Below are 144,179 nucleotides of genomic sequence, written 5' to 3'. Positions count from 1 at the left end.
TGTTTTTCCCTTTGCCCAGGAACCTTTCATCAAAGACAAAAGAGGGACCTCTTGCCCTATCTAGAGAGGGCGCCTTCTTCAAGGTCGACTTTCAGCTCTTTGCTCTGCATGTGTACAGTTTAACAAAGCGAGAAGTTGTACGTGTAGGTGTTTCGTTCTCCTATGTTACCGCATGAAAATCAGAGCAAAGATTTTTAATAATATCTGAAAGAATATTCAAGTTTCTGTCTTTTTTTATTGGCAATGTAGACAGAACTACCTTAGACTCCCCACCTGACCTTCTCATTTATATATACCCCTCCCCCAACTCTGCCCTGCTGTACTTGTTCTTTCTCAACAAAGGCCAATATATTTTGTTTACACCTGGTTGTCAAAATTTCTCCATTCCAATGATCCACTGGAGCTGGCCCACATCCTGCATGGACACTTCTTTTTTTTTTCTTTTTTTTTTTAAGTTATACTTTAAGTTCTGAGATACATGTGCAGAATGTGCAGGTTTGTTACGTAAGTATACACGTGCTATGGCGGTTTGCTGCACCCATCAACCCATCATCTATATTAGGTATTTCTCCTAATGCTATCCCTCCTGTAGCCCCCCACCCCGACAGGCCCTGGTGTGTGATGTTCCCCTCCCTGTGTCCATTTGTTCTCACTGTTCAACTCTCACTTATGAGTGAGAACATGCAGTGTTTGGTTTTCTGTTCCTGTGTTAGTTTGCTGAAAATGATAGTTTCCAGCTTCATCCATATCTCTGCAAGGGACATGAACTCATCCTTTTTATGGCTGCATAGTATTCCATGGTATATATGTGCCACATTTTCTTTACCCAGTCTATCATTGATGGGCATTTGTGTTGGTTTGAAGTCTTTGCTATTGTGAACAGTGCTGCAATAAACGTACGTGTGTATGTGTCTTTATAGTAGAATGATTTATAATCCTTTGGGTACATACCCAGTAATGGGATTGCTGGGTCAAATGGCATTTATGGTTTTAGATCCTTGAGGAATTGCCACGCTGTCTTCCACAATGGTTGAACTAATTTACACTCCCACCAAAAGTGTAAAAGCATTCCTAGTTCTCCACATCCTCCCCAGCACCTGTTTTTTTCCTGACTTTTTAATGATCACCATTCTAACTGGCGTGAGATGGTATCTCATTGTGGTTTTTATTTGCATTTCTCTAATGACCAGTGATGATAAGCTTTTTTTCATCTGTTTGTTGGCTGCATAAATGTCTTCTTTTGTGAAGTGTCTGTTCATATCCTTTGCCCACTTTTTGAAGGGGTTGTTTTTTTCTTGTAAACTTGTTTAAGTAATTTGTAGATTCTGGATATTAGCCCTTTGTCAGATGGTTAGACTGCAAAAATTTTCTCCCATTCTGTAGGTTGCCTGTTGAGTCTGATGATCGTTTCTTTTGCTGTGCAGAAGCTCTTTAGTTTAATTAGATAATATTTGTCAATTTTGGCTTCTGTTGCCATTGCTTTTGGTGTTTTAGTCATGAAGTCTTTGCCTATGCCTATATCCTGAATGGAAATGGCAAGGTTTTCTTCTAGGGTTTTTATGGTTTTAGGTCTTATGTTTAAGTCTTTAATCCATACTGAGTTAATTTTTGCATAAGGTGTAAGGAAAGGGTCCAGTTTCAGTTTTCTGCATATGGCTAGCCAATTTTCCCAACACCATTTTTTAAGTAGGGAATCCTTTCCACATTGCTTGTTTTTGTCAGGCTTGTCAAAGATCAGATGGTTGTAGATGTGTGGTGTTATTTCTGAGGCCTCTGTTCTGTTCTGTTGGTCAATATATCTGTTTTGGTATCAGTACATGCTGTTTTGGTTACTGTAGCCTTATAGTATACTTTGAAGCCAGGTAGCGTGATGCCTCCAGCTTTGTTCTTTTTGCTTAAGATTGTCTTGGCTACATGAGCTCTTTTTTGGTTCCATATGAAATTTAAAGTAGTTTTTTTTATTCTAATTCTGTGAAGAAAGTCAATGGTAGCTTGATCAGGATAACATTGAATCTATAATTTACTTTGGGCAGTATGGCCATTTTCATGATATTGATTCTTCCTATCCATGAGCATGCAATGTTTTTCCATTTGTTTGTGTCCTCTTGTATTTCCTTGAGCAGTGGTTTGTAGTTCTCCTTGAATAAGTCCTTCATATCTCTTGTAAGATGTATTCCTAGGTATTTTATTCTCTTTGTAGCAATAGTGAATGGGAGTTCACTCAGGATTTAGTCCTCTGTTTGTCTATTATTAGTGTATAGGAATACTTGTGATTTTTGCACACCTATTTTTTTATCCTAAGACTTTACTGAAGTTGCTTATCAGCTTAAGGAGATTTTGGGCTGATATGATGGGATTCTCTAAATATACAATCATGTCATCTGAAAACAGAGACAATTTTACTTCCTCTCTTCTTATTTGAATACGTTTTATTTCTTTCTCTTAATTTATTACCCTGGCCAGAACTTTCAAAACTTTGTTGAATTGGAGTGGTGAGAGGGGGCATCCTTGTCTTTTGCCAGCTTTCAAAAAGAGTGCTTCCAGTTTTTGCCCATTCAATATGATATTGGCTGTGGGTTTGTCATAAATAGCTCTTATTATTTTGAGATACATTCCATCAATATCTAGTTTATTGAGAATTTTTAGCATGATGGGGTGTTGAATTTTACTGAAGGCCTTTTCTGCATCTACTGAGATAATCATGTTGTTTTTGTCATTGGTTCTGTTTATGTGAGGGATTATGTCTATTTATTTGTATTATGCTGAACCAGCCTTGCGTCCCAGGGATGAAGCTAGCTTGATGTGTTGGATAAGCTTTTTGATGTGCTGCTGGATTCAGTTTGCCAGTATTTTATTGAGGGTTTTCACATCAATGTTCATCAGGGATATTGGCCTGAAATTTTCTTTTTCTGTTGTGTCTCTGCCAGGTTTTGGTATCAGGATGATGCTGGCCTCTTAAAATGAGTTAGGGAGGAGTCCCTCTTGTTCTATTGTTTGGAATAGTTTCAGAAAGAATGGTACCAGCTGCTCTTTGTACCTCTGGTATAATTTGGCTGTGAATCTGTCTGGTCCTGGGCTTTATTTGGTTGGTAGGCTATTAATTACTGCCTCAATTTTAAAACTTTTTATGGGTCTATTCAGGGATTCGACTTCTTCCTGGTTTAGTCTTAAGAGGGTATATGTGTCTAGGAATTTATACATTTCTTCTAGATTTTTTAGTTTATTTGAGTAGAGATGTTTATAGTATTCTCTGATGGCACTTTGTATTTCTGTGGGATCATTGGTGATATCCCCTTTATCATTTTTTATTGTGTCTATTTTATTCTTCTCTCTTTTCGTCTTTATTAGTCTGGCTAGCAGGCTATCTATTTTGTTGATCTTTTCAAAAAACCAGCTCCTGGATTCATTGATTTTTTGAAGGATTTTCTGTGTCTCTATCTCCTTCGGTTCTGCTCTGATCTTAGTTATTTCTTGAATTCTGCTAGCTTTTGAATTTGTTTGCTCTTGCTTCTCTTTTAATTGTGATGTTAGGGTGTTGATTTTCGATCTTTCCTGCTTTCTTCTGTGGGGATTTAGTGCTATGAATTTCTCTCTAAACATTGCTTTAACTGTATCCCAGAGATTCTGGTACATTGTGTCTTTGTTTTCAGTAGTTTCATAGAACTTATTTATCTCTGCCTTAATTTCGTTATTTACCTAGCAGTCATTCAGGAGCAGGTTGTTCAGTTTCCATGTAGTTGTGTGGTTTTGAGTGAGTTTCTTAATCCTGAGTTCTAATTTGATTGCACTGTGGTCTGAGAGACTGTTTGTTATGATTTCCATTCTTTTGCATTTGCTGAGGAGTGTTTTGACCAGTTTTGTGGTCAGTTTAGAATAAATGCGACATGGTACTGAGAAGAATGTATATTCTGTCGATTTGGGGTGGAGAGTTCTGTAGATGTCTATTAGGTCCACTTGGTCCAGAGCTGAGTTAAAAGTCCTGAATATCCTTGTTAATTTTCTGTCCCGTTGATCTGTCTAATATTGACAGGTCTCTAAGGACTTGCTTTATGAATCTGGGTGCTCCTGTATTGGGTGCATTTATATTTAAGATAGTTAGCTCTTCTTATTGCATTGATCACTTTACAATTATGTAATGCCTTTCTTTGTCTTTTTTGATCTTTGTTGGTTTAAAGTCTGTTTTATCAGCTACTAGGATTGCAACCCCTGTTTTTTTTTTTTTTTCTTTCCATTTGCTTGGTACTATCCCTTTATTCTGAGCCTATGTGGGTCTTCGCATGTAAGATGGGTCTTGTGACTATAGCACACTAATGGGTCTTAACTTTTTATCCAATTTGCCAGTCTGTATCTTTTAATTGGGGCATTTAGCCTGTTTACATTTAAGGTTAATATTGTTATGTGTGAATTTGATCCTGTCATTATGATGCTGGCTGGTTATTTTGCCCATTAGTTGAGGCAGTTTCTTCATAATGTCAATGGTCTTTATAATTTGGTATGTTTTTGCAGTGGCTGGTACCAGTTTTTCCTTTCCCTACTTAGTGCTTCCTTCAGGAGCTCTTTTAGGGCAGGCCTGGTGGTGACAAAATCTCTCAGCATTTGCTTGCCTGTAAAGGACTTTGTTTCTCCTTCACTTATAAAGCTTTGTTTAGCTGGATTAGAAATTTTGGGTTGAAAATTCTTTTCTTTAAGAATGTTGAATAGTGGCCCCTCTCTCTTCTGGTTTACAGGGTTCCTGAAGAGATATCTGCTGTTAGTCTGATGGGCTTCCCTTTGTGGGTAATCTGACCTTTCTCTCTGGCTGCCCTTAACATTTTTTCCTTCATTTCGGCCTTGGTGAATCTGATGATTCTGTGTCTTGGGGTTGCTATTCTCATGGACTATCTTTGCGGTGTTCTCTGTTTTTCTTGAATTTGAATGTTGGCCTGTCTTGCTAGGTTGGGGAACTGCTCCTGGTTAATATCCTGAAGCGTGTTTTCCAACTTGGTTCCATTCTCCCCGTCACTTTCAGGTACAATCAAACGTAGGTTTGGTCTTTTCACATAGTCCCATATTTCTTGGAGGATTTGTTTGTATCTTTTCATTCCTTTTTCTCTAATCTTGTCTTCACACTTTATTTCATTAAGTTGATCTTCAATCTCTGATATCCTTTATTCAACTTAATCAATTCGGCTATTGATACTTGTGTATGCTTTGGGAAGTTCTCATGCTGTTTTTCAGCTCCGTCAGGTCATTTATGATCTTCTTTAAAGTGGTTATTCTAGTTAGCAATTCGTCTAACCTTTTTTCAAGGTTCTTAGCTTCCTTGCCTGGGTTAGAATATGCTTCTCTAGCTCAGAGGAGTTTGTTATTACCCACCTTCTGAAGCCTACTTCTGTCAATTCGTCAAACTCATTCTCTGTCCAGTTTTGTTCCCTTGATGGTGAGTTGTGTTCCTTTGGAGAGAAGAGGTGTTCTGGTTTTTGGAATTTTCTTTTTATGCTGGTTTTTCCTCATCTTCCTGGATTTATCTGCCTTTGGTCTTTGATGTTGGTGACCTTCGGATGGTGTTTTTGTGTGGACATCCTTTTTGTTGATGATGATGCTATTCCTTTCTGTTTGTTAGTTTTCCTTCTAACAGTCAGGCCCCCCTGCTGAAGGTCTGCTGGAGTTTGCTGGAGGTTCACTCCAGACCCTGTTTGCCTGGGTTTCTCCAGCAGAGGCTGCAGAATAGCTAAGATTGCTGCCGGTTTCTTCCTCTGGAAGGTTCATCCCAGAGGCGCACCTGCCGGATGCCAGCTGGAGTTCTCCTGTATGATGTGTCTGTATGAAGTGTCTCCCAGTCAGGAAGCACAGGGGTCAGGGACCCACTTGAGGAGACAGTCTGTCCCATTTCAGAGCTCCAGCACTGTGCTGGGAGATCGCTGCTCTCTTCAGAGCTAGCAGGCAGGAACATTTAAGTCTGCTGAAGCTGCACCCACAGCCGCCCTTTCCCCCAGGTGATCTGTCCCAGGGAGATGGGAGTTTTATTTATAAGCCCCTGACTGGGGCTGCTGCCTTTCTTTCAGAGATGCCCTGCCCAGAGAGGAGGAATCTAGAGAGGCAGTCTGGCTACAGTGGCTTTGCTGAGCTGCGATGGGCCCTGCCTAGTTCAAACTTCCCTGCGGCCTTGTTTATACTGTGAGGGGAAAATCACCTACTCAAGCCTCAGTAATGGTGGACGCCCCTCCCCCCACCAAGCTCAAGCATCCCACATCGACTTCAGACTGCTGTGCTGGCCATGAGAATTTCAAGCCAGTGGATCTTAGCTTGCTGCGCTCCATGGGGATGGGATCCGCTGAACTAGACCACTTGGCTCCCTGGCTTCATCCCTCTTTCCAGGGGAGTGAATGGTTGTTTATCACTGGCATTCCAGGTGCCACGCTTAGCTCAGTGTCTACCCAAATGACCGCCCAGTTTTGTGCTTGAAACCCAGGGCCCAGGTGGTGTAGGCACCTGAGGGAATCTCCTGGTCTACAGATTGCAAAGACCATGGGAAAAGCATAGTATCTGGGCTGGAGTGCACCACTCCTCATGGCACAGTCCTTCAGGGCTTCCCTTGGTTAGAGGGAGGGAGTTCCCTGACCCCTTGTGCTTCCTAGGTTGAGGCGATCCCCCATCCTGCTTTGCCTCGCCCTCCACGGGCTGCATCCACTATCTAACAAGTCCCAGTGACATGAGCCGGGTACCTCAGTTGGAAATGCAGAAATCACCTGCCTTCTGCATTGATCTCACTGGGAGCTGCAGACAGGAGCTGTTCCTATTCTGCCATCTTGCCAGCCACCTGCATTCCGCCCTGTTTATATTTATTGGTGTTAAGATTATATAGATATAGAGATGATACGGATAGATATAGAGATATATATGAATCATAAACTTCAAAGGTCCTTTAAGAATTGAATAATCCAACATCCTCATTTTACTGCTAAAGCCACTCTGCTGGAAGTCTATGGTATTCTTGTAATCCTGTCCTTGAACTAGAACTAAAAATGCATGAAAGAAGTGCTACACACCAATACTCACGATATTGAGTGAGGTTCCTTTCAGGACATCTGTCCGCCATTACCATGGAGGGGCATCTTTTTTGCCAACATTCTGAAGCTCTTATATGGAAATTCAATATTTTCATGTTTAAAATTTTCTAATTTACATATTAGTGTTTTCCTAAATTTTAGAATATACTCTGCCCCTAGCTTCATAGAATTTTAGCCTATATGGTTTAATATGAAATTGTTAATGAAAATTCAGAAAACCATAAGTCTTTGCTAATATTAAAAATGACACTAATCTCTATATTCCTACAATAATTTATTCTTCTTCCTCTTATGGCTCCTGTAACATTTCATTACATGCCCGATTTCCTTTTATACTGTAAGCAATCTTGATGACCAGGCCCATGTATCTGGTATCCTAAACATCTAACATATATTGTATATAGCAAATAGTAAGGGCTGAGTATTTTCAGAGTGAATACACGCGTAGAAAACAAAAACTGAAAATGCAGTGCCATCTGTATTAAATAAATGCAGTACCAGATATAATACAAAGGTACATATATTTGAGAATTGTGTTAAGCTTTTGTGTTTATTGAGTGCTGAGAGAAATTTGAGATAATAGTTTATGCAGCTTTTAACGTGGTTCAAACGTATTTATTTAAAAGCAGGGGACAAACAAAACAGTAAAACAGATTAAATCACTTAAATTGTGTATCTTTATTAAAAATATTATATAGTTGTAAGAAACATTGGCTTGGACTTATCTTTCCTATTTCACAAAATAAATAATATATCTACCTAAAATATACAAAGGGTTTCTGTGAATTTTAATTTGTATAACACAATAGTGAGCATGGCCTTTAACAATAATTATATTATGGTCATGCACTGCATAATGTCATTTTCGCCAAGGATGACCACTTGTCCATGTTCTCATAAGATTATATTGAAGCTATATAGTGGAGTAACCTATATCATTGAGGTTTGTGTAAGTACACTCTACAATGTTCACACAAGGATGAAACTGCATATTGATGCATTTCTCAGAAGGTGTTCCCATGGTTAAGTGACACATGACTACTAACCTTAATTTCCACCTCTTAAACAACTCTTGATTCATGTAAGCATGAAGTAATTTTTTTCAGAAGCAGAGGTGTATGTATGGTGAATGCAGCTCTAGGCATACAGTAATATTTGTCACATTGTAAGTCCAAGTCTTCATATACTGAAATCATTGCTGTTACATAATGAAAGACAAATGCTTCAGGACTAAGGAGGCAACAATTTATTTGACCTTACATTTGGTTTAAAATGAGAGGCTCTATTGAAATGATTATTAAACCAGACACTAGGATTGCCTAACATATATGGGACCATCATGTACATGCTATAAGCTTGAGACAGTGAAGAGCCTCATTAACATATCTTGACTCAAATCTCCTTTGGATGATTCCAGAAAAACTCATCCTTGGATGCCTTTTCATTCAAGGCAGCATAAAAATTTGTGTACAGTTTGCATGTATGAAAAGTGTATGTTCCCTTTAGCTTTACCCCTTCTGCTTAAGGGCCACATTGACAAATGTGAAAACATATCTCTACAGAAATTAGCTAGAAGAGCATTTCTCAGAATGTATTCTGTGTCATACCAGCTTGATTGGACTTCCTCTTTGCAAAAGGAGAAAAGTATTATGTGATAAAAATAGTTTAGGAAAATTGGTTAGACACGTTCCTTTATTGTCAGACTTTTTAGCTTCCAAATGCTATTGTGCATTTTATCTGCCTCCAGATGGGAGAAAGAGAATGCAGTATTTTCTAAATTTAATGACGACAAAATCTGTTTTTCAACATCTTATGAAAATAAAATTATTAAAAATACTTAGAAAAATTTCATTTTTGTCAATGGACGTGAAAGCAATAATCTATTATTGGCAAAACTGAGATGAGTTCAAAAGTTAAAGTCTTTAGAGAAAAAAATTTAGAATGAGAAAAATAATTTTAGGCTGATATATTTAATGCCAGTTCAATACAATACGTTATTTTTGTCTATTCTGTATTTATTTATCTTTTCTCCCAAAATTGGAACCCCGACTCCCAATATCACTGTATTTACTCATTCGCTCAGTCTTACAACACACACACACAGCATAATTTCTACTTCTGCACCGTGAAAGGATATGGAAACAAAGAAACTCCAGTGCCAATAAGCCCACCTTGCCACTATAACTTGGTTTCTAAATGCTGTTCCCCATTAAAAGTAAAACCTAAGTACTTGGATAAATGATGTATTCCAGGACAAGTATAAAATAATTCTGGAATATCTTATTGTGCCAGAAACTATTACAATCAATCAAAAAGGAAGATTAAAGTTCAAATACACAAGAAGAAGTTTGACCAATCTCCCACCGAGAAAACCTGGGAAGGTAAGTCTTCATAATAAATAAAGTTATGAATTATAACACACGAAGCATAAACACGTTTATATTTCACTTGTTGTGATGGCTAACTTTATTGGTCAACTTTACTGGCCACAGGGTGCCCAGACATTTATTTGGTCAAACACTATTTATTATTTTTTTATTATTATACTCAAGTTCTGGGGTACATGAGCACAACGTGCAGGTTTGTTACATAGGTATACATGTTGGTTTGCTGCAGCCATTGACTCGTCATTTACATTAGGTATTTCTCCTAATGCTATCCCTCCCCAGTCTCCCATCCCCCAACAGGCCCCAGTGTGTGGTGTTCCCCTCCCTGTGTCCATGTGTTTTCATTGTTCAACTCCCACTTATGAGTGAGAACATGCGGTTTTCTGTCCTATTTTTGTATGTGTGTGAGAACGTTTCTGGACAAGATGAACATTTAAATGAGTATACTAAATAAAGTAGCTTGTCCTCCGTAATATGAGCAGGTTTCATGCAATCAATTGCAAACCCCAAGAGGACAAAAAGGTTGCCCCCTCCCCCAAGGAGTAAGAGGGAACTCCTGCCCGACTGCTTGAGCTGAGTATTTATTTATTTATTTACTTATTTATTTATTTTTTCCTGTCTTCAGCCTCAAACTGAAACATCAGTTCTCGAGTCTTGAGCCTGCCAGCTTTCAAACTGGAACATGCTGCATTGGCTCTTCTGGTTCTCAGGCCTTAGAATACTGGCAAATACATGTTAGTAGTAAACACCAACCATACAAATTCAGAATAAAGAAAAGCTTTTCCATACAGTAGAATATCAATTAATAAATGTAAAAATTACCATTTCTAAAATTGTAGAAAAATTACCATTCTACATACTTCATAATAAGAATAAATTCAGGCAAGAATGATCTTTTATAGAGCATTTTATTCTACATTACTTATAACTTAATTCCTTGTAAGTAAAATTATGAACAATAATTTATTATGCAGCCCACTCAAATATAAAATAATACGTTTTTGTAGAAAAGTTTTATTGCAGTCTGGATGCATTGCTGGTGATTTTATTCCCCCGCTCCAAAATTCTAAATGTAAGAGTGTGACTTCAAATTTCTAGTAACATTTTGCCCAGTTATTTAAATTATGTAGCTTATTCTCCACTGCCGTCTCTAATCTTTGGAGTCATTAACTATTGTCTTAATGAATTCTGAGTGCCATATGTTCTATTCCAATTTTCTTTTTTTTGGTATCATTTTAGCAAACTGCAGAGAATATCCAAGTGTAAAATCGACTATTTTGCCTATACCCCATGTTTTTTTTCTTTGTTATAGTTGTTTACTTTAAACATTTTATTGTTAATGATCTGATGAACAGTACTTTTATATTCATTTTAATTATTTAAAAACAGCTGGCTATATTTGACAAGTTGTTGAAAAGCAATTAGGAAACCTGTAAGAAGTAATAGAAATCTTATAAGAAAAGTTTCTAATAGCAGTTTTATGAGTTTATTGATTTTTTCCACATTGACCATGTTTTTATAAGATTGACTAGAAGGATAATGTAACTTTTACATTCTAAGATATTTTATAACATTTAGCTGTGTCCCCATAAAACTTACATTGTAAGTTTCAATACTTAAGGGCCTTTTTTTCATTTTTATATCTCTTATTTTCTCTTAGCCTCTATGAAGGTAGTGTAAGACCACTAGATAATTTTGACTTGAGACTTAAAACTAAACATTAGTTATAGAAATATAAATTTATTTGGTAATTGTTTGGAATATGATATATACAGAATGATATGATTTGAAACTTAATGGAGTCAGTTTCCTGTCATAATGATCATGTGTCTTATCACTACTTAAAAACCTAATTTGAGATAACTTTTGATGCTGCTGACATCAGGTGACAAGATTAAAAAACTAAAGAAAGAAACTGGACTACTTTCAGAATAGATTAATCTGATCACATGTTTTATTAAAATGGTTAGCTAATTCCTTGATTTACCAAATTCCTTTGCTTCTCTGAAATAGGAAAGTCAGATATGAAGGCATTTGAAAATGAATTCTCTAGAACCAGAACGTATGTTATTAGAAACGTCTACCTAGACAACTTCATTTTCTTATAAATAATAAGGTATAATTGTCTGAACTCATTGTTGTCTTAAAGAAACCGTACATGGAAGAAGAAGAAACTGATTAGTAAAGAAAGTATAAACATTTTCTGTTATCAGACTGTGTATATTTGAAGTCAACTGGATATAAATGCAGTCTTTCTTTTAAAATAGTGCAAACAATTCTGTTGCTCATGATTTAATAATTATAACAAATGTTGTATGATGAATATTTCCATCTAACAAAAGAGATGGAAGAAAATTATGCCCGTTAGCTTGATAAGATATTGCAAGAACAAATTTGCTTTATTCTAAAAGGGCCCAAAGAAGTCTTTTACAAGGAAGAAATATAAATGATAATATCAAACCTCACTAAGTTGGAATTAGGATATGTTATCTGAATTGCTGAAAAATCAGAATCACTGGAAAATCACTTAAAGATAATCAGCCGTTGACCAGGTGCTGTGGCTCTTGCCTGTAATCCCAGCACTTTGCTAGGCTGAGGTGGGAGGATCACTTGAGGTCAGAAGAAGTTCGAGTCCAGGCTAGCCAATGTGGTGAAACCCTATCTGTACTAAAAATGTCAAAAATTATCTGGACAAAGTGGCACATGACTGTAAGTGGCACATGCCTCTCAAGGCTGAGGCACAAGAATCACTTGAACCCAAGAGGCAGAGGTTGCAGTGAGCCAAGATCGCGCCACCGTACTTCAACCTGGGTGACAGAGAAAGACCCTGTCTCAAAAAAAAAAAAAATGAAATCAAGATAAAGATAATCAGCTGTTATTACAAAACATAAAGTATGAAGTAATTTTAAACAGTGCTGCCATATAGGTATATATTAGTATGTCCAAATAAACATCTGGCCTACTTAATTGACTAAATAACAATTATGATTAAATTAGGCAAATCAAGTTCCTGAAAAAGGTAAATAATTAAATTTGCTTAAATTTAATTTTGCATATGGAATGGTTAACCTAGAATTTGACACAGAAAAGAAACAAAATGAACATTTTCTACAAATTTAAGTGTCTGAATGAATAAGAATATTTGAGGAGCTTGTTCCTCTTGAATGCAGTATTTCACAAATCAGTTTTTATCCTTATGATAATTTTAGTTTTATATAAAGGTAAACTTTTGTTTCATATATTGACTTCATAAGAAAATTACTGAGAAGTTTATCTTAGCAAAAATAAAAACTGGAAAAACATACATTCAAAGTAATTTAACACCTCTCCTTATACTTAACAGGATAGCTTTACATATTAAAATTTTATATAAAAATATTTATAGTAACACTGTAACAGAAAATTTAGAAAAAGAATCTGTGGCTACTCATATGATTCATTCAAAATTGTCATCAAAAACCCCTGAGAAAAGTCTATGAAGTTAGCAACTATCAACTGGATTGGAAAGGGAGGAAAGAGGTTGCTATTTTATTCAGGAGACTTTATTTGTAAGAGTTCCTTGATAAAGTGATATTTGAACAGAAACCTGAAGAAATTGGGGAGGCTAGTCATAAAGATATCATAAGGAAGTATTTTTAAGGCAGAGAGAACAGCAAGTACTAAGCCTGGCCTGGAGTGGTGTGGTACATTTGAGCAAATTGCAAGGAAGCTAGTGGCACCAGAGTAAGATGAGTAAGGAGAAAAGTGAAAATAGATTAAGTCTAGAGGGTAGTAAGAGGTTATTTCAAGTAAATTTGAAGACCATTTTAAGCATTTTGGATTTGTACCTAAAAGGGATAGGAAGCCAGTATAGTAGTCCCCTCCTATCCACAGAGGACAAATTCCAAGATCCCCATTCAATGCCTGAAACCACGGGTAGTACTGAACTTTTATTTATGCATATACTCTACATATTTTTTTTCTTCTACACAATTTTATGGATAGAAGATTTGTTTTTACCATATATCTTAGCACCCACAGCATGTAATTTTTTTTTTCTTTTCTTATTGAGATCTTTCCCCTTTTTACTTACAAGAAGTGCTTTGGCATATCCAAATTACCAGCATCACTAATGTTGTGCTTTGGGGCCATTATTAAGTAAAACAGTAAATTAAGGATTATTTGAACACAGCACTGCTATACCGTGACAGTGGCTCTGGCGGCTCATATGGCTACTAAGTGACCAACAGATGGGTAGCACATACAATGTGAATACTTGGGACAAAGGGTTGATTCTTGTCCTGGGTGGAACGGACTAGGATGGTACAACATTTCATCATACTACTCAGAAAGGCACATGATTTAAAGTTTACAAGTGATTTATTTCTGAAATATTCCATTTAATACTTTGAGACCATGGCTGACAGTGGGTAACTGAAACCACTGAGGGCAAAACCTTGAATAAGGAGGGTGCGGGATGCTACTGTAAAATATTTCAAGGAGATGATTAAAATTAGCTGATTTGCATGCATTTCAAAAGACCACTCTCGTGGTGGTGTGGAGAATAGAGGAGGCAAATTAATGTATATCAATCCAGATGTGTTGCCATCAAGTTTGGATGTGCTAAAAAGTTGCCACAATCTTCATATTTTTAGGTAGAGCCAACAAGATTTGCTGATTTATTGAATGGGAAGTTTGAATTAAAAGTAGGAGTCAGGGACAACTCCAGGTTGTTTAACATGAGCAATTAAATTGAAGGATGAAGTTATTTTTCATTAAGATGAGGAAGACCAAAGGAGGCGCATGTCTGAGGAGATGGAAATCTAGAGTTTGAGGAAGGCTTATGATGCCTATTAGACAACTAAGTAAATACGTTAAGTTGGCAGCAGGATGTAGGGCTCATGGAAAAGATATGAATTTGGGAGTCTTCACCATTTAGATAGCATTTACTGGATAAAACTACCAAGGAAGAGAGTGAATTATAGAGAAACTAGTCTAAGGACTGAGATCTAAGTATAAATTCCTATACTCTAAAAATGTATTACAGGATTAAATTCCTTCATCAGATCTATCAAGTCCCATATTTACAATGCTTGAAAGTAAAACTATCTTTGAAAGGCAAGCAAAAGAATAGTTGCTTGCTTGCATTTCCTGTGAACTGCTATTCATTTTATTTTTTAGAATTAGAAAGAAATGGAATACATTTGGCTCCACAGAAAGAGAATAGCATGTATGAGGAGTCTGGATACTGCTTTAAAAGCTATATGCTATTTCTCAGGCCTGGCCATAGGCAATTACAAAGGCTTTACCCGGCAGGCCTCACAGGGGAAAGCTGCCCACCCCACCCCAGACTTGGGGCACAGCCAGTGCCTTGCAGCCTCTGAGGGAAGGGGAGTTGATGTCAAGGACTCAGGCCCCTTTGGCTGGTCATACGCTTTCTCATATTTGTGGCCCTAGTCTCAGAGCTTTTAATCTCAGGTTTCCCTATCTGAGACCTTCTCAGAGGTCTTCTTCAAGTGCCTCTGCATAGGCCTCATTTTGGGGAGGAGGGGGAACACATGAAGGCACATTTTCTCACCCTTACTCAGACCCTGGACTTGTCCATTCCTATCCCTCAACTCCCATACTTATTCATCAGCCCCAGGGTCAATACAACTTTTAGAGCCTTGTATTCTTGGCTCCCTCAAAAGCCAGATGACCCCCACATCTTGGCTGATTCCCTAGTGTGCCATTTCATGGTGGTGGGTAGGAAATGGAATGAGCAGGGAGGGGGAGTTGATGTGTTTTTCTTGTTTAAGATGCTTGCATATACCATTGCAGTAAGTGATTAAAGGCTTAACTCTCATTTTTGGCTTGTTGCTTTAATTAGCTACTCCAACACCTGGCAGCTCAGCTATTTCTCCCAGCTAAGCTCCTGATAGTGTAAATTATCATTTTACATATTTTATCAGAACAAATTCAATATTTTTCTTTTTTACCAACCCTGTGTAACTTTAATTTATATTGAGGTGTTGTCCTGCATTTGACCTGGATTATGATTTTCTTAATATTTCTCTAGCTCAGGTAGTTATTCTAAAAATTCTATAAGCACTTCTTGCAGACAAGTGCTCTTCTGCCCATTTGTTAATGCAGTCATATTCCCACTAATCCTGTGGTCAGTAAATAAATGAATTAATAAATAAACAAATCTTATTTTATTTATTATTTTTTCTACTGTTAACTCTTCTGGCAAGATTACTAAATAGTTATAGCCCAAATGAATGAATGATAAGCCACAAACTAGGTGCTGTTGTTTGAATGTGTCCCCCAAAAGGCATGTGTTGGAAACTGAATTCCCAAACTCATGTTGAAGTTTAATTGCTATTTTAACAGTCTTAAGAGGTGGGACATTTAAGGGGTGATTAGGCCATGAGGGATCTGTCCTCATGAATGCTCTTATTGCATAATGCTCTTATTGCAATAACAGATTCCTCATTAAAGGTGAAGTTTGGTCCCCTTTTCTTTCTCTCTCTCTCCCCTCTCTTTGTTTTTATGGGCGATGCAGCAAGAAGGACCTTGCCAGATGCTGCCCACTCAGTCTTGAACTTCAGAGTCTCCAGAACTGTGTGCCAATAAATTTCTAGTCATTATAATTACCCAGCCTGGGTATTTATCCCAGTGGTATTTTGTTACAGCAGCATAAAACAAACTAAGACACCTAGTGTTTGTGTTATGCCATTCTTGCCTTGCTATAAAGAAATATCCAAGAGTGCATCATTTATAAAGAAAAGAGGATTAATTGCTGCACAGTTTGGAAGGTTGTATAGGAAACATAATGCCAGCATCTGCTTGACTTCTGGGGCAGCTTCAGGAATCTTACAAGCATGGTGGAAGGTGAAGCAGGAGCAAGCATGTCACATGACAAAAGCAAGAACAAGAGCAGGGGAAGGTGCCACACTTTACAACAATGAGATTTTGTGATAATTCACTCACTATTGCAAGGGCAGAATCAAGGGGATATTGCTAAACCATTCATGAGAAATCCACCCCCATGATCCAATCACCTCCCACCAGGCCCCACCTCCAATACCTGAGATTAAAATTAAGCATGAAAATTGGGCAGGGGCAAATATCCAAACTATTTCAGTGTTATAACTACAAATTACTCAAATATAACAGCAATTAATAATTTTTTTAAACTTATTTTTACTGCTTCTTCAGTACTAAAATTGGTAAACAAAGTTTAATCTACATTAAAATCTATTAATATATAGTGTGTTCTAAGCTTTTCTTAAGATAAAATACTGAAATTTACTCAAGGACAATTTTGATTTGAATCTAAATATGTAGAAAATATTATTTATACACTGTTATTACAAATAAAGTGTATCTATTAAGATTAGCTTTTATATAGCAGCTTATATTGCATAAGAATTTTAAGATTACTTAAATATTATTCTGTTATTTATTATTATTACTTTTTTGGACAGAGTCTTATTCTGGCATCCAGGCTGGAATGCAGTGGCAAGATCCCAGCTCACTGCAACCTCTGCTTCCTGGATTCAGGTGATTCTCTTTCCTCAGCCTCCTAAGTAGCTGGGATTACAGGCGCATGCCACCACGCCTGGCTAATTTTTGTATTTTTAGCAGAGACAGGGTTTTACCATGTTGGCCACGCTGGTTTTAAACTCCTGACCTCAGGTGATCCACCCATCTCAGACTCCCATCAAATATTATTCTTAATTATATTTTTAATATTGTCATTAGGAGTCAAAGGACCAAAATATCTTAAACATAACAATTAAAGTTCACTGAAATTTATGTAAAGGAAATTAAATGGGAATAGTTTTCAAAATCTGGTTCTATTTTCTACTCTGCAACTTGCTAGCTGGTTATTTTTATAAATGTCACTAAACCACTGAGTCCCAAATCCTTCATCTCTAAAGTTAATTTAATTGCCACATTATTATGGGAATCAATTAGCATGTATAGTGTTAAATGACTTACATAGTGTACTGTATGACTCAATCTTGCAATATTAGTTTTACCACAATGTTACATTTGTAAACTTATTGGTGGAATATATTGGGTTTACCATGTGACTAGAGGCAGACTATGCTTAGGGAAGTTTGACACCTTCCCTCCCATCTTTCAGTGCTTTCAGTGTCTTTGCCCCTTTATTTCCTGGCTATCTACCAGACTTACTGGCCTCATATATTTCTTTATTCAAAGGTCTTTTTCTTTTTCTTGTGGACCCAGGCACTTCTCTTACCAGAAATCATCTCTCTCTCCTCATATACTACAGGGCTAGATATCTGAGCTGGCCAAAGGGAGAGTTCACTAATCAAAGAGGAATGGTGTTGTGGCAGAGTGAACTGTGGAATTAGATTTAAAAAGGTCAAATCTTTGGCCCTACTTTACTATTTCTTTAAATTTCAAACAATAATTAGTTCTTATTTTGTTACCTGTGCAATGGAGCTAGTGACAGTTTTGGCCTGTCTCTGAACTTTGTGAAGATTATAATAAAATAAGTTCCCTAATGTACCTTGTAAACAGTAAGACACACACAAAGTAAGTAGTTATTGTTCAGATGAACTCATTTATTTTAGCAGAAGGAAGGCATGAAGCTGCCCTAGAAAGCTCTCATCATTATAAAGAGGTATATAAGTGCTTAACAGAGGCCTTCCAAAGACAAGATCTCTCCTCTGTTACTAAATCTAAGGAATAACATAGAAAACAGCCTGCTGAAAAAGATAAATTTAGTTGGCGAAAGGATATATTAATAGCATTTATTGAAAAACTTGATACAGTCTGGGTTTGGTGTCTCATGCCTGTAATCCCAGCATGTTTGGAAGTCCAGGTGGGGGAATATTTTTGCATGTAAAAGATAATCTTGAAAATCTTAAACCCAGGAGTTTGAGACTAACCTGGACAACATGGTGACATTTCACCTCTTAAAAAATAGAGACAGAGAGAGATAGAGAAAAACTGGTTATCTCCAACTTTTATTTTAAAAGCTATGCAAGGTATAGATGGCAATAGTGGTCATTAATTTAGTTTACAACGTATTTCCAGTTCTTGAGAGTTCATTTTTCCACAGTTGGTATAGTGACAAGCAACATTTGACTGGTTGCTACTCTGCCAGGGTATCTTCCTAAGTAGCGACAATGAACAGGTTTCATAGGCAATGGAAGTGAGAAATAAACAGTTCTTGCTCAAATTTTGGGGTTGTTTGTTGGCACTGCATAGCCTGGTCTATCCTTAATAGAACAATGTCATTTTACAAATGAAAATAGTGAGTATCAGATCAACTATATTACTCATTAAAGTCTATGCAGCTTTTATGTAATAGACGTTGGCTGTAAACCTAGATACATTTAATTCTAAAGACTAATCTTTATTTGCTGTGATGCTAGTCTCACAGTGTGATTGAAGCTTGGAGGCCAACCTCAATTGATCTCTGATGGCTGATTTGATGCCCCTCCTCAGAAGAGATCTTAGAGAGAATGCTGGACAACGGTAAGAACATTGCCCAGAAAAGCCTTAGGAGGGACTAGCTAGGATAAGAAAAAGGAAAAACAGACTTGAAGACAAAGTAACTATTTATTCTGTGAAATGAAACTAATAAAGAGTAGTCAGTTGACTTCCATTTTTGTGAGATCCAAATTTATTAATTTATGCAGTAGTAAGGACTACCATGTCCCAGAGACTCTTCTGTGGAAAGCAATGATAAGTAACTTACATAATGACAGGTAACTCACACGAATGAACAAAAGTTCTTGCCCTTGGGAAACCTGTTTTGATAGGATTCAGAATTGATTCAATGTATATGGGAAGGCTTCATATATTGTAAAACAGAATTATTGCATAGCATAGGTAATACTTTAAAGATAAAGGGATTGTTTTCCATGAAATATTTCTAAGAAAAGATGTTCATAACACGAATATTTGGGGAACAAAGAAAACAATAAGACAACACATTAGGTAACATTAATTGAATGTGTACCATAAATTCTTAAAGCCTTGCTATGAGATAAGTACTAGTATCTGACAGATTTCTAGCTGGAAAACGTATTTTAACAGAAAAAAGAAAAAAAAAAAACACTCTGTGTGGTAACATAGTTATGTTAAGGCAGAAACATGGGGGGTGCCTCTGTCCAAGGTGCTGAAATGTATTTGGTTTTGACTAATTTGAACAATTCATATCATTAATTTTTCTCACTATGCAATTTAAATATTTTCTGTGATGCACTATTTAGGAGAATAAGACTTTATGAATGATTTTTCTGATGGTAGCATTGTTTATCAAGAGCATTTAATGAATGACATGCCACAATAGGATTTTTCTTGCTGTGAATGTCTAGAAACACCAGGTATTATAAAATGAATAATGTTTTTACCTTTTAGCCCCCCATAGTTTACACCTGAATATACTAAGTAATATTTAAATGCAAGTTTTATTTTTAAGATATTTATTAACAATTGTTTCGTGTGATGTATATTTCTGTTGTAGAATCTTAATATGATGACTACATTGGCAGGTGCTTCTTCAGCTCTGATTCCTCTTCTACACTTTCTACTGGGTTTGGGAAACCTCTATATAAATATATCAGGACTCCAAAAATTAAAATAAACTCAACAAATCTCATCATGTTATCTCCAAAATTTGCCCCAGTTGGTCTCAAACTCCTGGGTTTAAGATTTGCAAGATCATCTCTTACAATAGTCGCTCACTTCAACCTCCCAAAGTGCTGGGATTACAGGCATGAGCCACTGAACCCATCTTATGTCACAGGTTTTCAATAAATGGTAACTATATCCTTTCTCCAACTAAAGTTATCTTCTTCAGCAGCCTATTTTCTATGCCATAAACATCTTCCAGGTAACTCAAAGACCAGAGAGAATAATAAAAGAAGGAGGAATTGGCCTCAGCCATGAGCAATTGAGGGCTTAATCTTGCCATAATCTTCTGATAAGTGTATAGGATACCTCCCATAATTTTCCACTTGAGAGATACCACAGAAAGAACCATTGATTCATCACTTCCCTTTCCTCATTGGTTGAGAGTTTACTCAGACATTTTTAACTACCAGCACTTCCAGGTAGCAACTTTGTGCATGATAATCAGGCTGCCATCTGACTGTTTCTCTCACCATTGTACCACAGCAGAAAGCAAATGATGGAAGTTACAGCATTGAGTTGAGGAACAGTCATCTTGAAGGGATTCCAAATCTGCACATAAGTATTTCTTGACTCTAGGACTAAACTGAGTGGCCTCAAGTATATGAAGTTAGCCTCAAGAGACTTTGGTCCACCAGATAAACTGTTAAAGAAGCAGAATATTTAAAGTTCCAGACTTGGAAAGAACTGGAAACATTTAAAGGAGTTAAAGAAAGCCAGTGGACCTGGAGACCAGCAGAGGGAGAGAAAGGTGGAATATCAGGAGAAACGTAAAGGATAATTATGTGACGTAGTTTTGTATTCTGTTATCAATCAAACCAGATTTAAGTCTTTGAAATGTGCAACACAGGGGATGGGTTTTTTCCTGAACCATGATCTTGTATTTTCAGTACCCATTGCTGAATGTATAATTTTCTGTGTGTTTCCCAATTTAGAGTCTTGAAAGTGAGGATTAGACTGCCAAGATTATTTTTTACATCCAAAAATATCGTTTTGGATTATAGGATATTCAGAAGAATAGCTGCCCTTGGATCATGAAGTCATTTCTGATTTGCAATCAGTTGTATTTAAAGAAATGCAAGGGACAGCAGGTGCCATGATTGACATCTCTAATGTACATGGTGTAGGGAGCTTCTGAATTATATTAACCCACTAGATAATAGGGAAATATGTTCCAAGACATTCTTATTCAGTCTGCTTTGGAATGCAGAGAAGCATTTGCTTTTACTGATAAACTATCAGCAGCATCTACATGTTTATAGACAAAAAAGCAACTTGAGTGTTCTATCATTGAATGTGAGGAAACGGAAAAAAAGCCAAAGCAGTGGAATTTAGAAACTAGGTAATAAGATATATTATTTGCTAAATCTTTAGTTCAGAAATCTTCCTGAATTTTATATGTGAAAACCATACTAATGCACAGCTCACATCTCCTGCCATGGAAAGCATAGTTGACCTGTAACCCACACTGCTGCCCCTCTGAATCCACTACAGTGCTTGTACTGAGGATATTTTTCTTTCAAGTTGTACCCAGCCAGTGAGTGAGCATGATGGGCATCACAATTCCGAGACATTTCTAGGAGACCCAGTACTCCTCTCACAGGTGAATTGGCTTGAGGACTCCTAACTGGCCTGACCAAACGTTTCTTGGAGCTGTGCTGCAGTCACAGAATCCTCCTACCCAATTCTTTCTTCATTTCCATCACAGGTGTTAGACATGCATCACAGTCTGAGGCTCTTCCTGTCTTCTCTGGCTGTTTCTTTCATCCTTCTCTGGCATTCCTCCTAATGAATCTCTCACATATCTCTTTGCATGTTGGATTCATCTTCTTGAAGAAACCAACTATCACAAGATACATATTTCCCTGTACTTCACTGCTACATATGCACCAAGGAAGGAAGTAATTCCTTTATAAGATGAGCTTCTAGTATTTACTTCAAAGAGGTCACATAAGAAGGAAAAATAAAACATACCTATTGTTTGAAACCCAGTAGTATAAATAAAAAATATATTGATTCTCTGGTGAGATGAGATCATCTAGTTATTCTCAATAACATCAATGGTATTTTAAATGCTTTGGTAGTTCTTAGTTTTGAAAGTTGAATCTTAAGAGTGCAATGTTTCTACTCTTATTCTTAGGGCTGGAAGATGTCACGCTGTGTCTGAAAAAAGTTACTGAAAAAGTAATGAATAGCAGATGGTATTGGAAGGACTTTTGATTCAGATTTTCAAAACGAGATCCAAAATACTTGGACTGTATCCAAATGTGAGGGAACTGGGAAATGAGAACTGGAGTTGTAGATTTAATGTGATTGAATAGAGTAGATGGAAGGTGTTCTGTTTGGCTCTAACTAAACATTTTTTCCTGGCTTTTATAAAAATACTAAGTGTAATATATATAAAATGAATACTATTAGAAGCACAGTTCAGAGTTTCATAAACCAAATAAACAAAACAAAAAGCATTTTATAACTTGAAACTAGTTAAGCTACTCTTGTGTAAATGTCCATTGAAATTCAATGTTGAACATTTAGCGAAGATGTTTTATAGTTATTTGTAAGCATTGAAAGTTAGAAGTAATAATAGAATAATCCAGGGAGGCAAAAGGAAAGAAGCCGAGTCCAAAGTTTTCGCATGTTTCTTTGATTTTGGTGGCTTCTGACCACTAAAATCACTGCCAAAGAAATCATCATTGGATTTCAACAAATTTGAATAGGAACAAAAACAGTAGCCAGAATCCTCAAGTACTTTGTGATTATCACAAACATGTTAATTATTTCCATTTTTCAATTTATTAGAAAATTTGAAGTTTGTTAAGATTGCTCTTGATTTTTATGACTGTTTAAAACATTAGTTCATTAATAGCTGTTCTCATTAATGCTGAAGGAAATTTGGCTTCAATATATTACTTTGTTAATGTATTTTGAGATAATAGTATGTTTATGGTATTTCACTAATTTGGAAATAAAATATTATTCTAAAACAATATCACTTAGAAAACTATTCCATTATTTTTATTACATCTCAAATACACAGCCACCGTTCCTAATGTTTCTGTAAATTGCTTCTTGTTGTTTTTGTTTTGTTTTTATGGAAGTAACCACATTTCTCTTATGGTTCTCCATATCAAAGCATAAAAGAGGGATGTCTACACACATACAATCACTCACACGTGTGCATACACACACAATTTAATTTGAGGTGAATATGAAATTAAATAATATGTGATTTGGAGCAAAGACCATGGATATTGGTTTTGCCACCAGCCTCATCTAAATTCAAATCTCACTCTACCATTTACCAGCAATATGACCTGAAACACACAGCTCTAGTATTCAGACCTTCAGTAGTACTGGAATTAAATGAAATTGTGTATCGAGCATTGCCATTATTTAATCCCATGTTGACAATGAGTTTTCTCTTTGACCTAGTTCTATTTCTTACCTTTGCCCTCATCTCCAGCCAGGAATTTTTCAAATAATAGAATTCAATAAAAACAGTTCATATGCTTTTCCAGCTGGCTGTGAAAAACATATACTGCATGAAACTTTCTTGTGGGAAAGAAAATTAAAGAGAAAGATTGTACAAGCTTAGATATTCAACTTGGAATTAAGTTTTATAAATTGCAAAAACTAATATTTATTGAAAACCTTTAGTACATGTTTCCTCAATATATTACTTGATTTGAAATGTCTTCAATGATGGTAAACTTGCTGGAAAGAAATAATTAATAAATTGCCCTTTTTGAAATCTTTTTCTTGAAATTTTAGAAATATATTTGTATATGAGCACATTTATTACCATAGTATTTTTTCTAAGTCTTGAGCTAACAATATTATTTTAAATTGCCACTGTACGAGGTGTCGTACTAAATATTCAGCCTGCAGAAATGAAAATCTAGCATCAGGAAAATGCTCTCTGAAGCTACATCTTCGTGATCTCTGTGAGGAATTGCTGATCACACTCTTGGACTGCCATTTCAGAAGATCATGGCAATATGTACCCCGTAATATTCTCCGTCAGCCATGGAAGTATGTTTGCTGAATTTTATTTGATTGAGTTTTCTGTAAGAATGTATTGCTTCTACACAGTAATGCAACAGAGTTGCAGTTTTCTTTGTTCTACTTATTTTCATAATTTAAAATAAATTTTCTGTGAAAGACGAATAGTTTTAAACTATATTTCAATTGTGTCCATTGAAATATTGAAATTATTCACTGTTCTATTTCTCTGGCTTCAGTGCCTTTTTCCGTTAATTCACATTGCTCTCGTTTTGTAGCTAATGCTCTCATGTCAATCTCAGATATTCCACACTGCCTCATTACCATTGTGTAATTGTACAAATTGTGTACATTGTGTAATTGTACAATGTACTCTCAGATGCTTCAAGTAGTTCTCTATCTGATGTTTTATCTTCCGTACATTTCTAACTTTGGTTACATGAGTGTTGTTCTTTATTTTCACTTCATTTGCCAGTGTTTCTTGTTTTTGTTTTCTATTTTACTTTTAATATCGCTTATCTGTGAGCAGAGAGTAAAAGAAAAGTGTTTCTCTTACTCTCTTATATAGTCCTTCAGCACTACATTTCTGACACCAGATGCACGGCAGTATTTTTCCACACACCAGACAATTCTCCAGCAGACATTAGCTGGGTGTCTCTAATTTGATTCAACTCTAACACTAACTGCCTATAGATAGGGTAAGATCCCGCAATTGAAGGGCTCAGTCCCAAAAGACTGCCCCCAATGTCTGACACAAGTTACAAGAAGTAGTAAGTTGTCACCCATACTTCTGACCTACCAGCTGTAATCTGAGATCCTATTGCCCCTTTCTTGGATTTGATTAATTTGCTAGAGTGGCTCACAGAACTCAGTAACGTTTACTTACATTTACTGATTTGTTAATAAAAGATACAGATGAACAATCAAATGAAGAGGTGCATAGGGCAAGGTCTGGTAATATCTGGAGTGCAGGAGCTTGTGTCCCTGTGGAGTTGGCAAACAACACTCCCCCAGCCCTTGCCGTGTTCACTAATCTGGAAGCTCCTGAACCTGACAGTTGGATGGATTCAGGGAGCTGATGAATGATGGATTATTAACTGAATTTCTAGTCCTTCTTCCATGTCTGGAAAATGAGGTTAGGGCTGAAAGCTCTCAGTTTATAATCATGGCTTGGTCTTTCTAGTGATGAGCACTCATCCAGGAGCACACCAAGGGTCAACCCATTTGACGAAAAGATCTCCTATCACCGAGGAAATTCCAAGTGATTTAAGAGCTTTGTATCAGATTCTTCTATCACTCAGGAAATTATAAAGGTCTTAGGAGCGCTGTGTCAAGAACCAGTTCAGATATCAAATATTAGAACAAAAGATTCTCCTGGAACCCCTAACTTTCAAGAAATCCAAGGGTTGTAGAAGCTCTGTGCTAAGCATTCTGGGCAGAGATCTAATATTTATATTTATTATTTCTTACCTGTATTTATCAAATTGATTCATATTTTCTTTATCAATTTATAATGTTCTGTCTTCATCTGTATTATTTTTCTATGTTCCATTGTTTCTTATGTTTGTTTTATTATTTTATTGAATTATTATTCAATTTATGTTCTTTCTAGTTGATAATGATAGCATTAAATATTGTTCATTTGCATGATTAAATACAGCTTTCATTCCACTACTTTTAAAAATAATTTTTCTAACATTTGTTACATATATATATGCATGTGTGTGTGTGTGTATGTGTGTTTATATATGTTCATATGTAATATTTAACCAGTATAATTATGACTTTTAGTTTTCTCTGGAACCATTATTTCAATGATATTTTTATATAATAATTATTAATTACTTCTTATGTGGTAGCTATTTTGACCCCTGGTTTTATTTATGAAGTCAATAAGGAGGACAGACATGTATACATATATGTGAAATATATAAATGTGTGTTTATTTATAAAAGTTACTGCCTATAATAAGTGCTCTAATGTGAATAAATGGGGCTCAATGTCGGGGGGATTCCCACATTTAAAGAGTGCATAAAGGATGCTTCCTTTGGCGTACAATTAGGTTTAGATTGAAAAGATAAGAAGGGGCCCAGAAATCACAGGGGAAAGAATGGTCTAGGCTGAAATAACAGGTTCTTAGCTGTGAACACCTTAGGGTCTTTAAAATGGCACTAGACAAACTTGTAGATGTTGGCCAGGCCAGATATTGCAGAGCTTTCTAGGAAATAAGTGCCTAATTTAATTTATATTAAAAACAAAAAACAGAAAATGGCTCAAGCTGCAGTGTGGAAAATTTATTGCAGCCAACAAGAGTGGAAGTGGAAAAATCAGAATATTGAGCCAATTTAGTAGTTCAGGAGAAATTGTGAAAATGGTATTCCTTAGTTTGGAGCAGTACAGCTAGAGAAAAATGAATTATGGAGGTAGAAACAACAGAAATACAGTATAGGTGTATGTGTTTCCCCAGAATCGTGAAATAAATTTTCATGTCAATGTCATTAGTTAGGATAAATGCCACTAGTTAGAAATGCATATTCTTTGCAGTTTGCTGCCATACCTACCAGTCTACCAGTCTCAGCTAGGCTGCTTCAGAAATTATATATTTAGGTAACCTACTTGGCTTAGAAGGCATTTAAGGAGATGAATATATGTATTCACTCATTAATGAAGCTCACATTCATTCAGCATAATTAGAGGGATAATATGTATAAGTATATAGGTTACAGCATTCCTATTACTAAGGAATCCTGGCTCCATCACTCAGAGTTTCTTAACTTCTAAAGAAAAGAAGTTGTAGCAGTTACTATTACTGTTTAACAAAGTACAACATAACCTACTGCATGAAGCAATCACATTAACAGACTCAGTTTTTGTATATCAAGAATTTAGACATAGCACAGTGGGGAAGGTGGGATGGTTTATCCTGATTATACCATGCCTGGGGCATCTGCAGGGAAGATTAGAAATCTAGAGGTGATTCAGTACCTGAGGGCAGGAGTTTTCTGGGGTCATCTTTACTCAAATGTGGAGTAGTTGATTCTGGTTGTCAACTGAGATCTTTGCTGGCCTAATGGCTAGAAAGCCTATGCATTACCTCTGTCATGTGATCTTTGAGTGTGGACTATTTTGGGCTCCCTCATAGTACGCTGGCTTGGTTGCTGGACCAGGTACCTCAAGCAAATCAAACAAATGTGTTATCTTTTATGATCTAACACTGCAATACTCATAACATTACTTCTACCAGACTCCCAAGTCTACCAGGATTATAAAGAAATAGCATAGGTCTGACCTCTTAATGGAAGTTAGGTCAAAGTTGCATCGTAAGAACGCATGCATTGGGGAATATTGTTGGAACCATTTCTGGAAAATACAACTTATCATGCATGTAGTTTTAGTAAATAATGGAACTCTGGAAGTATGATAGACTATACCTACCTTTCAAAAAGCCAGAAACATCTTTACTTCATCGAATATATCATTTTAGTTTAAATGTTACTTTAATTTTCATCTTGACAGTTTAAGGAATGCAGGTCATGGTTGAAAACTACATCATTTAAAGACCATTAAGAAATATACATTTTCCAGAATAGTAGAAAAAGCATTTCAGTTTCTTATTAGCTTTTCCTATGATGAATCACAAAATGAATCAGCTTTACACTAGGAAGTCAGCATGGCTCAATAAACCAATCAACGAACTAAGGCTTGAGCATATGGTAAATATACCCTACTCTCCCCAAGATATTTTAAGCCTCATCAAAACAGTCCAAACCAGATGCACGTCTAATTTTTTTATTGCAACTGTAAAATCCATACTAGAAATGATTTTTTAACACTATGGAAGTTCTTAAAATATATTCACATCCATTCTTGAATGTCTGATTTCCTAACTTTCCAGCTTATCAATTAGAATATATTGGAACTAGCTCAAGTAAAACTAAGAAAACCTGTAGCGCAACTGGCTTTTCATGGTATTTACTGGCAAAGGTTAAGAGAATGATAAAAGTATTGAATTATGACCCACATGTATATTGATACCAGTACATTCTTCTTCTAACCTACACTCAGTGTAATAGAATATGGAAGAGAAAGGTTATAAGAAGCACATTAAACTAACCATGCCTGTCATTTAATAATACTTTGCTGCAAGCAAGTCACCTCACTAAGTACTTATCTCCATTTACTTTAATGTTCGCAGTAAGCCTATACAACATCTTAAATGAATAATTTTTGTGTGTTTTTTTGTTTTATCCATCAAGACAAGAAATTCTGGGATACACAGCCTGAAGCACATATGGAAATTTAGAAGTGGATAAATAACCTGTCCATACATTCACTTTTGCATCTCCAAGATTTGTTTCTGAATAACAGAGAAGGAGGGGAAGACCAAACCTGAAATTCTAAGGACTGATGTTACACATCAGCCTAGTATATTCCTTAAGAAGAGAGAAAAAAAAGAAAGCTTAACAAAAAGACCACTCAGACACTTTCTTATCATTAGACCTGGGTCACATGATCACCTTTAGACTATATAAAAATATTTGGTACAACAAATACTTTTTCTTCCTTTGCCTCTATAGTAGAGAAACGCTAGGGACTGTGTATATGTTAGCACCTCACAGCGTCTGCTGCACATCCTCTATGATCAGGGCTGTTATTCTTATCCACATTTTACAGTTGAGAGGAGTGTGGCTTGGAGAGCTTAAGTAGGTTTCCCAGAGTCATATTGTCACTTATTAATGGCGCTGGGCTTGTGAATTTAGAGCCACATTTTCAGTGGGTACACAGTATTGCTTCTTATTACTGTTGTGGATCCAAAAGTCATCATTACAAGAAAAGGGTTGAAAAGGGCATTTCATGCAAATGGATACCAAAAGGGAACAGGAGTATGTATCCTTATTTCAGACGAAACAAATTTTAAGGCAACAGCAGTTAAAAGAGACAAAGAGGGACATTATATAATGGTAAAATATCTTGGCCAACAGGAAAATACCACAATTCTAAACATATATGCACCTAATACTGGCACTCCCAAATTTATAAAACAATTACTAACAGACCTAAGAAATGAGATAGCAACACAATAATAGAGGGGACCTTCAGTATTCCATTGGCAGCACAAGACAGGTCATCAAGACAGAAACTCAACAAAGAAACAATGGATTTTTAGTATACCTTGGAACAAATGGACTTAACAGATATATACAGAACATTTCATCCAACAACCGCAGAGCACATATTCTATTCAACAGTGCATGGAACTTTCTCCAAGGTAGGCTATATGATAGGTCACAAAATGAGCCTCAAAACTTTTAAGAAAATTGAAATTATATCAAGTGCTCTCTCAGACCACAGTGGAATAAAACTGGGAATCAACTCCAAAAGGAACCTTCAAAACCATGCAAAGACCTGGAAATTAAATAACTTGCTTCTGAATGGCATTGCGTGAAAAATGAAATCAAGATGGAAATTTAAAAGTTCTTCAAATTGAATGACAATAATGACACAACCTACTAAAACTTCTGAGGCCAGGCACAGTGGCTCACACCTGTAATCCCAGCCCTTTGGAGGCCGAGGCAGGCAGATAACCTGAGGTTGAGAGTTCGAGACCAGCCTGGCCAAAATGGTGAAACCTGGTCTCTACTAAAAATACAAAAAATCAGCCAGACATGGTGGCAGACACCTGTAATCCCAGCTACTTGGGAGGCTGAGGCAGGAGAATCACTTGAACCCGGGAGGTGGAGGTTGCAGTGAGCCAAGATCACACCACTGCACTCCAGCCTGGACACAACAGAGCACGACTCCATCTCAAGAAAAAAAAAAAAAAAATTTTGGGATACAGCAAAGGTAGTGCTAAGAGTTCTGGGATACAGCAAAGGTAGTGCTAAGAGGAAAGTTCTTAGCTCTACGCACCTATATAACAAAGACTGAATGAACACAAAGTGACATTCTAAGGTCAGTCCTCAAGGAACTAGAGAAACAAGGACAAACCAAACCCAAACAATGCAGAAGGAAGGAAATAACCAAGATCCAAGCAGAACTAAATGAAATGGAAACAAAAAAAATTACAAAAGATAAGTGAAACAAAAAGGTGGCTCTTTGAAAAGATAAATACAATTGATAGACCATTAGCAAGATTACCCAAGAAAAGAGAGAAAATGCAAATAAACTCACTAAGAAACCAAACAGGAGGTATTACACTGACTCCACTGAAATACAAAAGATCAATCAAGGCTAGTATGAACACCTTTATGCACATAAACTAGAAAACCTAGAAGAGATGGATAAATTCCTGGGAAACTACAACCCTCCTAGCTTAAATTAGGAAGAGTTAGATACCCTAAACAGACCAATAACAAGCAGCAACATTGAAATGGTAATTTAAAAATTACCAACAAAAAAAAGGCCAGGACCAGACGGATTCACAGCAGAATTCTACCAGACTTTCAAAGAAGAATTGGTACCAATCCTTGTGACACTATTCCACAAGACAGAGAAAGAAGGAACCCTCCCTAATTTATTCTATGAAGCCAGCATCACTTTAATACCAAAACCAGGGAAGGACATAACAACAACAAAAAAAAACAATTACAGACCGATATCCTTGATGAACATAGATGCTAACATCCTTAACAAAATACTGGTTAACCAACCAAATCCAACAACATATCAAAAATATAATCCTCAATGATCAAGTGGGTTTCATACTAGGGATGCAGGGAGGGTTTAACACACACAAATCAATAAATGTGATACACCACATAAACAGAATTTAAAACAAAAATCACGTGATCATCTCGACAGATAAAGAAAAAGCATTAGAGAAAATCAAGCATCCCTTTATGATTAAAACTCTCAGCAAAATCAGGATAAAAGGGACATACCTTAATGTAATAAAAACCATCTATGACAAAGCAATACTGAATGGGGAAAAGTTGAAAGCATTCCCTCTGAAAACTGGAACAAGACAAGGATGTCCACACACACCACTGCCCTTCAACATAGCATTGGAAGTCCTGTTGAAAACTCTAAAGATTCCTCCAGAAAGCTCCTAGAACTGGTAAAAGAATTCAGCAAAATTTCCAGATTAATGTACACAAATCAGTAGCTCTTCTATACACCAACAGCGACCAAGTGGAGAATCAAATCAAGAACTCAACCCCTTTTATAATAGCTGCAAAAAAAAAAAAAAATACTTAGGAATATACCTAACCAGGGAGTCAAAAGACCTCTACAAGAAAAACTAGAAACACTGCTGAAAGACATCATAGATGACAGAAACAAATGGAAACACATCCCATGCTCATGGATGGGTAGAACCAATATTGTGAAAATGAGCATACTGCCAAAAGCAATCTACAAATTCAATGCAATCCCCATCAAAATACTACTAACAGTCTACACAGAATTAGAACAAACAATTCTAAAATTCATATGGAACCAAAAAAGAAGCCACATATCCAAAGCAAGACTAAGCAAAGGAGGCATTACACTACCTGATTTCAAACTATACTATAAGGCCATCGTCACTAAAACAGCATGGTACTGGTATAAAAATAGGCACATAGACCAATGGAACAGAATAGAGAACCTAGAAATAAGCCCAAATACTTATAGCCAACTGATCTTCAACAAAGCAAGCAAAAACATAAAGTTTGGAAAGAAAAGTGTGTTCCCTTTTCAACAAATGGTACTGGCATAATTGGCTAGCCACAGGTAGGAGAATGAAAGTGGATCCTCAACTCTCACCTTATACAAAAATTAACTCAAGATGAATGAAGGACTTAAATCTAAGACCTGAATCTATACAAATTCTAGAAGATAACATTGGAAAAACCCTTCTAGACACTGGCTTAGGCAAGGATTTCATGACCAAGAACACAAAAGCAAATGCAATAAAAACAAAGATAAATAACTGGGAACTAATTACACTAAAGAACTTTGGCATGGTAAAAGGGGCAGTCAGCAAAGTAAACAGACAATCCACAGAGTAGGTGAAAATCTTCACAATCTATACATCTGACAGAGGACTAATATCCAGAATCTACAATGAACTCAAACAAATCAGTAAGAAAAAAGTGAAACAATTCCAAAAAAGTGGGCTAACGACATGAATATAGACAATTCTCAAAATAAGATAAACAAATGGCCAAAAAATATGAAAAACTACTCAACATCGCTAATGTTCAGGGAAACGCAAATCAAAACCACAATGCAATACCATTTGACTCCTGCAAGAGTGGGCATAATAAAAAAAATCACAAAACAGTAGATATTGGCATGGATGTGGTGAACAGGGATCACTTCTACACTGTTGGTTGGAATGTAAACTAGTACAGCCACTATAGAAAACAGTGTGGAGGTTCCTTGAATAACTAATAGTAGAACTACCATTTGATCCAGCAATCCTACTACTGGTTATCTACCCAGAGGAAAAGAAGTAATTATTTGAAAAGGATACTTGCACATGCACGTTTATAGCAGCACAATTCACAATTGCAAATGCCCATCAATCAACAGTGGTAAAGAGCCTGTGAGGCGTATATATATGATGGACTACTACTCAGCCATAAAAAGGAATGAATTAACAGCATTTGCAGTGACCTGAATGAGACTGGAGACTATTATTCTCTGTGAAGTATCTCAGGAATAGAAAACCAAACATCATATGTTCTCACTGATATGTGGGGGCTAAGCTATGAGGATACAAAGGCATAAGAATGATACAATGGACTTTGGGGACTTGGGGGTAAGAGCAGGAGGCGGGCGAGGGGTAAAAGACTACAAATATGGTGCAGTGTATACTGCTCGGGTAATGGGTGCATCAAAATCTCACAACTCACCACTAAAGAACATATCCATGTAACCAAATACCACCTGTACCCAATAACTTATGGAAAAATAAATAAATAAATAAATAAATAAATCTGTAGACTCGGTTTAATGATTGCCTGTTTGTCCCCAATTCATCCCTGCAATCTTGTGTTTGGACATTTAACATGTGGCCTTGATTTTCCAGTTATATGGATTAAAGTAAATAATGTTGTTTCTCCAGTTTTTCAGAACCTTAATTAAATATTCTGTTTTCAGTCTTATACTGGACATGTGTATGCTGCTGACTCTGTACTCCAGTGTTAGTGACCACAACATAATAGGTTCATAATAATGCTTTAGGGTTTGGTCTGGGTATGTGGGGCCTGGATTCATAGACAGGCAATCTGGTAGAGTGCTCTTGAGAATAGGCTCAGTCTGGCATGCCTGGGTTTAAACCCAGTTGTACCACTGCAGTCGCTATCTCTGTGTCCTTGGCACGCATTCCAACCACTACGTTGCTATCTCTGTGTCTTTGGGCAGGCGTAGTCAACCACTCTGTGGCTCAGATTTCTCCTGTGAAAATAATAATAGTAGCTATTTCTTAGGGATGTCGTAAGGATGAAACTGGTTATTATAAATATAGCTCTTAGGGCACTGCCACATATTTATTCAGCACTGGCTATGATTATGTTTTCTTATTGTCATATTAATTTTTATATCCCCACTCTTTATTCTCAAAAGCCATTGCCTCACATAAGTCCTCATAGAAAAGCGTGTCTAACATGACTCCTATTCCCATTTCAATTTCATGTATTACAGTTATTTGTTAAAAGTGGTCAGATTAGATTTAAACTAAGATGTGCATGTGTGGTAGGTAAATGTTCAATTGCAGGGCCAATCGATATTATCAATACACTTTGGTACATGCCCAATTATGTTTTTGTAAATAATTTTGTGCACATAGTAAAAATTCAGTACCTAATATTTTACTCTATAAAAATTAATGATTCTTCTCTCACTTGAGTGTCTGTGTGCACATACCTCTGCAGGAAAAATTGAATAAACATGAACCAAAGTGAGAAATGAGTTGTATTAAATTTATGCTGAAGTACATGGTCATCTTAGTAATTCTAGAACTTTCCATAAACTGTTTTATGAAATGCATCAAAGTTTCTATTTTAGTGTCAAGACACAAGAAAAAATTAAAAAAGATTCTACTGTATTTAGTCCTATGATAGATCATAGGACTATTCATCGAAGTGAAAATACTGGTGCTAACAAAAGTCAACCTTTCAAGAAATGATCTGCCTACAGTGTTTGACCCAGTATCTATACACATAAAAGCAGCTGCAAGATAAGCAATATAATTTAAAACAGTTGTTACAATTTCAAGTGAAATTGGTTGCTTCCAATAAGACTTCCTTTTATATAGAGGGGAAACTCACAGTGTGGCAATAAATTCATATTCATTTAAATTAGTGCCTAAATATAATGTGGGTGGTCTGCCAAGCACTCCTTGGTAAAATATTGGCTAAGAGGTGTTTAGAAAGTCTGGGAGGGTGGGTAGTGATCATGGGTGATAGATACTGTCAAGAACTGAAGACAATAAGGAACTCATAGAGTTCTAGGGAGAATACACTTTTAAAGGAGTTTTTTGGATAATAGACTACAGAATGCCCAATTAGACATTTAAAAATAAGGGAATACTGCCTTTGAGACTCTGAAGAAAGAGGATAAAGGAGCATTACAATTAAAATAATCACTTTTTATATTCTAGAATATTACCTTGCTTCCCGCCATACCATCACTTAAATGGCTTACTCCTAATAATCTTTTACATCTCAGGTTGTCTTCTGAACAGTTAAGCCTGGATTTTTTTCACCTATTTGGGCCTCAGTTTAGTTCCTCTACATAGCTCATATCAGATTGTTCATAATTTTCCGGTTATTATTTTTTTTCATTTGATTCTAAATTATTTAGCCAGTAACTATGCCATTTTTATTGTTACACTCCTAGCAAGAAAGGAACAGCCAGGAAGACCACGAACTTGTGGTGGTCCAGGTTTGTTTTTGTTTTTTGTTTTTTGTTTTCCCTCCTACAAATTGTCCAAGAAAGGTATGTAGTGTAGACCAAAATACATATTCTTGGCTAACAGAACCTTTGGCAACACATGTAAACTTAAGAAATCTAGTAAATTAGATTTTGGCTCTTACAACAAACATATGTCTCAAAATTTACTACACCAATGTGCCAAAAATTTTATTTGCCAGTATCCGAAAATACAGAGCCAGAGGGAAAAAGAACAATCTTCTTTGATGCACCGGTCAAGCTTGCCAAGGCATCCTGGCTAAGCCATGGCTACTGGACCCTGTAACATGAGGCTGAGAATTGAGATTTGCTAGGGGTGCCTCTAGCTCTTGTTTTTCATGTAGGAAGAAAGAATATAAGTGACCATAAAGTGCACTAACTTTAATCTGTTCTGAATCCTGATAATATCTTGACATACTCTAAATATTTCCATTTTCCCTTCCAAATCTTCTCTCCACCCTTCTGCCTTCTGCAGTGTGTCCCAGAAAAGAGATGTATGGCTTAGATCAATGGCCCCCTTGCCATCTGGCCTCTGCTGAGGGTGTTCCAGTTGGGAGGATAAGCAGAAGAGCAGAGGGAGCAAGGGAAGACATGCAACTGGAATATTTGTTCCACAGGTTCCCTCCAGCAGCGTTGTCACAGCTGCCTATATCCTTAACTGATGAAGGCCACACTTCATGTCAGGTGTTCTTTTGCACACAGAGTTTTTTTTGTTTTTCCCCGCTCAGACTTAACTTTCCCCGGCCCTGGCTACACGGCTAGAGTATAGTGGTGCAGCGGCGCGATCTCGGCTCACAGCAACCTCTGCCTCCTGGGCTCAAGTGATTCTCCTGAGTCAGCCTCCAGAGTAGCTGGGACCACAGGTGTGCACCACCACGCCCTCGGCTAATTTGTGTGCGTGTGTGTGTGTATTTTGTAGAAACGAATTTTCACCATGTTGGTCACACAGCATTTTACAGCTTTTTACAACTACTCCCTCCCGTGGTCCTTTATCTCCACCTCCTCCTTTTGCAATTTGTTTCAGGATTCTGGAAGAGCCTAGGGGGATATCCTAACTCTAACTCTTTCCTATACTTTTGTTAAGTGTTCTTTCATTAAACCCTCTGCAAATTACATGATTTGAACATCTGATTCTTTTTCTGGGATCATTACTAAAAAACACATAAAAAACATCTTGGGATGAAAACAAATTTTCATACTTTCCTTACTCATCCTTAAAGAGACAAAGTCAGGGAAGATGGGAGAGATTAGGTATGTGGTACAAATCATTTGAATTCTTTTATAATATGCCTTAAAACCTGGGGTTTGCCTTGTAAACACAGAACATATAAGCAAAAGTCTTGAGCTTGCTATGCGTAATATGGTGTAGGTCAGCCAAGCTCCCTCGCTCATTAGTTTCTTCTTTGCCAAGTGGAGGGCTTATTATTGGTCCCTCATATTTCATAGACTTTGATAGAGGCCAGCTGATATCACTAATATGAAAACGTGTGTACAGTAAAACAATATGCTAATATTAGTTATTAATGTTAATGCAAACAGAGATCTTCGAAGTTTCAAATCTTTTTTATTATGATAGTAATTTTAAAAAATGACAGACTAGATAATAATTGAGATTTTAGCTAAAGTATCTGAAGGTAAAAAGTAAAGAGAATTAAATACTAAAAATCAAATTATCAGTATGAACGTAAGAAAATTTTAGTAGTGACTTGAATCAATATTCAGATATTTTATTTAAGGTAAACATAGAATATAGCATGTCTAAACTTCCCTACTCTATGGTGTTAACTTCAAAAGGCTCTCCTATTTTATTGAGAGTATACAATTGTTTAACAAACTACTCTTTATGACTATTTTAAATATAAATTTTAATAATTGAAATGCACATACTGAAATGCAAAAGGAAAGACTATGAGTAATGTACAAAGTGAACTAAATATTTATTCTGATGAAATTATTAAATTATTCATAAAGGGCTGCTTGGGTTTTAGTGATGCAAAAAAATATTGTTAAAAGCAAGATTTCATATTGACACAAACAGTCTTAATAGGAAAACATACCTTATGCTGCCTCAAGAGGGAAAACATTAAAATTACTTTAATATTTGCATTTCTCACTTTTCTTTTACTTAAAGCATCTTGTGTCAATTTTAGTGGTGACAACAACCTTCTCTCTAGATTAACCTACTTTATCTACTTCAAATAAGATTGAAACAATTATGAAGAAGCATGTATTTTCATTAATGAAACAGATTTATAATAATTTTTTACAGATCTTAAAAAAGAGGGCATAGTTTTAATTAATGTCTCTTTGAGAGAAGTTAAGAGGATGAAGTAAGTGCAGAGCAATTAATTGCATCACTTCACACCTTCAATGAAGATCTTTTCCTTTTAAAGTTAAAAATTAAAAGAATTAAAAATGCACTTTAAATATGTGATGCTTTTTAATTAGTAGTAAAATTTTTCTAAAACAATAGTTGGCAAACTTTTTTCTATGAAGTGACAATGAGTAAATATTTAGGCTTTATGGGCCATTTAATTTCTTTTGAAACTACTCAGCTCTGTTGCAATAGCGAAAAAGCAGCCATAGACAATAGCGAATGAACAAGGAGATTGTATCCTATTACGTCACTGCTATGGCCATAGTTTGCCAATATCTTTCTTAAAAAGTGAGTTCTCTATATTTTGAGTGAATATCAGGAGTAATTTTTAAGAACCTACCTAGTATATGTTTAAAATGTTTCAGCAGAAATGAAATCTACTTTAGAAATAAAGGATGAAAAGAGCATGCTATTATGCTGTTACTAAGTAATAAAAGTGTTTTCATGCTTTAGGCAAATGGAGTGGGCTGTTTTTCAGGTCTTTGTTTCTCTTTTGTGGAGGAAAGATGTTCTAGTGTTGGAATAAGTGCAGTCACTCTACCATCAGAGTCCTTCCATGTAAATGAAAGAGAAGGTTTTTACAGATACAGGTACCTAAATTTAATTTTAGGTTACAGGTATATGAACTTGGAGAATGTGTCTACTATACTGAGCTTTGGTCTTTTCACCTGTTAAATAATGTTCTCTGCTTTGAAAACTGTTATTACTGTATAATGCATTTGTAGTTCCAGACACATAGCAGGTACTCCAGAAACAGCAGTCATCCCCTGCCTTCTTCAGCTTTATAAAAATAGCATATCTGTCATTCGGACCTGAGAGAAGAATCACAAAGTTTTAAAAAATATTGTACTGTGGCAACAGGGAAGGGAGAACTAGGAGAATGAAGCAGATAATACCTTATCTCTTGATTTTCTGACTTTTAATTTTCCTTCAGTAACTGTTCCTTCAAGTGGAATAGAGTTTTTCATAACATGGGATAGTTGGAATGGTCTAGATATTCATCCTGAATAATGTATATTGCTCTCACTGACACACCTACTGAAGAATACCTGGCCGTTCAAATCAGGGTAAAATCACAAATAGTTAGAATAATCCAGACATTCATAGAGCACTGAAAATCATACATAAGCTTCAATTATCTTTACCTAAGCTTTTCAAGTTAAATTCCTTTTCAAAAGTCTCAGTCAAGAAGAAACTTTTTAAGGCTCTTAATTGAAAAACAAATGTGAAATTACAAGGATCAGAAATGAACTTCAGTACTAAAGCTATGATCACATACTCTGAAACAGTGAAGGGATACATCTGTATGAAAACTATCAAGAAAGACACAATTTAAGAGAATGTGACTATTAATAACGAGTTGCTGGTATTTTTTTTTTTTGTACTAAGATCATGAGAGTAAAGAACACTGAAAAATCGAGACACCTTTGCCACATAATTACAAATGTTCCTCAAAACAATGAGGCAGTAGCAGAATAACAGAAGCCATTATAATCACAAGCCATAAAACTTTATTATGCAAAGTGACTATATACACTTAATAGATGCAAATAAGTGTTATTACAGTGAAGGATTGAAAACCAAACTATTTCCATTTAAGTAAGTCATGTCTTAAAAGTCTACTAATTAGCCCTTTTTGCTTAGCTGCATTTCAGTTATCACAGCCTTCCCTATTCACACACTCAGAGGGTCCAGGTAACAATTCTTTTATTTATTCTGACATAAATATTTCAGAAATTGTTTGAGGAAGAGAAATCAACTTTCTGGATTTGTCTACACACAGTAGACTATTTCTACCCGCAATTCTCTTATTCTCTTTGTCCAAATATATATATATATATATATAATTTTCTAACTGAGAAATACATATATATATATTATATATAATTATATATAATCTTTGTACCCATCTACATGCAAACAAGTATCTACTACAGGATCCCTTCCATCCAACACACCATGTCTCTCAGTTATGTTGTCTGTTAGTCAAAGCTTAATGTCTGCCACTTTTCTTTCTATTTGGGGCTATCATCCCCCATCTCCGCTGAAGACTTCTGTCACAAGAGTACGAATTTCATCCTCATGTTAGCCACTATAAGCCTATACTCCTAACTGGCTTGTTATATTCCAAACCATCACACACAAATAAGATGAAACTTCTGCAGAAATTTTAACAATGTCTCTTTTGTACTCAAGTATCTCTGTGAAATTTTTACCACTTCATAATTTCCCCTACTCTCCTGAAGTCCACATTCGTACTTCTCAGTTTATTATTCTAACCTAACCTTTCATTGTCTCTATATGAATCTTAACTTCCAATTAATATGGGGTTTTCATTTGTGCCCATGCTTCTGTTTCTCTTTTCAAGCTGTTTACTCAATTGGAAATTGTGATCTCTCTCCCTCTCACCTGTTGAATCCCCAACTCGCATCTCTAAACACGTATCCTCCACAAAACCTTCCCAAAGTTATCCTCCCTTCCTTACATTGTATAACTAATCCTCTCATCTTTCTGACTACATTATATGTTCCTTGAAAGTTCATCTTTATATTCCCTTTTGTATTTAGAACAGTACTTTGTACACAGAAAGTGCTGCATAAATATTTGAATGAGGTTACCTCACTTCCGAAATGCAAACACAAAAAGTCAGAGCTGACCTTACATTAACTAGAGCAATGTGGTCAATAGTGTTTGAAAACTCCATTTGGAAAGTCCTTGATAAAGATTTGGTAATGGTTTTTGTAACTGTATAGAAGCCTGGCAAGACCTCCCTGGCAGTAAAAAGCAATAAAGAATGACCAACAGAAATGGAAATATCAAGTATGTCTTGCCATCATATGGTAAAGCACTGAGAAGCTGAATAAATTTGATGATGTGAAGAAAACTAGGTAGGTCAGAAATAAGTGTTTCTAGTGAGACAAGCAGTAAAGCCTTTAAGAGTCTACTGGGTAACTTCAATCCCAGTTCTAAAACCAATGAAATAATTTCAAATGTAGTATTTTTTTACAGGAAATTTTGCAAGAGTAAAAAATAAGCACTGGTATAGAACTTTGAAAGTATTATGCATGTATTTATTCATTTGTTATACATTTACTTAAATACTGGTTATTTATTTCAATCTACTAAAATCATCTTATTTAAAGCTCCTGTCTTGTAAAATCAAAGTGTTTTGTGTATTTTTCACAAATTTTGACCTGGAATATAATTTCACATTTATAACTATGGGGCCCTTGGTGTGAGAGAACCGTAGCCTATTCTTTTTTATGCTGAATTGGCATGAATGCAGACTTCTATTTTATTCTTGTTCTTGAGACAAAAACATTGTCTATTTTATGATGATGTATTAATGCCAGAATATGGAAACACAAATGAAAAAATCCTTATGATTGCCTTCATATTTATACACACTTACTGTGCTTTAAAGTTGATCAATTTTAAAAACCTATTAATGAAATCTGTCTTTAACTTAAAATAAAATGCCTCCAATGAGTTGTCTAATTCCCACTTATATCAAGACTTCAGACTTACTGAGAAATTTTCCCCTGTCCCTGCTAAATTCTCAAGTATTCTACGTATTTTTTACTTTTTTTTTAGAACTTACTTGGGTTTACGAAAATTAATTTAAGTGAGGCTAATTTTGTCCGTGGCATTCAAAGATAAATAAAATATTACCCTGTCACTGTAAATCCAAAATCACATTTTCCCCTCTCGGAATTTCTAGATCTTGGTCACATATTTAGAGGATAGATGTATATAAACAAACATTTTTACAAATGAAGCTATTCCTTGTGCTCCAGGTATCCTTCCCAATTCTTTATATCTGATTTTGGGGTCTATGTTAGCATTAAAAACACTGAAAGCATCCAGGAAAATCAAGTTACAATCAATTCAATAAATTATTATATAACTCCCCAGAGAAAGAGGAAGATTTTTTTAAAAATTATTTCTCAAGGTAGTGAAACTTATACTTGGAAGAGAGGAACCGGAAATGAACTGAATCATCTTTGAAAAAAAGCTGTATTTGATTTCTTGAAAAAGAAGTCTAAATGTAGTTTCACCTTTTTATTCTTATTTTTAGAAATAATAAAATTTGTACACCATTCTTTCTGATCACACATTTAAATAAAACTGATCAAAGTACCACTTGCTTTGAAAACAAAGTGCTTGCCTGATGGTATATACAAGGAAAGGCATCTTTCATATATTTACAAATTTTATTTCCACTTGTAAATATTGTCAACATTTAAAACCAAGTTAATGAAACACCAGTGAGAAAATCAAAGCTATTTTTTTCTTTTACATAGAACTGTGGTTCAGAAGGAAAAGCTATTTATATCAAGCACTTTTAAGTATTTTAAAATATATTCATGCTCAGATACACTTGAAAGAGTCCCAAAATCAAAACTATCTCATGATAGTAAGTAAGCTATAGCTTCAAACATGAAAATAGCCATACGATATTTTAGTATTTTATTCTTTATGAGTACTTTATTTTTTATTTATCCTTAAATGAATGCTCACTTTGAAAACATCCATCAGTACTCAATGTTATTAAAATGCATGTATGAATAATCTGTAAATGAATATATAGATGGCCAAAGTTTAGTTTGGCTGTTTATTCAAGAAAAAGCAGTGTCAGTGGATATTGGGCATTACCATTTGATTCATGCTTATTTTTTTTCAGAAGTTTATGAGCAAGTGAAAAAAAAATTAGAGTTAGCTGGGAACACACGATAAACTATAAATAAATTAACTAAAAATTAAAAAACTAGATATTTCCAATACATGTGTATAATCATGCCAGACATTCACTAACCATGTAGCAGAATTATAACATCAAAAACTAGAGTGACAATTGCAGAGGTGACAGGTTCCCTCTCAAACCTTAAGTAAGATAGGCCGTGATCATAAAACTCTTCATCATGGTCATTGGTCTTGGCAACAGAAAGAATCTTTAAAGGTTATTTCCAAGCTGAACCCAGTGGTTCTCCAGAAATTTATGTGATGAATCTTATAAACAATAGATATGTCAAGCTACTTATAGGATTATAATGATTGAAGCCTAAATTTAACTCTCTTCTTAACAAAAGAGATGTTTTTAAAACTATTAACTGATAGATTTTACATCCAGTGTGATGCTAAGAATTTAGAGAGCTCTCACACTCATGTTCATTAAAGATGTCTCTAACAAAACTCCCTCTTTAACATGATTTTGAGGCTGCCCCCAGTTTCTAGAAAAAAAAAGAATATTATAATAATGTATAATGTAACTGCAAAACTGACAGGGTCCAAAACTTTGGAGCTGAAAGAGGCAATATGTAACGCAGGCCTAAAACTGTTTTCTGCATATTACTAGTCTAAAAACAATGCTAATAGCACATATTTCAGATTTTGTCCTCAATATGACCTGCAACTCAGTTTGCCAGGTAATAATTTTTTAACCACGTGAGTAAATACAAGCACTGTTCCTCAATATTTTTATTTTAGGGACTGCAACACTTTCATAAAACATAAAGAAAAAAATAATTTCTCTCTGCATTTAATTTGCATTAATGTGCATTTGAAGATTTTAATATTTCAATGTTAACCTCATCATACATTATAAATGCTATGAAGCAGAGAATAAAATGGTTAGATTTTACCTGATTTTTTCATCTTGCCTTCTTAAAAAATGACTGGTGGCTTCCTTCCAAGTTTGCAAATCACCAAAGTAAATGTAACTGGCGTTCTGTTTAATATTGTGTCAGAAAATGGACTGGATTAAAAGACAGATAAAAGTTGACCTTTTCATAAGTTTTCAGTAACTGATAGTTTAAAAATAAATAAATTTCTTCTTGGGAATACAATATCTTGGAAGAAAATCCAAGAAAACTATGGCTTTATGTTATCAACTAACTGTATTTCAAGCAGTGCAATCAAATGAAAAGCAAGAAAAAACAAATTAACAATCTTTTTTCTGGCACAAAAGTTGCTACATAAATATTAGTAATTAGTCTTACATTACAAAACAATTATAGATTATATTTAAACAAAATATGAATTAAAATTATTCCATCTTTAAAACATGAATCATGGAACTTAAAAATTCAAAATTATAATAACATATAAGTAAATTAAAGAAAATTTAAGTAAAAATATGTGAGTATTTTAACCTACTGGATTTTGCAACTAATCGGTTCACGTAAATTAGCCTGAAAGCTGCTTCTTTATTTACTTCTGAAGGCCTTAAAATAGTTACAATACTATTCACATTTTAACCATTGTTTTTTCTGCATTTTAAATTTAAACTTCAAGTTACTGAAATACAAAAGATTCTATTGAATTTAGTCAGACTTCTTTTGATTTTTGCTTATGAAGTAGATTTTATAAGTAAAGATAGCCAACCCAATAAACCAAGTTGAACAGGGCAAAAGCTGTTGGGAAAAATATTCTAGAATAAGAGTCAATTTTGGCAATGCGTATGTGTATCCTTCCTTCCCTCCAAGATCCTGTTCTGCAGTCTTCAAAGCAACAGAAGAAGCTGGCACAATCTTTGCCCTCCAAACACTGATACCCATAATCATCTTCTTGCGGCACAGAAATACTATTCATTGGAATCAGAGTGGATCCAGGATGGAGACCAGGAGTCATCTAAGCAAAATAATAAATGAATTTGTGACACCAAAAAAGTAGCATAAGCAAAGATCAATTTGCTCCTTTAACGCAAACTCTAGGAGACTGATAGGTAATGAAACTAATCTTGATTTCAAAAAATCCAGTATTTTCAATTATTACATGTTTTATATTATAATTTGCTTTGTAACAGAACATTTGTTACATTCTGTTATGCAGAAATGAAATACCCCTGAATAATAAAATATATTTTTATACCTTTAGAAAGTTGACCCACCAAAACATCATTTACCATGTTCTAATTCTAAAATAAAATGAACCGCATATTCTATTTTATATTAAAACATTAATAGTTCTATATGCATCTTTTTTTGCTATTATATATTATTTATCAACTTTAATAAAAATGAGAATAAATAGCAAAAAGGCATTTTGATAATGCAAAAGGTTTGTGAAGATATGAATGGACAAAAAAACTTATGGGGCTTGTGATGGGTAAGCACAAGGCACCATATTTGGGAAAGAGGATGTGTAGGAAACAAAAGCTCAGACTTGGGAACAATTGGTGTTCAAATTCTGCTCATTCTACCAATGTAGCTGTCTTCATAGCTGGAATTATATTTGCACCTAATTTCTGTGACAGCTATGATAAGTAAATTTAATGGCTTACGTAAAATGATCATTGCTCCATCATGCTCAGTAATAATAGCTACTATTATTAACAGCTTTATTTGGAACATGTTAAATTAAGTTTTTATAATACTTGATTTTGAATAATACTTAAATAATTAAAAAGTGAAAGTATTATTCTTTGGCTTCTATGTTTTCGTCTGTACAAAAATGGCAATAAAAACATTGTAGGTTTGCTTGATTATTAAATGGGATGATGGACGTAAAACACTAAGCAAAATACTTGAAACATAGCAAGTAATCACCTGCCAGTAGGTAACATCATTATTGTTGTAATTGTTACTGTTTATTCCTGATGAGGCCTATATCACAATTGATTATAAAATTCATGCTAAGATAAACACGCAAAAAATAATAATAGCAGCAACAACAAAGTCCTAGACCACATAAAAATGTTACTGGAAAAAAATTAATGACTCCTTTAATAAGCTGGCAAGTAAAATATGAATATTTCAGCTTTAGCAATTCTTCATTTTTCAGACCTTAACATATTTTGAGGGTTATCTTAAGATGTGAATCTTACAACTTCTGGTATTCAGCAATTTCACTATCTAAACACTAAATATAGCACCTTGTTTTAACTGGATCTTACATCTTTTCACATGCAAATGTTTGTTAAATGTTTTCATCCTAAATTTTGAAATAGGTCAACAAAATTAAATATTTTATGAAAAACATTTTTACAATTATATACAAAAATTTAAAATTTCTTACAACTTGAACCTATATTAATGTCCCTTTTATTTCTAAAAAGAAACATAGAATCCAAGTCACCAAATATTAAAAATCCAGCAGATGCAAAATGAAGCAAATATTCACATTTAGTGGTATTTTTAAAAGATTAAAACATCATGCAGGTCACAATATTCATACTAGAGACAAATGTGCACCTTGAGGATAAGGAGAAATGCCCTAAACACAAATAAGTTCATGATTAAACTTGCTTAGCTATATCATAAAAAGCAGAGGCAGTATCGTATTAAATGTTAATGACAGATCTTTTGAGGATGGAACTTGGGGATAGTTGACTATATTCCTAAATGTTAATGGAGCACTAAAATCATGTAAAAAAAATAGCACATGTATACATATGTAACTAACCTGCACGTTGTGCACATGTACCCTAAAACTTAAAGTATAATAAAAAAAGTTTAAAATACAAAAAAAAAGAACTACAATACAAATAATTCTGGAAAAAAAAAAGGAGACGAATTGGTACCTATTTCCTTGTCACTTGATACTTGAATAGCATATGCTCTTATGCTAATGAGAATGAAAATTAATTTTGAAAAATTATTAGGAGGCAATTTTAAGATTATGTGGTAGAAAATACATCCCATATATGAAACAGCATTAACATAAATGGAAATATGGTGTGTTTTTCAGAGGATGTTAGTTGTTCATGGGAGAAATGATTAAATTTTTAAGTGCACTGAAATGAAGAAAAACTGCAAGTGGCTTATTTAAAAAATGAACTAATCTCTAGTGAGCAGCATCGTGGAGACTTCTATTGCAAATACATTTTAAATTGGCAGTTTTCTAGATTTTTGCTGCCTCTACCCCCATCCCCTCAAAACTCAAGTTCATGAATTGAAAGAAAGTACACATCAATGAACAATGAAAGTAAACAGAAATGGACACATAAATGCTGAGAAAAATAGCCAAAACTCTAACACAATATCAATAAAATATTGATGAAACCCAGATTTCTGACCTTTAAACCACTGAGAAATTAATCAGAAAAATATATACATTCCAAGTCTTATTTATCTGAAGTGCAACTATGTTACCCATCTTTTAATTTCTCAAGTACAGACCCTGCCTTCCCAAAAAAAGCAAACATTAAAAAGTATTAAATCAGTTAAAGCAATTTAAAAGATAAAAACATAATTGAATAGAATATTCTACTTTAAATAGTTTTTAAAATATACTTTTAAAAAATTTCAAAAATTACTAAGAATATAGCTGAGCTTCCTATTTTGAGGAATTCACCCCATTTTCACTATTAAGGATATATCTTTGTCCAGTTATATATTAATAAAATATATTTTAAGCACCAAAATATACTAATATCAAATAAATATGAAGTGATAAATAAATCAGTATTTACATATAATTATTACTTATACCATCTGCTAAAATTATTAAATATTAGTAATATGAATAGTAAATATTATTTGATGATTATATTATTATGAAATACTGACTATATAGTATTATTAATTTCCCATTTAAAATATTGCACATGAAAATGCCAAACTAAGCACTGTTTACCCCTCTTTCACAAAATCCTTTTTAAGTTGGGATGCTCAAAAATTGTAGATTATACCATCAACATTAAAAAATCAACAGGAGAAGGCTGGGCACATTGGCTCACACCTGTAATCCCAGCACTTTGGGAGGCCAAGGTGGGCAGATTTCTTGAGACCAGCCTGGGCAACATGGCAAAACCCTGTATCTACAGAAAGAGGAAACAAAAAAATTTAGCTGGGTGTAGTTGCATGTGTTTGCAATCCCAGCTATTTGGGAGGCTGAGGTGGGAGGATGGATTGATCTCAGGATGTTGAGGCTGCAGTGAGCTGTGATTGCACTACTGCATTCCAGCCTGGGTGATGTGGAGTGAAACTTTGTCTTAAAAAACAGAAAAAATTTCCAGGAGGTGAATCTTGGTGACGAGGAGCTGCCAATCAGCATTTAGAATTTCTGATAAATTTCTGAAGTACAAAAAGGAGATGGAAATAGGCCAATGGATAAAGCAGACCAAAAGAAGACACATCTCAGAAAGGCTCAGTCAATGAAAACATGACTGTGGAATCTACTCTTCCACTCAATATGAGGAAGGATGAATGGGAGTAATGAATAGGATGGAAAACATGGTGTTAGCTAAATGTCCACCTCCAGATCAGCGGCACTCCTTTGAACTATAGCTCACCTACTGTGCATGTAGAGAAAAAAGATGATAACGGTTGGTGTTCACTCATCTCTAAACTCTATAACTTCTAAAATATGAGAAGAATCTTCCACTATCCTAGGAAAAAGGTTAGGGCTCTTGATGTTGGAACTGGAGTGTCCTAGTATTGTGCCATCATCCTATCATATAGAATGTATATGTGTATATTTGGAAGGAATCAGATGTCATGCCCCACAAACACACATATCAAAGTAAAATCCGATGGTTGCAAACTTGACTGTTACATACCAAACTTACTGGGCCTATTTGGGGAACAATCATGAAGAAGTTTTGAGGTAAGTGAACAATACAAAGGAGAAAAGTGAAAACGAACAGCTGGAATTACTGATTCTAATATTTTAGGAAATATGAGAACATAAATCTAGTTAGTCCACTCAGAAATACTTGAGGAAGTAATATACCCACTTAAGGAAAAATGAACAAAGAACAGTTAGAAAATAAGACCTCCCTGAAATTCATAAAGTTATTGTAAATTATTAATAAGCTCAAAGTTTTAAAATGAAATCTTGAAAAAAATGCTCATAGTATGGAAAAATGGCTTAAAATATGATAAAAAGAAAATCTGGAATATATGCTGAACCTAGGAAGTCAAAAATCTAACTACCAGTAGTTTCCAAGGAGAAAATAGAAATAAATTGGAACAAAGAATTGATAACATTCTCAAAAATAAAACATAAGAACATTAAGTAACGAGGAAATGAAAGAGGTCAAAACACAGAAAATGTATGAATCCTTAAGAATTTTTTTACACTGTAAAAAACAAGATGATGAAAAGTTTCAGGTAAGAAAAGGAAAAAAGTTTTATCTGCAAAGAGTAATAATAAAATTTGCACTAGAATTAATCACAATAATGAATTCAGAAGTAGAGATTTAAATATATTATTTAAAGTTTTAAAATTAACCAAGTGCCTGACTAATTTTTTTTTTTTTTGTAGGGACAGATTTCACCATGTTGGCCAGGATGGACTCAATCTCCTGACCCCGTGATCTGCCCACCTTGGCCTCCCAAAGTGCTGGGATTACAGGAGTGAGCCAACATGCCCGGTTAATAACTATTAATAGTAAATGAAAATACTGAGAAAGAGAATAAGAAGGATACAACAGAAGAGCTATATTTTCTTTTGTACCAAGGAGTTATAGATACCTTGAAATTTGGTACAGTAAGAATCAGAAATACAATGAAAACACCATTACAAGAATGTAAAAACAGAAATGGTTACAATGTAGTTGATTCTGAGATTTGGGACAAAATGTTCTAGGTAGATAATTTTCTTTATTTGTACATTTATGAATTGTTCTATTTGTTTATTAGTTTCAACCATGCTCCACCATTACTGTTAAAATTAATCTTTTTAAATGGGAATTTTACTCAATGATTAATCTAGTCCCTTTCTGCTGTAATAGTCTATGATGTTTTAAATAGAAATATAAATATTAAGGCGTGTTCTTTGGAAGCCAAGGTAGAAAAAAGAGCTGTTGTTGGTGGTATCTATACACTTCAGGGAAGCATCATATGGCCATTGTCACAACTGGTACTAAATGGTTACTCTATCTATTGAAAACATCCCACCATGCACTGACTCTTTACAATTGTTTAAGTAACCTTCTTGCTGTATTTCACATTTCACCAACATCACATAATCCTTCCTGGGAGCTTTGCCAAATGCTATTATAAGAAAGAATCTGTAAGTTGTGAAACTGTGGATTGATATAGCTTTTCATTATTTTAGTACTCTGAGAGGTAGACAAATGTTTATTCAACAGGCATGCACTGACTGAAATGAAAATATTCTCTTTGCTGAAAAGGAGCTGTGGGTGAGGACTGTGGGAGGGTGGTGCCAGGGGGGACCCAAAAACTTGCTATGCATTATTTTCATCCTAATATCTTGGTTTCAGCTTTTAGTATTATATTACTTCTGGAACAATTGCAAGAGTCTCCAAATTTATCTCCCTGCCTCTTTTGCCATCCAAGTATATACTGTATACTATTTCTAATTATCTTCTGAAAACATACATAGAAATATACCATCCTGCTTAAAAACGTGTATAATTTGCCAGTGCTAACACGACAAAATGTAAATTCTTAGCATGGCTTTAAAGATTTTGCACAACCTGGCCATAAACCACTCTTCTATCCTCAACATAGGTTATTTTCTTTCCTAAGAGAAAATGTTTCTTTCCTATTTTCAAGATAAACGTTAACCAGTAGCACTTTCTGTGATGACAATGTTCTACATCTACACTCTTCAGTATGAAAGGCATAAGTTACACCTGGCAATTGAGCACTTGAAATGCGACTAGCGCTACTAAGATACTGAATATTATATTCTGTTTAATTTTAATTTATTTAACCCAACCTATCTATATGTGGTTAGTGGCTATTATATTGGACAGCACAGCTTGGGATGTATACTAGTCTACTTTTTGTTCTCACATATAAGGCTCAGCCCAGCTGACATAGTTCTCTCTATCTTAAATGTTCTTCCTAATTTGTTATCTTAAAAACTGCAACTTTTTCCTCAAAAAATTACTTCGGTGAAGCCACACTTCCTCTGGAATTTTCCTTGCCAAACTTCCATTAGTTTACATGTTTTATGAATGAATTATTTACGCATGAAATGAAAGGCATTCTCTCCTCTCCACAAGGTTCTCTTTAACACTGTGTGCCTGTTCAGTGTTTCACAGGCCATATAATATGATGTCTGAAGACTGCCTGGGATGCTAAGCATAGGCCACGTAGGTCTGGCTTTGTGACACCTGTCTCTTTCCACAAGAACAGTTCCTTTAAAAATACATTTTATGTTTTTATAAAAAATAAAATATTGTTATTTAAAAATAATAAAATATGTATGCTTGTTATAAAAATACCCTCTTCTGAAAAAGTATGAGAAATTATTCATCTAATTGTTAATTCCCTCACAGACTCTTAGTTTAATTTTGATCTTTATCTTGGACTATTATTTATATTGTATCTTATTATGTTTGTATTTGTGATGTATTTTTTCACAACTGGACGTAATCATCCCTGAAAGCAAAGAACACATTCTATCTCTTTTTTGTCTCCATAGTGTCTCATCCATAGCTGGATAAATAAATTTCTATAATTTCACATCTTAATAAAATCAGGAAACTAAAAATAAGTAAGTTCAATCCTCAAATGGCTGTAGCAGGTCCCTGAAGTAGGTACAACGTGGTTTTCTGAGATTTCTGATAGCCTATGGGCCAAATATTCAAGTTTCAACATAAAATACTCTTCAATTAGCAAAGGCTAGTTTATTACTAGTGCCTTTCTGTTTATTCCTAGTGGCTTTATCTGTTGCATAAAATGTCTTGATTCCACAGTTCAACATATTTAAGTTAACTTCTTAGATTTTCTTGAAAATAAATGTTGGCACAAATACACCTGAATTATATACTTACCGATTAGTAATAATATATATTGGATGGGCATATGAAACAATCCAAAATGTAATTGACATATACAATAAAATAGAAGGAAGAAAAATATGGTAATAATGGAATAGAGAAGGAAGGAAGGAAGGAAGGAAGGAAGGAAGGAAGGAAGGAAGGAAGGAAGGAAATTTGGTTCTTCCAAGGTAGAAAAAAGAGCTCTTGGTGGGGGTATCTATACACTTCAGGGAAGCATCGTATGGCCATTGTCACAACTGGTACTAAACGGTTACTCTATCTATTGAAAATATCCCACCATGCACCAACTCTTTACAATTGTTTAAGTAACCTTCTTGCTGGAAGGAAGGAAGGAAGGAAGGAAGGAAGGAAGGAAGGAAGGAAGGAAGGAAGGAAAAGGAGAAAGGAAAAGCAAGAAAGGAAAAATAGAAAGCGAGCATAAAAGACAAATGAAAGAAAGGGAATGAGAGAGAGAAAGAGTGAGAGAGAGCAAACAAGCTGGCCCGATATTTCATGTGGAGAGTAAGTTAAAAAGGGTGTTTATCAATTTATATTTTTAGGCAGTTCATTGAAGCTAAAAATTTATTTTGTTCAAGTATTATCTCTTCCAAAAATAATCTGAACATTCTGAGATTCTCAGTTAAGCAGTCAACAAGATGTCAGGAAAAGGATTTTAATTTTGCTTAATAACAGACTTGTTGACCTTTCAGCAACTTTCTAACCAAAGTATTGCACCCTAGCCTGACTATAGCCCTAAACAATTTTTTTTAAAAGGGAAAATGCTGGATTTTAAACTACTCTGAATTTTAATTAAGAAATGGGGAGATTAAAGAAAAGACAAAGAGGAAGAGAGAGAAAGGCAGAAGGAGGGGATGAAGTCACAAACATCTAATACAGGCTTAATGGTAAGATGCTACAACATCTTGCAACCAAAGAAAAATGTGGATTCCAGAAAGCCCTTAAATAGAGGCTTTGAGACAACAGCAAACAGAGTTGCCTATTCCTCATAAAAGTACATTCTGATTTTCCTGATTTGCAAGACCATATGGCTGTATACTGAACCATGCAAGGAGTCAGATTTGATTACCGATCCTGGTTTTTCACTCAAAATATCATTTAGGACTGAAAGAGCTCATAAAGCACATAATTGAACAAAGAAAAGAGACTATCAAACTTCATTATGAATGGCAGTAAAGAAAATATTTTTGGTACTCAAGTAGTCAATTATAATATGTCAATTTAACTGTTGCTATTTGCGATTTAGTTCTTCAATATTATCATTTAATTTTTGTTCTTTACCTTTCCATAATTAGTAGTTTGCAACCTAGGCTTGATGCTAAATTTGAAAGACTTAACATATGGATTAAAAATAGTGACTATTCTAGAACAATGCCTAGATTATGGAGGTCCTTAATAAATAGTTGATGAATGATTATATAACATCATAAGTTTAAAGTCTACACTAGAATAATCCAGCTCTCTTGAGTAAGTGTGCCATTGGAACTGTGGCTGAGTGTACATGATCTGCAGTCAAACTGATTAGCTACCGTCCTAGAGTAGCCATGTTTTGGTAGTGTCCTTAGATAATATAATAGTGATATCTAAATTATTTATTCTTAGAATGAAATCAGAGAATGGATGTGAGATTATACATTGCCTGGCCTCTATATTAGTTATTTTTATTCTAAACATCTCCACTCAAAATTTCCAGAAATAAAACTTTCAAGGCAGTAATCCAACATAGATATAAATGGGTAAACAATAAAATGGAAAATCCAGAGATGCATGGCTTTGATGAAAGGAAAATTGTAGAAAGCATTCATTTTTCTTTATCTAAAAATTTAACAACGGATATTACAGTTCACTTCTGATTTGTCCATTCAGGGGCCAAAATATATCCTACAGATAAGCAAAAATGACGTGAAGTTGATGGAGTCACAGGTTAATTCTACAATGCAAGTCCTCAAATTTGTACTGCTAGCAATGTGCTCTGCTTTCTGTGAATATTGTGGGTATCTGAAAGCAAAATACACCAGGTTTTTCTCTTGGAATATAACATGAACAGTAAAACATAACTTAAAAGTATAGCAGAGTTTTATAAAGAAACCAATGAAAAAAGACTAGGGAAAAATAAATTGACTCCTAGAACTTAAAAAGTTAGATAATATGGAAAACTCATTATATATACATTAAGGTAGGCTTACAAGCTTGCCACTAATGCCTGGCTATTTGATACATTTCTCATTTATTTGAGTATTTTGAAACAAATCTTTGAAAGCATTTACTAAATTAAATGTTTTCTTGTTAATTTTAGAAAAATAGATGTCTACTTTTTTAAGCCCTATGAGAACAGGATATATAAAGGAAGGGTCAGAAGCTTGAGCTCTGGCACCACAAAGGACCCAGATCTGAGTCTTGGATCTTTCGCTTACTAAGACTGTTCTTGTGCAAATCATTGAACCTCTGCTTAGAGGGTTGCTCTAAACATACATGAAATCATGCATGTAAAATGCTCTGCAGAGTGTCTGGAACATTCAACATGTGTTAGATATTACTTTGAGGTTGCTATAATTGATAATATAAAACAGAATCATAGTCAATAATCCCATACATGAGTATATTAGAATCAGGAGAATCCATTTTAATATATTAGACTTGATGTGATATAAGTTAAGGTAATTATATGATTGAGATGGGAGAGTAAAATAGCACAAATATACAAAAACAAAAAAAGAACGTTGTGGTCATGACTGTTAAACACAGTTCGATACTACCATTAAAGAGGAATCTTCATCACTAAAAGTAAGGTAATTTTGTTAGAAATGCAAACCCTAACACAAAAATCGAATCAAAGGTAAATCACAAATAATGTTTGAGGTACAAAGAATCTACCACTGTGGGAAAATTCAGGCCACAATAAGCCACTCTTTAGACAGGGGATCCAATGGGAGATATTTAAAAAGCAGAAATACACTTTTCTTGGTGAGCAATGGTAGGTACTCCAGTTTCATCTTAACTTTGTCTTTGGTTATGGGTCTCAAGCATCCCTATTTCTGTAAACAAACACATAAATATTCAAAAGAGTATCTCTAAGTAAGTTGAGGTTTATAAAATATAAATTTTTCTTTTTAACATACCGAGGCTTTATTTTTTAGCTTTCTGTCTTTAGTGGCAGTCTTTCCTTTTTTGTTGCTGGTAAAATAATGCAAGGTTCCGTATTCCATCAAGGCTGCAAAAACAAAAATGAAACAAACAGAAACAAAGAGATCCATCGCAGTCACATAAGAAACCTTAGGTAAAGACTTCCTGGCAATTGTACTTAGGGTTGTCATTGTCAGAACTGTAGTGATACCTATGGAGAGAGGAAACAAAACAGGAAATGAAAAATAATAGACCACATTTATTCTCCAATCTGATTTGGCAATATTGTGAGTGAAATTAAACAATAGAAACAAAAAATATGATTACTAGCAATTTATATTAATAACTATTGGTAGCCATAGCAACATTGTGTCCAATGTGCTCTTTGTGTTTCTGTGGGTTCTAATCGTTTAAGTTGCTGCGGAGTGCAAGTTGACTCTTGATATCCATTCTTCCCTTCCTCCATTGTAATAGAATATCAAATATTTAGCTGGCATGTGATTGCCCAGAACAACTTTTTTTGCCATCTCTCTGCAGCTGAGTGTGGCCACAGGCTGAGATCTAGCCAAAGGGAACCAAGTCAAGAATGTAGGCAACACACAATATCCGAAAGACAACATTAAAGAGACAAGGAATGCCCTTCTTTCCTTCTCATTGCCTTCTACTGGAATACAATGGTCATACCAATAGCACTATCTTAAAACATTAGATAATATTGGAAATTAAATTTACTCACAATACAGGAGAAAGCCAGAAGGAGCCTGAATCTCTCATACTGTAATGCATTGTATCGCCTTGAAATAAAAAAAAAAAAAAGAAATTCCTACCCCTAGACTTCACATAAGCAACAGATATTCTTCTATCTAATTGAAGTAATAGTGACTTGACATTTCCCACCATACATATACAGTCAAAATTGATTCAAACTAACATAGGTTTTTGTTATATAATAACTTCAGTTAAACCTACTTTTTAATCTCAATGTTTAAGTGAGGAATACTGGCACAGTTATATCAAGGGAATACTGCTTTGAAAGCACAGAGTAAATCCTTTTATATGTATAATTGGGATTTCCTCCAGGGCCTCAATCCTGTATGTGTATCCTTGAAGGGACCTGTTTCTCATCAGTCTTCGTGTGGTTCTTATCACTATTAATCTTAGGTCTCCTAAATTACAGATGCACATGCTAATATTTCTTTTAACCTAAACTTTCATAATCCTCATTCGTTTTCCCAGTAATATGGCCCCATGAGCGGAATTGTTTACTCTCTTAAAAGTACTAAATGCTAAATGCTTCTTAATTTGACCAATATTTATAGAGTGACAACATTTATGATGAAATGTAAATCAAAAACAGCTGCAGCAACAGTCTCTTTGGTATAGTGAAGGCAATAGCCACCTCTCTCCCTCATGTCTCCATTGAAACATACCCTAAAAATTCTACTCACAAACCTGTCATTTCACTTTTATCATTTCTTAGGATTGGAGAAAATATTAAAGGCAATACAGCTGTGATGAATTTGGAATTACGGGACAAATTTAGGTTTAATCTCTGACTCTTGTATCTATTAGCTCTGTAATCTTAACAAAGTTTTTCAACTCCTTTGTGCCTCTCGTTTAAAAAAAACAAACACAGTAATATCTTGCTTCGTAATTGTAGTAAATATACACAAAAGGTACTTACTTTAATTATTTGTCTTTTTTTAATTTCCAAATATACAAGTCCATTGTCAGTTAAATTATTTTTATTAATATTTAATTTACTTCCTTTTTTGTTAGAAAATATACTCTGAAAATTTCAGTGTTTTGTATTTTAGTAATATCTTGTTTAATGATCCATATGCACTTGAAAATATTGTGTGCTCTGAAGTTAGGTGTAGTGTCCTATAATTATCAATCAGGTAAAGTAGTTGACGATAATTTCTTTTCAAAGTTTCTATATCGTAATTAACTTTTTCTTGTAGTTCTAACAATGAATGAGAAAACAGTATGGCTGCAGATTTGTTTATTTCTCCCACTATTCCTTACAGCTTTTGCTTCAATTATTTTGAAACTAAATGTACATTTTAAAGGCTTTGTTATGGTAAAGGCTAAAAAAATGATATACACAAGTCTCCCTTTGCCTCATCTCCCACACAAGCTTATTAAATCACATTGTTCCCATCGTCAGCCCAAGTAGGTTTCCAAAGTGTTTCTTGACTCCACAGTTATGTCCCCTATCTGAAAAATCTTAAATCCAATGTGTGGTTTCATTTTATTATCCATGACTGCAATAAATTTTACTTTATTGAGTTTCTGTTACATTCTTTTTTAATAAGGCAAAAAAAACTAAGCAGAACTTTGCTTTCAGACATTTATTTAATTTAGTAATTATTATCACTGTCATTACCTTGAGAAGAACATGGTGGATTTTCTATTAAAATATTTCTGAGTCCGTGATAATAAAAAACACTTAGGATATTAACAGGATATTGAGAAAACATTTCGGATATCATTGCTATTTTCTCCATGGCTTCCCCTACTCAAGATCCTACAATAGTCTCCCATCACATTTGGCCCACAAAAATTTACATGATATAACTATTGGCCCCTTCTCCAAATTCATTTTCTGTGACTATTCATTCAGCTCCAACCACATTTGTCATTTTTCTGAACCCCAAAGCATGGCATAACAGGAAGATCTGGCTTCAAAACCATATGATTCCCCCTGCCTGGAATATCTTTCTGCAAATATCCACCAGGTTAGCGCCACACTTCATTGGGTCACTGCTCAAATGCCACATCATCAGAGGTATCTATCTAGACTCCACAATATAAAATAGCAAATATCACACCACTCACACCATGTCATTTTCTAAATATTGATTTTGCTATCTCTTCACAGCCTTCATGACTCACTAAAATTTTATTGTATGCCCTTTACATTTGTACATTACCTGTTTTCTCTACTAAAATGTAAACACCATAAACACGAAGTTTTAAAATTTTATTCACTGTTAACACTGAAGCACCAAAAACACTGCTTGTTTTACAGAAAGGATTTGATAAATTTTAGTAAAATGCAAGGTTGAGTTCATTGAGTTCAGGAAATTTTCTTTCAATGATATGTGTGTGCATGTATATTTAAAGCAATTGTAATTCTCTATCTTAGGGTCCACAATTACAAGAGATATTTGTCAAGTTACATCTGGCTGTGCTTACCTTTACAATTGATATGCTAATATTGAATAAAAATAAGTTTATGCAAAAACGACTTCACAGTTGGCTTTTCTCTTCACGACGCTCTAGCATATAACTTTATACAAACCCAGTGGTACAAATAATCCATTCAAATTCTTTTAGAAACTTCCAAACTGCTATGCATAGTGGTTATGCTAATTTACATTCCCAGAAAAATATGGAAATAGAAACAAAAATACTATGTTTAAGTTATAGTAGCATACAAAGAACCTAAAATAATTTATACAACTTATAATATAAAATAATTTTAAACAATGAAAGGAAACAAAATTAAGGTGTGAATGGATTTTGTCCACTAGCTATGTCAATACCCCTGTTTAGATGCCCAAGAGAACTTCTTTTTCAAGTATAGACCCATGTGCCTCAAGCATTGTTGTTGTCACTTTTATGTGACCTGCATTTTACTGTACTTATCAGATGGAATCATTTATGAGCTATCATAGAAATCACATTTATGAGCTATCATAGAAATTACATATAAACTTCTTTGTGGTTAAAAATAGAAACTGTCTCACCTTTCTTTACATACTTTTAAGACACAATTATGAGCAGTGTGATTCATGTGTCTTTCACTGATTTGGGGGGTGAATCAATTCATTAACAAGTTTTCTTCATGTATCAATACCTGATTTCAGGTTACCATTTTCTTTTAAATAACTATACCATAATTAGTCACTTATTTTGTTATATGATTTGATTATTGAAATAGATTGTTACAGAAAAAGAGTAAAAGTCTATTTGGTCAAGTATGAATCACAATTACCCTGTTAATCAATGTTATTGTACAGGCAACTACAGGTGACTCTCAAGTATTCACAAAATAAATACACATTTTATACATGACAGAAGCCACAGAAGCCAGAGAGCTTCTTGTTCCTTTCAGCTACTTGCCCTTTGGAACAATTGACTTCATTAGCAATGTTATAAAAGCAGGTTATTTTAAAGCCATCTGCACACCTCAGTAAATAAACAGTGGTTATTAGTGACTCAGCTATAAGATAAAATAAAATCTTGATGAAACGTGATAGAAAAACTCAATCAAAATAAGATTTAGGAACGATGTATGATTTTCATGTATTAATTCTTGCTATGTATCTATGCTTCCCTTGGTCTTCATTAGCAGAAAAAAGAAGGAATTTTCTGAAATTTCAAGTTCTTTACAATTCCATTTTCTACTTTTCATTTTTACATATCTCTTTCAACATGCTATTGTCCTCTAGTTCCTGTCAATTTTTTTCCTGACTGTAGTCTAGAAGAATGTATCTAATAAATGTGACTATAAACTTTTATCACATCAAAATGATTTTCGAAAGTTCTATGGCATTATAGCATAATATTACATGTCATACCCAACGATGTTCTTGCAGGCACTGCATCTTTATTGATCCAAAAAGACACCCAAGAAAGAACAACTGTCAGAATGCATGGAATGTAGGTCTGAATAGTGAAATATCCCATTCTTCTGCTCAGGTCAAAAAAAATTGTCATGATAACATAATCCCCTGGAAGAAAAAAAAGTTTTACTTTGGCTATATAAATCACAATCCATATATTTAAAATAAAAATGTCATTTAATGTTAGCATCATTCACTATTTGAGTATTCTTTTTACCAGAGATTGTGTGAGAGATTTCAGTTGAGTTCCGTAACCCTACAAATGCAAACTGATATAATCTCCAGTATTTAGGATCAGCCACTTCTACGGAGGGCTTTTTCCACTTATACTCAATTTCATTTTTAGGGTAACCATCTATAGAAAAAAAATACGTAGATTAGCAAGATCCAAATTTGATACCATTGCAACGCCAACATTATCCAAAGGTAGATTCTTGGAACTTTTTCCTCTTTTTTTATTATAAGATATGCCAAACATAGAACATTTGAATACAATAATTATTAATAAGCAGAGTTTAATGACTAATCATACATGGATCAAATTATTATAACCCATGTAACCTACTTAAATTAAGAAACAGAAACTTGCTAACATATAGAAAACTCAGTATGTCCACCCCAATATAGTACTCCCTCCCCAATCTAGAGGTAATAACTACCCTGATTTCTGTGATGATCTTTTCTTTTTAATATAGATTTTTCATATGCATCTCTGAAAAGTATAGCATAGTTTGGGTTCCTTTGAATTTTATGTGATCATTGCCATACTTAAGGCATTCTTTGACATATTATTTTTTTCTTCTTTTTCCTCATACTACCTTGTCTAAGAATGTCTTTTTTAATATATTGTGATAGTCATTAATGTTGTAAGTAGCTAAATTTCTTCCATTGTAAAAACACACCAAAATTTATCCATTATACTGTTTTAGACATTTGTGATATTTTCTGTTGGCTATAACCAACATTGCTGCTAGTAACATTATTATACGTGCCTCCCGAAACGTGTATATGCAAGGGTTACTCTAGGATATACACCTAGGTATGGAGTAGCTGGGTCATGGGTTACACATAATATCAACTTTATGAGGTAGTGCCAATCTTTTTTCCATAGAAAGTATACTAACATATTCTCTTTTTTTTTTTTTTTAGAAGGAATCTCACTCTGTTGTCCAGGCTGGAGTGCAGTGCCGCGACCTTGGCTCACTGCCAATGTCTGCCGCCCAGGTTCAAGCAATTCTCATGCCTCAGCCTCCCAAGTAGCTGAGACCTATACAGGTGCTCACCAACACACATGGCTACCTTTTTTTAAATTTATTTTTATTTTTATCTTTATTAGAGACAGGGTTTTGCCATGTTGGCCAGGCTATTCTCAAACCCCTGACCTCAGGTGATCCACTCCCCTCGGCCTCCCAAAGTGCTGAGATCACAGGCATGAGCTACCACGCCTGGCCATTAACATACTCTCTTATCAGCCGGAGTGTGAAAGTTCACATGAATGCATATGCTCATTAATCTTGATATATGCAGTCTTCTTCATTTTTACTCGTCCATGAAGTGTATTTTATTTCACATTCTCCTGATTAATAATAAAACCTAGCCTTTAAAAAGTATGTTTATTAGACTCTTGGATTGCTTCTTTGAGGAACTGCTTGTCAATTGCCTATTATTTATTTTTTACTTTCTCTTATTTTTTCCTCTCTTTTTATATTAATTCTTTATGTATTCTAGATACTAGTTCTTTGTTAAGGAAAATGTTTTATCTACTTTGTAGCTGTCTAGAACGGAGGTATATCCTTTCATCTTTCTAAAAAATATTTTTGTTTCTGCCTTGTGTCAGGAATATCTTTGAGGACTTTTTGAACCAACCAAGTGAAAGAAATTTGGGCTAAAAATCTATTTGAGGGTAGACTTGTAATTAGATTATCTCAAGAAGAATCATTTCACCCTGTATGCTGATTTCAGAGGCAACATCCCTTTTAGCTTTTGGTGGTTTTGTGTGTGTGTGTGTGTGTGTGTGTGTATGTGTGTGTGTGTGTAGGAGGTAATTCTTCATGTGATCTCAACTGGTCAGGCTTTTGTATCCCAACTTTACGTGGAGATTATGTTCTATTACATTACCATCTTACAATACCATCAAAGCAAATCTTGAAGGAAATTACCAAGTTTTGTCAATGTCCTCAGGTCGAAATCGGCTGCAAATTTACCTTTCTGGTTTACAGTTTTCATGTAGATGTTTGTAGCTAAAAAGTTCTTTCTACGTATGGTCACATACATATTTTAGAATATTTTAATGGTATAAAATTTTTGTTTTCAACCAAAAGATTGGTAGCACATTACATAAACAGAATTTACTAATTAACTTGAAATTTCAAAAATAGTATATCCAATATTTCCAAAATAACATGTATTTTGCACTAGGATCTCTATTAGTCATGCAATGAAATAGGTACCATCTCTGCTGATCTGTTTAATAACCTATTTTAGCTTTCCTTTTCTCCATCTTCTTTCACTTGCTCTCTAGAGTTGTAACCATTTTGATTTCCATAGTTTCTGTCTTTACTTTTAAAAAGTTTGAGAGTCAATAGAGTATAGACATAGTATACAGTAGTGTGGGCACAAATAAACATGATTGGCTAAATAGCCACTCTGAATCTCATGATATTAATTTTTAAAATTGGGACTGTAATGAAATCTTCCACACATATTTGTTGTGAAATATTAGATGCAGATGGCTTAATTCTCTACTGGACCCATGTAGAGTGCCTGAAAAAAATCAGCTACAATTATTATATGTTTGTTATTGACACCCAATTAAACTCACAAAGATAAATGATTAATTACCATTAACAACAATCAAAACCAGACAGCTATCACACCAAAATTTAAGAATGGCTTCTAGAATGAAGTACAACTGCTACATCAATTATTGCATATGAACTTTTCCTTGAGTTCCTTGAATTCTATCAATCAAGTATTTGTTGCTATTTAGCTGTTTTATCCATTTCAAAGTTACTGTTTAAAAAATCAAAGCAGTGAGATAGATCATTAATATAAAAGAATGCTTTAATGAGACAAAATCATTAAGAAAATTCAAGAATATCATTAATAAAAGGCAAAAAATATGTGGAAATTTAGTAAGTGAAGAAGTAGGGTTATGCTTATGAATGAATTGTCATATTACACTCTACCACATTCTAGGACGTGATCTGTAAAAACAATAAATTTCAAAAGAAAGAAAATAGCATTAGACAATTTGTGGGGAAAGGCAATCACATTTTTATAAGCCATTTTACTTATTTTTAAGACAATTGTATGTATCTAGAAAAATACTTTTATAAAAATACATGTAAGGATACGTATGTTAGTAAATATAAAATAAAATTAATATAGCTCTGGAAAGGTTATGATTATTTCCTTTAAAGAATATACCAGGTTTTTATACTCTAATTACACCTCTAACCACTTCTCTATGAATCAATCTTTTTTAATTAAATCAACTTATTTCTACCTTGGTTTCTCTGACTTATTAAAGTAGTCTCAAATATTTGCTATTCATATGGTAAATACTATTTGCCTAACCAATTTTTGAAACACATTTGAAAATCTAATGTAATAAAGTTAAATCTTGCCTCCAGGAAGATGAATATAATTTGAATCACCTTTTTTTGGTGACTGTGTAAAAACATTTGAATACAAACCTATTTTCGATACTCCTTTATTTAATAAAAATAAGCAAATAGCATTGGAATAAAATTAAAAGTTATAAAGAATGTTTTAATAAAATATATGCATTCATTACACATGTTTTGTAACCTTTTAGTTTAAAAGCAAGAAGCAAATATATTATTTGTATTATTTTATCTAAAAGAATTGAACATAACTTACACTTTTGAAAATCCTATTTTATTTTCTTTCATTTCATTTTTAAATAAACAGCTTCTAAGGTTAAAATTCTATGAAATTATCAAGTGTTTTGTTACTTACAGCTTGAAAATTCCAGTGGACAGGAATGTTCATCCATAGGAAAGTTATGAAGCTGAAGATAACATTCTGCATTAATTGTCAATCTATTTAGATGGAAAACAAGTATTAAATAAAGATAAATAATTTGAAGCATTAAAAATCTCCTGTCTAATTTTAAAACAAGATTGTGTCGTATGATAATAGATTGTGACATATTAGAATATAATAATGATTCTAAAGTCTCAAAGTCTTAAATAGCAATAATATTATAACATTTATATATGAGTATGAGAATTCTAACAATTTCCTCTTCAGTCAACTAAGTTACCTCTGTATACATTTCAATATGATCTCTGTGTTTACACATAATAATTCATACTTCAATATGTCAACAAACACATGTGCAAACACAGCAGATTAACAGATTATAAATGGTTAAGTACGGTAATTTTTTCTCTTAATTTATTATGAATATCTTTCCATGAAGGATGGTTCTTAATAAGCAGATATGTTCAAGTCAATGAGTTAAATAAACTTGAACCTTATACATCAACCTTCATTTAATCCTTTCTTATGGATGCTTTACTACACCATTGAAAATTAGAGTATTATAAAATGTTATAGCAGGGTGGGTTTCTAGAGGAAATCTTACCCAATTATTTGCACTGCAGGTTAAGAAAACCATAATCTTTACGCTGCAACCTCTTCTGCATCAAAGGAAGAAAATCAAATAATTTTTTCTCTTTGCTTTTAGTCCTTTTCACATAATAATAACTGAGCTTAAAAAAGTATTGCCAAAGTATTTCACCATTTTATATTTTAGCATGTGAAAGGAGCTCCGTATTTTTGGTTTTGCAACTTTGAGAAATAAAAAATTAGGAGTTGATTAAATATTAGTATGGAAAATAAATGAGAGCAACTACAGATTTTTAAACCAATATTACCTTAGAGTATATAGAACTCGTCCATCATTCCAAATTCGAAGCAGACGATTAGGAGTTGTTATCCAGTGAGCGTCAGATTTTCTTGAGTTTCTGAAGAAAGTGTCAGGAATCCAAATTTTTCCAACCATATTACTGTTAAGCATAAGTACTTTCATGGTACTATTGAATTTTAAACGACTGTCAAACCAGGTTTGGGCAAAAATTATATCTATTGTGTATTCCTAAAATATAAGAAGAAGAGTAACAACATATTAGTAAAGCTACTATTTTAGTTGTTTTTCTCGAAAGTTTGAATTTTTATATCGTAAAGTTTCTATAAGGAACAGTTAAACTCAGTCTTTTTGGAGGAAAAAAATGCCCTTATTTTAAACTTTTTTTTTTTGAGATGGAGTCTCGCTCTGTCGCCCAGGCTGGAGTGCAGTGGTGTGATCTCGGCTCACTGCAAGCTCCGCCTCCTGGGTTCACGCCATTCTCCTGCCTCAGCCTCCCTAGTAGCTGGGACTACAGGCGCCCGCCACCACGCCCGTCTAATTTTTTGTATTTTTAGTAGAGACGGGGTTTCACTGTGTTAGCCAGGATGGTCTCAATCTCCTGACCTCGTGATCCGCCCGGCTCAGCCTCCCAAAGTGCTGGGATTACAGGGGAGAGCCAGCGCACACGGCCTAAACTTTCTTTTTGTTTACATGAGTCATGTAAAATAAAATCCAAGATTTCCAGTAGTTATTGTTGCCCAGTGTGGCTTTATTCTTTTTTATTTTTTGTGTGTGAATTTTACTCAAGATTTCATAGTATGTAGGATGCACTCATTAAACTTAAAAGCAAATTATCTTAATGTTAAAAATTACATTAATTTATACATAGAGTTTAAGTCACATAAACAAAAAAAAAATCTAGATGCAAAAAACAACCAAATTTTTTAAGAGCCCTTACATTGTTTTTTGTCTAAAAAGTTAATTCCAATTATTTATATCTACTGTTTTTAAATGTTTTAGGGAAACCACAAAGTAACTTATTGAGCAATTATAAAATGCCAAACACATGTTAAGAGCTTTGCATGTGTCATGCCACTAAATCCTTATTGCAACTTTGGGAAATATGTACTACTATAATCATTATTTTTCAGTAACATGGATTAATAGAAATATAAAATAATTCTTCTCACATCACACAACTAATAAGCAGTTGATATGGAAACTGGGCCACTGCAGGCTAAATCCCAAGTCCACATCCATATCAAATGCATATAATGGTGGTTATAGTGAAGTCTGATGGGTTCCAAGGTTGGAGCAAAGCCTTTGTCCATAGTAACTGTAATTAGGAAATTCCACGATTAACAGAGAACTTTCAGGAGTAGATGATTAGATATTATCTACCTTTGTATCCTGACAAAATGTCTGCCATATTATCGGCATTTAAAATAAATCAAATGAACAAGAACTCAGCAGTAATCAATGCCATGGAGGAAAGGAAATAAATATACATATATATATATTATATATATGTACTATATATATGTGTGTGTATATATATGTGTGTGTGTATGTATGTTTGCATGTGTATGTATATACTTTTGATATTTAAAAGAATAAGTAAATTGACAAATAGGCATTATATAAGTTACTTCTGGTGGGAGAGATTGATTACTTGCACTTGATGTCATATTAGCAATTGGCCAATTTTCCTAAAGGAAAATATTTAATATAAGAAATGAAAGTACAATTGGGGAAGTGGCCAATAAATGAAAAATGGAAAAAAAATTACAAGTGATTAATAAGTAAACAAACTAGATTCAACTTATTTATAGGGAAGTTGGATCAAATCCTAGGTTCCAGGCAGACTACTTATAATTACAATTTGCTTAACTGGAATATAAAAATAAATTGAGAAGTTATCTCATTTTATCTATTTTTGATGAACAGTGTTACAATTCTGGAAAAGCATATACATAATAATTATTTAAAACCCAATAGGTACCAGAAACTATGTAATTGAGTATGAGATGTATGTTTTATAAAGGGCTTAAAATATATACACATATAATTCTGAATAATTTATTCATATAATGAAGTAATGTGTAATCAATCATCTACCTATATATTTAACATCTATATTATGTCAGTCATTTTTTGAATGGAGTTAAAATATGAAGTTTTTGTGCACAAAAATGCTTGCATCATGACCCTCTCTTTACATAATTTTGATTGCCGTGCTAGAGTAACTTAGGGAGATAATTAAAATTTTATTTTTTGTATCTTAATATGGGATGGCACAGATCAAACTGTGCTGTGGAATATGGACTGAAAGTACTTTTGCAACTACGTAAGCCTTATAAATCTGATAGCCACAACGTTGCTTATATACTGTGTTTAAAGCACAGGCTGAGTCATAAGGTAAATCAAATCCCATAACACACAATAATTCGTATTTATGCTGTAGATGTTTAATCATCTTATTGAGTAATATTAATGGAGTAACACATAAATTGTGCATGCATTTAGGAGGTCCAAGAGACCCTTATACACAATATCACTGGTGTACCTATTCTTTGAACCTTGTGAAAAATTCTTGGACAACTTCACTGAAGTTATCATTAATCCCCACTCTGCCCGCCTGTATCTCAGGCCAGATGTCTTGTCTTTGGAATCAATTATAATTTATCCAAGCAGCCTCTTCACCTGACACAAATGACTAACCATTCAGTCTAACCGTGTAACCTACGCTAATGACATGGTGTCTAATTTTAATGGCAAATACAGACAGAAGGCTCATACTCTTCTATGGTAAACTAAATGCCGTGAGAAGAGCATTTAGTCAACTTTATTTGCCAGAATTATGTTGTACTTTTGCACAGGATCAAACAGCAGAAAGTACTTAAGATACCAGTAAGGATTGCGGCTAGGCAAATATTCAACACTGGTTGGTAGAGGGAATGTAATGCTACTTGGCAGTTATACTTAGCTGCAGTATTCCTAATTCACAGGGCATTAAAAGTGGCACTTGAGGACCAATTTGTCTAAGGCTGGGATTTCCAAAGCAGCTGTCAATACTGCTTAGCAGCTGCAGGACCTTCTTTGAAGGCCCTGATTCTGGAAGTGTTAATCACTGTTGGAAGACTTATGATTTCCAAAGGATCAGAAATGGAAAAAGTTTTCTACTCACAGTTGTCCCCTCAATCTAATATTAAGAAGAGAAAGATTCAGAGCATAAGTCTTGATGATCTATCCATCTCAAGCCCTTTGCAGAAGCTAATACTTATAAGCCCTTTTAAATAAATTGCTAATTTTTAATAAATGCCTCACTGAAATAAGACCATTAAAATCTATGCCATTTCACACGTAATAAAAAAAATCCAGTTTTGTTTGTCCATTTGTATTAATTTCCAGAAAAGGAGCAAACTGCCCTTGTACTTCATGTTCCTGTTCACAGGTTATAATGATCTACACAAGAAATAAGCAAAAGAAAAACATAAAATGGAACTTCTATCTACTCAGAACGACAAATACAATAGCTTCTAAGATAAACATTTTGAGATAAGGAACAGTGCATTTAAAATTTGACATCCAATGTACTTTACAAAATTTACTGTACCTCCTTGCAAGTTAGCTGACAAAACAGCATTAGTGAATAAATATGAAGTGAGCCATTTTGATTCCTAATTTAATAAAATCAAGTAATAATTGATAAGTGTGTAGTGCAGTCTCATTACTACATTGTCAGTTTGCAATTAAGCACTGTATCTCACATTTCAAAATACCAGTTAATTCAATATTACTGTCTTTCTAGTAATGGGAGAAACTTCACAAAAAATTCAAGACCTGCCAAATAAATTAACCTAGGTGCATAATTTCATCATAAAATTTGATTGACCCTGATTTATTCTTCCAATGTTGGCATTAATCTCTTCCAAAACTGTCTAGTCACATGACCAGAAGAGAATGGTGGACCTAATAATTTTTAGCAGTAATGGAGCTATAGACATGTAGGGAAAAAGTACAAGTACAGCTGATCCATAGGACAAATAAATACATTTAGTGGTAAAATTTTATAGGTATCAGCTCCAGTTTGCTTAATTATTGTAAAAGCACCAGCTTCTGAATTCTAGCAGGAAGAGGTAAATAAAAAATGTAGTGTTATTCTATGTTTGAAATAGAAAAAGAAATAGGGAGCAAAGAGGTTATGCCAATTACTTAAATCATTGAGGTCATCAGCAATACAGGAGAGAGATTCAAAAAGTAGACACATATTCTGGATTCAGCTACTAGCCCTTTGTGTTCTCTTTTTATATCTATGAATGTAGATTGCCAAAGGCGCATAGCATCGTGTGCATTCATCAATTAATTTTTTAGCAAATATTTTTTCAGTATTCTTGTTAGTTTTATAATGTACTTGGTTTACAAAGATGAAAATGGAACCTTCTTGGTATGAACATATACATAATAAAATTAGAAATTAATAAAATGTGGAAGGGGTATAAAGAGAAATAGAAATAGTAGAGATTATTTTTAGTTAAGAGAAATTAAGAAATATTTCATGACAGATGTTGCATTTAACCTGAAACCTGTAAGATTTGGAAATATTTCAATTTATGCATCAATTAGTAAATTGTGGAGGGAAGGGAGAGGACAAAGAGGCAGTAAAGGGCAGGGCAGAATGGAAAATAAAGAATGCAAGCCATATATAATGAAAAAGTAGCACATCTTCTGTATGTCAGGGAATGTGCATTCCTCAAATACACAGGGTATCCTACATCTGGAAGAGCTTTTTAGCGACTATTATCTAAAATCACCAATTTCCAATGATTGACCGTGCAGCCTAGAAACAGCTCTAAACACTGCACTGAGAATAATGAACTGAAAATCCTAGTACTTCATGTGTTAATTTTCTGCATCATGCTCAATCAACATTTCCTACTGGAAATATATAACTATATTTCCAGAATACATATTATATAATATTCTGCATAAAAGTCAAAAGAGTAAAATATCAAACATTATATTCACAGAACAGTTAAACTATATAGAATAGAAGATGAAATAATACAATCTGTAGGGTTTTATAAGCCCTATGAATGAACTCCCAGTTCTTAAGAAGTTACAATAAAATAGGACAAGGTCAGCTTCCAGACATTGGAATATATATAGTACCTGAGTACCTGAATTCTGGGTTGGGAGCAAGCTATTCTTGTGAGCTTGTATTAGTAAAGGTACTCCACAGAAAAACAGCCATCGGGATAAATAGTTGGACATATAGGTGCTGACTGATAGGTAGAGGGATAGATAGATGAGAGAAAGAGAGAAAGGGAAAAGAGAGTTGAATCATGTGGTATTGTAGGGGCTGGAAAGTGCAAAATGTGCAGGGAAGACTGGTAGGTAGGGAGCCAGGGAAGAGTTTATGATTCAGTCTTGAAGCCAAAGGCAGTCGAGCCTGAGTCTCTTCTTCCTAGAGGAACCTCAGTCAATCTTTAAAGTGCTCATCTGACTGGTTGAGGCCCAACTACATTATAGAGGGTAAATTGCTTACTCAAAAACTACTGATTTAAATGTGAATCACATCTAGATAATACCTTCACAGCAACATCTGGACTGGAATTTAGCCAAATACAGGCACGCACTGCATAATGACATTTTCAGTCAATGATGGACCACATGTACAACGTTGGTACCATAAAATTACAATGCAGCTGAAAAATTCCCATCACCTAGTGATGTTGTGGCCGTCCTAACGTCCTAGCACAACAGATTACTTACATCTTTCTGGTGATGCTGATATAAACAAACCTATTGTGCTGCCAGTTGTTTAAAAGTATAATACACACAATTATGCACAGTACATAGTATTTGGTAATGGTAATAAATAACTAACGTAATACTGGTTTACATATTTACCATACAATAATTTCTATCATTATTTCAGATTATGCCCTTTCTACTTTATACACACACACACACACACACAACAAATATATCTGTTAACTGTATTATATATATATACATAACACACACATATGTTAACTGTAAAATGACAGAAAGTATAGCATAATAAATACATAAACAAAAATACACACACATATTATATGTTATAATATAATATATAAATATATTATAATGTAATGTATATGATGTATTTATTCATTTGTATACAATATGTATATGTACCATTATATATGTTAACTGTAAAACATGCTCAGGCAAGTCCTTCAGTAGGTATTCCAGACAACGTATTGTTATCAGATCAGATGACAGCTTTATGCATGTTATTGCCCCTGAAGACCTTCTAGTGGGACAAGATGTGGAGGTGGAGGACAGTAATGATGATGATTCTGACCATGTAGACTAATGTGTAGGTCTTTTAGTTTCTAACAAAATGTTGAAAAAGCTAAAAAAAAAAAAAAAAATAGAAAAAAGAAAAGCTTACAAAATAATGACACAAAGAAAATACTTTGTACAGTTGTAAAATGTTTTAAGCTGTTATGAAAATGTCAAATTTATAATAAATTTATAAAATAAAAAAATTCAGTAAGCTGATAATTTGTTATTGAAGAAAGAAATTTAAAAAATTAATTTAGAGTATTCTAAGTGCACAGTGTTTATAAGGTCTAAAGTAGTGCACAGTAACGTCCAGGCCTTCACATTCACCCACCACTCACTCACTGACTCACCCAGAGCAACTTCCCTGTCTGCAGGCCTTCAGTAATAAGCCCCTTATGCAGGTGTACCATTTTTATCTTTTATACCATATTTTTACTGTATTTTTCTATGTTAGGTATGTTTAAATATGCAAATGCTTATTGTGTTACAATTACCTACGACATTCAGTTTAATAATATTCTTTACAGGTTTGTATCCTAGAAGCATTAGGCTATATGATATAGCCTCAGTATGTAGTAGACTATACCATGTAGGTTTGTGTAAGTACCTTCTATGATGTTTCCACAATGGTGAAATTGACCACAGATGCATTTCTTATAATGTGTCTCTGTCATTAAGTGATACATAACTGTATTTGGGTACCATAGCCTGGCTAAGTTGACATGTAAAATTAACCATTACAGAGCTATTAACAGTAGGAATAGACAGCCACGGATTCAGAACACTTTAACAAAAATTATCCATGTGTTTGTTTTCCAGACAAGGGACAATTTATACTGTGGCAAGAAGGAACATATTCCTCCATCTCATGTTCTCTATGAAAATCTGTATTCTTGTAATTTTGTCCCATCTGTTGGTCTCTCTGAAGTTCGCTTCATATTTCTCAATTGAGTGGATGTAATATATTAAAAATCCATTACCTATGAGTTATTGTCTCTATTTCTCTGCAACTTGAACTTGATCTGAATGACCATGAAATCTGAAAAGAAGTGATCTACACTGAAAACATAAGAGTATTGAGTGACATTTCAAAAAATAAGGACAGAAAAACCATTGTGATGTTAGCTTTGCATGTGCAATGAATTTTTTAATTAAGTGAGATATAATATAAGTGTGTTTACCTGGTTTTTAAACCTATTTTAAACTTACTTTGCCTCTGCTGAGATTCAATACTGATTTAAAACAGAGCAGTTCTTAGTAAAAATACTAATATTTGACAGATTTTAGATATATTTATGATAATATAATTTTTATTTAAAATCTAGTAATCTTGCAAAAGAGTAAAGTATTTCATGAAGTTAGTTTATGTCAAGAGTTGTCATAAGCCATAAAATAATTTTAAAAATAATTATCCAAAAACATGTAAATAACTGAGCCTACTATTTTTGGTAAATTAGAAATGTTTTCATAAACCTTTATTAAATTTAAATAAAATATATATTTGATAGCCTTTCACTTAAGCAGAGAATGCTAATGTAATTCCATTCACAATATTTTCATTTGCTTTCCAGATTCCATCAAATTGTTTTTGCCCAGTGACTATTCTATATTGCCAAGCTTTATCTTCTCATTTTTTTTCCTGCTTTTCCCTCATTTTAATTGAGATACAAGGAAGCCTTTCCAAGATCATACAACGTGTAAGAGATTCGGATCATGTACTCCACAATTTTAACCTCTTTACCATAACTCAGGTCATCCATATGAGGCAAAAATTTTTAAACCAGAGCAATGAAATTTATATTTTGACAATGAGTAGTTTTGGTCACTTATTTCATCCTTACCTTTCTTTCATCTTGTTTTTTACTTTCATGGCATTTGTATCTATGTTATCACTGTGGGGTATTTAGATGAATAAATGATTGAATAAGTCTAACCTGCATGGAGCACGCTTCCTAATCATGAAACGTAGTATGATAACAAATATACAAAAGATCCACCTTATTCATGGGGATACATTCCAAGATCCCCATTGAATGCCTGAAACCTTGAATAGTTGGAAACCCTATATATACCATGTTTTTCCTGTACATAAGCACCTATGATAATGTTCAAGTGATAAATTATGCACTGTAAGAGACTGACAACAATGAATTATATAATATAATTTTAATAACAAAATACTGTACTGAAAGTTCCATGAATGTGATCTCTACCTTCTTCTCAAAATATCTTATTGTACTGTGCTCACCTATTTTCAGATCATTGTTGACCATGGGTAACTGAAACCACAGAAAGCAAAACCACAGACAAGGAGGGACTATTGTATAAACACACTCAAACTATACTCCCCCATTACAGTTTATTACCAATTAATAGCATGATAAGAAGTCCTCTGTGATAAATGATTGATATTCAGATGAAGGTTCTGCTTCCTAGAAAAGCTTCATCGCCAATAGGCAAACTTGCTTTCTATCCACATGTGCAACATTTGTTACAGATTGGTTCAATGCTAAATAGCTAGATTAATTGCTGTATGATCTGAATGGGAAAAGTGTTTCTACATCTGTGACTGCCCTGTACTAAAAATATTTTCTTGATGTCTGAATTAGTCTGTCTATCTGAGCAAGAGAGAACACTATATTTGGAAATGATATATTTAGAAATAGTCCACATGACTCACGTTTTAAATTATTTATATCATTACCAGTTTATAAAATGCTTACTGTTGTCCACAGTCCAGCTGCAGAAAATGAAGAACTGTCCAACATTGTATCCTGCTAGTGGGGCATTATTTGCACTGCTGTCAGAAGCACTTGCTGCTTCTGTTTCCCTCAGGAATTTGAATCCTGTTGCGCATGTCACAAAGCTAGGTACCCCTACCAGGAAATCCAAGGCTTATCATACAGTTGTAACAACTTCAGTTATGGTAATTTGTTACAATTTTTATTATAACAAAATGCCAAAAGTCAAGATATTTAAATAAGTTTTCTCTACTTCACATTTTAATTAAACTGAAGAGCAGCTGGTGTTAGTTAAAATTCATTGCCAATCTAAGACAAACCTTTACTACATAATTTTAAGCCTTTGCTAGATATAAAAATAACACATTGAATAAGAGATAAAGTATTGTATTTTAATTACATACATAATTTTAAATACTTTCCAGATAATCAATAGAACAAATACTGAATATATCCAAAGTATGCATTATAGTAAGAGTAATATGTAGTACAAAGAACACTGATTGGATGGAATGGGAAAATTTTGTCATAATTCTGATTCTGAGACTTACTAGAGTAGAGTGCTGACTAAGTTATTTATACACTCTTATTGGTGAAATGTGGGCACAAGGCAAGATCATAATTATTATCTTTCCCAGCTCTAAGACTCTATGATCATGAAAACATTATAAAATATTAGAAATTAATATATATTTTTTAAAAAGTCCTACCTATAAGGAGGAATAAAGCCTAAGGTAAACATGGTTTCTTTCAATGACTCTTCCTCATACAAATACTTTCAGTCTATAAGTACCATTGTTTACTTTCCTTTAATCCTACCTAATCCCTACTAAATTTATAGGTGAAAATGGCCTAGACTAGTAATCTCCAAACCTGGTCGATTAGAATTCTCTAATAAGCACTTTCAAAATTCTTTTTGTTAATTTTTAATTTTTTTACTTTTAACATCTTATTTTAAAATTTTACATAAATTTTATTTTAAAAAATTAGAGGCAAGAGCTCACTGTATTGCCCAGGCTGGTTTTGAACTCCTGAGCTCAGGTGATCCTCCCGCCTCAGCCTCTTGAAGTCCTAGGAATACAGGCGTGAGCCACTGTGCCCAGCCAGAATTTTCAAAATTCTAATTCCAGGACTTCATCTGAGATTACTCTATCAGAATCTCCTGGCCTGAGAACTTGGTTTTTTATTTTTCACAAAATTGCCTTTTTCCTGTCTATCATTTGGGGTTATGAAGGTTTGAAAAACTATGGCTTTGTATTCCATTTCTTTATCAGAGTGTTTATATCTACAAAAAAAATCAAATAAAAGAAGAAAGAAAGAAAGGTCCTTGCTATATAAAGTAAATTACATCTAATCGCAGAATTCTAGGACATTTAAGTGCATTTTGGAGTTTATATATTTTGCAGCAACATGGATGGAACTGGAGGCCATTGAGTGAAACAACTCAGTTAAAGAAAGATAAATACAAATATTTCCATTTATAAGTGGGAACGTTAAACTGTGTACACATGGATGTAGAGTGTGGAATGAGAGACAATGGAGATTCAGGAGGGTGGAGTGGCAGAGTGGTGAGGAAGATAATAAATTCCTTAACAGGTAAATGTACATTATTGTGATGATGGCTACCCTAAAAGCCTGACTTCATCACTGCACAACCTATCCATGTGACGAAATTATACTTGTACCCCATACATTTATATAAATTAAAAAATCTACAGATGAGAAAATTTGTCTAGGACTCTTCAATCTGAATCATGGAGGCTACCATTTTTCTAAGCAGTAGCTCTTTATACTACAATCTATATGGAAATATGTGTGTTTGTGAGTGCATGCATACGTACATTTAAGGGAATTTTGGTTTTTAACATTCAACTAATTTATGTGGCTCTACACAATTTTAGAATGTAATCTCCTAACATGACAAAATACGAACTACCTAAATTTGTCTTAGGTCATGTTAATATATATATATATACATAAAAAAAATATATATATGTGCTAAATTACTTTTTCTTAGATATGTATGATTGGGTGTGTGTTTATATTATTAGCAAAGTCACTCTTTTCCGATAAATAAATGTGTAAATAAAGGTGTAAAAATTAGGAATCACAGGAGTATGTTTGAATCAGCTATAACATCTGAGATTTGGAATAGTGACTTGGAGCAGCTGGTTAAAGCAAGGCCAAAAACCAAGTTTTAAGTACATTTATGATAGTCATGAGCTGAAGCAAACTAGACATTCATTCTGTCAGAACATTGCCCACAAACCTGTCCTGAGGCCAGAATTACCAAACAGTATATTCTACAACATTCTATGATTACTAACCCATAAAAAGCTAAAAAAATTGTAACCAATTCAAGACTGTCTGCCTTGAGGTATCTATCTTGAAGTTTCAAAAAATTCAAAAAATTTTTGAATTTGTTTTCTAAACATTCAAAATATTCACTTTCAATATCTGACCAAAATCTATAAGAGGTCTAGGGTGCGTATACACATAGCCTGAAGAAATAATAATGGTGGCTAAAATATTTAATAATAATATTACTCTTAATTACAGCAAATTGGAAATATTCCACATGTAAAATAATTCATTACTAAATAATATGCAACATTTAACGGATTTTTTAAAAGTAATGACATAGTATATCATTACTTTTAAAAAATCCGTTAAATGTTGCATATTATTTACAAGGAGAACATATGGACACAGGAAGGGGAACATCACACACTGGGGACAGTTGTAGGGTCGGGGGAGGGAGAAGGGATAACATTAGGAGATATACCTAATGCTAAATGACGAGTTAATGGGTGCAGCACACCAACATGGCACATGTATACATATGTAACAAACCTGCACGCTGTGCACATGTACCCTAAAACTTAAAGTATAATAATAATAAAATATTTTTAAAAAGTAATGACATAGTCTAACACAGAAAAACATAATACTATAAAATAGTGAGGTTAATAAAGCATTGGGTAAAAATATGTACATAAAGTTATGATCGTAACAATGGTGACCACTAGATATAATATTTCAGGATATTTTAAATTTTTTCTTTTATCTAAATTAAATTTCTAATTTTCCTAGATTGAGTATGTATTTCCTTTATAATAAAAAACTATTTTATGAAGAACATTTTCAGAAGAAAATAGCATTAGGATCACCATTTACAATTTAAAATAGGTATAGCTTCATACACAGCATTTTTCTTGCCTTTTCCCTTCTATCTCAGTCTAATTGGCATTTTTAGTTATCTCCTCTGCTAGGTTTTATGTCTTCTGAAGAAAGGATGACATAACTTTTCTGATATCTTTTTTCACAATTAACCAATTGTCACTATAATAAATGGTAAATAAATATATAACAGACAAATAAAACAATGAAATATATATATAACGTGTATTTGAATTAAGAAATGAAATTATTTTGACAATTTTTAGAGATTCTAAGGTTAATCTAATTTCCTAATACTAGGAACTTTCACTTCATATTTATAGAGCCAATGAACACACTGGATAAAACAAACAGAGATGAAAATGACTTTTATTTATTTCTAATATTTAATTTTTTCTCCACAAATGTTGAATCAAAAGTAACTAAATTTTTTATTATTTTAAAATAATATCTGTTAAAAATATATTTTATGTTATGTAGTGACAAAAAGTTAATATAATATGCAGAAGAAAAGAAATTAAAACTATAGTTTCAAGCTTTAAAATACTGCAAACACTAAGAAAATAAACTTATAATAGATTTTAAAAATACAAATGTGTTTCCTAAAGTACTGCAATTAATCACATCTAAGAAGACTAATACCTTTTTCTTCCCCACCATTAGCATACGCAGGTCAGTTATCTAAATAGCAAACAAAATCTTATTTCCAAGCATTTGCCATTTCAAAATTCTTCAAGCTAATGTGCTTGGCAAGAATTGACTCTTTCCGGTTAATATAGTAAAATGAATAAAAAGGGTTTCTTTGATATGTAGAAACTATAGCTAAAGGTTTTATCTCCTAAAACGAGAAGCCCAGAGACATAAAAGGGAGAGAGGGACAGAGTAAGAGAGGGTGGGAGGGAGGAAAAGAGAGGGTGAGAAAGAGATCAGCCTATAGAATGCTAGAACCAATTGCATGAACCACCCTAGAAACATGTGTTTCTTGCAATGGAATAAATTATATGGAAAGAATATCTCTATGAGCACCAGTTTTCTCCATATGTTTACAATGCTTAAATACAAGTTATATGTCTTGAGAGTTTATTATCAAAATGGGTTTGAAAAGTTAAAGAGGCTTACTTAAAAGTCAGTTCTCACCATTTTGAACTTCCTATTAAATCTATTTGACCATAGATTTTGGTCAAATATTGAAAGTGAATATTTTGAATTTTTAGAAAACAAATTCAGAAATTTTTTGAATTTTTTGACACTTCAAGATAGATACCTCAAGGTAGACAGTCTTGAATTGGTTACAATTTTTTCTAGTTTTTTATGGATTAGTAATCATAGCCTATCCACATTAAGGTTGGATACTTGGCCATTTCACTTCAATGAAGGAAAAACAATTATTATTGAGAAAAATCCCTTATTTACATTCTATAATAAATAATGTTTGTGACTTCTGTAGCTCCACATACATTTTTGTTTAAAAAGTTTTTTTTTTCCTTTTGTAGAGAGCAATTAGATTTTCGTTTTCTGTTTAAAAAGATTCTGAAAATGGGCATTCCTGTTACATATTTCTGCACAGGCCAGAATGAAAGCATTCTGTCATTTGCTAAGTTTGCCTGATCCTCTTTGCCTACTGCTCACCCCCTTGTAGTCCTCTCCAGCAGGCAGTTATTCTGAAGTATAGCCCAGGTAACTTCCCAGCTCCTTTTTAAATTGTCGTCTTCATAGCTGGTGCCCTTGTTCCTCAGCCCGGTCTCCATTACTAAGATAAATCAGAATTTCTAGCAGGAAGATTCTATCCAGTTTCAATTCCCAGCAGGAAGATTCTATCCAGTTTCAATTTCCAGCAGGAAGAGTCTACCCAGTTTCAGAAGTATATTCTAGGGCTGTGTGACATACCACTCTTGCATTAGAAAATATTTAAATTAAGTTCTGCAGATGAGAACTGGGATCTAAGTAGTTTTTATTAGTTGTTCCTTGTCCCTTACTTTCAAAGTTTTCATATTAGTCATCTCTTAATATTGGATTATATAAGGGTATACCAGTTCCTACAATTAAATTCATGTCCAAATTATATCTGGAATTTTTAGTTGTAGCTACTTTTGTACTTACTAATCTTATGCTGTAGCCTCCTGTTAGATACCCATAATATCATCTTGAATTTCCAGGAGCTCTTATCAATTTTGACTTGGCTTTAAAGACTTACTATGGCCCTTGAGTGTTGTACTTGCTAGTCAGAGGGTACTCAACATTGTGAGATATTTACTTAGAAGAGTAAAGATACATAATCTCCCCCAAATCTGAAAAGTTAGGAGGTTATAACTATTTTGTCTAATAATCTCCAGTAACATGTTCTTGACTTCAATTCTGATTGCATATTTTTGTTCTGCTTATATCGAAGATAGTTTTAATCAAACCATATATAAAATTGAACAGCTTCTTTCCAAGTTACTCTATTTTTCCCAGTCTTCATTACTGCATTTGTTACTCATTTTGACTGTAAAAAGAAAAGCATATTGCATTGTAGAATAATGTCATTTTAGGCATTATTCAGAAATCTATGGAAATGCTATTTTATGTATCTAAGTTTAAAAAGAAACACCCATTATGCAGCAAAACAAATTTTGGCTAACTTAAAAAAAAACAAACTAATATATTAATTTTGTTTCTTACTGGTCACTTAAATTATATGAGTACTTAAGGGGGTGGCAACCTCTTGCTTAAATATGCTCAAATCTGCTTCCTTGATTACACTCACATTCAAAGCAATTTTGCTCATTTTATGAAAAGTGAATTCTAATTTCCCTGTATTGTTTAGTTAAAATAGTCTTCTACATAACCTATTTCTTATTCATCCCTAGTATTACAATGCTTTTCTTTTTAATTAACATTATCAAGTGTTCCATGGGGTTCTTTAATTTGTTTATTTTCACCTGTTTTAGTATCACTAGTTTCAATAGCAATTTTATTTAATTAGGTTTTTTTAAACGATCACAGTTGAAGGTTACAAGTGCGTAATTTGCTCCACTAGGGAAACTAAATCTTTAATACCATTGATCTTTTATATAGGAAGTTCATTGTAAAAGTCTGTGATAGCCATTCTCGTCAAAGTGTTTCTAGAATACCAATACATCCTTGAATCTTGTTTCTCTTTACTTTAATGACCATATTTCTATTTAATGTATTCATGCAAATTGAAAACATAAACTCCAAACAAAAAATATACATCTCATGAAAATGCAAACATTCCCATATGCTCAAACAGGCTTATTTTCTCTAGGCATTGGTTACTTAGAAACTAAACATTACAATATTCCACTAAAGAAAAAAAATAACATTTTAGCAATGTACTACTTTATGAAATCTGATATTTGCATATCGTTAAAAAATGCAACCTATTACATGTGTATATTAAAAGTTTTCTGTTTGCAAAAATCAACTGATTGTATAGTAGTTTGGGTAGAACTAATACTAAAAAGATTTGTTGAAACTTTCTCTTCCCTTGGTTTCCACGTCATTGTTTTGTCACTTTCTTGCCAACCTTAATGTTTCATTTATTATCTCAGCTTCATCTTTCAGGTCCTTAAATACATGTGTTCCCTAAGGTCTGCTATTCATTTCTTCGTTCTTCTCTCTTCACTTTAAGGCTGTTTTCCCCCATCTCACAGAGGTTTAGCAAATTCCTGACAAAGATTTGGCCCCAGCCTCGACTTTTCCCTGAATTTTAGCCCCTAATTTAAGACTAACTTCTAAGTCAGTCTATTGGAACATTCCTTCATCCTCTCAAATTCAATTTATCCACAGCCAGTTCATATTTTCTTGCACTAATGTGACAAAGATGTCACTTATGGCATGGCTAAAATGCTGTCACTACAATAATCAGTGCAGACAGCTGTAAAAGTTAATGAGAGTCATGTGAAGATTACATCGAGTAAGAGAAAAACTGAGTGTGACTGTCACACCAAAGCAGTAAGCAGACATAGGCAACTGTTAGGCATATTATAAAGGCTCACCAGCTATAAAGTGGTAAAGCCTGTAATAAGGGGATGACTTGACTGTTATAATACTGAATAAATAAAATGAAGAAGAAAATCAGCAAAATATTTGAGAATTATCTTTGGATGTCTTATGGGCTGAACTGTGTTACCCCTAAATTCATATGTTGAAGACTTAATCCCAAGAACTTCAGAATGTGACTATATTTAAAGGCAGAGCCTTTAAAGTCAAAGTGCGGCTTTTAGGGTGGGACCTAACACAATATGACTTGTGATAAGAAGAGCAAAGTTGGATACAGAAAGAGACACCAGGGATGCACAGGCACAGAGAAAAGACCATGTGAGGACACGGTGAGAAAGCAGCTGTCTGCAAGACAATGACATAGACCTAAAAAGAAACCAAACCAGCCAAGGCTTTGATCTTGGACTTCTGGTCTCTGTAACTGCAAGAAATAGATTGTTGTTGATTAAACCACCAGTCTGTGCTACTTCGTTGTGGCAACCCTAGCGAACTAATACCAAAGGCAAAAGCGAAGGAGAGGAGTAGAAGACCTTATTGAATGCATTCCATGGGACCCAGTAGTTTGAACTCACAGAAATGGGATTATTAGCATTTGGAACTGAACATTATGAAGTCTTTTTTTAAATAATGCCGGTTGCTTATTTTGGCATTGTTAATTTTGTTCTTCATTAGTAATAAAACACTATTTATTCTATGTATAAAACATAAAAAATGAATATCACACTTTCTTAGTTTTTATTCTAAATGGTCCTGTCTTGATATTTTCTCAAATTATCTCTCCCTCCCTTATTTCTCTTCTTCTCTCCTCTACCTTCTCTACCCCCATACTCTTATCTCATCTCCTTCTAAGCCATGTTTCTCAAAATAGTAGTTTATAAAATTAAATCTACATTCCCACTCACTCCCTAGCACCCAGAAACCAGCACATGACTACATGACTATCCCTGCAGGAACCATATTTATTCTCAGGGATCCATGGCAAAAAGTTTGGACATGAGATCAGTTTTGAAGATGAAGGAGGGATGTGCAATCCAGCTGTTATCCCTTTCCTGCCTTCACCATTCCAACTGAATTTCTCCTAACAAAGATACTCAACACCACCTACTTACCAATGCCAGTTATCACTATCGAATCCATTTTATTGTATTCTCATGTGCATTTGTAATTCATTATCATTCACTCCTTCTTTATCCTCTTTACTGTCTCAGATTTTATAATATCATCTTCTCTCGGTTTTGCTCCTACCCTTCTGACTTTTCTGAATATGTCCCCTTTCTGTGCTTCTCTTTCTTGCAACTATATTTTATATACATTCATCTCATTACACCATCTGGTCCTCAGATCTGTGATCTTCTTAATCTGAATATTCTCTTAGATCATCTCACACATTCTTAAGTCTTAAGCTTTATTATATACTGCTTGTCTCCTTTCTCTTTCTCATCTACATCTATATTTTGTCCTAACATCTTCCCTGGTGGCAGATCTATAAGGCGAAATGCTGCTGGACAGTTCCTCCTGAATGCACCATGAGCATTTGGGGTACATAGGCCTGCACTGTATTCCTACGTCTGATAATGACTCTACCACCTTCAAAGTCTCTTCATTTCGATACCTTGGAGTCAGGTTACACATAATTAATAAGTCACCAAATTCTCAAAAAATTATCTATTTTGAAAAATATATATTATTGTCATCTCCACCTTGATTGCCACTGCAGTAGTTAGGCCCTTGAAGATCTATTGTCCAGACTAACACAATAACATGTAATGGGTCTCTGTAACCCTAACTTGGACTCTTACCTCCATCTTCTATACTGCTATAAGAGAGATGTATTAAAAATGTACATCTGCATTTGACACTCCTCTGATAAAATGTTTCCTGTCATTTATCTTCTCCCAAGGGATACAATTTATACATAATACAATTTACAAGCTTCCTATTACGATGGCTTACGAGACCGTCCTTGATAAGACCCTTAAATAACCCTTTTGCCTCAATTCCTTACTTTACACTTTATATTCCAGTAACATCAAATTGCTGGAAGTCCCCCTGATATTATCAGGCTGTTTCATTCCTCTGTGACTTTGTGCATGCTGCTTTCTCTGCCAGTAAGTCCTTTTTTTTCTCTGATTGACTACTTTCCCCTCAGGCTTTCTGATGTTTTTTCTTTCCACATTTCTTCAGGGACCTCTTCTTGGTGGATCAGATGATAATTTGTTATGCCATTGCATAGTTCTACCAAACACAGCACATTGGAATAACAAGATACAGATGCTTAGATACAGGTATAGTTTAGCTCCAGTTGCCAATACCTGGCACAAAGTAATTGTACATGTTGATCTGAATTCATTCAGAATTAACTATAAAAAGTTACTCACATGCGAATTCTGTTTTGGAGGCATACACTTGAGAGATCTCTGTGGCAGATATTATTTTTAATATTTCTTACTCACCATATTAATTGGATCAACTGGTCCAATGCTGTTTACATAAACATCAGTTTCAATTACTGTGGGCCTCACTGCAAAATATCAACAAAAAGAAAGGTCAAAGATACGATTAGACATTGTTTTAAATAAATCTTAGTTTTAAAGAAATCTTAATAACTACTTATATCTTACCATTTCAATCATAAAACATCTTTTATTATGAAATGCAGAAATGTAGCCATTATAAAAACAATCTTTTTGGTTTGCAAATAAGTCACAGATAATTATACAGAGATAAAGCACATGAGATAATGCAGAAAAATGACCTTGTAGACTGAAACTTTGTTATTGTGGCATGTTTTTAGTCATACATGCTCAGTTAACCTTTTCAAACTTCATCTGTTTTTCCCATATGACCGAGTACTTATCACTCTAATTGCAATGCTGTGATTGACCAGGCAAGATGTACTTATTCTTTTAATACACACACAAGTCTGCCAGGCTGAATATCTATTCAGTTTCAGTCTCCTGGTCTTGGCATTTTTCAATCTGACAGAGCCCTCAAGCTACCAAACTTCAGTGAAAAACTTGAAGCATTTTGTAAAACAATGTCTATAAAATTTTAGAATAATATTTTACCCCCTGCAATTAAAAATACACTTAATAAAACATACAACACTTACCTAGTTTGTTTTTCCTCAAGCAAAAATATTATTATATGGCATACATATTTAAAAACACAGATTTAATTTTAGTACACAAAACTATGTTTCTAGACCTACACAATACTTGAAAATGCAATTCCATTTGTTAGCCATCAATTAGATATCTTAAATAAAAGTAGGTCATATGATTTATAGAAGGTTTTACAATTTAACATAAGCTGATGACTTCTGAGATGAGTTGCTTTAACTGTTTCTCATTTGTTTCTGACTAGCTAAGAATTGTAGCCAATAAATATAAAATTAAGCCAATTATAGTTAGATTTACAGAATGATTTTCATGAAAGTCAGTTAACAACAAGACAATAGATTTACTAGTTCCATTTGTAAGTATATTTATTGCCACTTATAAGTAATTATAACTGGTATAAACAATATACCATTCTTATATAATAAGAGATTTTTTTCAGTTAAACTGATAAATCAGCAAACAGCGAGTGCCTACTTTTATTTCACATATTCAAAGCTGAACATTGTCTACATTGAGAGGGTAATTGTTCCTGGGACAATTTTCTTTAGAGGATAAATGTTTTCTACGTTTACATTGTCAGAGGTTATAGATATAAGTTAACTGTCTTGGTTTCCTGACATCAACATTTCTTAGCCAATTATAAGATAAACATATACATTAGAAAAATAACTCTGGCATTTTGGCATGAGTTACATAGAAGCAGAAACACTGAAGGGTTTTGTGATGAGCATAGAGCAATTGCACCCAGGATGAGACAAAAGAACAGTCATATAGTCCAATATTGCTACTAATATAGAAGATACTTAGTTAATAATTGTTAAATATGTATGTGAAAGCTATGACGAATCTTTTTGAGTTATTCTGTTCACCATTTTGTAAACTTGAGTGCTATTTGATCTGATCTTTGAATCTGCAGCACCAACCCACAAAGACGAATAAACCCGAAAGTAGACTACAATATTTCATATTAATTTTAAAACCAAGGTTGGTGACATGCTTTAAAATATAATTAAGAAAAAAAACCCAGAAATCGGTAATTGCTTCTTAATAATGACTCATTGTTGCTTTGATTCATACTATGAACAATACTTATGAGTAATATTACTTAAAATACAGGCTTTTTGGAAATTGACTAAGTACTCTTTCTTAGCACTATGATTTTCTCAATCCAAAGTTTATTCAGTTGCACGATATGAGTAATGTTCAAAAACTAAAACGTTATATTTTAATTTAAAACTAGAAAAATAAAACTAACAGAGAATTGTCATTCCAGACTCTAAATAACATCTTGAAATTAAGCACAGACTATGTTTAATTCATCAATACACATGGAGATCAAAGATCTCTTTTTTGCAATAGCATAACGATGCATGAGAAAACCATGTACTGCCATGGCAAATCACATATGTATATATAAATGTGAAGGCAGGTAGAGATGACACTGGATTATTTTTGCAAGGTTTCTTTCTGTGCTGTTATTCTAAGTACTTGCTTTAAGTTGCTCAACAGGATATAAGTAGATATTCTCCCAGTGGGAGTCAGTATATAGAAAGAATAGAGGTTCAGGGCAATTTACAGAACATCCAGAAAATAGAAATAGGAAGAAAAATTTAAAATTTTAAAAAGAAAAAGCTTTGTGATCAATAAAGTTTCCACATTCAGATTCCAAGTAGCAAAGGCAATAGTTAGGAGAGCTAATTGTAGAGGTGGGTAATTGGTATATCAGTGAGAAAATATAAACTACAATAGATTTTAAAAATATTTTCTTTATAATTGATTTTAACCATGTTTTCTTGGACACACTATTCTAATTTCACTAAGATACCTTTAGCAGATTATGTAGCTTTTTGGCCACTTTTGTATATTAAAATTAATTTAGGTCAATTAAAAACTCTAAGCCTAGAGAGTTTTATACACTTTTCTTATTGTCACAGAATAGGCCTTAAAAAAGAGAAATAGTCCCACTTATTCAGATATTGCAGTTATCACACATAATTTTTTTCTTTATTTTATGTTATATAAATTTTACTCCCAATTTAAATATTTCATTCAACCAAGTGTATTATCGTTTGTAAATGATACAGGTACAATTCCAAGAAAGCAAGCAACCACCTAGTGTGAACACTCACTCTTAAACAACTGATTGCTTTTGGACTCCCTTCTGGTCCTTGCCCATAGACAGGTTTATTTTTATCAACCTACTCAAATTTCTATGAATAGTTTCTTTTATTGTGAAAGCAAGTTTTTGGTTTTGGTGTTTTTTTTTTTTTTAGAAAGCAAAGAAATAAAAGAATGGCTACTCCATAGGCAGAGCAGCCTCTATGACGATTTTCTGAAAGTTGACTCAGGGAGTCAACTGTTTTTATCTGCAAATAATTGCTTCTCATAAATGTACCAACCGTTTCATTCAACCGATACATTCATGAGAGATACGAGTGTATCGATTTTTTCTTGTAATATCCCTGTCTGGTTTAGTTATCAGGATTTTGCTGGTTTAGTAAAATGAGTTGAGTATCCTTTCTCTATTTTTTTGAAAGAATTTGTGTAAGACTTATAGTAGCTCTTTCTTTTATATGTGGTGAAATTCACTAGTAAAGCAACAAAAATGTGATATTATTTCTGAACTGAATCATCCTTCTGTGAATACATTATTGAGACAATTGGGAAGTGGGGCCAAGTATTCACTGGTAGTAATATATCAATATTATCTTCCTGGTTTTCATTATCGTATTATGCTTATATAAGGTTGAAATAATATAAGTATATTCTCTGACCACAACAAAGTTAAAATAGAAGTCATTAACAAAAAAGATATCTTTAAAAATCCCTAAATATTTAGAAATTAAATAAGATTTAAAAAATAATCCATGAATCAGGAAAAAAATCAGGAGGAGATAAATTTTTCAAAAGTAAATAAAAATGAAAATAATGTTACAGGTTATAAAATTGAGAAAAATAAAATACTGATCTAGTTAACAGAAAGCCTATGGTTATTAAATGGTAGAGCTCATAAACATGTCCCAAGAAGGAAAACTCCAGGCCCATATCACATACAGACTTTGAAATAATTATGATTAACATGTTCCAGTTTCCCTAGACTATACAGCAGAGGTCTTTGACCCAAAGATACATGCCAAGCTTGAGTTTAGATACTTCTTCTGAGATCTTAATTAACAAGGAAACGTCAAACACCACTTGACAATCAACCTTCCCAGGTTACATTTAGATACATGTGGATGAAAAGGTATATAGGGATAAGCAGATTCTTAAGGCTGAGCTGTCTGATACTGTAGCCAGTAGAAACATATGGCTGTTTAAATTTAAATAGAAATTAACTGCATTTAAATGAAATAAAAATATTTCTTAACCACACTAATCACATTTCAAGTACCGAACAGCCACTTGTGGCCAGTGCTTCCAAAATGGTCAATGCAAAACAACATTTCTATCATTTCAGAAAGTTTTAATGAACAATGTTCACCAGTGGTTCTCAATGAGAACACCGTGTCTCCTGTAAATTATTTTGAAAATTTCTGGGCAGCTGTCTGTGTTCGTCACAAAAATTGGGATTGTTAGGAATAGTGTTTAGTGGATGAAGTGCTTGAACTTCATAAAACAGTCATATGCAATGAAAAATTGTCCCACATTTAACAAGATTTTTGAATATCCTGTCTAGCATTCATATAGGTAAAACAGTATGCTTTATAGTCTGAACCTAGAAGATGAGTTTTTTTTACACATAAACACAAAGTATTTTTGTGTTTGCCGGGAATTCCTGAAAAATAAAACACAGGAAGATGGTATTTATTTTGTTCTGAATTTTACAAAATGTTGTACATCATTTTAGACAGTCATATCACCAACTACAATGTTGCTCATAGTACTGGAGTCACTGATAAGACACATTTATATCTCTTGACTTATGCAGGCTTTCCAATATGCAGTCATTCTGTGTATAAATGCAAGCATCTGGAAGCTTCATAATTTGTTTCAGTGTAGTTAAACCTGAGCATTCGCATATAGAATGCCAAATATTTCCTTATAAATTACTTTTCGCACCTTACAATACAGGCATGCTATAGTGTATATCCCACTATAAAATACACACACACACACACACACACACACACACACGCACACACCATATATCTATATTTAAATGGCGTGTGTGTGTGTGTGTGTGTATTCCCAAGAATGTCTTCTCAGGAAAATTGAAGGCTGGTTTCTCATTCTCTGCTTAAATATATGTTTAGGCAGCAGACTTGGCAACCTGCTCTTGCTCCCATACCTGATCAGGGAAAAGGAAAAATAGAAGTGATAAGACTTAAAGAAGAAAAAGCAGAGGAAGAGCTGCACACCTACTCTTTAGCACTTTTAGGATATTTTATTTTCTTGTGGGTATAAAGCACGCCAAAAGAAAACAACTTGGTTAGCAGCATCTCACAGGTTTTTTGACCTCAAGAGAGTTGTGCATCAGCAGCACATATCTTCAGACTAGATTGCTGATGAAAGGAGTTAAGGCAGGTGGAAGATACAGAAAAGCATCCAGATTTCCCAAGCCAGGGAATTGAGCCATATAAAATGCCTATGAAAAACAACAAAAATTATTTATACCTCCTAACCATAAAAGTCATTATTTATACGTCTAGCCTTTAACTTACACCTAAGGCCAGTTGGTGTTAGCCCAAAAAGAAGTAACAAGTAACAAGACTAAGGTTGCAACTACGCCCAGTTAAAAAGTAGACCATTCTTCTTTATATCCCTCCCATGTCCCCGTCACTAGAAACATAGAAGAGATAAAGAGATGGAATAAAACAACAAGCCACACTACTTCCTTTCTTACCATCCTCCGACCCTCACAGTGTCACCCTAGTGGTGCTTGTCTTACCTGTGTCTCAAGAGAGGATGTCTTTTAATCTGGATATTAAATTTTTATATTAGGCTGAACTATTTAAATAATTGAAACTGTTTGGAAAGTCATAGAATCTACTTGTAAAGTTGTTAAGAAGTAGGAAAATAGGCTAGGCATGGTGGCTTACGCCAGTAATCCCAGCACTTTGTGAGGCTGGGGCAGGCAGATCGCTTGAGCTCAGGAGTTTGAGACCAGCCTGGGCAACATGGTGAAACCCCGTCTCTACAAAAAATACAAACAATACAACAATTAGCTGTGCGGTGTGGCATTCTTGTAGTCCCAATTACTCAGCAGGCTGAGGTGGGGGATCAGCTAAGCCCCAGGAGGTTGAAGCTGCAGTCAGCTGTGATCACACCACTGCACTCCAGCCTGGATGACAGCATGAGACAATGCCTCAAAAAAATAAAAAACATAGGAAAATAATATTCATCATAAAGCAATAGAAGCTTAACTGGATGAACAAAACCTTTTTATGTTAATTCTCCATTAAGTTCAGAAGACCTCAATAAGTTGGTTATATAAGTTTTCATAGCACCACCAAAGACAAAGGGTACTAAAACATATTTTGGACAGAAAGCTATACATACAAAAATTACTTCAACAATTAAGTTACCTATGATGTAGTCAGATGCACAGAAAAAAAATGCTACCATGCATGATACAGTTATCAAGGTATCCAGGACACATTTAACCTAATGTATTAAACACAGTGATGCTATCACAACTGTATATAAAATTTGAGCATTCATAGCTTGATCTGAAATAAATGTACTTAAATTGCAAAACTCATGGAGTAGGGCAACTATCAAAATACCTACACATGGACTAAAAAAGACTATGTACAATGGATTCTATTCTACAAATACTTGGTAAATATTAAGAGAACCTAGTTTATATTTTAAGCATTGATTTAGCCATTAGGAATACAGTGATTTATAGTTTTAGGGAACTGTATATAGTTCTCTATATAGAGAGAAAGCAGACACAAAATAATAATAGTAAAGTATAAGGAGTAAAACAGAAATACAGACTTCTGATGCTTCCTTTGTGGTTTAATTGATATCAAAATATCCACCCCAATAAAGACAACTATAATTTTTTTTAAATAAACACACACAGATGGTGAAGGAAGCAGAGCAAATCAGATAGCCAAAATTTGATGTAACAATTCCCTGAAAATAATGAAAATGAGGTGAGTTCTACATTATTCTTTGGCCACTTTTTCCCCTTGGTATATTTGCTGTTTGACAGCACAGCAATAGTGACTGAACAGAACAGAGCAGCTTAGAGCTTTTAGCTCTTTTATTTGGCTGGAGAGACAAAACTTCGAATTAAGGGCTATCAGGACAGCTAGGACTTCCCTGGAATATACACACACACACGGGTGTGCACACACACACACCCACACACACACACACACACACAGAATTTAATCGGACATTCTACATACGATTTCCCCTCAAGGCATTTGCTGTTTCCTAAATTGTACATACGTGATTTTGACAAACCAAATATAAGCAGCTCCTAAGCATCTAAAACAACAGGAAGAGCGTTGAGCTATTTTAGGGATGTCTGGCTAAAAAAGGAGAGAGGATCCTGGTACAAACCTCAGGCTGTCAGTCCAGACATCTCAAAAGGTTGTGTCTTAGGCAAAATAAAAGTTTTACCAAGGAAATTATGCTAGTTCTGACCAAATGACAGTGATTTTCTTTACTCAACCTGACTATCAAAACAAAATTAAGTCCTCTCTGGAATAAAATAATATCTTGTAGAATCTCCATTATTTTTCACGTACCCTACACGCATTCAACACAAAATTAAGACACATTCCATGAAATACAACCACATAACCTTAAACAGAGAGATACAATGGAAAAGAAAATTTTAAAAAGTTACTCAAGTTATCAAGACATTGTAATGATCAAAGATTTTAAAATAACTTCTGTTAATAAATATAAGAAAATAGAAGAAAAGATTGCAAATATTATAGTATACCTGAAATTGATTTAAAAATCGGGTGTAAAGACTACAAGTGAGAAACATTGAACGGGAAATGAGGTCGGTAATAAAGAGCAGATTGAAACACAAATAGAGTAGAGAGAAAATTACAGAAGAGCGTATGAGATGTAATGACATAGCAGAGGTCAAACATACCCGCAAGTGGAGTTGTAGAGAAATTGAGACAGAAGAAAAATGTCTGACGAAATACAGGCCGAGAATTTCAAAAGCAGCTGTGTTTCAACCCACAGATTCAAGAAGCTCTGTAAACTCCTCAATATAAATATGAAAACAAAACAAATCTAGCGACACTAAAATAAAATGGTAGAAAAGCAAAGACTAAGAAATATTAAAACTGTACACAGATAAAATACATTTTATCTTCAAAACAGCAAGATTAATGTTGAAATGTGACTTTCCAACAGAAATAGTAAAAGTCAGGAGAAAATTGAGTGGTATTTATGAAGTTTGGAAAGGAAATAACAGGGTTTCCATATCGATTGGAAATATTCAAAATGAAGGCAACACAAAATAATTTTCATATAAAACGGAAATACTCCATTTTGGGAGACTTGCACCAAAAGAAATACTGCAGACAATATATTTCTAAATGGAAATAGGATATTTAAGAAAGGAATTAACACCAGAAAGGATAACTTATTGGTATAAGTTAATTGCTTTTAAACACCATAAAACAATAATAATCTTGTCTTTTGGTATTTCAGATAAATATAGAATAAAATATATGGACATAATAGCAAAATGACACCGTGGTTTATGGAAAAAGGTTTGAAATTTCTTTGAATTATGATAAAGTTACTGATTTATGATTAAATCTAATAAAGTGCATATTTTACTGACTAAAATTTATAAATGAATATGTGTACAATGCAATGATAGAAGGATAAAATAAAACCGCAAATATTTAATGAATTCAAAAAAGGAAAGAATAGAGAAAAATATAAGCAATAGAGAACAAATTAAATAGCTTAACAAAACAGGAAACAATAGAAAGGTAGTAGATTTAACACAAAATATTCAATAATTACCTTAAACATATCTGCATTAACCAATCCATTTAAAAGAAAATACTTGTCAGACTTGATAATTAGGAAACAGGAACAAGATACATATTTCCTAAAAGAAATTACTTAATGGAGAACACAAAAATATTGAAAACTAAAGTATGAAAAAAATATATTAAAAAATCAAACTGGCCAGGAGTGGTGGCTCACGCCTGTAATCCCAGCCCTTTGGAAGGCCGAGGTGGGTGGGTTACCTGAGGTCAGGAGTTCGAGACCAGCCTGACCAACATGGAGAAACTACGTCTCTACTAAAAATACACAATTAGCCGGGTGTGGTGGCACATGTCTGTAATCCCAGCTACTCGGGAGGCTGAGACAGGAGAATTGCTTGAACCCAGAAGGAGGAGGTTGCAGTGAGCCAAGATTGCACCATTGTACTCCAGCCTGGGCAACAACAGCAAAATTCCATCTTGAAAAAAAAAAAAAGTCGAATCATAACTCAAAGAAAACACATATAGATATACAATATCAATCAAATTAAATGTTGTAGCAAAATGTATTCTACGGACCAGAATGATTGCTTCCTAATGATAAAACTGCTATTCAACAGAAAGTGTAACCATCGCAAAGAAAATTTGGTATATGTATACAATTGAGTACTATTCAGCCACAAAAAGAAAAGTATAAGATTCTGTCATTTGCAACAACATGGATAGAACTGATGACATTATGTTAAGTGAAATAAGCCAAGCACAGAAAAACAAATGTCACATGTTCTCACTCATTTGTAGGTGTTAAAAATCAAAACAATTGAACACATAGAGTTAGAATAGAATGATGGTTACCAGAGGGTAGTGAGGTAGGGGAGTGGGGATGCTTAATGTGTATGAAAATATAGTCAGATAGAATAAATAAGTTCTATTATTTGATAGCATAGCAGGTTGATTACAGTCAATAATAATATATCATACATTTAAAAATAACCAAAAGAGTATAACTGGAATGTTCGTACCAAAAAGAAATGATAAATACTTGAGGTGACTACCCCATTTATCCTGATGTGATTATTACACATTCTGTGTGTATATAAAAATACCTCAGGTACCTCATAAATATATACATCCACTATGTACCCATAAAAATAAAAGTAAAACTTTTTTTTAAAAAGGAGACTAAACAATCCAAAATTTGTGTGTACCTAAAACAGTTTCAATATGTATAAAGCAAAATCTTACTGGACTAAAAAATATTTTAAAAGCCAAGTCAATCATTGTAGTCAGAGATTTTTAACACACCTCTCTCAGTAGATGTATAGAATTATACATCTATACATTTGAGCAACAAGAATTATAAATCTGACTTAAGTATGTTTTCAGACCCAGATTAAATTAATGTAGATACCAATAACAAAAATATACCTAGAACACAGGCTAATTTTTGAAATTAAACAATATTCACTAACTACTGCATGTGACAAAGAAGAAATTACAAAGAAATAAATCATAAAAGTCTAAAGCAGTACATGAGAAAATTTACATAAATTCCCTGTGTCTTCATCTCCCAATATTTCCTTCAAAAATGTATATAAAAAAGGAGAAAAGTAGAAGTAAACAAAAATTAAGTTCTCAGTATAACTTAAAGACAAAAAATGCCCACACTTCAAAAAGACTATAAATGTCAAACAAGCAAACAAATAAAACCCCAAATACCAAATCATGGAAAGAAATCTTTCAAACATTGTCTCATCTCTACTCTAAGGCAACAGTTTATGGTGGGCACAGCAGCCTGAATTAGGCTCTGTAGAAGAGAGAAGGGAGTCAGTGATGGGTCTAAGGTAGATCTCAAAGTCCACTGAAGAAAGTAAGTGTACCATTAATATGAAAGTATTTAAACATGTACTTTGGAGACCAACACAAGAACTAAGAGGAAAAGCATCTACAAGTATGTGTGATGTGAAAGAGTGATGTTCAAAATATGTTGTTTCTGGGCCAAGAAAAATGTCAAAAACAAAAACAGAAGTGAGCTTAGGAAATTGTATAGTGACAAGAAAAAGTCGAGGGGAGTACCTCATGCTTCTACAAGGAAAAGAAGAATCAATGAATTGGAAGTAACAATTTCTCCCCCACCACAAAATAAATACACCCCAACACCACAATCAAATCCAAAGTATCTGAACTTTGCTGTCATGATATTAAAATACATTAATAAGCTAAGACCTTGTAGAACTCCCACAAACCACGAAATTAAAAGGACAAAATAATTATTGCAGAATGAAGATATCAAGATCCAATACAAATCAATGGTGGAAAATTCCCCACACAAAATTATAAGCAGAAGAAACTGTAAGAAAATACTCCCCACAGTTAAGTATATTCAAACAAAAATTTAGGAATAAGAAAAAATCACCTCGAATAAAATAACTCAGAAACTAAGCAAGATAAATAAATTTCTCACCCACACACACATACACAAAATGGAAGAAATAAATAAAAAATTGGTTGAACTTTAAAAAATAGAAGAAAAAGACAAAATTATGATGGTCACCAGTGAATCAATTAAAAACAGTTTAATAATAGGCAGGAAAATAATGAAGAGAATATAAATGAGATGAAGAGAAGTCAGAAAGTCAGAGAGAATATTGTGCAAATACAAGGCAGGCAAAGTGTGACTAACATACCTACAGTGGGAATTCATGAAGCAGAAAACCAAAACAACGTAACAGAACAAATATTCAACTTGATGTTCCTAAATAAATACAGAAGTAAATACATTTTCCCAAGGTTGAAAAGAAAACCTGAAATTACATTTTGACAAAAATGTATCAATGTCTAGAAAAACAGTTACCCAAATTGAACAGCTCTGAAACATATACTAGAAAATACTTCAATCGAAAGCTTTCTTAAAAATTCCTAAAGGCTTTCAGGAGGAAAAAAAAAAAAAAAAGACTAGGTAAATTACAAGGACTGAATAATAGACTGGCATTAGACTTTTCAAAAATAACACACAAAGCAATTTACCAGTGCAGTTAGGCTATCAAAGTGAAAAGTTAGTGAAAGAAAGCATAAATTGAGGATTTTCTATGTAGCCACTATGTCCTTCAAGTTTCAAATCAATAGAAAAATAATTTTACATATAACAACTTTCTGAAAAATCTACTCAATAAAGAGATGACTAAAATAACTTTAGCAAAATATACCAATGATGAGAATTTTTTTATTATTATTTAACTTTTCTTTTAGGTTCGGGTTACAAGAGAAGGTTTCTTATGTAGGTAAACTCATTTCACAGGGGTTTTCTTGTAAAGATTATTTTATCACCCAGGTATGAAGCCCATTCCCCAATAGTTATCTCTTTTGCTCCTCTCCTCCTTCCCACCCTCCACCCGGTGTCTGTTATTCCCTTCTTAGTGTTCATGAATTCTCATCATTTAGCTCCCACTTATAGGTGAGAATGGGTGGTATTTGGTTTTGGGTTCTTGTGTTAGTTTCCCAAAGATTATAGCTTCCAGCATATATTGAAAGAGCCTAAAGACTAAAGCAAAGATTGGGAAAATGGTGTTAAACAAATTTACAAATATTACATGTTGTGACAAAGCAGAAAATATATAATTAAAAATAATAAAGCAAAGAAGAAGGGAAAAAGAAAATAGAAAAATATCATTAATTGTATGGACAGTATGTGGGAGTTAAATAATATCAATAACAACTGAGAATCCTGAGTAAAGGGCTAATAAATGAAAGACTAAGGCTATTAAGATAAAAGTACGAAGGTAAAACTAGAACAAAAACATGAAGCCTCCAAAATACTAAAATAAAACAAACATTAATTAAATGCAAGAAATTCACTGCCCATATAGATACATAGCAAATGCTACTAATATATGACGCCAGGGTTGAGCACAAAATTCTCCCTTTTGTTTCTTTTCCCTATTACTGCTCAGTTTCTTAAACACACTTCTCTCTAGCTTTCTGATAGTTTTCTCTACCCAGAAAAATACCTGTTTCGAAGACTGGGTTTTCACATCACACATACTTGTAGATGTGTAGGGAAAGAAAGAACCCTAGCAAAATAAGAAGAGAAGGTAACTAAAAAAAGTGTCCTTTAAAAAGACATTTAAGCAAACATCATACCTACTAGTGAAATAGGGATTGCTTTTCCAGATATCACAAACAATTTGAGATTATTCAACGTTATACTCTAGTCTTACCCAGTGCAATATGGCATGAAAAAGTATAATTTTGGAAATGAGAATGTAAAATATTCATTATTTATAAAAATGTCATTATTCTGTATCTTATCTTTCAAATATTAGCTCTTTTATGAAGTATTTCTCAGTCTTAGGCAGTTTTATCAAAACTCTGTCAGATATTGTCATAGCAGTTGGAAAATAATTACATTAGTTTTTTTCTTTTTTCTTATTTCAAACTGTGAACTCCTCAAAACATTAGTGACCATTCTAACCAATAATCTTCAAATTCAGCAGATTCTCTGACATACATCAGACACTCAAGGAATAAGAAATAATGATTAAAATAGTACCAGTGATGATATGTTTAATGGTCATCAAAATCCCAGAATGGTAACTCAAACTTACCTCCTATATCTGGACGAAGTTTATTGTCATAGCCTTGAAGCAATGAATTCAGAATTTGTGTGATATCTCCTTCATGAATTTTGGGGGCCAAGACCCAGGTTTTGTTCACTGTTAAATCCTCATCATCTTCATCATCTGCCTTATCAACACTAAATAATTCAAAGAAAAAAATGGATGGTAGAAGGTTCAATCAAATCATATATAAAAGTATAGTTTAAGTATATTACAATTGAGTAAGAAAGTAACAATGGCAGACAAAAAGATATTACAGTAACATTACATTTAGTAAGACTAATACATTTGTCATACAAAGTGCCCTGATATAATACTCAAAAAATGAGAATTCTGTGCAAGAAATACACAATATTATAATAATAAATTTTGACCACTCCCACAACTGTCATTAACATTCATAAAAATTATTCCACCAAAATATGACTGGTATCCCCTAAATTTGTATAACATAAAATCTGTACACCCATATGTGGTGACCTTAAACCATCACAGCCAAAAATAAAAATTAAAAGGTAAAGAATTACAGGAAAAGATGTAATAATTGGTCTGGTAAAATGTATAAAAAATCGATGTGTAGAAAAGAAGAATTAAGAAAAATTGAGTAAAGAAATGTTTGAATAAAAAGGAAAACATGTTTGTTGTATATACTGTTGCTCATTTCTTTTGAGTCGGAAGAACCCAGCCATCTTTTTCCAAGAACTTTGTCAAAGATTTTATGATCATCAAATTATCAATAGGTGACCCATCTTGCACATATATTTGGGAGGAGGCATAACTATCACATTTTACTAGAAGTGATATTGGGGAGATCAAATAACTCTCTTCCTTTATTTTATAAATGAGAAAACCAAGGACCACAGAAAAATAGCCAAAATACAAATCTATTTATTAGCAAAACTGAGACTCAAACATTGCCTCTCCAACTATTGCTTTCTGATGCACCTGTGTGCTTAAAAGTGAAAAGATTCAGCTGAATTCTGAATTGTGATAGAAACATCCAGTAATAAAGATATTCATCAACAATTCAATCAAAGGTAATAAATTACTCTTCTCTTTATTGCCCATAAGTAACCCCATCTTCATTTGAGTAAGTTCATTCTAGACTTAACAACACACTTACTTTAGGAAATCTCTCATGCTCCAGTGAAAAGGGGTCCAAAAAACTAAACACTAACATTGGTAAAATCAAGTAAATCTGTAATTTTCCAGATTATTCACATATATTTCAAAGATGTGTTTCCCTCAAGCAGTAAATACTTAATGCTTTCTACCGTATCTATTCAGACCTCTTTTGCTTTGAATCTAAACACCTTAGCAAATGCAGCCCCCACTCCTTTTATCCTTAACCTCTCAAACTGATTTGAATTGCTAAGAAATACATCAGGCATGCGAATACAAAAGAACACGCCAGTCCGAGATGTTTATGTTGGACTACCCTGGCCTTGAGAGAAGTATTATTACTTTTGATTGCCACCTCTTTGGTATTTTTTTAGTGCTTGCCTTCTCATTTCGTGAAAGAAAGTGGAGTGGCCAAATGCTGAATTTTCAGTTCCATTTCCCAAACATCAGCTATAAAAACCTGGGTATCACATCTGCTTTGTTGGCTATCTGTACAATGGTTGGGGGGTTGGGGGACTTAATTGTACCGTCAGATTCACATTGCCCTCTATTTTGTTTTTTTGTGAAGATATTTTTGTTAAGATGCTTATGAAGATGGTTGTGAAGTAAAAATCCTTATATTGACATAAAAATTTTTATGAGATTTTAACATCATAAATTAAAATTTTACTTTCAAATAATTTACTATATCATCTTTATAATAATTATATTAATAGTTTTCTTCCACGGATTAATAACAGTGTATTATTAACAATGTTTCTCCTCTTCTTGTGAAATAATTATTCTTCTCACCCCAGTAACTTTTAACTTGCCTGTAATCTGCAATACTCCTTCCTGCAGGAAGATTATACATCCCTGTCCTGTGGAACTCAGGTCTGACCCTGTGATTGACTTGGACTAATGGTATATAACTGACATGCATCACTACCAAGCAGTGGGTTTAGTGTCAGTGAAGTTTATTACATCTCTCTTGTCCTTCTGCCAGGTGATACTCAGCCATACTCACAGGCTACTCCATTACTCCATTACTTCACTCTCAGAGTGAAGGTGACTTGGACAGAGCCACAGCTGAACTACAATGAACATGTAATCTGAGTGAGACATAAACATTTAGGGTTGGAAGCCACTGGGATTTGGAAGTAGTTTATTACCACAGCATAACCTAATGTGTCTTGGCAGATAGCCTCGGGATGGTCAATTTTATTTGTAACACTTTGAGAATACAAATTGAGAGATGTTAAGTAACACACGCCTCAGTTCTACTGTTCCAAATCTCACCAGTTTCTCCCATCACCAACACCTTAGTTAAACAATCTTAGCAAAATCTCTGCCAAAACAATTCTGGCCCCCTCAAGGAAATATATCACTAAAGTACATAGAATGTGCTTTTCATGCAACCTCAAGAAAGCTTTCTAGTAGTCAGAGGCCAGCTCTCAGACCCCAAAACCCACGGTCCTTCTACTATTATTATATTCCATTACTTTGCAAATGAAGAAAAACTCTGTGAGAAGTGGATTAACTTGACCAATGTAACACTGCTACTCTGGTGGAGCTGGGGCTCTGATACCCGCAGTATTCAATGAGCACACTATGGTATTGTTTTCAATTTGAGATACGTGTATATATGAGTAAAAATGCTTTGAGCCTGTACTTCTAAGGATGAATTATTATAAAGTATACAAAGTTTCACTTATAACCTTATGCAGATTCCTGGAGAACATATTAGTTAACATATTTTTACTTACATCATTACAGTAATTATTTTGCTCTACTTGTGTACGGTATAGAAATTTTGTTGTATAATTTCCTTCAAATAATTTCCTATTATTTTCTCTAAGTAAATAAGTACATATAAGCTGAGGAATTAGAAATACTGAGTTGTCACATGTTCTCACTTATAAGTTGGAGCTAAATGATGAGAACACATTGACAAATTGAGGGGAACAACACGTATCAAAGTCGGGAGGGTGGAAGGAGGGAGAGCTTCAGGAAAAATAAATAATGGGGACTAGGCTTAATACCTGGGTGATGAAATCATCTGTAAAACAAGCCACCATGACACAAGTTTACTTAACAAACCTTTACATGTACCCCTGAACTTAAAATAAAAGTAAAAAAAAATACTGAAGTATTAAGAATCCCTGTTGGTGTGTGCTTCTGGAATGTTTTATTTCCTAATTAGACTTGTTGAGATATTGGCAACAACTTAAATTTTAGGTTTTCATTCACCTCCAAATTTCAGTTTTATAGAATGAAATATCTGGTGGGTATGGCAGGCCACTGCACAAATAAGCAGTTGATCTTTCCTTGAATAATGATTGCAACCAAATGGAAGATTTTAGAAAAACAAAATAAAAGCTTTTTCTGTTTTATGGTGGCAATATTTTGATAATCTAAAATCCACATGCTGATACTAATTTATATTGCCCTTTTCTCAGGTAGTAGAGAGGTAATATGAAAATTGACCTCAAAAATACTATAAAGTTATCTTTCCTAATTTTTTGGCAATAATATAAAAGAAATTTCATTATAGGTAATTTATCTACACCTTTTCTCTAAGCTATCTATGTTCAGAATATTCATTAATTACTTTGAATATTACATTGGTGTTATTTTGGTGATTAAAAAGTACTTCATAATTTTAAAAACATAGCACTTATAGTGTGTTTCATGTCCTGATGTTTTTTGGAAGCTGGGAGATTTTTGTAGCAGTTACATGTTTGGGATAACTATTTATTTGGAAGAAACAGGTATGTTTTTTTTTTTAAATAATACTCTGAGAATTTATTAAAAATTAATATACCTACCTTAAAAATGAGAAAATATAAGATTATATAGAATTTCCAGGACACACAGCTATTAAACAATAGACCCAGAATTTAAAATAATGTTGATTTAATTTGAAGACATATTTTCTGCTTCCTTAAAGTTTTCCTGGCACAACGTATATCTTTATTGAATAATCTAGGGTGGTTCGGTTTTGAATTTCCTAATTCACAAGACCACAACAAAACCTATGGTACATAATCAGCAGACACATTTGGATTGTATGTGGCTAGGGTAGTCTCAGCCCTTGACTCCTGAGAAGGTAGAATAATAAACTCAAGGAGTCGCACACTGTATGACAAAAAAAGCACTGTGATCTCAATCTCTGATCCAGTGTTTTTATCCATCTATAGAGATAATACCATGTACTGAAAATGTGCTAAGTGCTAGGAATACAAAGACAAATGAAATTATAATCTTGATCTAGAAGGTCTCATTTTCTAATAAAGGAGAAAACATGTTCAATCAAATGACACAGAAAAGCATCGGACATTAAGATACTTATCGAGGTATTACCTACGATTGCACAATTTTTTTAACAATAACAGTATGTTTAAATAACAATTTATTAACAAAAAGTACACATCTATTGTTTGTTAAGAGTCTGTAAAAACATCAAATTATTTTCATAATTTAACATTACATGAAAAATAACAGAAAACAATTTGCTTTAACTGTCATCTATGTATAAAGTGGCTTAAAAGATTTCATAGAAAAACAGAATAATGTATACACTCAACATTCTGTACTAGTGAGACCACAGAAAAATTATTTTTGTATGTTAATAGTATCCTGAAATCTTCATGTATACATTGTATAATATAAATACATGAAAAGGAGTTAATTCAATGTGAATGCTAACTTAAGAATGAACTTCTTATACACCAGATAGTGCTCTGAAATAAATTTCTAATTATAAAATGAATAACTAAACAGAGTATTTTAGAGAGAGAGGTAGAACGTCATACTCTCTTCAGAAAATTATTGTGGCAGCCCTGAAAATTTGCCACTTGGTTCTCCTGCTGTGGGAATATAGCTGCCTGCCAGTACTAAGGATGAGCCCTGAGTCTGCACCCGCCTGACCCAAGCTGTCTCAGGCTGCTTTCTGTCAATAACCCAACATAGTAGGAATATTAATTCAGATCCATTCCTGCCAGACTAGGAGCCCCTCTGAAGGGCAATTTGTGTTGGAGGATTGCTACCTGCCTGGCCAAAACTTTCCTAGAAGGGTATTGCGCTCAGATTCTTTTGATCCAAACTACTTCTTCCCCCTCTACTTTCATACATTTCAAACATCTTTGTTACCTGAAGCCTCTATTGCCACTCCCTCCTCCTCTCATTTATCTTTCCCAAGCATTTCTCTCTTACATGTCTAAGGCCATCTTGACATCTGTTTCTCAAAGACTTCTTCTCACATTCAATGGCAATCTGTACTTATTTACTAAAGAAAATATTTGAGTCACTTAGTATATGATTATTATTTCTTTTTGTCTTACTAAACTCAGTTATTTTAATGTATCATACAAATTTCTTTGATGACATAGGAAATTACTGTATGTGGAAAAAAAACCTTTAATAACTATATTACTCTTCTATATAACAAACAAGAGTTTCAAAATAATAAAGGGTTAATTTAAGTAAAGACAAGGCATGCTTTGCCACTAAATTATGAAGAAAATCCATCCTTATTACTAGAGAAAAAAATATATGCCTATAACAAGTCAGTCAATTAATATAAACTATTTTTCATGAATAAAGTAAACATTCATTGAGGTTTGCCAAGGAAAATCTTGGTTTACACGTGTTGCCCCGAAATAATTTTTAATAGCAGCTTCTCATCATAAAATGGCCTACTTAGGATGATTAATTATATAGTCATCCTGTATTTAGTTCATATAAAAGTTACTGCAAATTTCCTGGTTCTGACACATGAGGGAGCTTCTTCCATTAATCTGTTAAGAAACCAGAGATGAAATTCAAAGTAGCTTAATAGGGTGCCTGAGGAATGTGAGTAAACCTTGAAGGAGTAGTGATAGACTATTTTCCCCACAGTGTGAAAAAAACATTATAATTGCAAGTGAAATTGATTGATGAGGCCATTTACATACTTCATTGGAAAAAAATGGTAATTGCTACTTGTACTGAGTATATGTACAGGAAAAATTCACTGGATAGTAAATATAATAAATATTTTGTCACTGGCACTTCCTCATAAACACTTCTGGGTTAGTTAATTGGTCATTATTTCGTCACAGGGAAAAGTTCCACCACTGTTACCATTCGAGGTTATCATAGCCCTATTTTTTAAAGGTAAGTGGGGCTAATAATATTTTAATAGCAAATTAATTAGTGAATCAATATAAAACTCAGATAATAGGTAGATAATCAAGAAATCCAAATTTTTGCCTGTTATGACTAGAAAATAAATAAATATGTTCAGAAATCATGACTACCCCTATTATTCTTGTCATTTGAATGTCAATTGACTAGAGTTAATTTTGAGCGTCATTTTGACACTCCTATTATTTCATATTAATAAACACAACTGACTGGGTTGTCTTGCTATCCCTATTAGTGCTCATTTAGATAGCTGAGAAAAAGCATAAGTGGTTAGAATGAAACAAAAAGTATAGGTACACTCTCAAAACTGATATTTTATACATTTTTATATAGCAATCAGGAACCAAATTCAAGTTATGACTAGCTACATGTAATCTCTACCAAAGTTCTCTATATGTTACGTTAAGCATTTTTAGGAACATAAAATGTTTGAAGTAAGAGCACATTTAGATATTCTCATGTCCTACTCCTTATATTAAAAAATAAGGAAACTGGAGTTCTAAACATATAAATGACTTCATTAAGGCCTCCCAGCTACTTAGTGCCAAAAATTTCATATAATTATTATATTCACATGTAAAATGATTATAATGATTCAAATGTATCAATGATCATACCACATTATATATCAGTTACTTAGAGAAATGACTCCTACTGAAAACATACATAGAGGTTGTAGTAAAAGGAAGTTATGAAGTATTTTAGAAACTCTTAAAAAGTAGATAATGATGTAATCATCAACTGTCTATGAAACCAATACACAGTTTAAGAAGCAAAACGCCCTACATTCTTCTCCATCCTCAGATATTATAAATGTTATGATGAATTTATTGCCGTGTTGTAGTAAATGTATTAACGAATGTGTTACATTAACTAATGCTAGTTAGTTATTACATTTTAGCATATACCTATGTATCCCTGAATGATACAACGTTACATATAGCCATAATACATTGTTACGTGTAGTCACATAATCCCTTTTTCCAATCTATTGGATATGAAATAGTATCCAATTTTCATTACATTGCATTCCTGTAATTATTATAAAATAAAACACCTATTTATATGTATTGGGTATTTTGCCTTATGTAAACTACATTCTAGTTGGAATTTTAACACTTTTTAAACAAGTATAACAAGTATTTTATTAAACTTCATTTGACAAATGTCCATTAGGTGCTTATTGTGTGCTAAGCATCCACCATTTCTGGATGCTAGGGATGCAAAGATGACTAAAGCAGCGTCCAGAAGAAAGCTCATGGAAAAGAGAAGGCATAAGTATTAGTATTAATCTTTTAATGGTAATGTGGGATTTTAACAAATCATTACAAATCTTTGAGCCACAGTTTCCTCGTCAAACTTTTAAGGTTTATATTTCTGTAAACCCTTAGGTAATGAATATGTATTAAACATTACTGGATTTATAAAAGGTAATTCAGAACTTCCTCTTGAAAATGGTAAAGTGGGCACACTATCCTTCCTTTTTCAGAAATCAACCAAAAGTAGCAAGGAGAAGAAAACCAGATTCCCAAACCCCATTTTTTATAAGCAAAGAGACTTCAGAAATCCAAAGCACGAACAAAGAGAAGGAAGCTGGCAGAATGATACTTGCTAATTAAGGCGGGGGCAAATTATTGATACAAGATCAACAAACAGATGCATCATTGGCAGAGGTGGGTGGTCTCCAAAACTGGCTTGCGAAAGAAAATGAAAGTGAAAAAGGAAAAAAGAAAACGAAACCAAACTGGCTTACAAAAGAAAATGAAGCAAACGCCAATTGGCTGAGGCTGATGGGAGAATGATGCAGCCAAATATGCACACTACTGTTTTTTCATAATGTGGTAGAAGACAGTCCCAGCACTTTGAATAGCCCTATAACTGCCTATCATGGCTGCCTGTACATTTAGGAGATTTGGAGGAAATTTGGAAATTATTTTAAATTACTAGTACATGCAAAACAAAGTGGATGTTTTAAAAGGACAATTATTGACTTGAGGGAAAAATTTTTACGTTCAGAAAAATTGTTATTACACTACATAACATGATTCACCTGTACCTGTATTTATACAGCCATAATTAATTTGAATGTCCAATATGGGTTTGATCAACGTCACACTGTCTATCTCCAGACACATAATCTTCCAATTTTCTAAAATTACTTACCTGTATAGATAAATAGGTAAGCAGTTAGATAGACAGATGATGGATAGATAGATAGATAGACAGATAGATAGATAATAGATAGATAGATAGATAGATAGATGATAGATAGATATAGATAGATAGATAGATAGATCGATAGATAGATAGATAGATATTCTCTACAAGTTAGTCTGTGTATGCACTTTCCTTTGTATTGATTGTTTTTTATCATCAAAAAGCGAAACAAGTGAAGGAGTCCTATTTCAACCAGTTAGATGGCTAGAATTATTTTGTTCTCCAGGTTCCAGTAGCTCTTTACTCTCCTTCCGGAAATGACTAGTTTTATAGGCACATTTGAGTATGACCACCTACTGAACTATACATTGACCTGGTATAAAAGCAATCAACAGGCAGGCTGCTTAAGCAGGTCTGTTTATACTCCCAGGTCCTTTCTCAGGCCAAGTTGTTTAGAATAGGGTAGACATCTGAGCCCCCAAATGTTAGCCAGCCTTTCATTCCTGACAGTGGAGAATTTTAACCAATAAATGCAGCAATAGCTAATTTGTAGTGCAGCCCGTTTAAAGGCATAGCTAAAGAAAGAGAAGGAATTTCTGCCACCAAGACTGCCCCATCCCCAGCTTTCCTGATGTTTGGCTGATCAATCCTTCCTTGGGTCCCAGGTGATACCCCATAATTAGTCATTTATGTATTTACATTGGTTTGGTTTGTATCAGTGCAATTTTGTAATTTAAAATGAAAAGAATTTTATACTACAAAAGACTTTGACAAAGAGTTAGAAAAGCAAAGACATTTTGCCATTGTTTTATTTTGCATTGGTAGGAAATGAGCAGATTTACTTCCTCAAAATATAATACAGCAAGAGCACTGTTAATATCTCAAATGTGCATAAAAGCCCATAGCTTGAACACAATGAATATTTGGTTCTACTCTGCTCAACTGAATTAAGCTCAGGATGGATAATATTTTAAGTTCAATAATTAGGTATATGAACTTCTCTCACCTAACACCTCCTTTCCTTGTGACCTATCCTGACTTTAGAAACAGTTCATTTTCAGTCATTTTTTTGGTAAATGAAATAACACATGTGGAGGTTACCATAAAATTTTTTTTAGCTGGGTCATTAAGCTTGACATGAAAAAGAATCATGAGTGAGGAAGAATCTGGCATGCATGGTCACCTAATTCATCCTTCCAGCTCCAAATGCAACTACATTTACATCATTTTTTTAATTAAAAAAATTGTGGGTACAAAGCAGGTGTATATATTTAAGGGGAATGTGAGATGTTTAGATACAGGCATGCGATGTGAAATAAGCACAGCATGGAGAATGGTGTATTCATCCCCTCAAGCATTTATCCTTTGAGTTACAAATAATCCAATTACATTCTTCAAGTTATTTCAAAATATACAATTAAGTTATGTTGACTACAGTCACCCTATTGTGCTATGAAGTAGTAAGTTTTATTGATTCAATTTTTTGTACCCATTATGTGGTTTTACAATTGTCTATTGATCTTTTCTCCACCCTTGAATATTATTTTCTTTTCATTTGTCATTAACTAGAAACTCATTATAGTTTGCCATTTATCAGCAAAAGTTTCATGAAATCGTATAAATTGAATAATATATATGTTCCTAAGGTAATACCTTATAATAATGTACACAATGCTTTATTTTTAACATGATTATACATCTTACTATTTAATATTTTAATGCAATCATTCTAAATTCTACACACACGAATGTACATGTACACCATCCTCATTGTCACTCAGTTCCTTCCTTTCTTGTTTCCTTTCCTTCTCTCGTTCTTCCTCCCTGTCACCATTCCTCCCACCTCATTTCCCACCCTTCTTTTTCTTATTGCTTCCTATCTCCCTCTCTTTTTTTCTCATATGTGAATTATGATGGTGATACTAAATTATATAATTTTGAATCAATAAATAGAAATGATGATTCTCTTGACATTGCCTTTGGAGATATCAGAAATCCTATCTTATTTTAATTTATTTTCTTTGAATATTCTGTTAACTTGTTGTTATTCTACAAAAATCTCATGTTCTACAAACTTTCCAATTGAACAATACTTCTACTGAAAGCTTTGACATTTAAAATACTTTATACATATGATTATTTTTAAAATTAGATTAATATCAGAATACTATTCTACAAGTGGTGACATAACTCGATTATAAAAAGAAGGATCAGTAATAGAATAAGTATTTACTTACGTATTTGGTTAAGTGTTTATGTATATGTGATAGACAAAAATCTATGCTAGAGGAGATATAACAAAAAAATCGGAAGGTAAATCAATAGATTTCCTAGCACATTCTGCACATTTTAAATATTTGTCAGAAGGAACATTAGAAATACAGAAAAATTCTTATATTAGTAAATTGGAAATACTTGGGAAATATTCTGTATAAGTGATGGTAATAAGTATGGAATGAAAAAATTCTAAGAAACATATGGTATTGGGGAACTTTTAGCTAGAAGGGAACATGAATTGATACTCTTTTCATGCACATTTCTTAAGCCAGAAAACAAGCATTATGGCCTGTCAGGGTCAAGCCAAATATGAAAAAATTCTGCTTAGTAAATTTTTGGCACATACATTCAGTTTATATGTCACTAAATATCCCTGTGAGAAGTGGTGTTTTGCACAGCCACTTGAAGTAGAAATTGATTTTCTTCAATTCACATTTGCTTTGCTTAATATAGTCCACTCATTCATCAGTCAAGTAGGAGCAAAATGTTGAGTTTCTGTTCTCAAGAATCTTAAAATTTGTTCAAAACTAAAGAAATTCACTCACTCACAATGATCTAATGACAGAAGTTTTGTGCTAGGATTCTGAACATATTAATCCTTACCACTATCCACGAGTGTGGAGTCCTTTACCACTATCCTTACCACTCTCCATGACTGTGGGACTTTTGTTTTGTTTACGGATGCATCTCTAGAGGAGTGATGGGCACTAAGTTAGCACTCAATTATTATTTGTTGTATGAATGAAAACATGAATGTGGATTTTATAAGGTAGGCATTTTACCCTAATTTTACAAGTGAAGATCACTCAGTTTCTGAGAGATTTAAACAACTTGCCAAAGTTCTTACTATTAGTAAGTGGCATAGGAAGAATTTATCACAGGTAAAATTCATCAGGAAGACTCAAATTATTTTAAAAAGTCTCCTTTGGGTCTCTTTAATTCTGCCCTTGCATTGATAACATAGTCTATTATCAATACAACATCCATAGTGATGTTTTTAATATACAGATCTTGTCATATCATATCTATGCTCAAAACCGTGGATCTTAGTTGGAGGGTTTTCCCTGTCTCTTAGGATAAACAGTGTCTCCTCAAGCTTTTAAAATACTTTCAGTACAATTGGTACCAGGTTTTCTTTGTATGCCTAGTAGAATTTGGCTGTGAATCCATCTGGCCCAGGGCTTTTTTTGGTTAGTAGTTTTTTTTTTGTTTTTTTGTTTTTTTTTTTTAATACTGATTCAATTTTGAAACTCAGTGTTGGTCTGTTCAGGCTTTTAATTTCTTCCTGATTCAATCTTGGAAGATTGTGTGTTTCCAGGAATTTATGCATTTCCTCCAGATTTTCTAGTTTGTGTGCATAAAGGTGTCCGTAATAGTCTCTGAGGATCTTTTATATCTCTGTGGGATTAGTTGTAACGTCACCATTGCCATTTCTGATTGTGCTTATTTGGATCTTCTCTCTCTTTTCCTTTGTTAATCTAGCTTTCAGTCCATCAATCTTGTTTATCATTTTAGAAAAGGTTTCATTGATTCTTTGTATAAATTTTTGGGTCTCCATTACATTCAGTTCTGTTCTGATATTAGTTACTTCTTTTCTTCTGCTAGTTTTGTGGTTAGTTTGTTCTTATTTTTCTAGTTTCTCCAGGTGTGATGTTAGATAATTAAATTGAGATTATTTTAACCTTTTCAGGCCCACAGTTAGCATATAAGCTTTCCTCTTAACACTGCTTTTGCAGCATAACAGAGACATTAGTATATTGTGTCTCTGTCTTCATTTATTTCAAATAATTTTTTGATTTATCCCTTAATTTCATTGTTTACCCAAAAGGCATTCTGGAGCAAGTTGTTTAATTTCCATATAATTGTGTGGTTTCGAGAGATCGTTTTGGTATTGATATCTATTTTTATTTCACTGTGGTCCAAGACTATAGGTGGTATGATTTTGACCTTTTTGAATTGGTTGAGATGTGCTTTATGGCTGAGCATGTGGTTGATCTTGGAGTAGGTTCCATGTGCAGATGAGAAAAATGTATATTCTCTGGTTGATGGGAAGAGTGTTCTACAGATATCTACTAGTTCCAATTGGTCAAGTGTCAAATTTAATTACAGAATTTCTTTGTTACTTTACTTTTCTCCTTCAATCTGGCTAATGCTTTCAGTGGGATGTTGAAATCCTCAACTATGATTGGGTGACTGTCTAAATCTTTTTGTAGTTCTAGATGTACTTCTTTAAAGGTAGGTGCTCCAATGTTGGGTGCATATAAATTTAAGATAACTGAGTCTTCTTGCTGAATTGCACCCTTTATAATTATGCAATGCCCTCCTTTGTCCATTTTTATTGTTGATGGTTTAATGTCATTTTATCTGATATAACATAGTGAACCCTGCTCTTTTTACTTTCTGTTTGCCCAGTAAAACTTTCTCTAAACTTTATTTTGAGCCTATGGGCATTACTACCTCTGAGACAAGTGTCTTGAAGACAGCAGATGGATGGGTCTTGTTAATCTATCCAACCTGCCACTCTGTGCCTTTTAACTCCTCTCTAACTAATTCTAAAAAGCCAGCACAACCCTGATACCAAAACCTACCAAAGACAATGAAAAAAGAAAACTACAGGCAAATATCCTTGATGAACATAGATGCAAAAACCCTCAAAATAAATACAGCAAACTGAACTCAACAGTACATCAAAAAGTTAATTCATCACAATCAAGTAGGTTCCATTCCTGGGATATAAGATTAGTTCACCATATGCAAATCAATAAATGTGATTCATCATATGAGCATAATTTAAAAAAACACATAATCATCTCAATAGATGTGGAAAAACCTTTAGATATAATCCAGCATCCTTTCATGGTAAAAACCCTCAAGAAACTAGGACTTGAAGGAACATACAAATAATGAGCCATCTATGACAAATCACAGCCAATATCAAACTAAATAGTCAAAAGGTGGGAGCATCACCCTTGATAACTGAAACAGGACAAGGATGGCCACTCCTACCACTCCTATTCAACATAAGACTAGAAATGGTAGCCAGACCTATAAGGCAAGAGAAAGACATAAAAGGCATCGAATAGAAAAAGAAGAAATCAAACTATCTCTTCTTAGAGAGTGTGTGATTCTATACCAAGAAAATCCCAAAGAACTCCACCAAAATGCTCTTGGAACTGATAAACCACTTTATTGTAATTCAGGACACAAAATCAATGTTTAAAACTCAGTAGAATTTCTATACAAAAATAATGTTCAAGCTAGGAGTCAAATCAAGAATGTAATCCCATTTTCAATAGCCACAAAAATAATACCTAGGAAAACGTAACCAAGGAGCTGAAAGATCTCTACAAGCAGAACTACAAAACACTGCTAAAACAATTCAAAGGTGACTCAAAGAAATGCAAAAACATTTCATGTTCATGGATTGGAATAAACAATGTTATTAAAATGGCCATATTAGACAAAGCAATTTACACATTCAATGCTATTCCTATTAAGCTAACAAAATAGTTTTTCACAGAACTAGGAAAAACTATTCTAAAATTCATATGGAACAAAAAAAGAGCCCAAATATCCAAAGCAACTCTAAGAAAAAAGAACAAAGCCAGAATCATCACATTATCTTATTTTAAACTATATGGTAAGGCTACAGTAACCAAAACAGCATGGTACTGGTACAAAAACAGACGCATAGGCAAATGGAACAGAAGAGAGCCCAGAAATAAAACTGCACACCTACAGACATCTGATCTTCAACAAATTTGACAAAAACAAGCAATGAAAAAAGGACTCTCTATTCAATAAATGGTGCTGGAATAGTTGGCTTGCCATATGAAGAAGACTGAAATGGGACCCTTACCTTGCACCACATACAAAAATTGACTCAAGATAGATTAAAGGTTTAAATGTAAAACTTCACACTGTAATAATCTTAGAGGAAAACCTAGGAAACACCATTCTGTATGTCAGCCTCAGGAAAGCAATTATAGTTCAATCCTCAAAAGAAGTTGCAACAAAAACAAGAATGGACATGTGAGACCTTATGAAACTAAAGAGCTTCTGTAGAGCAAAAACAACTGCCAAAGAGTAAACAGATAACTTGCATAATGAGAGAAAATATTTGCAAACTATGCATCTGAAAAAGATCTAATATCTAGAATCCGTAAGGAACTTAAACAATTGAAAATCCAACAAAAAAAAAAAACCATTAAAAGTAGGCAAAATACATGAACAGACATTTTTCAAAAGAAGACATAGAGGTGGCCAACAAACATAGGGAAAATTTTCCACACCTCTAATTGTCAGAGAAATGCAAATCAGAACCACAACAAGATATCTTACACCAATCAGAATGACTATTATTGAAAAGCCAAAAAGCAACAGATATAGACTAGGCTGTGGAGAAAAGGAAATGCTTATGCACTGTTGATGAGAATGCAAATTAGTTCTGCCAACGTGGAAAGCAGTTCTGAGATTTCTCAAAGAACTTAAAACAGAACTATCATTCGACCCAGCAATCCCATTACTGGGTATATAGCCAAAAGAAAACAAATCATTCTACCAAAAAGACACATGCACTCACATGCTCCATGCAGCACTGTTCGCAATAGCAAAGTGATAGAATCAACTGATAGGTGCCCATTAGTGGTGGATTGGATAAAGAAAATGTGGTACATAAACACCACATAGCCAAAAAAAAAGCAATTAAAAAACAACAAAATTGTGTTTTTTGCAGAATAGAAAATACCCCATGTTCTCATTTGTAAGTGTGAGCCTAACATTGGGTGCTCATGAACATAAAGATGACAACAAAAGACAATGGGGACTATTAGAGACGGCAAGTATGTATGAGGTAAGGGTTGAAAAACTAACTATTGGGTACTATGATTCGTATATGGCTGATGGGATTATTCCTACTTCAAAGCTCAGCATCATGCAATGTACACAGGTAACAAATCTGCACATTCATCCTTGAATTTAAAATAAAAGTTGAAAAAAAAAGAATAACTACAAGGCTACAAGCAACTACAAGGCCCCCACATTATGGTCTTCCACTTCAAATGGTTATCTCCCCAACCCTCACTCGGCATGACTGAAAGCTTCACTCACTTCTAGTATTTGTTCAAATATTATTTAATCATTGAAGCCTGTCTGATCACTATTTGCTCTTCTATCCAAATTCCACACCTTCTTATCCAGCTTATTCCCTTCTCTATGTATTAGCCCATTTTTATACCACTATAAAGAACTGCCCAAGACTGGGTAATTTATAAAGAAAAGAGATTTAATTGACTCACAGTTCAGTATAACTGGGAAGGCTTCGGTAAACTTACAATCATGGTGAAGGCAAAGGGGAAGCAAGGTACCTTCCTCACAAGGCAACAAGAAGGAAGGGTGCTGAGAGAAGGGGGAAGAGCCCCTTATAAAACCATCAAATGTCATGAGAACTCACTATCACGAGAACAGCATAGGGGTAACTGCCCCGATGATTCAATTACATTCACCTGGTCTCTCTCTTGACACGTGGGGATTATGGGGATTACAATTCAAGATGAGATTTGGGGGGGGACATGAAGCCAACCATATCACCATAGCTCTAATTTAATTATAGAATCCTATACATAAATGATAAAGGATGAAATAGTATTAACCCATTAAATTATATTTGCCCATTTGGACAAAAAGATAATTTTATAAGTTCCAATTGAATATATTTATTATTATTGTTTACTGTGTATTTCTCCCTCCTGAGTGCCAACTCCAAAATGGTAGAAGGTGTTTTATCTCTAGTTCATGGACATATCACAGGTTTCTAGAACAGCATCTGTCACACACAGAGTTTCAATAAATATTCTTTAGTAAATAAATATATGTTGTCTCCACAGGCCCTATCTGTGATCTGTTGTTCATGACAAGTTAGGTAGTACTTATTTACAACCATCAAACACATTTTCATAAACACAGTATTTCAGGGAAAAGTTCCAGAAAAGAAATGTATGTGTTCTAATCTTTCTGAGTAGAAGATACAATATACTCTATGTCACGAAATATAAGAACTAGCTTTTTAAAGGGTAGGAAAAATCACTGATTTTAGACCTAAAATCAAAAAGTAAATAAATTTTCTCTCTTTTTTGCCTTCATGTTTGAGCTACTAAACTCTTTTTTAGAAAAATTCCTTTCTAGGGTTGTAGCTCTGAATAATTTTTCACTGTACACAAAGCTGTAGGAAAGCAAAATAAGTAAAAGTGTGATAAATAACAGCATTGTAGATTTAAACTTTCAGAACTTTATTATATGTGCTGCTGAAGCAAGCACTAAACTTCCAGAGTTTTAAAGAGGAGAATTGATAATCCACTCAATTCTATGATTATTTTAAGAGCACAAAGGAAAATACAGTGGAACCTATCACTTAACATACATAGAGAGATGCTTTGAAAACTTGAAATGGCAGAAGAGAACCAAACCTAGAATATTAGGTAAGTGTGTCCCTGTATGCTTCCAATCTGTCCTGTGGTTAACTCTAACATGCAGTTAATCATATTGTATCTTAATTAATTACTTATTTATTTAAGACCCTCTCTAGGCTTTAAGCAATTTGAAGGTATTTAGGTATTTAAATACCTTAGAGCCAAAGATATTTAATGTGATACCCCCAGCACCTACTCCCAAATCTGATACATAGTTTGTGCCCAATTTAATAAAAATCAATGAATAAGTAAATGAACAGAAAAAAAATTTTATATCTTATTGTGCTATTTTCAGATAAAATTACCATGAATCAAGAGCATAACTAAAACTATAACTGTGGTCCTTAATTTATAAATTCTGGTAGATAACCTAACATAAAGCTAATTTTAAAAACATAGTAACTTTCTGATACCAATACTAATTCATCAAAAATAAAAACAGGAGAAAAAAACTTACTCATTTGACAATGACAACACAACTTATGAAACGATTAAGCAGAACTATAACAGGGAAGGTATATGTCTTATGTGAAGAAAACTAAAAACTTTATTGAGGAACATAAGGACAGAAAAAATAAAGAGAAAGTAAGTATTTTGCCTATAAAAATATTGTTAATATATGATTCCTAAATTTTTGATGCATTTAATAGAGGTTTAATCAGAGTCTTATCGTTTATGCGTAACAGGTTAAAACCATTAAAATTAAGTAGAACAATCAACATGAGAGTTTATAAGATATTATTTAAGAAGGGAATTCTAAGATGGAATTTTTCTGGCAAGAATAAAAAGAAAACAAAATAAAGTTTCTGTAATTAAAACCTTATTGTAGCAATAAATAGTGAAAACAAAATTAAGCTTTCAAAATAAGATCCCAAATATATAGAAATACAATATATGATAAAAGTGAATTATCAGTTTAGAAGTACAAGAATTATTCAGTAAATTGTGTTGAAATGCTAAGTAGCTCTTTTAGAAGAAAACAAAATTAGATTCCCACCTTACACAGTAAATTGTTATATATACCATGGCATTAGGGAAAACCATTTTTTTCATATGTTTCAACAACAGCAACAATTGAAAATGATTTTCGAAAAGCAAATAAAGAAAAATAAAGTTGAGTAAAAAACTCAAACTGTAAAGTAAAATTAATTTTCTGTCTACAGACCAGAGCATGAATAAGATTATACATCAATGATTTTATAATTCGAGATGTGAAAAATTGATTTAGGAGAAAGAAGCAAAATGTGGCTTCATTTATAGTCTATTTTATATGGTTTCCTTGGTAGAGTTGAAGATATAGGTCTCTTCAAAATTATGTCTAAAACAGAAAACGAATAGCAATTTAAATTGCTTTTAGCACAGTGTATCTCTGTTACTTTCACAAATGAGTCTGGATAATTGCCAATCATATCAGAGCATAGTTTATTTAGATTCAATATAAGATTAAACATTAGATAGCTAATAAAAAAGAGTAATATCAGAATACATTTAAAAAATTAATTGGTACAGTGGCATGTTTTTAGAAAGAGGATAAAAAGACAATTATAAAACAGATTTTTTTCTTAATGCTTTGGTTATAGATTTGACATTTTTGTAGTATTTTTATTGATTTTTAATAAAAGAATAAATACTACAAAGAAAACACTATAGCTTGCCAACTTTTAGATTTTTGTCTTTGTTGTTTATTTGCTATGTTTAGCAGGCCAACTTCGTTCCTCAAAACAGAGTTTAGAAAACTACAAACTACCTACCCAATGAAATCTTCAGAAGGCTGGTGAATGCCCAGAAATTGTAAATGTTATTTTGTGACCATTTCTATGTGAGTGCTTTTTGGAGTATGAGAAAGAAAATGTAATTTTTATTATAGTCTACTTAAAAAATGAACACTGAATAGACAATATATTGAAATTATCAATGATTTCTCCATTTTTAAGTTCATTTTCATAGTTCCTGACAGAGCATAAGTTAGACTTAGAAAAAATAATACAAATCTTGGTGACATTCACACTCTCTGAGACTTTGGGATATCTACGCTTCAGATATATTCTTCAAGGCTGCTAAAAATTTTGCAACATGGAGGCATTATATTGAGCTTATTAAATTATAAAATATATTAAAAGACCTTAAAAGTGGAAGAAAAAAATGGGAATTCATACCTCTGAAGGCAGAAACATATATATTTTTCTAAGCCTTGGGATCTGAAATGAGTGTCAAATATTTTAACTGACAAAAGATTGTCTTAGACTATTCACTTCAAAAACTAAGAGAATACAAATAAGTGAATAGAAAAAGCAAAACAGTCTAGTCTACTCTAGTTATGACAATCTGATGATTTTGGAAATGAATTGTTACTAAGAAATTCCAGAAACAAATATACATTCATAAGCCACCTGCAGAGGGTAACAAATTAGTTTATAAAATACAGGCATCTGAACTAATACTTAAGTTCAATCCAGCCAACAGGGCTACTCAGTGTTAGTAAATATGGCCCTTTTCTGGAACAGGTATTCTTTACTCAACACACTCTATTAACGTGCTGGAAAATTATTATAATTATACCCATCTAGGATGACCAAGAGGTGAATGATATCCCTGTACTTAAGCATACTGTACCTATTGTACAACCATTAGTGATTGTTCTAGAAATCTACCCAAAGATTAACCTAGTGGCTAGAACCCTTGATTCTAGAAGTCTTAAAGCTATCTAGGGAAACAGATCATATCTTGACATGACTATTAAAATACATATTAAACTCACTATTTTATAATTATAAACTTTCTGATCCTATATTCTAGCTATAGGTTGGAGAGCAGGGTCTATATTAAGTTTACTTCTGTATCTCTATTGCATAGCACAATCTCTATTACTTTTTAGTCACTTAATATTTGTCTAACAAGGAGAAATGTCAAATCTCAGAATACATTATTTCTGGGAGGAAAAGATTTCTACATTTCAGGATTTCAAAATTAAACTAAATTATATAGCCTTCAATAGGATGTTTCTATTTTAATGCCACATCTTACACAACCAGAGTAAAGGCTCACCTAAAACATATAGGAAATCTATATACAAAAAATTCTACTAAACTGTGAGACTCTACCTTTGGCACAAGATGGTAATGTTATCTCTGTCTCTCTCTCTCTGTCTGTCTCTCTCTCTCTCTCTATGTCTGTCTCTCTCTCTCTCTCTATATATATATATATGTGTGTGTGTAAATATATATATATATATATATATATATATATATATACAGCTACACTATAATATGGCTTACCCTTATCCTCAACCCCCCTAACAGAACATATCCTACCCTTTACTCAGATATAAGGATATATACTATATATAGATCTATCTCTCTATCTATCATCTATCTATCTATATCTATCTATCTATCTATCTATCTATCTATCTATCTATCTATCTATCATCTATCTAGATATATATATCCTTCACTCATACTGACCTGAACTTATGCCTATGACAGCTGAGAACATACAATATTTTCCCAGAGTTGCAACTGATGGCAACTTGTTTATTGCCCCCGCTGTACCTCCTCTAGAATTCTGAGTAGCAATTACAGCATTTTATTGTGTTTACTTGTTTATGTTCATATGCTATCTTGACACAAACTACTAGAGTTTATGTTCATTGAGCAGGAATTCTGATTTCTGTATCCTGTTCATCCAGCATATAATATATGTCCTATTTATGCTAGTTGAACACTATAGGGCAATGCCTTTGTCATGTTTACCATTATTACCATTATATCTAGTTTCCAGAACCCTGCTTAACACACAATGGGCACTGAGTAAATATTGGTGGAATGAACGGTAGTGGTCAGTGAGTATTTACTGAATGAATTAATAGCTAAGGCTATTTCTTGAAACATGGGACTTCAGCTGGCTAAACTATTTTAGTACTGATAGATAATGAAATGTTTGAAAATAAAAAAACTACAAATTTAATCTACCTGCTACAGAGCATGAGGATGCACTAACAAGCTTCTGCTTGAACATGTCTAGTGATGAGATATCCATTACCATGTTAGACAACTTTTGTATTGGGAGAAAATCTGCCTTCATATAATTTCCACTACTTGGTTATGGTTTGTCTACTACATCTATACATAATAAATTCAAACATGATTATATATAGCATCCTTTAAAAGAAGATAACCACTCAATTCCTCAGTAAACTTATGTAAATTAAAAATTTTTGCTTTCAAGTTTTTAACTTATGGTTTTTTTTTTGTCTGCGTCAAGTACTTCACTGTGTCAAAATTTTCTTTAAAATAATCTAGCACTACCCATAATACTCCAGAAAGTATGTGATAGGTACAAAGTAGATTTTTCTACTTAATGTGATTTTATCAATGAACTCACAATTTACTGTAGTATCTCTTCTCTTCTCCTCTTTTTTCTCCATTTCGTTTAAAAAAATTTATCAGCAGTAATGTTCATTGTTTTGACTTATGTTGCATTCATAATCTGAGAGATGTGTTAGTTAAAAATGCAGGCAGGGGTATAGAACACAGGGATTTAAGTTTTGGTTTCAGTACCTATCAGCAAGATGACCTTTAATAAGTTCACAAAAATGTCTGTTCCCCTGTTTTTCCATCTGTAAGATTGAGAGAATAACAATATCTAAGCTATATTCTTCTTCTTCTTCTCGATAGGTAATTTGGCTAAGTATAATCTTCTAGGTGGAATACTTGACTTCAGATTTGAAGACATTTTCCCCATGGTCTTCTGGTATTGCTGATGAGAAATCTCTTGGCTCTTTAGTTCTTTTTCTTTGATTGTGATCCATTCTTTCAGTATGTCTTAAAAAATTTAGGCTCCTCTGTTTATCTTTAGAGTTCTAGAGGTGTATTTTTAATTTTGATTAAATCATATTTTTTCTTTAATTAGTGTCATAAATCTAGGTCTTAGCCATGAATAAGTATAAGCTGCATTTAAAAGACATTTAAAAGACTTAAAAGACATTTAAGAACACACAAGGATCCACATATTTCACTCTACTGCACTTAAAACCACTTTAGCGAGGCTGTATCATACTAGAATAACTATAATTCCACAGAATATCTGTTATGACTTTCTTTTCATATAAAATTTTAAGTGCTAGTTTCTTTGCACAGATTTTCTTTCTTGGAAATTTCATTTCTGGAAATGCATACGACAACTCCACACTAATGAAGATTTTCTGCCTCAAAGAGTTGTCTGAAATCACTCCAGTGAGAAATGGTGGAGCTGAAACTGGAATTTAGATCTGTTGGTAAAGGCCAGGATTCTCACTTGAAAGCCTGCCCATATGTGAATTACTCTCTTGAAGCTCATTCTTCCTTTTCTTTCATGGCAGTCATTTATCATATTTTGGTAATCATTTTCTCAGTATCTCCAGAGTCATTTTTCAGTTTTTCTTTACTCTCTTTTCACCCCTCCTTTGGGCCTCCACCTTCATCCTTATATTCTTACATTCAATTAATCTATTTAATATTTGAATGAAATATCAAACATTTCCTCTTGTTCCTTAGCCATAAGTGTTCTTCATAGTATAGAATGGAAGAAAGATACTGATTGTTTGGATAAACTAAAAGACTCTGTACACGGGGTTTATCAATTATGACATTTGCGATTTAGCTTCAAAAATAATTTTCCTCTCAGTCTTTTGCATATTTAACTATCATAGAATATCTTTACTTAGTCATTTGGTTCTCAAGTTTGAATGGTTATCATCAACATTTTATTACAAAATTAAGCCAAAAATCTAGACACTTAAAAAATTATTCATTCATTACTACTCACACAAAACATATTACTGAAATTACTTGAAAATAATATATTTTAAAAAGCAAGTTTATTTGAATATTTTCAACTGGGCAACTGAATGCCACAGAGTATGATTATTGACTCGTGGAAATTGTTCTGAAAAAAGAAAATTGTGAATTTTTCCTGGAGCTCTTTCAATATATAACTCTTAGTCAAGGCTTATTGTAGGTTACTTTTGGTAACAGCTAAAATCTCTTTTCAAATTCTTTTTAAAAAACTGATTATAACTAGATTTTTTTCACCATTACAAAGAAGTTAAATCAAGCTGAAGAGATTCTAAAGAACTTGTCAAGATGCCAAAGAGTCTCCTAGAGAATGATACACAGGAACCATGACTACAGTTTTAGTTACAATGATAGAATAGATTTTCATAGTTCAGCAATAAAAAATAAAATAGTGTCTCTCCTCTATACTCTTGATGGAAATTAGTGAGGAAACTGAGCATTGCAACTGATTAAATACAAAAAAAAGCTTCCAATTTGGGGAGTCCCCAAAATAGATGACTTTCCAAGATATATTTTGGAAATCATATAAAACATTAAAATGCTTACAAATGAACTATTTATGGTTAGTTTTGGAAGGGAAAACTAACCAAAAGAAAGGGAAAAGGAGAGAGAAATACGATCGTACATGATTTATACATGTTAGCATCTGTTACCTCCAACTAAATATTAAAAGGATAAAAAGTTCAACCAACTGTAGCTACTTTATTTTACTTATTTTAAAAGAATGTTCATTGCAACATTATTTTTTAAATTTATTTTTTAGCAAAAGCACGCTTTATTTCCTTTTAATTGCTGGATTTCCCAACTTGGTCTCATAGAACCCAATGGAGAAAGAAACATGTTCTAATAACATTCTCATGGTTTGCCCACAAAAGTGTTTCTGTGTCAAAATTTTTCCATTCACTGAAGAAAACAGTTTACGATGCATGTTAAAGAAAGCATGCTTACATTTGCCTTTTATTGATAGCTTTCTATCTCATTTTTAAAAATTATGTTTTTAGGGGGTACTTTTAAATGTATAATATGAACTGTCATAACTGAGGCCTTAAGGACTAATTAGAACAACAGCTTATAAATTTATCTTTTGATGTATATTTATTCACTGAACAAAATAATCCAGGTTATCTATATTACTATGATAATAGGAATTATGTGTTAAATATACAATACCTTTCTCACTTATACATATGGTTAAAAAGTCCATAGCATTCACACTTAGAATTTCCCTCTTGAAAACTACTTAGAAAAAACAGTGAAGCAACCATTGACTTATTTCATGTTTCAGTTGAAATCATAGATGTATTGAATGTGAAAATCTTAAGAAATCATATGTGGTCTACTATCCTTCACTTCATGGATGAAACTGTGTTCAGAGAGGTTAAAGGCCCTTGACACATGAGATCATGTCTCCAGGCTGCTAAGCCTGCACTCTGTCCCTACAGCACACATCTCTTCAACTCTGAGAGCTTGATGTAATTGACGCTGGAGCCAATTACAATGATTGCAAATATTCCCCAAAACAAAACATGTTTATTTAAAATAAAACATCTCTTAGGATAGATAATATGCTCTTTACTAAGCAGCTTGCCTATTTAGTTGAAAGGAAAACTTGTATACAATGATAAAAGGTTGTTATTTCAGAAAACTACTGGTAAATCTGTTTTTACTTTTGTAATATTATGATGTACGTGTATACCTAAATATCTTTTATAAAATGCTATAATGTATTGAAAGAATAAGCCATTATGACACAACATATATAAGAAATAATTCATCCAGTAGTATGTTTATGTTCTCGTCAAACATTTAAGAATCTAAGGGAACATGGTTAAAAAAAAGGGAGAAAACTTCAATCCTAAAAAAGCACTAACTGTCAAAAGATTCTAATAAGTCTAATATTACTTAGCATACTTTAATCCAATCTCTATTTTCTGAGAGAAAATATACTTGTTCTATATGCTGGTGTGGCAAAAATTCACTCTAGCTTTACACTTACGTTTATAATAATAATTCATTTTAGCAGTGATACAGGTAGTTATAAAGGCATGTTTCTATCTTAATAATGATTGTACTCTACTTTTGAATTCTATACAGAGTTACTTTTTTATAATGTAATGTTAAAAGTACATTTACTTGAAACAGGTTGCATGGTATGAGTACCATGTCCAAGACCTTCATAAGTGTCTATGTCTTAACCAAGATATTTTAGCTCAAGTCACCCACTACTCCTACATATAATCCAAGAATGAGACCTGAGCATTTTATATGTCTACCAGAATGACTTAAACATTGTACTGAAAGGTATTACAGTCCAGTTTTGTTCCTGTTAAATTTGAAATTTGTGATTGGTGACACTTTTCTCTCTCTCTCTCTCTGTCTCTCTCTGTCTCATACACACACACACACACACACACACACACACACACACACAGCCAAGACATTCATGCGGCCACACATTTTTAATTACTGATGGACAGCCAATTAAAAAAAAAACATTCAAATCTGGTTCAAATTAAATACACACGGTTATTTTTTACTTGGATACTATACATTTTTAATGCTGATAGATTTGTTTTTAGCCAGATTTACAGTACTTCTTGATGTAAAACACTGGTTTGTTCCAGAAAGTTACCAAAAACGAGGAAAGGGGAAAAGCAATAGCAGTAGGTAGAAAAACATTAAACATATCATGCTGTGTAACAACAAGTTTCTGAAATAACTTTGTTTTTAAAATGCAGAATCATCCAGAAAGTTCATCGGTGGCATTCATTCAGTAAATTTACTGGCAAAGTCATTTCTACTCCCCCTCACTCCTTCCCAGTAACTCAACCTTCACTAGTTCACTAGTTTATACTCTGCTTGAAGTCAAAAACAATTGAACCAATCTCATGCTTCAGAAATATGTTACTTTCTTTCTATCTGAGAATGAATAGATCTAATCAGAAAATAAAACGATGGTAAATACCACATATGTGTTAGGAAATGCAAATTACTTAACGTAGAATAATTTTTAAAAGAAAGGGGAATAAGGGGAAAGGGGTAGATAGCAAAGAATAGTTTTAAGCCCCTGAATTTACTCACCAGTTTCCCAAATGCAGGGTCAGTAACAAGAAGACCAACCTCACCCCTCTACTTTGACTCCGCAGAAGAAAGGGGGAGAAGAGAAAAGCTTTCAAAGGACCCATCGGAACCGCTTTTTCTACGTGTGTTGCACTAGCTCAATTCTCCCAGCCAGGACTTTTCCTCCCACCTCAGCAGCAGCTGGCTGAGTACAGAAGGGAGAGTGTGGAAAGGCAGTGCACCTCCCAGCCAGGTAGGACGCGACTCCCAGCAGAATTGAGCCAAGGAGCCAATCAGGCCGAGAGGATGCTGCCATAAATTATCTTAAAAAGAGTTGAGCCAATCAGTAGCCCAAGGAGGCGGGGTTCTCCTACTAGAAATTGAGCCCAGTAGGGAAAAGGGCTCCGTTTTTCTAAAAGAAAAACAAACCTCTTCTCCCTCGCAGCCGCGGAGAAACGTTTGAGTGGCCTTGAACAGAATCCCTCCCTAGGGAGAGGCTGCCTTTCTCCTTCCCGTCTGCTCTTCCTCTTGTCTGACTCTATTTCGGGGCGACTGCCTCTTTCCTCTCCCGCGTTCGGATTCTAAATCTGTCTTCCAAGAGAGACCCGTGGGAAGCAGGCAATGCCTAATTGGTTTTCCCCAGGTTCGTGAGGATTCTGTTAATTTGTGTTAATCATTTCGTTAATTTTGTGGGTGGGGCGGTGTCTCCTTTTTCTTTGCAGATCCAGCACCTGGAAGGATGCTCCGCACAAATGAGCACTCAGGAGATGTTGAATATATAATTGAATGAATGAATGAATGAATGAGCGGGCTCCATGCATTCCTGGTTACCACGTTTGCTCCCCCCAACCCCCTTCCACCGCCTTAATAGTGAGAGAGGATATGCAGGCTTCCTCTCCCGCCGGGCACCGAAAGATGACACTAATGAATAATGCCAGGCAAGAACTATCTCATCTTACAAACACAAAAACAAGTCTGATTTTATAAATGTTGTCTTAGCCATAGGAGCTGTAGACCTATCAGATGGGCAATCTTAGTTCTCTTCCCCACTCCCCATCTGCTTTTGCATCTGTTAAGCCCCAGTGTTTGGTACCTAACTTCAGAGGCTCTGCTTTGAGTTCCTAGCAGAGCTCCACAGTTGCCGTGGTAACCAGAAAGCCTCTGGCAGCTGGAACAACTGTACAGGCGAAGACGCTGGAGGTGGTGGAAGCAGGCGCTTTCTCTGCCCAGCCATCTTCTGTCTTAAAACGCCTTCCCAAGAACCTGCTTCCCACGGAAGCCTCCTGGGGTTGGAATCTTTAGCTGTTAATCCACCCCACAACTACCTGGAATTGGCCAGATTCTGGTTTGAACTGCAATTTACTACCCAGTTACCTGAGCATACTTGTCTGCCTCAAACGGTTCAAGCCAGAAGTAACAGGGTTTGTGCACGGCCGTAAGGTAACTGTTGCTGCACTACCTACTGAAATCACTTAAAGAAACTGGATAGGGGTAACGAGGTTACTGATTCTTGTTCTCGCCGGAAAAAACAAATGGTGCAGTGCTAGGCGTTTCTCCCCCTTTGATTGATTCTCCACCCTTTTAGTCTCCTCTGGTAATGCGCGTTGACCCTCCTTGTTTTTCTTCTCCCACTACACATTAATTAGGCAGTATTTTTCTCTTCCACAAAGCATGTTAGTCAAGGTAGCCCATATCAAATAGTTTATAAAACAATAAAGTTTAATTATAATAGATTTTAGGGTGAATACATTTACATAAAATGTGATGTCAATATAAATTTGAGGGTTTTTTTTTTCTTTTACTGCTTCAATTAAGAATGTGCTTTGGATAGCTATTTTAACTGTTTCGTTGAATGCACACACTAACTCGCTGATCGGATTAGCCAGAGAACTAGGAATTGATTCATTAGAAGTATGTTGTGAATAAAAATACTTGTCTGATTACCCTTTGCATTGTGCTAACATTGGATAAGGTTTGTAAACATTGATGGGAATATGATACTTTATAATATTGCATGCAACAGTAGCTGATAGTCCTTCTGTCAATAATTTTTAACAAGGTCTTACTCTTTAATTTTACATATATAACTGAAAGACACTGAGAACAGTTAAAAGAAATTAATGAGGAAAGGTAAAGGATATCTCCTTGGGTAGTAAGAATTTGCCTGTTTATTCTTGTAAACGATTTTTAAAAGCTGGAGAGAATTTCCCTTATTCTCCAAAATCCAGGTTTTTGCAAGTATTATGCTGAAATATTTTCCAACTTGTTTCATTCATTTCTTTCAAGTACTTTTATTTAACTATTTCTATGTTTCCTCCTTTGATATATATTTTCTATTTTTATAATATGTGTTTTATGGGAAACTTATCCTATTCTGCTATAGTTAATTATAATTTCCTATGGACTATCATATGTAAAGGGGATCTGAATCCTGCAGAACCTGGAAAAAAGGAATGATGGTGTTAGGTATCACCCATTTGTTGACCCTGAGAGTCTGCCTTATTTGACTTGATAAACCAGTTGTATGCATAGTGGGGAGGAATGTGGGGAAAGATACATACTATCGGTTCAGAATAAAGCAAATGAGGTACATCATACTCATCAAACAAACTAGTGTCTTAGAGGGGCACACTCATTGACTCGGAGAAATAAGATCAGGTGTCTTACAGAATTCTAGGTTAGAATACTAGAAGTTGCTATAGGTAAGGAAGTGAAGAAAGCTCTCTGTCTTCCATTACTATAGTGGTTTTCAAGTGGAGGCAACTTGACCCCGTGGGACTTTTGTCAATGTCCAGAAATATTTTTGGTTATCAAAATCTGGGGGTAAAGGCAGCTACTAGTATTGAATGGATAGAGGCTAGTGTTGCTGCTACATATACTAAAATGCAAAAGAAGGCCCTCCCACAGCAAAGAATTGCAGAGATCTAAGTGGCAATAGTACCAAGGCTGAGAAGCCCTGACTTATGAGTGAAGAGAATAGTAACGAGAGTCTACCGAAACTGATGATTTCCTTATATTGTCATTGAAGCTACCATTTCCCTCCTCCTTCTTTTGAACCAATGTTATTATCCACTAGGCTTATATATAGTTATAATGACTATCTACACAGTGCACAACAATTTTTGCCCCAAAATTTGTTCAGGGATCATCTTAAAATAAAACATTTGGGGTATCTCTTTAAAATGCAGATTCATGAACTTCACCATTAAATATAATTTTTAGCAAGAAATTCTGGAGATATTTTATGCATCTGAGTTTGAGGAAAAAGGTTCTACCATCATCTCACAAAATAGCCAGCGAGACAGAGACCTGATCATATATGTGCAACCACGACCTTAGTAAAGCAGGGGCACAACATGATTCCTCTATCCATTGTTAATTAATTCATTCAAAACTATTTATTAAGAAACTCTGATGTCAGGAACTAGGCCAGGCATTAGAAATACAATGGTGAACAAGTCTTACTGCCTTGGTTTCTTTGTTTGTAAAAAAAGAGGATAATAATTCTGCTTAGTTTATAGAGTTTTTAAAGGATTAAATGAATTAATACACGGAGATCACTTGAAACAGTGCCTGGATAATTAAAATTACTCAAAATTTTAATACCGTTATCTCATCGATGGTAGGTTTCAAATCTAATTATTCATTCCAGTCTCTAGTACAGCACCTGGTACAGAAGAGTTAATTTGTAAAATGTACAATCTATTAGGAAGAAAGGAGATAATTAGGAGACCCTGTTGTGCTCACCCTACCTTCAACATTATCTTGATATTTGCTTTCTCCAGATCAAGGGGACATTTTGAGTTGTATTCTACCTCTCCTAACACACTCTTCTTCTGATGATCGAAACTCTATACTTCAGCCAATGCGTCAATTTCAGGTTCCTAAACTTATCCCTCAAAATCATCCATTTTTGTCTCACCACAGGCTATTCCATAGGAGACCCTTCCCTCTTCATCATCTGCTTAATCCCTTTTCATTGTTTCTGATTAATTTTATGGGTCATTTTTTTAAAGAAGCCTTTATTGTTCATTGCATGCTAGTCTGTGTTACAGAGATGTCCTATATATAATAATGGTTAATAATTTTGAGCATTAGCTGTGTGTTCCCGGGCATTGTTCTTAGCAGTTCTAGGTTATGGGTGCACACTGTTATCTGTCCTCCTAAAGTAAATGCTTTATTTCTGTATCATGGAATACATTACATTTTTGGGAATTGTCTGTATTTCTACCTAAACTTTCAGTTCTGTTTTAAAATTTTGCATAGTAAGGATTGATACTGCTTATCAGATCTGGTATTATGTCACGTGTTTAATAGTATATGTGCATATTTGATTAGTACATCTCTCTACACAGAATGTAGCTCTATGAAGGTAGGGCCTTAATTTGTTTTCATCACCTCTGTATCCCTTTCATATAAAGCAGCGGCTAGAGGGTAATAGGCAGTCAATAAATATTTGTAGAATGAATATAGATTCAATACGTAATTTACTAAATAAGCAGATGAATAACTTTAACCTTTTGATCTATCTATCTATCTATCTATCTATCTATCTATCTAAGCTATGAAGGAATCTCTGTTCCTTAGTAGTGCTCTCTAGTGTTCAGATGCAAGTAGACAAATTCCAGATTTTGATGCTTGACTTATTCCTTCCCATGAGACCATAAGGAACAATTATTTTTCTGATTCACTCCTTGTCAAGACCAAAATCAACAAACTCTGCCATTTCAGTTTATATAATCAGATTATTTTTTATAATGAAACAGAGGTGTTGACCAGCACAAAGATATTTTGAAAGACTGAAGGCATGCACTCTTTCTTCGCCAACCTGTACAATCTCCTTAATCCTGTGCCTGGCCTCCAGAGTGCTGCCAAGAAAGAGTGCAGTAGTCCTTGATGTCAGATAGGAATGGATCTCTGGCTTCTAACTTACGTTGTTTTAGCTTTTTTGTTTCTGTATTATAATTTCTGAATCTGAACTTCCGTCACTATTATCTCTACTCTTTCTTATATCTTCCGTGCTTTCTTTTTACTTCATTTGCCCACAAACATGTAACTGCTCTCGTGTCTAATAGTAAAGTACACATATACACCATGTTTTCCTTTTCCCCCCTCAACCATCCATGCCTTTTTAAAGCCATGCTTCTTTTTTCACCAGCCATTCACTCACTAAACTCTCTGGTCTAGCTTTTGCCCCTGTGACACTAATGTCTGCATGTTGCTAATCCAGTGGAAGTTTCCAGTGCTGAACTGTGTGATCTCTCATCTGCATTTGATCACTCCCTCTTTCTCAAAACATTCCTAGATGTTATATTTTTTTTCCCATGCACCTTTCGCTAATTCTTTCTAGGCTTCTTAACATGCCTTTTCTACCTTACCTCAACACTTTGGAGTTCCTCAAATATTAATTTGACTTCTTTTCTTTTTGCACCACGCTGTCATCATTGGCAATCTCATCTATTATCAAATATTTATATATTATTGTAAGAACTTAAAAATATCTCCTTAAGTCATATTGCAAGTCAAAGAAGTTTTATTCGGCTTGAGACACATAAATCTAAAAAACACCAGCTAGCTAGTCCAACTAGAGACCTTACAGTTTTTATTTCCCTTGACATATATGTCATCTAATCTATCACTAGCTCTTTTTAATATTCCCAAACCTTATCTTCAAACTATCCAATGTAAATAGATTGTGGCAACCATAGGTTCATGTGTAAGGTGGCCTGGGTTCAAAATCAAGATCTTCTATTTACTTATTTTTTCAATGCCTTAATTATCACGTGGTTACTGTAAAAATTACATTAGTTAGTTATATAAAATACTTAAAAGAGGGCCTAGCACATACTAAGTGCTCAGTTAATCTTAACAAGCATTACTACTGCTATTATCAATATTCAACTTCCTTCTAGCTCCACTGCCAATTAATGTAAGGGGCCATCAAACCACTACAGTCACCTTCCATTTCTAATCTTGTCTACCTTTTACTTATTCTTTATATAACTACTAGATAGCCCTTATAAAAGGTGAAAACCTAAAATTCTGTCCATTTTAAACCATTCAGTGACTTCCTATTCTAGTTAGAACAAAATGCAATATGATTATCATGGCCTGTGAGATGCTGAAGCTTCTGGCCCTATGTCTGTCTCCTGCTCCATCTTTCCAGCTCTCTCCTCTTCTCAATGTGTTCCAGCCAGAGTGACTTCCCTTGAGGCTCTTCATTGCCATGCCTCATTTTCACCCAATGGTTTTGTAGATGATTTTTCTATATACTAATTACTTCATCTCACCTTTCACCCTTCCTCAGCTATTGTCCTATTTTCACTCTCAGCTTAACTAGCCCATCCTTAAAGAAACCTTAGTTCTTCAATTTAAATTAACTCCATCATTATAGCATCTAATAGCACTCAGCACTTTTCCTTCCTGACATTTGGTGTATTTTATAATTAATTGATTCATTTAATTTGAGATAGTCACTGAGCACCTGGGTTTCAAGCACTCTTCTGTGTACTAAGGATGCTATAAATGCAAAAAGCAGACAGATTTTAATGCTCTCATAAACAGCATTCTGTTGCATTCTGTTGAACTTTCTATAATAAATAGTTTTATTCTTAAAAATATTTTTACAACCAGTCTAATTTTTGTCTCTTTTCTAGACTGTAACCCATTGATGACCAGTGATTATTGTTTCTTTCTTCCTTTACACTATCTCTAGTCTACAATAGTGTCCATCATAGCCATTTATTGAATGAATAAATGAAGAAAGGGATGAAGTGCAACATTTCTACATTACTGTCTCTATAATTTGGGTATTATAGTTCATTTCTGTACACTTAAGCTTCTTTCATATAAAAAGCTAGGATATTAATATGAAATTTGAAGAATTGAGGTAATATTATATAATTTAAATAAATTGTCTACCAAATAACTGTCCCCAATAAATGGTAGGGATGTGGAGTCAGGAGCGTAAACCCCTGTAAGCATCATGAATCATGCAATTATGCTATCTTTGCAAAAAGAAGAAATGCAGAGTCAAGTAACATAAATTTATGTACTGCTTACACTAATTATTTTTGTGATCTTTGGCAAATCATATCTCTCTGAACTTTAAATTTCTCAATTACAAAATGAAGTTAATGATTATTTTTATCATTACGGGTGAATATGAAGATAAAATAAAATAATTTTAATGCAACTCTTTGTAAACTATTGTGATGCAGAAGTATAGTTTTTAATATTATTGCTATTACTTTTTGATGATCAGTACAAAATGACAGGAACCAGAGAAGGCATAACAAAGAAACACAAAATATCAAGAGTTAACAATTACATAGTCCTTGCGGTTTGCTACATATTGTATATCTTAATTGATTTCGATAACTTCACTTATTTAAATCCTACAACAATCCTATCAGGTAGTCACCAGTAGTTCTCCTTTATTTTATGGATGAGGAAACTGAAGAGAAGAGGTTTAGTAATTTTCCCAGGTCACAAAGCAACTATATAATGAAGCTGAAATTTGAACCTAGAGAGTCAGGTTTTAGAGCCCAGGTTTTGAACTGCTACGTGATAGTGTACTGAACAGCAGATTAGTCATGATATCTGCTTTAAAATAAATTGTTCATATTTCTGCCAAGGCCACATTTTCCCTCTCAGATAAACCAACGTGGCTATTTCAGTGACTACATACCAGGGTATCATTGTTGTGAAAACCTTTCATATTTCACTTTAAAGGGCCATGCCATACAAATGTCAAAAGTATGAAGAGTTTTTAAAGAGTGATCCTCATGCAGCCATGTTTCAAGAGAATATAATCCTGTTTAAGATATGAGACACTTACAGGAAAGAGATCCAGTACTGGGAGATTTATTGTAGCCTGACATTTAATGAAAACCCTAAAGGTTTTGATGGAGCTTTATTATATCAATTACTCACTTACCTCATATGTAGCCTAATATATTTTATTTTAAAAACGCCTTGCTTGCAGAACCAGTGTTGAAATCATAGCCCCCAGGGCATCTTTGAATGGGTCCCATCCACTACCTAACTCCCTACTCATTGAATTTATAGCCTGTGTTGTGTGGCTTTGGCTAGCAGCTAAAGAATAATATAATTTCCTATGGTCGTAAGGGTCCAGAGAGAAAGGGAATCTTCTTCTACTTGCATATTTTCCCCCTTATTTGTCTCACTGTAGCTTCCAGTCCACCAAAATACTAAGCAACTGCATATAAATACTTGGAAATTATTTAGAGCCCCATGAGGAGGTACCACGCACACCAACAGAATTGCCAGTGTTTATTGACAGAAATCTGTGGAGCCCATATGGTAATGAGTTCTAAGTTTGTTGGATCAGATTGAAAAGACTATAATGTTTACTTGACAAAATGTGTTAAAATGATTGGTACACTAAGCAAAGATTCTGAATTCAATATATTAAATCAAGAAGCTAAAGAGTGTTCCTGACATTTTGCTTCACTAGTTGACTAAACCTTTACTCAAAGGTAATCTATAATAATGAAGTTGAAATGTCCTTAGATCTGCAAAGCAGTTATCCAAAGTTTTAGGAAAAAATGGTAGTTAGAGTGGATTGGTCCTGTAAGACCTGCTAGCCAGTCCCACGAATGCATCTGTGAGGCAAACGCCAGCAGATATAAAGAACTCTATAGCGGCTATTATGTACAGGCCAGGGATGATAGTAGGAAATAGTATGATCAAACTGGATTCCTGAAATTCAATGGGAACCATGGGATCTTGGGAATTCTCTGTATTCAATGTACATGATAAGATTCCAGAATGGCAGGGGCCAATTGGCAACAATAATAAGAGATAAAATGAGCATCATCTTAAAAGTTAATGTGAGCACCAGATTTAATATTACAGTATTGGACAGAAGAACCCTAGCAGCCAACAATGAAGTCTGACGTGAAAATATCCTTGGCACTAGAGTTACAGATCAAATGTTTGTATCCCTCCAAAATTCATATGTGCAAATCCTAACCCCCAATGTGGTGGTAAAAGAAGGGGGGGATTTGGAAGGTAATATATCATAAAAATAGATCCCCTGTGAATAGAATTAGTGCTCTTACAAGAAGAAACATGAAAGAGATTTTTATCTTGGTGACGTGAGAATACAACTAGAAGACCACCATCTGCAAACCAGGAAGAGTGCCCTCACCAGACACCAGATCTGTTGACCCCTGTATTCTTGGACTTCCCAGACTTTAGAACTGTGAGAAATAAATTTTTGTTTAAGCTACTCAGTCTATGTTATTCTATCATAGCAGTATGTAACTGACTAAGAGGGTTAGCTAATTTACTATGTTGCCCTCAGAACTGAAGTAGATGATTGTTCTACAGAGTCTTATTGATGTGTGTAGGCAGAAAGGCAATAGATCTGATAATGAGAGATGCGATTTCAAGTACCACCGTGATATCCAAACCTCTTATCCAATTTTAGTCGTGGACCAATTTATGGACCCAGAGCATCTTAATAAAGGAGAGTGTGGGTTCCTTTAAGTAATGATGCGGCTATACAAACAAAAAATTGTACTGAAAATCTACATCCGAGTCTTCCTCCAAGAACTCCTGCCGCTATTTATTAGAGTGACTGTTTTAGAAAGGGAATAACCAGTCTTTTAGGGACTACAATGCCCTGGCTCAAGCTGACAGAAATTTCCGGGTACTCAAAATGCCACTGTGGTCGAGTTGTCATAGTAAGGGCCGATGAATATCAGGTGATAACTGTGATTATGGTTAGGTCCACAGTCGGCCTATGTCTCTCTGCACATATCCTGCGGCTTTATCCTAATTAAAAAATGTGCAGTGATAAGAAACATAGAAACTGGTAGAAAACAAAAGGTTTTTTGACTTGTGGAGACAAAACCCAGTGAAAGCCATAATAATTACTGTCACCTACCAACATAAGAAAAACGTAAGACCACATGTTGGCCTCATCTAGGACTTAAAAGGTGAAGCAGTGGTATTTCTTATCAAATGTACATTCAGTTTGCTTATTTGCTTTGTATAGAAGGCAGATGGATAAAAGAAAATGATGGTAGATTAATAAAAAATGTAGCTAGGTAATGATTTCACTTGTAGCTGCTATCCCAGATGTGGTTTTATTGCTGCAGTTAATTAACAATCCCCTGACACCTGGTATGTAGCAAACATTTAGTGGCAAAACCCATTAGAAGAAAACTACTTTCAGCCGAGAGAGTTAACAATACACTGCCAACTGACTTGCCTCAGTGTTTAATCAAACATCCAGCTCCATGACATAATCAGTCTAAGGGTACGTTGATTGGCTGTCTGTTTTATAAGACATCATGCTGTTCCATTACAGGGATGACACCATGCTGATTGGATCTGGTGAACATGAAGAATGAAATACTCTGGAAGAATGAAATACTCTGGACATATACATAAAGGGTAGAAAAAGAAACATAAAAAATCAGAGGCCTGGTACCTCATGATATTTCTAAGGTTTCAATGGTCTGCACATGTCTAGATATCCCTGTGCAGGTGAAGGGCGATTTGCTGCATTAGGCTCTTCCTATCATTAAGGAAGAAGCTTGTCTCCTTCAATTTTGGAGGCAGTATGTACTTTATCTAGGTTTACTACTCCAACCCATTTACCAAGTACTCTTAAACTCTGTTTTTCATTAGACTTTTATTCTTTTTATTAGGACTCAGAAAAAGAGAAAGCTTGCAATAAGTTTAGACTACTTCACAAGCTTCTCTCTCACTTGGGCCACAGGATACTGAAGATTCAATTATGTTTGGCATGATTGTAGCAGATAGGGTTACTGTATGGCGCTTTGGGGAAGATTCCTGTTGATAAATCACAAAATAGACTTTTAAGATTTCAGAGCAGAGCTATAAGCTAAGCCATCATTTTAAGATTATTATCCCCTTTTAAGAATAATTTCTGCTTCTATGGCACCTAGTAAGATGAACTTACTACAGCCCATTGCCATAAATGATGAGCTATAAGCTAAGCCATCATTTTAAGATTATTATCCCCTTTTAAAGAAATAATTTCTGCCTTGCTACTGCACTAGTAAGATTGAACATACAAACCAATTTATAAATATAAATATAAGCATCATTTAAGTTTTATCCTTTTAAGAATATTTCTGCTTGCTACTGGTACCTAGTAGAGATTGAACACTTACTACAAGCCACAAAATTGCCATATAACGTGAGCTAATATTGCCTGACCAACAAATAATAAAATAAAAAATTGACAGAAGCCAATCATAAAGTGCATGTGATACATATGATATCAGGCTTGAGTGGTGCCTGAAGATGTAGAAAAGCCACACGAGCAAGTCAGCCGGATATCCATGGACCTTACTCTAGCTTCATTTCCCCATCTATTAACCTTCACCCTTAAGCCTAACTAGGAGCTTCCTAATACTATTTAATTGAAGAATGAAAAATATCAGTCTTTGTTTACAAATGATTCTGCAGGATTGACTTGAACTACCCAAAAAGAAAACCACAGTCGTGCAATTCTACTTCAGGGTATCTCTGAATAAAACGGTAAGGAAAAAAATCTTCAGTAAATTCAAAGAGTGTACCTGTTTGCAGGTTTTTTCTTTCTGAAATGAGAACTAGCCAGAGATAGGATCTACATTAATCCTAGACTATGGCTAAGGGTCAGATACTTGGAAGGGACATAGTTTAAAGTTGGTGAAAAGTAGGACTAAGGGAGAGGAATTTGGATAGATCTCTATAAATGGGCAGGGAGTCAAGATTTTTTTTGTTCCATCTGTGAATTCTCACTAGATTAGCCTCAGCAGAGAAAGATACTCATAATCAGGTGAACAAGATTATCTGTTGTGTGGATATCAGTCACTCGCTTTCACCAGCCACCCCGTCCATACGGAATGTGCTCTTAAAGTAAACAAGGCAGCAGGGATGAAGGTTATACATAGATTCAACAACATGGAATTTTACTCACCAGATATTGTCTGACTTGATGACTGTCCAGCCTATTTATAGCAGAACATTATATTTACCCCAATAATGATTATATCCTCTAAGACCATCAATCAGTCACTTGGTAGGAGAAAAGACTCCCTATTCAATAAATGGTACTAGGATCACCAGCTAGCCATATGTAGAAGATTGAAACCACACCCCATCCTTTCACCATATGCAAAATCAATTAAAGCTGGATTAAATATTTAAATATAAAACCTAAAACTATGAAACCTCTAAAAGAATACCTGGAAATAACAGTTCAGGACAGAGGCCCTTGCAAAGATTTCATGATGAAGACACCAAAAGCAATCGCAACAAAAACAAAAATTGACAAGTGGAACCTAATTAAACTAAAGAGTTTCTACACAGCAGAAGAAACTATCAACAGAGTAAACAGACAACCTACAGAATGAGAAAAAATATTTGCAAACTATGCATATGATAAAAGTCTATAAGGAACTGAAACAAATTAACAAGCACAAAACGAACAACCCAATTTAAAAACTGGTAAAATCGATGAACAAATGCTTCTCAAAAAAAGACATACATGTGGCCAACAAGCATATGAAAAAATGTTCCACATCACTCATCATCAGAGAAATGTAAATCAAAACCTATATGAGATACCATCTCATACCAGTCAGAATGGCTATCATTAAAAAGTTTCAAAATAACAGATGTTGGTGAGGTTGCAGAGAAAAGGGAACACTTACACACTGTTGGTGAGAATGTAAATTAGTTTTAGCCACTGCAGAAAGAAGTTTGGAGACTTCTCAAAGAACTTAAAACAGAACTGCTTATGTGACCCAGAAATCTCATTACCGGGTATACACCCAAAGGAATGTAAATTGTTCTACCATAAAGACACAAGTATATGTATGTTTATTGCACCACTATTCACAATAGCAAACACACTGAAACAACTTAGATGTTCCTCAAAGGTGGACTAGATAACGAAAATCTGGTACATATACACAATAAAATTCTGTGCAGCCATAAAAAAGAACAAAATCAGGTCCTCTGAAGCAACATGGATAGAGCTGGAGCTCATTATCTTCAACAAACTAACACAGGAAGAGAAGACCAAATACCACATGTTCTCACTTATAAGTGGGAGCTAAACATTGAGTACACATGAACACAAAGAAGGGAGCAACAGACACCAAGGTCTACTTAAGGTTGAAGGGAGGGAAGAGGGTTAAGATTAAAAAACCAACATCTGTTTCTCTTTACTTCTACTACACTGTATATGTGGTCTATTTATAGCAATTTGTATCTTTTATTATGGTGATTTTTTTTTTTAAATAAATAGAAGACTCTGTGTCAGGAACTCTCTTCTCTCTCTCTCTCTTTTTTTTAAATTATGTATTTATTTATTTGAGATGGAGTCTTGCTCTGTCACCAGGCTGGAATCCAGGGGCCCGATCTTGGCTCACCACAACCTCCGCCTCCTGGGTTCAAGCGATTCTCCTGCCTCAGCCTCTGAGTAGCTGGGACTACAGGCAAGCACCACCATGCCCAGTTAATTTTTGTATTTTTAGGAGGGATGTGGTTTCATCATGTTGGCCAGGATGGTCTCAATCTCCTGACCTCATGATCCACCCACCTCAGTCTCCCAAATTGCTGGGATTACAGGCATGAGCCACCTCGCGCAGCTAGGAATTCTCTCTTTTAATTTTGTGTCCCTAGTACCTAGCAACAGCGGGCACATTCTTTTGTATGAAAAGGGTTAATTTGTTGTCAATTATCTATTTATCTCTATTTACCCATTTGATACATCTTTGATGTTTCCTATAAATCTCATACTGAACTGTAATCCCTAATGCTAGAGGTGGGGCCTGGTGGGAGGTGTTTGGGTCACAGGGGCAAATCCCTCATGGGTTGGTGCTGTCCCCATGATAGAGAGTGAGTTGTCACGAGATCTGGTTGTTTGAAAGTGTGTGGCACCTCCCCCACCCCTCTCTTGCTCCTGCCCTCATGTGATACACTGGTTCCCCCTTGGCCTTCCACCATGACTGTAAGAAGCCCAAGGCCTCATCAGAAGCTGAGCAGATGCTGGCACCATGCTTCCTGTACAGCCTGAAGGACCAGGAGCCAATTAAAATTATTTTCTTTATAAATTACCCAGTGTCAATTATTTATTTACAACAACATAAGAATGGCCTAATATACTATCTGCTTAACTATCATCTGCAAAATAACAAAATTTAAGTCATGAAAACATAGTAAAAATTAAAGATGTGTCAATTGATTTGGATGCAAATGGTGAAACATATAAGGGTTAATATGAGAAGGAATTTCTCATTAGCAATTGAGATATTTCGAGGGTTTGCTGCAATTGAGTTGTTCATAATTATGGCATACTGCAGTATTGCTGGACAAAAACAGACTTGAAAGTTAATCAGGGAAATTGTGTCATATCTCGTGGGTAAAAGAGAGAAATGCATTTGTCTGGATATCCAGGGTAGTGACAAAGAACAAGAGTATGCTAATTAATCTCTGAAATATTATGAGGCACATAAGGAATACAGAAACAAATGGGAGAGAAATCCATACTAAAATGTTTTGCAAGTAGAGTAGCTGGAGAGGAGTAAGCCTCTATAGATTTATATGACACATATGCATAATATTGTAAGCATCTCTCCAAAATCAAATACTTGGTTAATACTACAGATTTTTAGAGTCAGTTTCAGTGATGTTTCTTCCGTCATATGCATTATGATAGTTCTGTGTTATTCTCTGAAAACTGAATTTTATTTTAGCAATATGCTATTAGTTATTCGAAGTCAGTAGTTCATTTAGTAATAGCCCCTTAATAACTGCTAAAAGTGCCTATGAATTATTCTGCCCAAAGCAAATGGTTGAAATGGTTATAAAGACATGAAAATATCTGTCATAGTCTTTAAGAATAAACTTATAATCAGTAATTTTTTATTAAAAATAAGGTTAAATTAAAGAACATGTTAGATAATTGAATACCTTTGTAAACATTGAAAAGTAGACACAAGAATTGTTTCTCTTGAACCAAAACTGGCTGCTCCAAACTTGGCTGTTTAACAGAGAGACCTAGTGGAGCCAGTAAAAATAAAATACCTGCAATTGGTACAATCTGATTTAGAGTTTCAATAGGTGAAATCCTGAAATAGGTATGTTAAAGAAGCTTCTCAAGAGATTGTTATGTAAATATAGACCTGCATTTGAAACCGCTGATACCAAATACAGTGGCAAGCTGTAGTCGCTATATATTTGTTCAGTGAATATATAAATGAATTAATTGTTTTTTTATTTATCATTTTCTAAGAATATTAAAATACTTCCTAGAATTTAAGTATTTATAGGCCAATATAATCATTCATATATGGGTGAGCTACCTCTTAGAGCTGATGACCTCTTAATGAAATGATGGATGAGATTCACAGTCTTAGAACTCCTCTTTATAGAAATATTACGCATTAAGTTTTTTCTGAGATTAGATTCCATCTCATCATTGATGCAGCAAATATTTGACTACATATAAAGGGTTCCTTCAAAGGTAAAAAACTAATGCCATAAGTATTTATATAGCCATTGATTTGCCTGTATACTGATCTTTATTCTAGACACACAACCAACATTATTTAAATTTCAACTCTCAGTGCAAGTACCACAAACCTATGTAGCCTTAGAATAAAAAAAAATACAGTATGAGTAAGAAACAAGGTCAAATACTGCCATTTTCACACATTACTTTACATATGTAATAGCCTTAGATGTCTGGTTTTTAATTTTTTTAATAATGGAATTCAGGACAGAGATTGCTACCTTGAGATAATTTTATCAACCACCTGTACGGCTCAATGGGGCACATTGCTAGAACTTGCTTCTGACAAGTATGCAGGAGGGCCATAGTTTTTATGTCCTTGTAGTTCACATTACTTCACCCTGTTAGGCAGCAATACCTCGTGTGAGATTCAAAGTTGGTAAATCAACCACGCAAGGAGAGTATAGATTAAATCGAACAGTGTCGCCCTAAAGGGAGATTAAAAGACATCTTCTTCAAGATAGTGAAAAACATGAGGCTGGGAGATAAAGTTTACTTATATGAGAGATTGATGAAATTGTTCTGAAAAATCTGATGTAATTAAAATGCAATCGGAATGGCTGTAAAAACTATTTAGGTATGTAAAATAATGGTTATTTAGGTACAATTTACAAATGGTAAAATTCATCCTTTTATGTGTATGATTCCATTGGCTTTGATCGTTTGTAACCACTGTCACTATGAAGATATAGAACACTCCCCACATATTTCATTATGCATCTTTATAGTCAGTTCATTCCAAAAGCCAGTGTCTAGAAATTACTAATCTGAATTCTATTCCTATGCTTTTGCCTTCTCCAGAATATAATATAAATGGAATCATAAAGTTTATAGTCTTTTTTTTTTTTTTTTTTGAGACGGAGTCTCGCTGTCGCCCAGGCTGGAGTGCAGTGGCACGATCTTGGCTCACTGCAGGCTCCGCCCCCTGGGGTTCACACTATTCTCTTGCCTTAGCCTCCCCAGTAGCTGGGACTACAGGCGCCTGCCACCTCGCCCGGCTAACTTTTTGTATTTTTAGTAGAGACGGGGTTTCACCATGTTATCCAGGATGGTCTCGATCTCCTGATCTCGTGATTATGTGTCTGTTCCTTAATTTAACATAATAAATTTGAGATTCTTCCTTATTAAATATTATCAATATTTAGTTCCCTTTATCACTGAACAGTATTGCATTGTACAGATGTGCCAAGGTATATTTACTCATTAAATAGTTAATGGATATTTACCTTGTTTCCAGTTACTGCTATAAGCATATCCATTCTCTTGGGTAGATGCCTGGAAGAACAATTTCTGGGTTCATATTACATTATGTACGTATATACATTTCATATATTATAAGCAAAGTATTAAACTGCTCTCCAAAGCAGCTGTACCATTTTGCATTCCTAGCAGCAATGTAGGAGAGTGGTTCCTCATCTTCATCACCACTTGATAATGCAGTTTTTAAAAACCATTCTTATATATGTGTAATAAAATCTCATTTGGATTTTTATTTAAATTTCCCTGATAAATAATGCTGCTCTTGCATGTGCTTGTTTATCATCTATATCTCTTTTATAGTGAAGAATCCATTCGATTTTTACTTTTAGTATTATTTTTTGTATCTCAGTAGTTTTAGGGTACATGTGATTTTTGTTTACATGGATGGGTTCTTCAGTGGTGAATTCTGAGATTTTAGTGCACCCATCACCCGAGGAGTGCACACTGTACCCAAAATGTAGTCTTTTATCTCTCTCCCCACTCCTCCTCACCTCCAAAGTCCATTATATCACTTTGTATGTCTTTGCATCCTCATAGCTTAGCTCCCAATTATAAGTGAGAACATATGGTATTTGGTTTTCCATTCCTAAGTTACTTCACTTAGAATAAAAGCCTCCAATTCCATCCTAGTTGCTGCAAAAGACATTCTTTCATTCCTTTCGATGGCGGAATAGTAGTCCATGGTGTATATATACCACATTTTCTTTATCTGCTTGTTGGTTGATTGGCATTTAGGTTGGTTCCATATCTTTGCAATTGTGAATTGTGCTGCTATAAACATGCATGTGCATGTGTCTTTTTCATATAATGATGACTTTTCCTTTGGGTAGACACCCAGTAGTGGGATTGCTGGATCGAATGGTAGATCTACTTTTAGTTCTTTAAGGAATTTCTGTAGTTTTCCAAGGTGGTTTTACTAATTTACAATCCCACAAGGAGCATACAAGTGTACCCTTTTCACCAATTCCATGTCAACATATATTGTTTTTTGACTTTTTAATTATGGCCATTTTTGCAGGAGTAAGTTGGTATCTCATTGTGATTTTAATTTGCGTCTTCCTAATGATTAATGATGCCAAGCATTTTTCATGTTTTATGGCTTTTAGTTCATCTTCCTTTGAGAAATGTCAGTTCATGTTGTTTGCCCATTTTTTGATGGGATTTTTTTTTCTTGAGGATTTGTTTGAGTTTTTTGTAGATTCTGGATACTAGTCCTTTGTCATATGCATAGGCTGTGAATATTTTCTCCCATTCTGTGGGTTGTCTGTTTATTCTGCTGATCGTTTCTTTGGCTGTGCGTAAGCTTTTTAGTTTAATCAGGTCCCATCTGTCAATTTTTGTTTTTGATATATTTCCTTTTGGGGTGTTGGTCATAAATGCTTTGCCTAGGGCAATGCCCAGAAGAGTTTTCACAATGCTATCTTCTAAAGTTTTCATAGTTTTGCGTCTTATATTTAAGTCTTTGATCCATCTTGAGTTGACTTTTGTATAAGATGAGAGATGGGAATCCAATTTCATTCTTCTACAAGTGGCTTGCCAGTTTTGCCAGTATCGTTTACTGAACAGGGTATCCTTTCTCAAATTTGTCTTTTTGTATGCTTTGTTGTAGATCAGTTGGCCATAAGTATTTGGCTTTATTTTTGGGTTCTCTATTCCATTGGCCTATGTGCCCATTTTGATACCAGTACCATGCTGTTTTGGCAGCTGTGGACTTGTAGTATAATTTGAAGTCTGATAATGTGATGCCTCCAGACTAATTGTTTTTGCTTAGTATTTCTTTGGTTATGTGTGGTGTTCTTTGGGATCCAGAAGAATTTTAGAATTGTTTTTCCTAGTCCTGTGAAAAATAATGATTTTTTTTTTTTTTTTTTTTTTTTTTTTTTTTTTTTTTTTTAGATGGAGTCTCACTCTGTCACCCAGGCTGGAGTGCAGTGGTGCGATCTGAGCTCACTGCAACCTCTGCCTCCTGGGTTCAAGCAATTCTCCTGTCTCAACTTCCCGAGTAACTGGGACTACAGGAACCTGCCACGATGTAGCAGACAGTACCTGCTAATTTTTGTATTTTTGGTGGAGATGGGGCTTCACCTCGTTGATCAGGCTGGTCTCAAACTCCTGACCTTAGATGATCCATCCACCTCAGCCTCCCAAAGTGCTGGGATTACAGGCATGAGCCACCGTGTCTGGCTGATGATGGTATTTTGATGGAAATTTCATTGAATCTGTCGATTGCTTTGGGCAGTAAGGTCATTTTCACAGTATTGATTATTCCCATCCATGAGCATGAGACACGTTTTCATTTATTTGTGTCATCTATGATTTCTTTCAGCAGTGTTTTGTAGTTTTCCTTATAGAGATCTCTCATCTCCTTGGTTAAATATATTCCTAGGTATTTTATTTTGTTCTGCAGCTGTTGTAAAAGGGATTGAGTTCTTGGTTTGACTCTCAGCTTGGTTATTGGGGTACATTGATTTTGTAACCTGAGACCTTACTGAATTTGTTTATCAGATCTAGGAGCCTTTTGAATGAGTCTTTGAGGTTTTCTAAGTATATGATTATATCATCAGTGAATAGTGAAAGATTGACTTCGTCTTTTCCAAGTTGGATGCTGTTTATTTCTTTCTCTTGCCTGATTGCTCTTGCTAGGGCTTCAAGTTCTATGTTGAATAGAAGTGGTGAAAGTGCTCATTCTTGTCTTGCTCCAGTTTTCAGAGGAAATGCTTTCAACTTTTCCCCATTCAGAATAATGTTGGCTGTGTGTTTGTCCTAGATGGCTTTGTTACTTCAAGGTAAATCATTTCTATGCTTACTTTGTTGAGGATTTTTATCATAAAAGGTTGCTGGATTTTATCAAATGCTTTTTCTGCATCTATTGAGTTAATCATATGTGTTTTGTTTTTAATTCCGTTTATGTGATATACAACATTTATTGACTTACCTATGATAAGCCATCCCTGTATCCACTTAATCATGATGTGTTATCTCTTTGATGTGCCATTAGATTTGGTTGTCTATTATTTTTTTGAGGATTTTTGCATCCATGTTCATCAGGGATATTGGTCTATCATTTTCTTTTTTTGATATTTCATTTTTTTGCCTTTGGTGTCAGGGTGTTACTGCCTTCATAGAATGATTTAGGGAGGATTCTTTCTTTCTCTATCTTTTGGAGTATTATCAGTATGATTAGTACCAAATCTTCTTTGGATGTCTGATAGAATTCAGCTGTGAGTCCATCTGGTGCTGGACATTATTGTGTTGGCAATTTTTTTTTATTACTGATTTAATCTCTCTGCTTGTTATTGGTCTGTTCACAGTTTCTATTTCTTTCTGATTGACTCTAGGAAGGTTGTGTGTTTCCAGGAATGTATCCACTCCCTGTAGATTTCTAGTTTGTGCATGTAAAGGTGTTCATAGTAGCCTTGAACTATCTTGTGTATTTCTGTGGTATCTGTGGTAATAGCTCTGGTTTCATTTCTACTTGGGCTTATTTGGATCTTTTCTCTTCTTTTCTTGGTTAATCTTGCTTATGATACATCAATTTTGTTTCTCTTTTCAAAGAACCAGGTTTTGTTTCATTTAGGTTTTGTGTTTTTTTGTTTCAATTTTATTTCATTCTGCTCTGATCTTTCTTATTTCTCTTTTTCTGCTGGGTTTGGGTTTAGTTTATTCTTGCTTCTCTGGTTCCATGAGGCGTGACATTAGGTTGTCATTTGTGTTATTTCAGGCTTTTTCATGTAGGCATTTAAAGCTATGAACTTTCCTCTTCTTACTGCTTTTGCTGTATCTCAAATATTTTGGTAAGTTGTGTCAGTATTATTTATTTCAAAGATTTTTTAAATTTCCATCTTGATTTAATTAACCCCCAAATGATTCAAGAGCAGATTATTTAATTTCCATGTATTTATATAGTTTTGAGAGTTTCTTTTGTAGTTGATCTCCAGTTTTATTCTACTGTGATTTGAGAAGATACTTGATATAATTTTGTTTGTCTTAAATTTATTGAGACTTGTTTTGTGGCCTACGATATGGTATGTCTTGGAGAATGTTCCACGTGCTGATGAGAAGAATGTACTTTCTGCAGTTGTTGTGGAAAATGTTATGCAAATATTTGTTAAGTCCATTTTTTCTGGGGTATACTTTAAGTCCATTGTTTCTTTGTTGACCTTCTGGCTTGATAATCTGTCTAGTGCTGTAAGTGAAGCACTGATGTCTCCCACTATTATTTTGTTGCTGTCTACCTCATTTCTTAAGTTCAGTAGTAATTGTTTTATAAATCTGGGAGCTCCAGCGTTAGGTGCATAAAAATTTAGGATTTGTGATATTTTCTTGTTGGGCTGAACTTTGTATAATTATGTAATGTGCTTTTACATCTTTTTATTTTAACTGTTGCTACTTTAAAGTCTGTTTTGTCTGATATAAGACTAATCCTGTTTGCTTTTGGTTTTCATTTGAATGGAATATCTTTTTCCACTTATTTACCTTGAGTTTATATGAATCCTTACGTGTTAGGTGAGTCTTGTGAAGACAGCAGATATTTGGTTGGTGGTTTTTTATTCATTCTGCCATTCTATATCTTTTAAGTGGAACATGCACGTGATTTATATTCAGTGTTTATATTTAGGTATGAGGTATTGTTCTATTTATCATATTATTTGTTACCTAGAACCTTTTTTTTCCATTGCATTATTGTTTTATAGGCCCTGTAAGTTTTAGGGTTTCTGGAGGTTCTGTTTTGGTGCATACTGAATTTGGTTTCAAGATTTAGAACTCTTTTTACCATTTCTTGTAATGCTGGTTTTGTAGTGACAAATTTTCTCAGCATTTGTTTTTCTGAAAAATACTTTATTGCTCCTTCATTTATGAAGCTTAGTTTTGCTGGATAAAAAATTCTTGGCTGACAATTATTCTGTTTAAGGACACTAAAGATAAGGATACATAAGAAGATAGCCTGATTCTTATGTACCTTGGTGTGATCTTTCATGCCATGAATTTCCTAGGAATTCTTTGAGTTTCTTAAATTTGGGTATCTAAATAATCTCTAGCAAGGCCAGGATAGTTATCCTCAATTATTCCCTTGAAAACCAATTATTCATAAGTTTGGCCATTTTACATAATTCCATATTTCTTGGACCTTTATTCAATTTTGATTTTTTAAAAATCATTGTCTAATTGTGTTAATTTGAAAACCTTATCTTTGAGCTTTGAAATCTTTATCCTTCTTGTTCGAGTCTATTGCTGAAGATTTCCATTGAATTTTTTTGTCTTTATGTCTTTCATTTTCAGAAGTTCTGATTGATTTTTTTTATGATACCTATCTTACTGGAAAATTTTATATTCATATCCTGAATTGTTTTCTTTTAAAATTTTGTTTATGTTGGCTTTTACCTTTCTCTGGCTTTTACCTTTCTGTGGCATCTCTTTGAGTAGTTTAATAATCAACCATCTGAATTCTTTATTTAGTATTTCAAAGATTTCATCTTGGTTTGGATCCATTGTTGGGGAGCTAGTGTGATATTTGGGGGGGTACCATAGAACCCTGTTTTGTCATATTACCGTAATTACTTCTCTGGTTCCTTCTCATTTGAGTAGACTATGTTTTCAAATTTTTCTTGAATTTATTTTACTTGGCTACATTTTTTAAAATTTCTCTTCTTCCCTC

General features: G+C 34.0%; 1 protein-coding gene across 2 annotated transcripts; it reads right to left on the bottom strand.

Annotated features, from left to right (window-relative positions):
* Window positions 1-40,935: 40,935 nt before the first annotated feature.
* Window positions 40,936-121,988, bottom strand: GABRG1 (gamma-aminobutyric acid type A receptor gamma1 subunit). 2 transcript variants are annotated; one of them, XM_003258400.4, is made up of 9 exons: window positions 121,717-121,988; window positions 95,601-95,749; window positions 82,403-82,470; window positions 63,716-63,936; window positions 62,793-62,875; window positions 59,026-59,163; window positions 58,764-58,916; window positions 54,171-54,385; window positions 40,936-43,982 (listed from the first exon to the last, which is right to left on the bottom strand). In XM_003258400.4, the coding sequence occupies exons 1-9, from the start codon at window positions 121,818-121,820 to the stop codon at window positions 43,716-43,718; spliced, it is 1,398 nt and encodes a 465-aa protein (XP_003258448.1). In that variant the 5' UTR covers window positions 121,821-121,988; the 3' UTR covers window positions 40,936-43,715. The 2 variants fall into 2 exon arrangements, with proteins under 2 accessions (XP_003258448.1, XP_030657108.1); XM_030801248.1 differs by lacking the exon at window positions 40,936-43,982 and adding an exon at window positions 53,716-54,086.
* Window positions 121,989-144,179: the final 22,191 nt, after the last annotated feature.

This window comes from Nomascus leucogenys, chromosome 20 (assembly GCF_006542625.1).
Source record: "Nomascus leucogenys isolate Asia chromosome 20, Asia_NLE_v1, whole genome shotgun sequence".
In the NCBI taxonomy this organism is placed as follows: Eukaryota; Metazoa; Chordata; class Mammalia; order Primates; family Hylobatidae; genus Nomascus; species Nomascus leucogenys.
This window is presented reverse-complemented; position numbering and strand designations above follow the sequence as displayed.

Bases quoted from the DNA above. Each gene is read 5' to 3' on its own strand.
- GABRG1 (XM_003258400.4), bottom strand. From the start codon at position 121,820: ATGGGTCCTTTGAAAGCTTTTCTCTTCTCCCCCTTTCTTCTGCGGAGT. The intron at 63,937-82,402 runs GTGAGTAAGAAA...CTTATATTTTAG, and splicing joins CAGTTGATCCAATTAATATG to GAATACACAATAGATATAAT. The intron at 54,386-58,763 runs GTATGACATGTA...CTCTCTCCATAG, and splicing joins GCCTGCAAGAACATCGTTGG to GTATCACTACAGTTCTGACA.